Below are 113,931 nucleotides of genomic sequence, written 5' to 3' on the forward strand. Positions count from 1 at the left end.
GGCTCCTGGAGGGGAATGTTTGATCAGAAAACAAAGGGTTGTGTCTCTTTGCCTTTTCTCTGCTTCCTCACCGTGAATGTGGAGGAAGTTGCATAATCTCTGAACTGGTTTTGTTTGCATTGTTGAGCTGAAAATACTTTTTCAGGGTGAAAACTCTTGTTACTGTTAAAGTATAATTCAGCTTTATTCAAACTTGAGTCTTTGGCCAATGGTAGTTAACCGTTTGATAAAGTGACGATTTGAGAAATACTGAGGTCATACGCAGCAGAGCCCTGTCAGCGTACCGTATCTTTACCATCTCACCCTCCGATTTGATCTCCCTGCAGTATGGTTAACATTAACTTCTTTACTTTCATTCTCATGCTGCCAGGTTGGCATATTTATTTCTTACTCTTGCAGAATATACCACCTCACCGCACCACTCATTATATTAATAGGTGGCGAAGTCCACAGTCAAATGGTTTAAACTTTCTAGTAATTCTTTGTTTGCTTTTTTAGCCTGAAAACAGTTAAATGTTCAAACCAGATTGTACAAATCCAAGGGCTTTGTTAAGTAGGAGTGTAAAACCAATTGTCATTATTTTTGATTAACTGGATTTTGGTGCCCTAAGCAAAGGTGGAGGAGTTTCTTTCTCTTGTGGTGCGACCAGTGTTCTGAGCAGATGTTTTGGTCGAGTTTGGAGTTTCAGTGGCACTCAGCTTTGATGAGAGACAACGACATCAAAGTCATCGTTAAACACTCTCTCTAATCTGCAGCCACGATCTACAAGAGCCTCTCTACGGCTTTGGGAGGCTGAGGAAAGCAACTTGACGCGTCCTCGATTGTTTTTTCACTTAATCAAGGGGAGGAACAGAAGAAGATGATTTCTCAACAGTCCAGCTGTCGTTTAGAGTCGCGTTTGACAAGAAACTGAAACTCTGAAGACTGGACGTTAGTGGACAAAGTGAGTCTTTGCAGTTTGACAGTTCAATTAACGTCTCCCTGTGACCTATTTGTTCAACCTGAGGGATCATTGCAACCTTATTGCACGTCCAGCCATTTGGAACCAGGGTCAAGAACATCTGCTCCTACCTGCAGCGTTTGGACACACACACACACACACACACACACACACACACATACACACAGATGTCCTAGACATAGTGACATAGATTAAATCTACCTGCAGGACGGACATATGGGCTGCTGTATGCCAGGGTCCAGCTGTGCCATTTTAGATTCCTGGCACAAAAACAAGCCTCGAGTGCGGGTGAGGGCCATTTGTTACTTCTCTAGCTCTTATTTGTCTGAGCACAGTTGGGGAACACACACATACAAACACAAACAAACAGACTTAGGTAAAGAAACTCAGACGTGTGCACAGGTTCATGCTCGGCTCTCTGCAACATTCAGTGACGTCTAGATCAGTTTTTTATCAGTTTTCATGTTCAGTGCATAATAAAGTGGGACTGATGTCACATTGTGCATCACTTCAAATAAAATAAAATTTATTTAATGATGTTTTTTTAGGGTGTGTTTCAAATGCTTATCGTGACTTTACTATTCCACTGCATTCAGTTGGCAGCGAAACAAATGGATATCCAAGGAGTGTGACGCGTATACAGATAATTTCTCACAACTTCCATCAATAGAAGCTGAATCCACTTTTATATTACACTCCAAAGATAAAAGTGTCCTTTATCTTCGACCACAACCACGTTTGTGTGAAGAGCAGATCCTCGGTTGTTGTGTGAGCAGGTTTTCCACCAGGTGTTTTACTACTGAGGAGCACTTCAGCCCTTCCCTGTGCAAAAAACCTTCTCTGTCTCGATCGTTCAGGCCACAGCTGTTCCTGTGTCAACAGCAGGAACCTTCGTATACATCGAGTTTGTATTTGCTGCATCCGCGCCTCCCAGTTTCAGAGCTGTTGCATTTACTGCCATCTAATTGTAATCATACATCCCCACTTGCATGACTTACTGATGAATATATTCATGCTCTGCATCTGTCTGCTGCTGCTTGCCACTGCCAGCTTCAGTTGTTAGTCAGCCTGACTTCTTTGAACAACAAGACGTTGACCCCGATTCCCGGGTTTGTAAATGAGCTGAGCTGATCCATCACTGTTCCGCAATCAGCTCCTCTCTCTCGCGTCGGACTGGCACTACTGGCGAGAGCATCCAGCTCGTGCAGAATTGTTAAAGCGATGATTTGAATGACTTGTTTCTCTTCATTTTGTAATCACAGTCGATGGGTTCTCACCAGACACTGTCAAGATGTCGCATCTAAAAACTTCACATTTTTATCCTTTACAACAAATCTATGTGTTTTAAATACAGGGAAAATAACGCATATAACTCAGTCTGTATTAGAGATAAACAGATAGATAGATAGATAGATAGATAGATAGATAGATAGATAGATAGATAGATAGATAGATAGATAGATAGATAGATAGATAGATAGATAGATAGATAGATAGATAGATAGATAGATAGATAGATAGATAGATAGATAGATAGCATTGCTGAGAGAAAAACATTGATTCAACTCTGATATGTGAACATGTCAACTCTGATATGTGAACATGTCAGTTTGTGTACGGATTAAAAGAAATGAGATACCCGTTCATTAATGAGCTTCACTCGTACGAGCAGTCAGACTGTTTCCCTCCGTCTCCTTGAGCTTCATGCTGCTGAACAGATCCCGGTGTAAAATCAATCTTCAATCCAACTCACTGCATGAAAAGCCATGTTAAATCCCAAAATGTCAAACCATTGATTCTGAACCTGTTTGTGAAATGCACGTGTAGGTGTGTGTGTTGTATGCGTTTAGCATGATCTCTTCGTGTGACAGTCTGAGTGCAGCTGTTTTCCGTGTATCTGTTGTTTCAACACTGATTCCGCACATCAAGCAGCCCACAGAGTTCTGTCAATAGCACCGCCTGGACTGCCCAACAGCAACCAGCCCCAATCCTCTCAGCATATCTGCCGCTCCACACTCACCCAGCTGCATTGTCTGTGATGACACAGCAGGTTTATCTCCATGATGGACCTTAATGCATCCTGACATCAGCACAGGGCCCGAACAACCTGGATTTTAATGCAAGGCACTGTGGGTTGTCTGCAGTGGCTCGTACATCGGATTTCTGTCTCTGCCGACACCTTAGCCTTTCTGATTCTCCTCAGCGCACCAGCCCGTTGTGAGCTGGTGTAAATCCTGTCATCAGTCCTTCATGCTCTGCCTTTTCATCGGGTTTAAGCGAAGATGTGAGAACAAAGTGTGAGCGCACTGCAAATGACGAACCCAGATATGAGGAGGGGAGGTGTGAGAATGTGTGCGAAAGCAGTTTTGAGTGTCGTCTAATATTTGCTTGTAGTGTGTGTGTATGTGTGTGTGTGTGTTTGTGTGTGTGTGTTGAGGTTCTAACTTTACCTCCAGAGTTGGCAGTTCTGGAAAAACTCTTTGCATCAGGATACCGACTCTTCTGGGCACTTGGAGGAAAGAAGAAGAAAAAGTAGACTTGGGCTACCACCATGTTATGTTTCTGTTTTTAAACTAAAACGATCTCTGATGACACAAGAGTTCCTTATCAGTTTTTTGTTTTTTTTTGAAACTTTTTTTATTTAGAAAGGCACATTTCCATCACATACATTAAATACAGCTTTAGTCTGCCAAGGACATAAGAAAGGATGGATGTAGTAAGTTTGGGTAGTTTTGTTCATACTGCCTTTCTGGGGTTTTGTTTTATGGACCTAAACTACTCCATGTAGGAATAATAACAGAGGTAAAGAGAACACAACCGGGGAGCGCACATCACATCAAAAAGAAGGAGGATCACACAAAACACAAGTATATTCAAATAAAATCAGATCTAACTGGTTTTACATACTCAGTCCATTTGGTCCAGGTCTTATAAAAAATGTCTTTCTCGACCTTGAGGGCAAAAGAGATCTTTTCCATAACATAAATCCCATACACAATTTCAATCCATTCATCAATGGTGGGAGGGTCCACTTTTAACCATTTCCTCGTAACACATTTCTTACTAGCTGCCAACAGTATAGCAACAGTTTTTTGTCTTTTATGTTCCACGTTTCAAACAATGTATTGCCCAAAAACAAAGTTTCACATTGTAATGGGATGTTCACATTAAATACATTGTTAATATGTTTGTGGATCTCTTCCCAGTAAGACCTCATTGCTTGGCAGTCCCAGAAAATATGGAAGTGGTTGGCTCCAATAGATCCACAGAGCCTCCAACAGGCGTCTCCGCTGCCTGTCGTTTGTCGTTTTTGTATGGGTGTGATAAACAATCTTGTCATATTTTTTCAGCAGAACTCCCGCCATGTAATTGACCCGGTCGAGAGCCATTGTAGTTGACATATTTTTTCCCACTTTTTTTTCCCACTCAGTTTTTAATACACGCACATACTAACTCACCTGAAAACATACATCATATGACCCCTCATGTGTGGGCATGAGTGTGCAGGTGTAAACAGGACGGCATTGTTTCCAGCAGCTTTTCCAAACTTTTTCCAAACAACATTTTAGTGGTTGTAAATGTCGTGGTGTGAATATAGCATCTGAAACAGAGGGACACTCATGAGGACAGAAAATGTTGAGGAAGCCCACAACCAAAGTCGCACCTGCACAGACAAGAGCATGAATAACTCCGATCAGGAAACTGTGCTAGGTGGCAGAGATGAATATACAGGTTCATGTGAACTCTATGATGACCAAGAGGTGAACGTATTTCTATCGTGACTGACGCATCATCTCCCTTTTTTTTTTCTACCCGTGGGTTCTAACAAAAAGTCTCATCAGAGTCGTGGGTTCGGCTCAGCGACCTGTCGCGTTCCACATTCAACCTCAGAACTCTGAGGGGCCGCCGCTCTCATGTGAACGTGCAAAATCAATTCTCACATTGCATTCTGTCTCCACTGTTGTAAGATGTAAGTAGTGATTTGGCCAATTTGTAGTAATTTTCTCTTCACATCTCTCACAGATGAATTATGCTCCTGTTTGGTGGCACATAATTGCACTGTCAGCTCTGAAAAGAACAATGAACAGCAGAGATTAATCAAGCCCAAAGTGGGAATACGCTGCATTTGTTCAAATGAAAAGGCGAGACATGTTTTTTTTTCACAGTTGTTAAATAGTTTGACAAAAATGTTTTGCTTATCTGATCATAACAGTGATTTTAATATTAAAGTCTTTCAAAGGATGTTCACACTGCACCTTTCAGGTCTGGTTCACTCTGCAAACACAGGTTATTTCTTTGACTGAAAAATATAAATGACAGAATGTGAAACACCTCCTCCTGCTGCATTGAGCCAAACTGTCCACAAACATTAACCTGTTCACTGCTGGATTGTAGCAGAATGTGAACAGGAACTTGCTTTTGTATTCATTGAGCTTTTTTTTTCCTGGAAATATATTCATCCGCTCAATACAGAGAGTTAATACGGCCTGGAAACCTCTCCAGGAACTAGTTGATACATAAATAATAAGAAAACAATGTTGAGAGAGAAATTTTAGTGAGACTTTTTCTGTTTATATTGTCAAACTAATCTTCTAAAGTTTCTTCCAGACATGAATCTAACTCTTTGTGTCTGTAATTTGCTTGTGAGTGCATGTCTACCGTCTCCAGAAGATGAGCTTCTACTGCCATCTATTGAAGGAACACAACACTAATGATGTTACAGCCATCCTCAGAGTTGTGTGTGTGATGCTGTGTGAGCAGGTATCGTCCTGTTACTACAGTATTAATAATGGCAACAACACATGGTGCAATGTTAATTATCTTTTGCCTTGAGAGTCACTGTGGTTCCTGAAAGTATTCAGACCCTCAGGAAGTATTCAGAGTTCTGTGTTTAATTGCAGAAGGTAAAATAACCCCTTATCCAGGTAAAACGTTTTTCACTTAAATTGGGTTGTAAATTAAATTTGAATAACCAATAGCAAATTAAATGAAAACATATATTTAGATTTGTTATTTATTTTCAATAATATATTATTATAAATTTTTCAATAAAAATACAAAAACTCAAATCCGTCATTTACAGAGGTATTTAGATACTGTCTGGACACTTAACTTAGTTGTATGTATTATTATTATTAACAGATAAAATAACCTGAAACCAGGTAAAAACATATTTAAATCTATTTGTAATTATTATTTATTTGATGAAAAAATTCAATCCGAAAAAAAGGCAAATGTCAGATTTCTGCATTTTTTGGATCATTTGCTGTTGGTCCAAGTTTTGCCGGGTACATCCTGTCCTCTGAAACTGATTTGACAATAAACCCAACAGTCAGTCTAAAAGAGCTGCAGAAGTCCTCTGCAGAGAAAGGAGAACCTGCTGGAAGGAACGCCGTCTCCCAGCAGCACGCCATCAATCAGGCCTTTATGGAGGAGTGGCGCGTAAAAAGGTGACAACCCCGTCTGGAGCTAATGCTAATGGCATATAAAGCAATGCAAGGGTGCGAGGGAAACGATTCTCTGCTCTGATGAGACAAAAAATGAACTCCAACCTCAGTGTCTAGAGAGCAGCGAGCACCGCTCATCAACGGGTGAACCCCATCGCTGTGATGAAGGCGGTGGAGGCAGTGGAGAGGAGGCAGGACACCGGTTGAGAGAAGGTTGAATGCATCCAAATACAGAGACGTACGAATGACCTGCTCCAAAGTGCACTCGACCTGAGCCTTTCAGATTTCAGCTCGACAGGCACCCCAATGTACAGGCAAGACTCACTGTCCCTGAGTGACGATGCCAAGTCCCACATTTAAACCCTGCAGAACATCTGTGGAGAGACGTGAAGATGGCAGCTCACAGATGCTTCGTGTCCAACGTGACAGAGCCTGAGAGGATCTGCCAGGAAGAACGAGAGGAAGGAGGCTCAGGGTGGAAAACGCCGCCAATAGGGTTTTCTACAAAGGCCTGAGTCAAGGATTTGAATACTTCTTTAAATAATAGATTTCAGGTTTTGATTTTTAATGAATTTCAAAAAAGATATGATGTATTAGATGAATTATTGACGGGGAGAATGTAAATGTATCATCTTATAATAAATAAAACATTACAGATGGTGCAGAAATGATATACTCCTTTTTGCTATAATTTTTTGCATAATTGAATTTGAGAATGAACAAGATGTATTATTATAATTGATGTTGTTAATAATGACAATTCTAATTATCATCATTATGATTAATAAAAAAGGAATGAGTAGTTACCGAAGACACGGTGGAAATGAACCTCCTCATTTTCACATTGAAATGAGAAACATTCATTAATTTCCACCAAAGGGCTTTTATTTGTTGTTGTACAACAGTTTGATTAAATCCCGACACTGTGATACAGAGAAACAGTTACATGCGTCTTCTCAAAATAAAACTAACCAGTTATTGTCCCAATGTAAGAGACTGTTTTACATGAATGAATTTCTGAGTGTTGAAATTACTTTCACTGATTTTGTAACTTCCTTATTCACCTCATCAGCACATCAGGTGAGAGACACGCTCTCTCTCTCTCTGAAACAACATGAAACTAACTCACACGATTAATGTTGGTTTTTAAATATATAAAAGTATGTCTGACATCAACTCAACATCTGCCAGTTGTGACGATACTGTTCAATGTTATAAAGGTGAAGGAATGTCACATATTAAAGTCGACCACACTGATGGTGAATCTGTGTTGAACAAGGACACAGGAAATGAGACGAGGGCTGAATAGCCCCGGAGTCACCAGCAGGGAGCTTCCATCAAAGTATTGCAGTCCAAATGCATTTAAAATCAGCTATGAACACATTCATGGAGTTCCTCTCGTGATGTGCTACATGTGCTGGGCATCCATGATGTCCAGGTACTTGGCGTCGATCATTTTGGGAAGCAGACTGGTCCTGAGATAAAAACACAGAGACAACAGTCACACACACTGATCACATGGAGACAGCAGCTTAAAGGATAAACCACAGGCGGGGGAACAGAACAGAGAATTGGACGAATAAAATCAAACACAAACATCCACAACTATACACAAAAAAAAGGGGGTAGTGGTCGGATGACCCTAAATTATTTATCTGTCATATAACACAGTTGAAGAAAAAAACTTTTTGGCCTCTACCTTTTGTGAAGGGAAATATAGTAGTTTCTGCATAATCCCGCTATCAAATAAACAACAAACAGACAACACAATGCACACAACTACCAGTATTCATATGTAACCCATCCGCAATAACTACTGGAAAATACTGGACTGTTAATATGACTGAAGTAAAATTATGTGGATGTTATTAACACTATTTATCTCAATGATTAAAAGTAAAAGTACTAAATTCAGCACATTTCACCACCGCAAGACCCTTAAAGACCCATTCATGTCCATAGACTCAGGGACTTGAAGGAGACAGATGTGTTTATGAACGAGATTAAATCAAATGAAATGCAGCAGGGTCTAACCTGATGGGGACGAGCAGGATCATGAGGAGGGGGCACACCATCTTCATATAGGGCAGAGGATACATCCCAAACGCACACAGGATGATGAGCTGGATCATCTGCAGCCCCGTGAAGTAGTGGACCTTCCTCTGGGGAACCCGGCGGATGTAGTGGGTGGGGGGATACGACGTCTGGACAGAGACGAGGGAAAACAATATGGTTTAAGATCTATGGTGGTTGTGAGATCTCCTCCGGAGGGAGCTCGGAATAGAAGCGCTAATCTAATCACGTTGCCTCCTGGGCGCCTTCTTCTCAGGGGAAGACACAGAACTCACTGGAGGACATACATATCCCATAAGGCCTAGGAACACTTCCAGATCCTGAAGGAAGAGCCATGGGAAGTCGTCGATAATGAAAAGGAAGTCTGGGATACCCTTGTAGGGCGGCTATACCTCCATGACCCGATCCCGGATAAGCAGAGGACAAAGGGAGGATAGATGCTCTTGTTTGTTATCATAACAACACCACATTTCACTTGCTCAACATGTCTCATCACGACAACAAATGTTTCCCATAATAACACAACTTCCAACTATTTAGGTGGAAGTTATCACCAAGCAAAGATTTATTGTTACAACAAGAAACTGATTTTAAATTATGATGCCACAGATTTCAGCTCCTACACTTTTTCTGCCATGTGAATGTTTGGATATTACACTCCCGCTATTTGCCGTCTGGTGTTACCAGCATATGAAATTAGATTTAAAAGTATCAGACTGGAGCTAGTCTCTTTATCAATCTCTTTATCTCCTCCCTGATCACCTGTTCTTTAAGCATCAGGCACATGCGGTCCATCATCTGGTTCCCGTCCAGTGACGTGGCGGCGATGTAGAGGAAGAGGCCGTAGAGGACGGGCTTGGGGATCCACTGCAGAGGGATGGGCAGCATGAAGGCAGACAGGCCGATCAGGATGTTGGCGACCAGAGACGTAATCCGCGTTTCTTTCACGCTGACGATACTGTGGCACAAAAAAGGCAGAGAAAGGTACAGGAAGAATTATGAGAGGGATATCTGAGTGAGTGCAATTTGGTGCAGTTTGCTTGAATTTGGTGCAGTTTGCTTGAAGTTGTACCCTGAGCTTCACAGCTCAGGGTACAACGGGCGCAGACACACTGGTGCCTCGCCGCTGTCTTTCAAAGCCTCGCTTGCTTTTTGTCCTCGTTCTAACTTCACTCACGTTGTGTAGACGTGTCCGTTCTCTACGTGCTGTTCCACCTTGGCCAGCTGAAGGGCGTGTAGGGAGGAATGTGGGAAGGCAGCGTGCATCCATGGCAACCCCAGGCAGGACATGAGGATGTTGATGAAGCCAGTCAGCATCAGGTCCCAGTGGAAAGCTGTGCCTTTTAGCAACCTGGTACAGACATGCACATACACCAAACGGTTTGTCAGTGAAAGGCTGCAGCAGTGCTTCTATTAATATTCATGAAATAAAACTGCCGATAAATAACGAACATGAATATACAACACAACCACTTATGCATTTGTAAATCAAGATATGCTGCTGTAGACGATTATTTGATTTATTTTATATGATAGACATAAAATCTGGGTCTTAGTTGTGCTCTGGTACATGTGTGAGCGAGATGACGATGTTCTGGTCGATAAAGATGAGCAGCGCGAGGAGGAAGCCCAGCCCCACCGCGCTCAGTGCGTTCAACCCCGTCATGGACGCTGAACACAGGGACTAACAGAGGGCATGAGAGTGATGGAAAACAGGGTTGAATACAAACCAAACAAAGTTTTAACATAGGTCTTTTTTTAAACTATTGATTCTGGTCTTGTTGTGAACGTGGTTGAAAACATAAGCGGTCAGATGATCAGGCAGGTTGTAGGCAAGTTTACAGTTGAGCCAGGTGATAAAAAAACACTTAATTTGAAGGTAAACTAAGTCAGTGCCCAAACTGCTGCAAATATATCTATCTTCAAAGGAAAAGATGAAGCATATTCACAACATTTAAGTTAGGGCTGGTAAGTTGTGAAACACTTACTTAAATAAAGTGATTATTCATTGCAGGTGCACAAGATTCTCTGGCGTTGACATAACATTTCATTGATACACAGATATATATTGTTGTGATTACGAAGTTTGCCTTTGCTCCTGGTCGCCTTATTGCAGTAACTGCCGGTCTGATCACCACCAGAATGTGGCATCACCTCGTGGTACCGGGCTTCTGCCATTATCTGCTCGTCTTGAAGTTTTGCCTTGGGAGCTTATTTCTTTTTACGTCTACCTGCTTACCACTAACCCTGCTTGTCCTGCTCTGGCCAGAGGATCATCTGATCCCCTGCTCAGCTCTTTCACACTCAGCCGGCTCCCTAAGCCTCACTGTTCCTTTTGAATTCAGAACTCGCACTGGGTTCAAACCTCACTGAATATAAATACCTTCCTTCATGAAAGGATTCGTGGGCAGTAAATTGAGTTCTGTGTCAAGGTTGTGACTTAAACTCCCGAGGGTTCTCATATATCAATCCTTTATTTTGAGTGATGTGTACTCACTACTGTAAGTACTCAGTATTTACAGTAGTTATTCTCTCAACGTGAAAGATGTTCCATGTCAGGTTCTGAATGTTTTACAACTGATGGGGAAGAACAATGACATCCCAGGAGATATTCATGTACCTCATGAATAACATAACTGAACCTGAAGGCTGAAAATCATTGTGTGTGATTTGTTACCTTCTGTCTGAGTCTGGTACTTTTTTTCAGCTTCTCTCATCTGCTTATATGAGTGAATATGCTGCTACTAAGGTTAAAGGAGGAAAGTAACTGTCCCCAAAACATTAATTCTAGCATCTGTCAAAATGTAAGATGTTTCTCTCACAAATAAAACAAAGTTTTGTAGATTTGAACAATGTTTGTAATTAGTTTACATTTCTTGTGACTGTCCTACAGGCCTGCAAGTTCAGTTTGCTGATGGTGTGGCTTCAAAACCTGTATTTAATATAATATGTTAGTTTTCATTGTGGTACAGCATTTTTAAGGTCTGACTAGTGAACGTACCTCTTCTTGATGAGATAGAGGGCGTAACCGAGCCACAGGGTCCCCAACATGAGCAGCAGGCAGAGGATGGGCCTTTCTCTGGAGCATAAAACCAAAGACTGGGGCAGGAAGACCAACATTGAACCGGTCTCGTTGTGAGGTCCGAGCATGTTTCCCGTCTGGTTATTTGCCTTCTCAAGGATCTCAGTGATCTGCTGAAGCACCAGCGTGCTGTTTGTGGTCGCCAGTGTGGGGTCGTGGTAGAAGTGCTCAAAAACTCTGAGGGGTGGATGGAAGAGGAGAAGAGAGCTGTGACACTAGAGACGGACTAGAAGATGACATGTGACAATATCTATTATTATTAAGATTCTGGTTTGGGATGGTGGTCTTTTTTTTGCACTGCACTTGTCTGTAACTGGAAAAACAAGCAATAACACAGTGCCGCTAACATTGGCATCAGGGTTGCTTGGTTTCTCTCGGGCTTGGACGTGTTCAGACAAATAAATGCAGGGCAAGCCGCACCTAAGATTTCAACACATGACTCAGGAGAGGGAAAGTATTGGGAGATAACTGTATTGCGTGGTAACTAAAAGTACTGCAAACCTCACTGTGACCGCTGTGGGCCTCCATAATAATTCCCTTTTACATTGCCTTTTTCAGTATATTTCCTGGCATCCAAGCACATGTAAGCATTTTGATCAATGAACTGAATTCAAACAGTCTGAGGGTTAAAGGGGAAGGAAGCCAGAGTCAACTACATGTTCTTCCATGTCTTCCTCTCCCTTTTGTAAAAGTGATAAACAGGAGCAAGGTGAACTGTGGTAAAATCAGAACACGATACACAGGAGGTCCAGTTCGATTTCATGCTTGTAGACTCCATGATGGATATGTGCATCTGCTGGGCTACATTACCGGCAACAAATGACAGGCCCGATGTTCCCTGTGGAGCGATAGCTTCGCCGCAGAGGCCGCATTCAATTTCAAACATGTTTAATGTAGTCTGACCTTGACTTCACTCACTTTTGACGGTTCCCTTCAGCGCATCCACGACAAACGCTATGGAGAAGAACAATGCGATGACTTCTTCTGTTGAGCTGAGAGATAATGGAAGGTAAAGACGCATGGCGTGATCAGTCGCCATGCTCGGTGATGATACAAATTATAACAATAATAGGAAGAATAAGAAGGAAAAATGCGGTGGCACACGGTTTATTTAAAAAAAAAAAAAAAAAAAATTGTATTGCTCCACATGGCCACGCGACACACGGCGAAGACGTAGGGCCCGTCTCATGACGTTGTGTGCCCTGTCAGACTGTCTGCATTTGTGAATAACTGAATTGCTGCCTGTGAGATTTTGACTTCCGGCAAGGAGGTTATGTTTTCACCCCCATTTACTTGATGGTTGGTTTGTTTGTTTGTGAACAGGAATAAGCAAAAACTACCAGAAATATTAACACGAAACTTGGGTGAAGGATGCAATGTGGGTCAGAGAGGAAGCCTTTTCATTTTGGTGCATATTTAGATCAGGGGGCATATCCTTGAATCTATTATCTCTTTATTTAAAATTGCGAGAGAGAGTGTTTTTCAACATTTCTACTGATTTCCAAAGGACTCAGTATGGATTCAAAAAACAGGCAAATGAAGGGAACTGATATCTATGAGTGTGTACAATTTGCTTGATTAAATGTGATGGTCAGAATACAGAATACCCACCACTTATGAAAATGGCCAGTGGTGCAGTGGTCAGTGAGATGACGAGCGGCGAGCAGGCAAACAAAGAATAGATGATTCCTCCGATGCTCTGTCCGATGATGGTCGTCTGAACATCTGTCAACAAAACCAAAATCAAAAAAGATGGTGAAAGTTTGGCAAACTTCTGAATCACATTCTGCTGTTACACTCTTTTTTTTTATCTCTGCAACAGATCTCGCATTGTTGTCAGGAAATTAATGCCTGTGTTATAACAGGGTGGGATGTTGCAGATTAAGCCAACAGGCCGGAGTCTTTACCTATCTCTCCTCTTGTGCTTTCATCATTCAGTGAGCCGAAGGCAATGGCAGGCAGCAGGATGGTTGATGATGAGCACAGGGACAGGAGCGTCACATCCAAGGCAGTGGTCCCCAAATTAGGGCGATAATGAGACGCCAAGTGTGGGGCCGTGATTTATAGAAGTCAGATCAGATTTAAACATGATTAGAAAATAACCTTTTTGTTGGTCATGAATGTTGAAAACGCTACAAAATATGTGTGGTTACATTCATCTTCAATTAAATATATCACTTTGGCTTTTCATTTCCCCAACATGATCCCTGAGAAATCAGTGAAAATAAGCTGGGGTTTTTTAACCCTTGTGTTGTCCCAGGGTCTGGTTGACCCAGCATGTGTTTGTGTGCGTGTGACAGTGTCCCGACTTGGCGCTTGGTCATGTGGAGCAATACAAATTATTTTTTTTAAAAGAGTAAACTGTGTGCCACCGCATTTTCTTCTTCTTCTTCTTCCTCTTCTTCCTATTATTGTTATAATGTTTATCATCACCGAGCAAGAACAGGCTCCAGTACACAACACTGGCAGCCAGAGAGATGCTCGCGTGCCCTCGGGTCACGGGGACCCCGGCCGACATGCGACAGGCCCTACGTCTTCGCCGTGTGTCGCTTGGTCATGTGGAGCAATACAAATTATTATTTTTTAAAAGAGTAAACCGTGTGCCACCGCATTTTCTTCTTCTTCTTCCTCCTATTATTGTTATAATTTGTATCATCACCAAGCAAGAACAGGCTCCAGTACACAACACTGGCAGCCAGAGAGATGCTCGCGGCAAGTGCCCTCGGGTCACGGGGACCCCGGCCGACATGAGACGGGCCCTGCGTCTTCGCGGTGTGTCGCGTGGCCATGTGGAGCAATACAATTTTTTTTTTTTTTAAAGAGTAAACCTTGTGCCACCGCATTTTCTTCTTCTTCCTCTTCTTCCTATTATTGTTATAATTTTTATCATCACCGAGCAAGAACAGGCTCCAGTACACAACACTGGCAGCCAGAGAGATGCTCGCGGTGCGTGCCCTCGGGTGACGGGGACCCCGGCCGACATGCGACAGGCCCTACGTCTTGGCGCGTGTCGGGTGCAGCTATACAAAAATAAAATAAAAATGAATTCATTTTCTTTATTATTATTACTGAGCAAGATTCTTGTTATTGTTATTGTTCTTCTTCTTGTTCTTCTTCTTCGTTGGTGGAGGTGTAGTTGTGAAGACAGAGGAGGTGAAGAAAAAAAGCGTTCAAACTTATTCAGGTTTCTGTATGTTTAACGATGTTCATTGTTTTGTAGTGTTTGTGTACGTTTAGTGTAGTTTTTCTGTGTGTTTGCCGTGTCTCGTGGCGGGATTGTGTCCGCAGGGACGCCGCCTATGTCCCCGAGACATGGCGTCAGGCTGGTGCCTCAGCTCAGCTCCACAGTGGAGCAGGTGCTGTTGGCCGTGGGGGAGCAGGTGGGGCATGAGAACATCTCCTACGCTTTAAGGATGAACAAAGCGCTGGTGATCTTTTTTAAAGATCCTGACTCGGTCACTAAGCTCATTGAAAGCGGGTTAACTTTAGAGGAGGAGTTTATTCAAGTGTCCCCGCTAGCGGTAGCTTCCACCCGGATCACCGTGTCCGGCGTCCCCCCGTTCATCCCCAATGAAGCTCTGGAGAGAGAGCTGAGGCGGTTCGGGAAGTTCGCGAGTGGGTTCCGCGCGGTGGGTCTGGGGTGCAGAGACACGAAGCTGAAGCACGTCCAGTCTCTGCGGAGACAAGCTTTTATGTTTCTGGAGAATGGTTCTCAGACACTAGACGTGTCTTTCCAGGTTCGATACGAGGAACAGTTTTATATGGTTTATGCGAGCTCGGGAAGCATGAAGTGTTTTCAGTGTGGAGAAGTGGGACACAAAAAAGTGACGTGCCCGAAAGGAAGAAGTGCGGGGGGGGGGGCGCTGGAGCGGAGGGATGGGAGGGCAGCGCCGGGGTGACTAGGCCTGCGTGGGGCCGGTCGGCCGGGGCTGCTGCGTCCTCTGCGGCTGCTGGTTCTGCTGCAGCGGCTCAGGCGGAGCCCGGTTCGGAAGGCTCCCGGTGCGGCGGAGGCAGCTCCGGTGGCTGCGGCTCCCGGGGCCGCGGATGCGGTTCCAGTGGCTGCGGCTCCCGGTGCGGCGGATACAGTTCCGGTGGCTGTGGCTCCCGGTGCGGCGGATACAGTTCCGGTGGCGGTAGTGCCGGTGGCTGCGGTGAGGTCGAAGGAGAGATGTGAGAAACACAGTATAAAAGAAAAGGTGGTTGTGGCCAAGCAGGAGCAGGAGATGCAGTGCGGTCCTGCACAGCAGGCAGAACCGGTACAGGCTGAAGTTAACAACAGTCAGGTTAGTGAGATGGACGTGGAGGAAGATTATGAATCTGACAACGCGTCTCTAGCTGTCTCACTAAGCGCGGATTTATATTCATTAAAAGAGGTCAATGAGTTTCTGGATGAATCATTTGGCAAAGCAGTGGAGGTGGGGGAGTACTTCCCAGACATGAAAAAGTTCATACAGACAGTCAGTACACTGCAGAAGGTGGTGGGGACGGATGTCCTGGATGAAAAAAGAAGATATAGGCTCAGGAAACATGTCACTGCGGCTAAAAAAGGTCTACCATGTAATATACGATCCAAGAGAAGAAAAAGTTGTAAATAAAGTTGACCATGGCCATTCATCAATGGGTGTTTTCTTTCTGCTGTATATACCTGTTTGTCTTTTTACGCTGTATTTTTTATCCTCTCATGGCATTAAGGGTAGCCTCATTAAACATAAACGGGGGTAGAAGTGCTCAGAAAAGGTTTTTAGTATCAGAACTTTTTAAAGTAAAAAAGCTGGATGTCCTTTTTTTTACAGGAGACTCACAGTGATTGCCTGATTGAGACTGGGGAGTATGGTGGGGGGGGGGGGGGGGGGGGGGGGGGCAGCACGTACTCAGCCATGGCTCTAACCTGAGCGCAAGAGTGTGTTATTTTCTCCCTCTTTAAACATGACAATTCTATCCAGCACAGGGAGCGTGGCAGGCAGGTTTCTGACCATAAGAGTGGAAATACACAGTATTATTTTTAATTTAATCAACGTGTATGCACACAACCAAGGTCCTGAACGGGTTACTCTTTTTAAATTATTAAAAAACGTGTGTGGGTCAAGGGGAATGTATAATAATGGGGGGGATTGGAACTGCTGCACAGATGTCAATCTGGACCGAACAGGACAGGAGCTCCATCCTCAGTCCTCCTCTTTCCTGGGCCAGACAGTCAAGGAGGCAGATCTAGTGGACGCGTGGAGGAGGCAACATCCTTCAGCCAGGCAGTATACCTGGATAAAGATAACAGACGGCAGGATCCATGGTGCCCGGCTGGACAGATTTTACCTATCCGCTCCTTTTATCACCCGTGTGACAAACTGTCAAATTCACCCGGTTGGTTTCACAGACCATCATTTAGTTCTAGTAGATCTACTTTATCTCCTGCTAGAAAGCCTGGATCCTTCTGGCATTTTAATGTTAAGCTTTTAAAGGATTTAAATTTCTGTGGGAATTTTAAACTGTTCTGGGCCAACTGGGAATCAAAGAAAGGGTTGTTTCCCTCCCTGAGTCAGTGGTGGGAGGTTTGCAAGGGTCAAATTAAGGTGTTCTACCAGCAATACACTTCCTACTCTTCAGGAAACATTAAAAGAACAATGGAGCAGCTAGAGGCCGACATAAAGGAGCTGGAAAGTGTACCTACCAACACGGAGACATTAAAAGCTAAAAAACAACAACTAAACTCCTTTCTCCAGGAGAAGGCCAAAGGAGCTCTGGTTAGAGCTCGGTTCCAGAAATTAAAAGACATAGACGCACCTACCACTTTCTTTTTTAATCTGGAGAGATCCGTGGCCCAGGGGAAGCAGATGGTGGGTCTCCGGCTGCAGGATGGGAATATAACAGCAGAACCAGCCGAGATGAGGAGACACGCGGTGGAGTTTTATACCGACCTGTTTGGGGCAGAGGAGTGTGACGCTGAAGCTGTGGCCGAGCTGCTGCAGGACCTCCCACAGCTGAGTCCAGGTGAGAGGGACATCCTGAGCTCGGACATCACTCTGGAGGAGCTGACCACTGCAGTTTCGCAGATGGCTGCAGGCAAGTCACCAGGTTTGGATGGATTACCGGCAGATTTTTTAAAACATTTCTGGAACATTATGGGACAGGATCTGCTGGATGTCTTGAAGGAGTCGTTTGGGAAGGGGCTTCTTCCAGCCTCCTGCAGACGAGCTGTAATATCACTCCTGCCGAAGAAAGGGGATCTGACCCTGCTGAAAAAAACTGGAGACCCGTCTCTCTTTTATGTAGTGACTATAAGGTTCTATCTAAGGTTTTAGCAAATAGATTCAAGGTTTTTATGGAAGTGTTTATTGGTGCTGACCAATCTTATTGTGTACCAGGTAGGTCAATGCAGGACAATTTGTTTTTAATGAGAGACATTTTTGATCTGTGTACAACGTATAATATTAATATTGGCATAATTTCCATTGACCAGGAGAAAGCGTTTGATCGTGTTGATCGTTCATTCTTGTTTGCCACACTGCAGGCTTTTGGTGTTGGGGAGCATTTTCTGTCCTGGGTGAAATTATTATATAATGATACGTGTTGTGTTGTGAAGGTGGGGGAAGGGCTGAGCAGACCTGTACCAGTTGAAAGAGGGATAAGGCAGGGATGCCCCATCTCAGGCCAACTTTACAGTGTGGCCATCGAACCGCTCCTGTGTCGGCTCAGGACTCGGCTGAAAGGCCTGCGTCTGCCTGAGCTGGCTCACAGCCCCCCGATAGTAGTATCAGCTTATGCGGACGATGTGAACATCTTTGTCCAGGATCAGGAAGACATACAGGAAGTAGAGGGCAGTCTGTCATTGTATGCAAAGGCTTCGTCAGCAAAAGTGAACTGGGGAAAAAGTGAGGCCTGTGTGATTGGTCAGTGGGACACAGGGAGAGTACCCGTCTCCCTGGGAACCTGACATGGGGAATAAAAGGGTTGAAAGTCCTCGGCTTGTTTATCGGCAGAGAAGAGATAGAGAGGCAGAACTGGGAGGGAGTGCTGGGGAAGGTGCAGGTCAAGTTGTCTAAATGGAAATGGTTGCTACCCCAGTTGTCCTACAGGGGAAGAAGTCTGATAGTCAATAACCTGGTTGCAGCATCCCTGTGGCACCGACTCCAGGTGATTACTCCTCCACCGGGACTCATGGAGCAACTGCAGAGGCTCCTGGTGGATTTCTTTTGGTCAGGTCACCACTGGGTGCGGGTGTCCATGCTGTACCTCCCTGTGGCAGAGGGGGGCCATGGACTTACAGACATCATCTCAAGGACTGCTGCCTTCAGACTGCAGGCAGCCCAGAGGCTCCTGTACGGCCCCACACTGTGCTGGTCGGCTGTGGCACGCCTGCTGCTCTGGAGAGCCGGGGCCTTGGTTATGACAAACAGCTGTTCCTGTTGAACTCTCCTCAGCACAAACTAACTGGACTCACGCAGTTTTATACCTCTGTGATAGATGCCTGGAGGACACTCAACTTTGCGAGACCTCCTGACTCCGCACCTGGGATGTGGCTTTTTGAGGAGCCACTGTTTGACAACGGGCTCCTGGTCACCTCAGTCCTGACATCCACACCCACTTCAACTACCGTAAAAAACAAGTTCAGGGAGGCAGGAATAGTGAAGCTTGGCCACCTGACGCGGACGTCACTTGAGAGGCTGGCGGAGGTGACGGGCATAAGATCTACCAGAGTGCTGCGGAGAGTCATGGACGGCGTGTGGCAGGCGCTGCCCCAGGCTCTGCGGTCCTTTGCCCAGAACCAAAGTCAGGCTGACCAGTGGACCAAAACACAGGAATACGTGTTCCCTATCCTGAAGGTGAGTGCTGCAGTGGGGGAGTGGAGAGAAGAGAGCGGCCAACCGCTAACCCTCAGGACTCCAGCACTGGGCACCTTCAACAACTCTGGAGGGAAACAGCTCTACCATAGCTGCGTGAAGGTCCTGAACTGTCGCTCTCTTGCAGGAGTCCAGATGGATTGGGGTTTTTGGCTCAGACTATTCCCCTAGTGGTAAATGGTAAATGGATTTGTATTTATATAGCGCTTTTCTAGTCTGATGAAGACCACTCAAAGCGCTTTACAGTACAGTTTCACATTCACCCATTCACACACACATTCATACAGTGCATCTACTTGCAGCACTTTGTTATTCTATGGGGGGCTATTGAGGGTTCAGCATCTTGCCCAAGGACACTTCGGCATGCAGATGGTTCAGACTGGGGATCGAACCGCCGACCTTCAGGTTGGAGGACGACCACTCTACCCCTCAGCCACAGCCGCCACAGTGGCAGCTGGCGGGTCCTGTATAAACCTCCTGTGGAGAGACGGATGGCAGACATCCAGTGGAGAATTATACATGGAGCTCTAGCTACAAACAGATACAGAGCTCACCTGGACCTAAGCACTGAGGGGGGGTGTCCTTTCTGCTCACTGCCTGAGACCCTGGAACACTTAGTGGTGTCCTGTCCCAGGTTAGCTGACATGTTTAAACAACTGCAGGAGTGGGTGGGGGGTTTAGGAGAGGTGTTCTCTTTGCCACTCTTTGTGTTCGGACCCAAGTACACAGCAAGAAAGACGCATACTATGGTTTTAATGAATTTTATTTTTTCTAATGAAAAGATGGCAACCTGGATTACTCGAAAAAACAAAATGGCTGGGGTAGGCTGGAAAGATCCACTGCGATGTTTGAGGGGTTTTCTGGCAGCTCGGCTGAGTATCGAACATGCGTATTTTACACTGACTAGCAATTTGGAGGGCTTCAGGGCTGTGTGGGGGGTGGGACAGGTCCTGTGCTCACTGGGGGAGAACCAGTCTCTGGTTTTAACATTTTAGGGTTGGTGTATTATGTGTGCGTGTATATAATGTTTTTATCCCTTTGTCTTTTCAGAACCTTTTTTTGAGTAATTAAGAGCTATTTGACAATGTCTCTTAAATAAAGTTATTTCGCATCACCGAAGTCGCGAGTCTCAGGGTCACCGTGACCCTGAACGACAAGAGATGGGCCATACGTCTTCGCGTGTGTCGTGTGTAGCTATAAAAAATTATAAAAATGAGTTTCCTTCTTCCTCTTGTTCGTCTTGTTCTTGTTCTTGTTCTTGTTCTTGTTCTTGTTCTTGTTCTTGTTCTTGTTCTTGTTCTTCACATCACCGAGCTAGAAAAACAGGCTCGAGTACGCAACGCGGGCGGCCGGGGCGGCCCGAAGTCGCAAGTCTCAGGGTTGAACAGGTTACAGCACACAACGGAGGGAGACGGGCTGGCCCGACGTCGCGAGTCTCAGGGTCACGGTGACCCCGAACGACAAGAGACGGGCCATACGTCTTTGCGGCGTGTGTCGTGTGTAGCTATAAAAAATAATAAAAATTAGTTTCCTTCTTCCTCTTGTTGTTGTTGTTGTTGTTGTTGTTGTTGTTGTTCTTCTTCTTCTTCTTCTTCTTCTTCACATCACCGAGCTAGAAATACAGGCTCGAGTACGCAACGCGGGCGGCCGGGCTGGCCCGAAGTTGCGAGTCTCAGGGTTGAACAGGTTACAGCACACAACGGAGGGAGACGGGTTGGTCCGACGTCGCGAGTCTCAGGGTCACGGTGACCCTGAACGACAAGAGACGGGCCATACATCTTCCATGTGTCGTGTGTAGCTATACAAAATAATAAAAATGAGTTTCCTTCTTCCTCTTGTTTCTCTTCTTCTTCTTCTTCTTCTTCACATCACCGAGCAAGAACAGGCTCGAGTACGCAACGCGGGCGGCCGGGCTGGCCCGATGTCGCGAGTCTCAGGGTTGAACAGGTTACAGCACACAACAGAGGGAGACGGGTCGGTCCGACGTCGCGAGTCTCAGGGTCACGGTGACCCTGAACGACAAGAGACGGGCCATACATCTTCGCGTGTGTCGTGTGTAGCTATAAAAAATAATAAAAATGAGTTTCCTTCTTCCTCTTGTTTCTCTTCTTCTTCTTCTTCTTCACATCACCGAGCTAGAAAAACAGGCTCGAGTACGCAATGCGGGCGGCCGGGTCGGCCCGAAGTCGCAAGTCTCAGGGTTGAACAGGTTACAGCACACAACGGAGGGAGACGGGTCGGTCCGACGTCGCGAGTCTCAGGGCTGAGTATCGAACATGCGTATTTTACACTGACTAGCAATTTGGAGGGCTTCAGGGCTGTGTGGGGGGTGGGACAGGTCCTGTGCTCACTGGGGGAGAACCAGTCTCTGGTTTTAACATTTTAGGGTTGGTGTATTATGTGTGCGTGTATATAATGTTTTTATCCCTTTGTCTTTTCAGAACCTTTTTTTGAGTAATTAAGAGCTATTTGACAATGTCTCTTAAATAAAGTTATTTAAAAGTCAAAGTCTTCTTCTTCGCATCACCGAAGTCGCGAGTCTCAGGGTCACCGTGACCCTGAACGACAAGAGATGGGCCATACGTCTTCGCGTGTGTCGTGTGTAGCTATAAAAAATTATAAAAATGAGTTTCCTTCTTCCTCTTGTTCGTCTTGTTCTTGTTCTTGTTCTTGTTCTTGTTCTTGTTCTTCACATCACCGAGCTAGAAAAACAGGCTCGAGTACGCAACGCGGGCGGCCGGGGCGGCCCGAAGTCGCAAGTCTCAGGGTTGAACAGGTTACAGCACACAACGGAGGGAGACGGGCTGGCCCGACGTCGCGAGTCTCAGGGTCACGGTGACCCCGAACGACAAGAGACGGGCCATACGTCTTTGCGGCGTGTGTCGTGTGTAGCTATAAAAAATAATAAAAATGAGTTTCCTTCTTCCTCTTGTTCGTCTTGTTGTTGTTGTTGTTGTTGTTGTTGTTGTTGTTCTTCTTCTTCTTCTTCTTCTTCTTCACATCACCGAGCTAGAAATACAGGCTCGAGTACGCAACGCGGGCGGCCGGGCTGGCCCGAAGTTGCGAGTCTCAGGGTTGAACAGGTTACAGCACACAACGGAGGGAGACGGGTTGGTCCGACGTCGCGAGTCTCAGGGTCACGGTGACCCTGAACGACAAGAGACGGGCCATACATCTTCCATGTGTCGTGTGTAGCTATACAAAATAATAAAAATGAGTTTCCTTCTTCCTCTTGTTTCTCTTCTTCTTCTTCTTCTTCTTCACATCACCGAGCAAGAACAGGCTCGAGTACGCAACGCGGGCGGCCGGGCTGGCCCGATGTCGCGAGTCTCAGGGTTGAACAGGTTACAGCACACAACAGAGGGAGACGGGTCGGTCCGACGTCGCGAGTCTCAGGGTCACGGTGACCCTGAACGACAAGAGACGGGCCATACATCTTCGCGTGTGTCGTGTGTAGCTATAAAAAATAATAAAAATGAGTTTCCTTCTTCCTCTTGTTTCTCTTCTTCTTCTTCTTCTTCACATCACCGAGCTAGAAAAACAGGCTCGAGTACGCAATGCGGGCGGCCGGGTCGGCCCGAAGTCGCAAGTCTCAGGGTTGAACAGGTTACAGCACACAACGGAGGGAGACGGGTCGGTCCGACGTCGCGAGTCTCAGGGTCACGGTGACCCTGAACGACAAGAGATGGGCCATACGTCTTCGCGTGTGTCGTGTGTAGCTATAAAAAATTATAAAAATGAGTTTCCTTCTTCCTCTTGTTCGTCTTGTTCTTGTTCTTGTTCTTGTTCTTGTTCTTGTTCTTCACATCACCGAGCTAGAAAAACAGGCTCGAGTACGCAACGCGGACGGCCGGGTTGGCCCGAAGTCGCAAGTCTCAGGGTTGAACAGGTTACAGCACACAACGGAGGGAGACGGGCTGGCCCGACGTCGCGAGTCTCAGGGTCACGGTGACCCCGAACGACAAGAGACGGGCCATACGTCTTTGCGGCGTGTGTCGTGTGTAGCTATAAAAAATTATAAAAATGAGTTTCCTTCTTACTCTTGTTCGTCTTGTTGTTGTTGTTGTTGTTCTTCTTCTTCTTCTTCTTCTTCACATCACCAAGCTAGAAATACAGGCTCGAGTACGCAACGCGGGCGGCCGGGCTGGCCCGAAGTCGCGAGTCTCAGGGTTGAACAGGTTACAGCACACAACAGAGGGAGACGGGTCGGTCCGACGTTGCGAGTCTCAGGGTCACGGTGACCCTGAACGACAAGAGACGGGCCATACATCTTCGCGTTTGTCGTGTGTAGCTATAAAAAATAATAAAAATGAGTTTCCTTCTTCCTCTTGTTTCTCTTCTTCTTCTTCTTCTTCTTCACATCACTGAGCAAGAACAGGCTCGAGTATGCAACGCGGGCCGCCGGGCTGGCCCGATGTCGCGAGTCTCAGGGTTGAACAGGTTACAGCACACAACAGAGGGAGACGGGTCGGTCCGACGTCGCGAGTCTCAGGGTCACGGTGACCCTGAACGACAAGAGACGGGCCATACATCTTCGCGTGTGTCGTGTGTAGCTATAAAAAATAATAAAAATGAGTTTCCTTCTTCCTCTTGTTTCTCTTCTTCTTCTTCTTCTTCACATCACCGAGCAAGAACAGGCTCGAGTACGCAACGCGGGCGGCCGGGTTGGCCCGATGTCGCAAGTCTCAGGGCTGAACAGGTTACAGCACACAACGGAGGGAGACGGGTCGGCCCGGCTTCGTGGGTCTCTAGCTATAAAGCTATAAAAAATAAACAGATAAAAATGACTTTCTTTTTTTTTTTTTTATTATTACTGCGCGAGAGACATCTTCTTCTTCTTCTTCTCATCACCGAGCAGGAGCAGGTTTCGCAACAAGCATTAGTCAGATCGCTAACCAAATGCTCACAGTCAACAGCATGGGGAAGCAGGGACAACACGAGGGTATAAAAAATAAACAAATAAAAATGAATTTCTTTTTCTGAGAGACTTCTTCTTCTACTTCTTCTTCTTCGTTGGTGGAGGTGTAGTTGTGAAGACAGAGGAGGTGAAGGAAAGCGCGTGCAAATTTATTCAGGTTTCTGTATGTTTATTGTATGTTCATTGTTTTGTAATGTTTGTGTACGTTTAGTGTAGGTTTTCTGTGTGTTTGCCGTGTCTCGTGGCGGGGATGGCGTCCGCAGGGACGCCGCCGATGTCCCTGAGACATGGCGTCAGGCTGGTGCCTCAGCTCAGCTCCACGGTGGAGCAGGTGCTGCTGGCCGTGGGGGAGCAGGTGGGACATGAGACATGAGCGGTTCCCCGAGGTGGGTCTGGGCTGCAGAGACACGAAGCTGAAGCACGTCCAGTCTCAGAGGAGACAAGCTTTTATGTTTCTAGAAAATGAGTCTCAGACACTAGACGTGTCTTTCCGGGTTCGCTACGAGGAACAGTTCTACATGGTGTATGCGAGCTCGGGGAGCATGAAGTGTTTTCAGTGTGGAGAAGTGGGACACAAGAAAGTGACGTGTCCGAACGGAAGACGTGCGGGGGTGGCCGCTGGAGCGGAGGGAGGGGAGGGCAGCGCCGGGGTGACTCGGCCTGCGTGGGGCCGGTCGGCCGGTGCTGCTGCGTCCTCTGCGGCTGCTGGTTCTGCTGCAGCTGTTCCGGCGGAGCCCGGTTCGGCGGCGGTAGTGCCGGTGGCGGCGGCTCCCGGTGCGGCGGATGCGGTTCCGGTGGCTGCGGCTCCCGGTGCCGCGGATGCGGTTCCGGTGGCTGTGGCTCCCAGTGCCGCGGATACAGTTCCGGTGGCAGAAGTGCCGGTGGCTGCGGTGAGGTCGAAGAAGAGATGTGAGAAACAGAGTGTAAAAGAAAAGGTGGTTGTGGCCGAGCAGGAGCAGGAGATGCAGTGTGGTCCTGCACAGCAGGTAGAACCGCTACATACTGAAGTTAACAACAGTCAGGTTAGTGAGATGGACGTGGCGGAAGATTATAAATCTGACAATGCGTCTCTAGCTGACAGCGTCTCACTAAGCGCGGATTTATATTCATTAAAAGAGGTCAATGAGTTTCTGGATGAATCATTTGGCAAAGCAGTGGAGGTAGGGGAGTACTTCCTAGACGTAAAAAAGTTCATTCAGACAGTTAGTACACTCCAGAAGTTGGTGGGGACGGATGTCCTGGATGAAAAAAGAAGATATAGGCTCAGGAAACATGTCACTGCGGCTAAAAAAGGTCTACCATGTAATATACGGTCCAAGAGAAGAAAAAGTTGTAAATAAAATTGACCATGGCCATTCATCACTGGGTGTTTTCTTTCTGCTGTATATACCTGTTTGTCTTTTTACGCTGTATTTTTTATCCTCTCATGGCATTACGGGTAGCCTCATTAAACAGAAACGGGGGTAGAAGTGCTCAGAAAAGGTTTTTAGTATCAGATTTTTTTAAAGTAAAAAAGCTGGATGTCCTTTTTTTTACAGGAGACTCACAGTGATTGCCTGAATGAGACAGACTGGGGAGTATGGTGGGGGGGCAGCACGTACTCAGCCATGGCTCTAACCTGAGCGCAGGAGTCGTTGTGTTATTATTATTATTTTATCAGTGTGGGTCAAGGGGAATGTATAATAATGGGGGGGGGGAGTTTGGAACTGCTGCACAGATGTCAAGTTGGACCGAACAGGACAGGAGCTCCATCCTCAGTCCTCCTCTTTCCTGGGCCAGACAGTCAAGGAGGCAGATCAAGTGGACGCGTGGAGGAGGCAGCATCCTTCAGCCAGGCAGTATACCTGGATAAAGATAACAGACGGCAGGATCCATGGTGCCCAGCTGGACAGAATTTACATATCCGCTCCTTTTATCACCTTTGGGACAAACTGTCAATGTGTTGATTTGTAATATGATGTGTTTGTGTATATAATGTTTTTATCCCTTTGTCTTTTCCAAACATGTTTTGAGTATTTAAGAGCTATTTGACAATGTCTCTTGAATAAAGTTATTTAAAAGTCAAAGTCTTCTTCTTCTTCTTCTTCTTCTCATCACCGAGCAGGAGCAGGTTTCGACTACACAAACGGAGGGAGCGTGTCAGTCCAGCGTCGCGAGTCTCAGGGTCACGGGGACCCCGGTCGGAGAGACGGCCCTCAACGCGAGCGGCCGCATAAGCCCCACTGCGCGAGCCTTCGGGTCTCAGAGACCCACACCGAAGAGACTCCCCAACGCGGGCATCCCAGGCGTCCTACATCACAACGGCGCGCAACATGGAGCGGGTGTGACGAATACATCTGCAATGTCATCGACTCTTCGCTTTTCTGTTGCGAGTTTGAAGCAGGGTATTGCAACAAGCGTTATTCAAATCGCTCCCCAAACGCTCACAGCCAACAGCATGGGGAAGCAGGGACAACACAAGGGTTAAGTTTAACAAGAAATGACTTTCAGTTTAATGGACAGAATTACCTCCAAATTAAAGGGTCAGCCATGGGCAATACATTTTGCACCAGCGTATGCTAACATCTACATGGCGTATTGGGAAGAGACTACCCTCCAGAAATGCGAGAAACTTCCAACCCAATACTTTAGGTACCTCGACAACATCTGGGGCCAGAGACGAGCGACACACGAGTAAAACTTCCTGGACAACACGGTTTACAAAGAAAGCACGTGTTCCCGGGGATCATTAAATCACAATTACTAAGATTTAGTAGAATGCTCCAGGCAGAAGGATAAATATGAGGCAGAAAGGACAATTTTTCCAACACTCCGACAAAGAGGCTACTCCATGCCCCCCGAAGGATAAACTAACAGACCCACAAGGAGAAGGAGATCCCAGGAACTCGAGGTGATGAAGAAAAACAAATCATCCCCTTAATCTCGGTCTATTCTAAATATACCAGGCAGGCCAACTTCATGGTAAAAAAGAACTTTAAAGAATAGCTGTCAAATACCACACTGGGTGACAACTTCAAAGTTATTTCAGCCTATAGAAAAATCCTCACCTCAAAGATCTACTAGTCAGAACCAAGCTAAAACCACCACGGTTTTAGAGGAAAGGAGAAGGAGGGTGGACATTGAACTGATGGAGTTGGATAAGGAGAAGAAGAGACTAGAGGAGAAATTTGACAAAAAACAATATATTGGTCAGAATATTTATCTTTTTTTCCCTAAAATTGGCATTTGACATGATGATATTCTATTGCCGTCTGTGGAAGGGAAGGGACAAATGTTTCGGGGCCCAGAAAGACCAAGGGACCCAAAAGTTACCAAAAACCAGACAACAGGGGCAGTTTACCCATTACCACAAAACATCCCCATGACATGAATCAAACTGCGTTTATATCATCCAATGCCAAAAATGCCCCATGCACTATGTAAAGGAAAAACGCAGCTCCCTAAAAACCTGCCTCTCTCACCATAAGTACAACATTGTTCACAAAGCCACTGGACCAAAACAACTGCACAGACAATGCTTGTCCACTGGGCGACTACTTTAAACTTCAAGGCCCCACAAGCCTTTTAAAGGAGGGGGTTAAGAGTTCAGCATCTCTTACTTCACAGAATGTTTTAGTATTGGCAAAAATATTCGCCTTTCAAAGCCGCAATTGGATCTCTTAAACAAAGGCTTGACCTTTATACCACTGATTGATATACACAAAGATCAGAAAACGCAACTGGAAACAGACATTCAAAAGTATCATAGGAAGATAAAGTTTGCGGCATATTTTCAAGGATCACAACATAAAGAGCTTCTGCCATACATGGCCCCTTCGGTTTGGACAGAAATGACACTCAAAACACATTTTAAAAGTCACAAGGACAAGTGTAATCTATCATATGACGAAGTAAAAGCGATTAGACAACTAAGTCATAATAAAAACATTGTTATTATCACGCTGATAAGGGAAGTGCTTTTGTAATATTAGGAAGAGATCATTATGTTATGGAGGCCCATAAGCAATTAGAGAATACTACACATACAAAAAACTTAACAAACAAACTATAAATAAAACCATACCTGTCGTTCACAGCATTTTAAATAATTTACACAAGTATAATTCATCAAAATCACGACTGTTTGCTGTCCTAGCTCCTAAATGGTGGAATGAGCTCCCACTCGACATCCGGACATCTGAAAGTTTACACATCTTCCGCCGAAAACTAAAAACACACCTCTTCCAACTGTACCTTGAATAAAAAAAAACAAAAAAAAACTAACCACTTTTTGAAACTAACACTTTGGTAGCACTAAAATGGCACTTACTTATAGCACTTTGTAGTTTTGCTTTATTTCGAAGAAATTGTACTGTCTTGATTCTTGTTGTTCTTGGTTTGTACCCTCGGGGTTGAATGCACTTATTGTAAGTCGCTTTGGATAAAAACGTCAGCTAAATGAAATGTAATAATGTAATGTAATAATTATATAAATAGTAGACAAAAAAATATTCAAAAGGGGAGAGCCAACCGAGGGCTAGCAGATTTTATATGCTCACAAAAAATTCATAAGGATCCAAAAAAATGGACTGCACCACTAGGGTGATGGATGAGGTGATGATATCATTCAAACCTCATGTACTTAAACAAAATGTTGAAAGGAAACAACATACATTTTGTGATTGTATTTTGCACAGCTTCAGACCACATGGGTCTGGGTCTGAATCAGCTCCCTGAGTATCTGTAGTGAAAAGTTGGAGCACATTTTAAAATCCTTCAATAAAGTGACATTGGGTGCTTTTGTTTCCATCTCTTCCATTTAGCTCTTGTAAAGCTGATGTCAGAGCATAAAGGACCGGATGGATCCTTCTCTTCCTGGTTATTGAGATGTAGGAAGGTTTGGGACGTAAAACAGACTAGAAGGAAACTCATGATTTTCGAGTGTGCACATTTACTGTGTGTGTGTAATTATTTCTGTGTTTGAAGTGTGTGTCATCCGTTTCTTAACAGCGACCATAAAGGTGCCCTTGAGTAAGATACATACATGACAACCAGCTCTGATGAGGCTGCAGAAGGAAACACTGACAGACAACATGTGCTGCTTGTATCTATGTGAAGTAGTTTGTAACTTTCATTGGATTTTAGCACAAACGGAAGAACATAAGAGACCAAACTGTCCAGAACTTCCTGAAACTCAATGTTTTTCATCTCCACAGGCGGCAGGAACATTTTTCACGAGAGTACAAAGATGTCGTTTTCATTATCAATCATCAATCAATCAGGTTTTATTTGTATAGCCCACATTCACAAATAACAATTCGTCTCATAGGGCTTTAACATTGTGTGACATCCTCTGTCCTTAACCCTCAGCAAGAGTAAGGAAAAACTACTAAAAACCCTTTTAACAGGTAAAAATATGTAGAAACCTCAGAGAGAGCCACAGGTGAGGGATCCCTCTCTCAGGACGGACAGAAGTGCAATAGGTCAGAAAGATGAGATCTTACTGGAGAGCCGATGTGCCGCCGCCACCTCTTGTGTTTTCATTTCCTTAGCTCATGTCGGAGGATAAGCTTCGTGTTCAGTCAACGACATAATTGGATCATGATAACAGAACCGAGACACTGTGTAAAAGTGCCTGACGACTCTTTTGGATCTCAGGTCATCTTCTGATCCACAGAGCTGCTCAGGTCAGTGAGCCGATGAGCATCACTGGCTGCAGATTTTTGAACTGAGTGTATTCAATATTCTGTTTAAGAGGGTCATATGCACTACTGCGGTACAGAGTGGTAGAATACCTGATAAAGGAGCCTCTCCTCTTCCTCCTCTCGTTCCAAAGCAAACTGAGCACATTTGCAACATTTTTCCATTGCAGGGTGTCTCTGTGCAGCTTCCTTCTTTTTGTGTCCAGAAGCGCTTTTAAACTTTCTACAACTATCTTTCCCTGGTTTGAGGACAGCTCAGTTATTTTGTTGGAGACGCCCTAAGAAGAGCGGTTTCTTATCTGGAAACAAGTCTTAGCACCGCAAGGAGCTCATTCACATCGAGTTCCATTTAACTTGTGTTTTTATTACTTTGTCTTCCCCTATAACAGCATTTAATAGGTTGACTTGCAATGAATCTATAATAGGGTTAGTCCAGCACACAATAATCCATATTTGATTGAGCATCTTTTGCATTCTGCATAACTACACTTTTGTCCCTTGGTCACAATTCCACCATATCCGCACAGTAGTTAAATGTTTTTCGTCCATCCTTGCACATCTTCTTTACTGTATTGTACGGTTTAACTGTAATTGCAGCAGGTAGGTTTATTTGGCTAGAGTCTTGTTGTCTATTGTTAATAGAACCTGAAACCAGTGAACCTGAGAGAAGGGTGTGTGAAGAAGATGTCGAGGAACCAGTGAAGGTTTGTCGCTGACAAGTAGTAACATGAGAAAGAAACCTGTTGCGTGTCATGTGACGCCTGTTGAGTCACTATTAAACACCCCCGCCCTCGTTTCACAGGACATGGAACAAAGTAGAAATCCTGATATGTCATTTGTATTTGTCATATGTATTGATTTGTAGACGCATAAAACCTCATTGCTCCGCTAATATCTGATGTTTTTATCTGCAGCCATTTTTCATCTCTTCAGTCATTTGAAAGCCTCAGTGGATATTTCAGTCACACGCTTCATACGTCGTGATTTTATTCACTAAATCTGTTTCCACTGCTCTGTCACATTCGGTTTGATTGATTCACCGACTGGTCCTCCTCAGCCAAGCACTAGAAGTGTATTGGCTCCTTTTCAATATATTTCAACTGAGGGTTCTTCGTTGAGGAAACCTACTCATTATCCCCAACTGTCCAAATTACCTGCCGAGGACAAAACGACCTATGGTAACTTTCTCGGCTGAGCTGTGTGACCATCATTTTTTCTAGTTTTCTCACATTTGAACCATTGGGAAACTACTCTTTCTTGTTTTGGATTTAACTTTGAGGTCAACTCACGTGATGTCATTTTTTTTTTCATGCAATATTGATTCACAGCGTCTTTTGGCTGAGGTGGTAAAGGCCCAGTGGGAAGATGGACATGAGTTTTTCACACAATGTTAAAATATCTGGGGCCTCTTGATCCAACCGTTTATTGCAATATTGTCAGATGTGCCGCAAACAGATCGAGTCTGACACATTACCTCTACCTCCAGTCACAATGAGCATCAAATCCCAGTTCAAGATTATGTAGATAAAGAGATATGTCTATTACAAATACTTTCTGATTGCTCAAAATGTATTATTTTAGAGCACAACCATTTAAGATCAACTATGAATTCTGGAGAATATCCACAGAATTGGGTTGAGACATTTATTTTTTCTTTTGCATATGAAGAGCGCGGCAGGAGATTCTGGTCAAATGCGTTCACAACAACATACAAACCTCTGCAGTGGTTGTTACATGTTCGTCTCACACAATATGACAGGATGAGTCAGTGCTTGCATTGGATGACAGATTACATATAAAGCTTTGTTCACTGTGTGCGTGCCGCGTGCGTTGTTCCTTCACGCTGTGTGATGTAGTCACCGCATCGGCGCCGCAGTCTCCTAAATCTTCTCTCTGCAGATGTCGTCTTTCATCATCCACCTCTCCGCACGTTATCACCAGCTCGGACCATGAAAGAGACGCTGTTCTGCTCCTTCTGAACACCGTTTCATCTGAACCAGCGTGTTTCAACTCAAATGCATTTAAAAGAGATAATATAACGATATGAAATATACGTTTTGTGCTCATTTATCATGTGATTTTCACTTAAACATTCAATATTATTGATTGTTAATGAATTTTGAGCTTAAATTCTCATTACCGCAGATAGTTGATTTTTATTTTAGATTGATAATAAACACAAAAATGGTCACTAAACAAAATGCATATTGTTCATCAAATCCAGTATTATGATAAAACATAATACATTGTCAGTGTTTATTCACACAAACTGTCTGACTTTTTCTCCCAAACTTGAACAGAAAAGTCTCTCTGAAACTCGGCCTTGCTCATGCTGCTGCCATGCTTGCGTTTGTGTGTGTGTGTGTGTGTGTGTGTGTTTGTTTGTGTATATTCTGTCCAGGAATGTCAGAACTCAAACCATTCACCCAGGAGCTGCACCAACTGGCAGGTAATGTGAGGTGCCAGTCAAGAGAAATCCAAACATGGAAACTCTAACAAGGAATCTTTGCCTTTATATAATCATGTCATGTGAAAAAAAAAATCTGAAAGCTCAGCATTCAGATCTGGTTCGTTACACGATGCTCAGTCTCAAGAACTACAGTGTGAGAGTTACCTTGATGATATAGAGGACGATGTTCTTGTAGAAGCAGTACAGGATACACTTGGCTACGCGGTTGTAATTCCAGGCTCCGTGGACGAGCAGCAGATTCTTCAAGTATTTGAACTGTGTGGGAGGGAAGAAAAAGGGAGAAGATGAATGAATAGTCAGGCTCTGTGTACAGTACGGCGTGTAATGGCTGCTCTTAATCAGAGATTAGTGCTGGAACACTAAAGAAGTTGCTGGCACTTCAAGATTAAAGCAAGCAGCAGTCTTTTGTCGTCGCCCAACAGAGGGTTAAAAGACTGATGGGACATTTTGGTCAAAGCTCTCAATAAGACATTCCAGAATTTTCTACTCAAAGATTTCTAAGGGTGAGCTTTGAGTCGCTGCAAATGGAGGAGTTCGTACGGGGTATTGGTCTCGGCGGGCTTGGAATAATAGTTAAATGGCTTTATAATTACGCCGCAATTTAGAGCCTGTGGTGAACTTACGATTCCAGCGCAATTTCTGGCTGATAAGTGTGATTACAGTGGAGCAGAACTCTGAGGAAAGTGCTTTGTCTTAGTTGTCAGTGCGTGACTAAAACAAAAAGCATGGACACCACAGACTCTTGCTATTTGACAAAAGAAAATGTGAAGTAGGAGATAGGAGGAGTTGGGTTTGGAAAAAAAACCAATATCAACAATGATTGCTTTTGAGTTTTCCTCAAAAGCAATACAACAAAGGTCCAATTTACATAGAAATGTAAACTCTAAAGAAAGTACAGTGCCATGCCTGTTCTAAAGCTGCCTGTTTTGAAAGGGCCTTTTGTTTAGTGATGCTGGTTGCTGCTTTGTTTCTGAAACTGTAAAAGTTACCTGCTGTAATAGAGCCTCAGCAATTAAAGACCGATTGCAGGACTCAGCCCCTAGAAGCCTGAAGCAGCACCATGGCTGCTGCAAAAAGAGCTGTTCATCTGTTTGTCCTTTGGCCCTTAATACTACAATTACCAAGTGTGAACTAGATATGATCAACAGTTGCATAGATATGCAAACCACATACAGACAAAAGTAGATGGATCATAATGTGACATTTATCCTGATAGTTATCAATATCAACAAGTATAAAACATTTCATCGAGATATCTTTCACCTTATCGTCTTGCCTTACGGGGGAACAGATTTAAACGTGTGGTTTTTGAAAGAAACATAATAGTGCTAATTTGAAAGAGAGCTTGTTTTTAGCAGAATGAAAGCACAGTGGCGGCACCCAGTTTGTCTGACCACTCCACTGGTCGGTTCAAACATCAGTTAACACTGACCACAGCCGATGACAGATGGACGGCAGAGGTGCCTCGGCCTAGAGCCTCTTTAACGACCTCTTGCTTGAACAGATAACTCAGAGCTGAGTGACAGGGGGGCGGGGCGGTGAGGGGGGGCATTCAAAACAGGTCAATCTGAGGAGGGCTGTTTTAGACAGGGTACACAGGGTGCTGTTTTAAATGATTCTTATGGTATTTTGACCAAAAAATGTTACAGACATTTCATTAAGACCCCAAGGAACAATATCAACTTGTGGTAAAATGGGCATAATATGTCTCCTTTCATATAAAAATATTAATGATTAATCAAAAAATTGATTGTTAATTCTCCCGACGATCGGATAAGATAATTTAATCGAATGCCCATCCCTAGTTTGTATGGTGTCGTATTTATGACGAGTCAGAATTAAACTGTTTATCGGAAACTGGAATGAAAGATCATTGTATATTATAATATTATTCAACTGAATTGTAGATTTCTATAAAAAACTAAAACATGAATTACAAAAATACTGCTGTTGTTCTTTACATATTGCATAGTGAAATGTAAATGGTCACTACTAATGTATTTTTGGATGGAATTTAGTTGGCTGCATCAAATATATGTGCAGTTGCCCTGAAAAGCGATGTTGCTTACAGATGTTTTAAAAATCTAGTTATTCAATTGTTGTGGCTAGAGGTCTTCCCTTTTTTTCACTAATTGAATGTGCTTACATATTTTTAGATGCCCCGTCTCAAGTCCAGGTGGCGTTCTGAGTATGCCAGGCGCCAGATGGAACAACGGCGCATTGTGCTTCATGGACCACACAATCAGCAAGAGAGCTATACACGTTTTTTTTTTTTTTTTCATATGTAAAATTTGTGTTGTATAGTTTTTTTTATGCAAGACAGTAATTGGTTTCCTCCATGCAATGTTTTATCAGGTTTTTGTTCTGTGTGTGAATAACAAAATGACTTTGTGAAGATCTTTAAAAGTGAAGAAAATGTTTTTTCTTGATTGTTTCACCCATAGGCCAGGGTATAGGGCGTAGGCATAAAGTGCTGAAGTGGCCAATTTCGGCTCACACTAATAAAAGCCACAAATTGGTCCTTCCTGCTGAGTGTCCTGACAAGAAGGTAATTCTATTTCACAATTTATAAACCAACTTATTGTTTTCGGTTGTTTTTGGTAAGAATAAGTAGGGATAGTCATAACCAAAGGATCTGTTTCTGTTCCAGTTTGTTCTGATGTTGGAGACTCCAATCTAAGTGGCATCGTAGATGGATTTGTCAAGATGCCAGAGGGGCCGCTTTCCTTTGGTGTCATGTCAACGCCGGGGGCTTGTGCGTCACAGCTGAGGACCAAGGTGCATCATGCTGTTGAGCCTCGGACACCTGATGTTGTGTGTGTACTGGCTCCTAGCAACAACTTGACAGCCAGCAAGACGCCTTGCGAGGCAGGTGTCGAGTTTGGCCTGTACCTGGATGCTGTCCGCAGTCGCTGGCCAAAGGTACGTTTAATTAAAAAATATATACATCACTTAATATAAGTTTAGTTGTTTTTCTAAGTAAAATATTTTTTGAAGAAAAATATACTGTTGTAAACAACCACTGTTGTTGTTAGGTGTTTGTCCTGGACTTTCCTCCACGTCTTAACATCGAGAAGGATCAGCAGGAATTCTATCGCCAAGAGTTCCATCGTGTGGCGGCAAGGGCTGGTATGTAAAGAAAGGCTTTTTGTTTAATTAGCTATATGCATCAACATTTTTGAATATATAATTTCAGTAGTTAATGTGCGTTTGATTTAAAGGTGTGAAGTACTACTCCATCGCTGAGCGCTTTCCCTTCGATGACACTGACCTGTGGAGCAGAGGTTGTGTAAGTATGATGCTATGAAATGACAAATTAACTGTTTTTAGCTGATGTGGTCAGGACAATTCATAGATACACATTTCTGTTTTGGAAGTAAATTTTCAATAATTGTTTTTACAGGTCCACCTTAGCGATCGCGAAGGTATTGGCATTCTTGTTGAGGCACTGTGGGATGCTGCCTTTCAGGAAGTATGGCCACCTGTACTAAAGCCACAGGTTTCTCCGAGGGCTTCATCTCCTCCTACTTCCAGCATTGTTCCAAGACTGGTTGTTACACTGCCTGTTAAGGGGGAGGTCGTCGTTCCACCTAGATGAAACCCTTTTGAATGGACGATTGTTGGGAATGGCAGCAAGGTAATCATGTTCTCATTGTACAGACTATGAAAAGTAATATTTCTTAGGCAGTTTCTTAGATATCATGAATGGTTAATTAATACAATCTTTAATATTTCTCATTACAGCAGTCCAGTCGTGCAATGAAGAGAAAGCACGGGATGGATGACCAGCAGGTTTGAATCATTCTTACAATAGTTGTTTATTGATATTTGTTGCGGGTGGAAATCAAAGGCAGGAGGCGTTGTTCTCAAGTTAAAATTAAGCAAGTTTATTCAGAGGTCACAGGTCAGAAAACTGCGGTGTCTAGCAAATGAGCATGCATGGGTCCATGCATGGGCCATCAGTCCTGCTCAGAAAAAATGGCGCTGAGACAAAGTACGTACATAGCTTTTATATCAATGCTGGGCGTGACAGAGGTTCTTGAACGTGCGGCAGTGCCTCGTTGGCTGGTTCACAAGGCAGTCCCGCCCTCCTGGCGTCACTGGGTCTTCTTCCTGGCGTTGCGTGATGACGTGCACGCTGAGTCGCGGTTACTAGAGTTCATAAGCATATTGCCTCGCGTGTGTGCTTATTTTATGTGTGCTGTTGTGAAACCAGAGGTCAAGGTGTCCCGGCCTCAAAGAATTCTAAGACTGATAATCTCACAGGAGAGAGGACATCTCAGAATTTAATATAATGGAGGGATTCATGAAGCAAGAGGTTTGAAAACCTGTTATCTGTCCGCTATGCAGACTCCCTTTTTAGGGAGTATGAAACATTCTGAGGTTGAGAAGCAGGAGAAGAACTATGTGTTATGTTTGTGTGTTTACGCTATGTGTCTCTGACTACACGTTAAAGTGTGTGTATGTGTGTGAACAGTGGTGAATTGTCAACATATGTATGTGTATGGTTTGCCTTTTTAAAAAGATGCATTTTCACTGATTGGCCTTTTGCATTTCATTTCACAGGTGGACACAACTTCAGGCCTGGAGGAGTGTTCCATCCCGCTGAACCCTTGCAGGTTCAGCAGTGCTGTGCTGGATGCGATGGATGATATTGTTCCATCGCATCTTTCCAGCCCTTCATGTACAGATGTTCCAATAGTTACAGAGGTAATAGCATGCAAGTCTAATGTGTTGGTTATACCATCTGAATACTGGTTAAAATGTCCATAAGGAGCTGTGCTTGATTATGCCCTCAACAACAATTTTGTTTTTTTCATCCATTAGAAAGCAAAAGTGGAACATCGTAGAGCCATTGCCTCCAAGAAGAGAGTTGCCTTGCGGCAGGTTTGTTTAATGCAATATTTAACTTATTTTGTGTCATAGTTTTTACAGCTTAATGAAAGTCAGCCATGAAGTCTCATGTTTGTAGTATTTAGTGTGACATAATTCAGTTGATGCAGTGAATTCAGTTTATGTATTTATTTAACATTGTCTAGGCGGAGGCAAGTGTTGTGGAGATGTTGAAGGTGTCCCCCTTCTCTGCTGTGAAAGAGGACTTTCCAGACCGGGTATGTGTTTTTTAATGGAATTGTGCATGCAAAGAATTCAGAATTGTTTGTAAGGTTTGAGACTTGCATATGTCTCTGTAGTAATTTGTGAAATCATGGGGGGGAATTATTTTAATTCACTTTGCAGTTAATTTAATTGCTTTTTGAAATTATTGTTTAGATGGCAGTTACACCGAGCCTGGCGGTTTCTGCGGAGCCTGGGTCTTCTGAGGCAGCCCCTGCGTCTGCACTTGCCCCTGCTGTGGAGGATGAGGTAACAGAAATTGTTTGTTTTTTCTATGCGGAATGAAAAGTATTTGTATTGCCATTCATGTAGTTAAAGCAAAAATTTTAGTTTTCAGTTTATCAAACATAATTATGTGTTAGGAACACATTAAGTTCAGTGAACAACGGATTTGATTGAATACCTTTATGCAAATGCAGCAGTTGCGGTGGGCTTGATGGTGTCATTTGCCCTTAGACTGTGTATTGTATTGTAAATGATTGTCATGACGGATTTATTCAATTGTAGTCTCCCTTTATTGCAGGTGCCAGAGATGCGACGCAAACCAAGATCCGCCAAGGGTGAGGTTATTGCTAACCAGTGTTAATTTTGGCAGCTATTTTTGATTTAGTCTTAGTCTTTTGACGAAAATGCATATTAGTTTTAGTCTAGTTTTAGTCATTTTTATCTTTCTTAGTTTTAGTCTAGTTTTAGTCGACGAAAACAAATTACATTTTAGTCTAGTTTTAGTCGACGAAAACAAATTACATTTTAGTCTAGTTTTAGTCGACGAAAACAAATTACATTTAAGTCTAGTTTTAGTCACATTTAATAGCCACATTAAACTCCGTATCTTCCCTTCTCAGGTCCAGGGACCCCCTGTGTTGTGTCTACAACTGCATACTAGTCTAGCTTGCAGTACTTAGGTTGTCCATTAGATGTCCCTCCTATAGGTCTATAGCAGGGGTCGGCAACCTTTACTATCAAAAGAGCCATTTTGCCCCCTCTTCCCCCAAATAAAATTTGTCTGGAGCCGCAAAACATATTTGATAACAAAGCTGATAAAATGTTATATAAAGTTATACTATACTAATCTGTAGATTATTGCATTTATGAAATTATAGAACAACAATAAAGAAAACTGTTGACATTTTATTTATTTTTACCTGTTACAACAAAGGGAAACACCAAATGCTTATGAAGAGGAGAAGAAAATACAAAGGCAAGTGTAGGCCTACTTTGAAATAAATTAAACGCAGAACTATGTAGGGTCATTTGAGTCATCCCCATATTTGTGGGAAATGTATGAAATAAGAAGTACCCTATTTTGAATAAATTATATATATTTATATATTAAATAAAAACATATAGCTGCAGCCTATATATTTTAGTTGGCGTTGGCGAAATGTGAAAACAAAAACTGAAAGCAGATCAGACCGGAGGAGGAAACTGAAGCTCGGTAGAAACCAGCTGCAGCTTCTGCTCTGATCCAGAAGCTGCGGCGCTGATCTCAGAGCAGCTGAGACCAGAGGAACTCTGTGTTTTCACTGTTTCCATAGTTAAGAAGCAGCCGGGGAGTCAGTGACAGGCCTGCTTCAAGTGAACAAGCTCTGATCTCTGTCTCTCTGAGCGAGTGCGCGGGGGCGGAGCCTCGGGACCGGTGCGCTGTCTGGCAGCAAACACACACACACGCACACACACACAGACACACACACTCGCCGCTCCGGGTACTTCATGACAGCCTGATACGATTATGTTTTTAAAAGTTGTTGTGACTTAGTCAACCGCCAACATTTTCGTTTCGTCTCGTTAACGAAAATTAAAATAGATTTCGTCATAGTTTTTATTTTCAAAGATCCATTTCGTTACGTCTTCGTCTCGTCTTAGTCATGGGAAAAGGGGCGTTAACGAATATTTTTCGTTATCGTTATCGTCAACGAAATTAACACTGTTGCTAACCCTTTTGATTGCAGGTGTGCTGTTAAGTCTCAGATGGCAATTGTGACCGGGACTGGTGTTGGAGCAGCAACAGCAGCAACTGGTAATGTGAGCGCTTCTCTTGTTTGTAGTGTCGTGGCTGCGTCAAAACATGTTTCTGTTCCTGTGTGCACTTGGGATGAAACTGATGTAGATGAGGTTTGTGGAGGCAGCAATGTTGACATTGGCGTTGAAGCTGAGGCTGTAGAGGATTGTAGTGTTGTCGACCCTGAAAGGCTTTTAAGTCCTGTCTTGGGATCATTTCATCAGGGTGATGGCCGTTTCACGTATGGCGGACAACAGTGTATGGCTATAAGTTTGGTAGGAATAGCAACACATACGTTTGAGAGCGTGTTTTCGTGGAGGACATCCAATCTGGATAAGGTTGTGGTTTCTGGTGACCAGCTTTATTAATGTTTGAGGGATGGCTTGATGATTAGTGGGAAGTCTGAGCTGTTGTGTGTTACAGACCTTCCCACACAATTTGTTGTTGATGGACACAATTTTGACTTTGTGTACGGCGATTGTGTATCTGGAGATGTTGATGTTGTTGCGGGAGAGCTGATTGATGCAGGTGTGCATTGCCCTTTAAAATGTGGACTAGAAAAGATGTGTATGAAATAGGACACTTGCTTTTTGACATTAAGTGGGAGTACATGTGCAATCATTGGTCAAGATGGACGTTATGCAGTGATCGATTCCCATGCACGCAGTGCAGATGGGATGATGAATGAGATGGGCAGAGTGTTGTTGCATATTTTGTTTGTCTTGATCATTTGTTTGATCACATATGTCAGTTTTCGAAAGCTTGGCGTAAAGGGCAGAGAGTCTTTGAGATTACAGGTGCTTGTGTCAGTAGAAAAGACTCAACTGAGGAGGGTTGCATGTTCTGGGGTCCAAGAAGCAATCCTCAAACCAATGAGGATGAGGTAGCTCGTAGGTTGTCTCAGGAGACTACAAACAAAAGGCTAAGCCAAAGGATGCATTGGGGCTGTCTTGCAAATCAAACAAGGTGAATAGCACTGATGTTGATGTGTCTGAAGCTGATTCAGATGTTGTTTTTGTCACTGATGTCACAACTAGAACACTGCAGTTCAACCCCCTTTGTAGGGAGATTACACAAGGTCTGTGTAAAAAGTTAAATGTGACGTCAGAGAAAGTTGATGCACCATCGTTCCAAGTTGGCGACTTAGGTGTGCCTTGTAAAAACGATGACATTGTTGCAGATGGCAATTGCTTTTTTCGGGCGGTTAGTCAAGCTGTGTGTGGTACACAGCTACATCATAAAAAGATCCGATCTGCTGTGTTTAAGCAGTTGCAAAATAGTGTCGGGGCATACGAAAGTGTTCTGAGAAGCAAGTATTTATCAATGTCAGAGTACCTGAGCATCTCGAAAATAAAGTATGTTGGTAGTTGGGCCACAGAGATTGAGATTCAAACAGCAGCAGATTGTTTAGGAGTAAATGTTTTCACTTTTAATGAAGGGCGCTGGCTTGAATAAAGTTGTAGATATAATGTGTTGTCAAATCAGGGGATTTATTTGGAGAACCGTAATGGCAATCATTTTGAGACAGTTGTTTGTGTCCGACAGCTTCATGGGCAAAGTTGACTTCACAGGCTATAATTTAAGGCAGCAGGGTAAGGGTGGTTGTTTAGATGGTGAGCATGTAGCTACAGTTTCACAATGAAGTTGTATAGTTTTAAATGCAGGTGTGTTGGGGTAGAGTCCTGACTTAGAACAAAGAGTCGTAAAACCTTAGGCCAGGCTCGGGTAACCCCTTACATTAGAAATCCAGCATGGAGCTGTTATCTCCATGTGGCAGCAGATCACTTCCTGGGTCCTGTGAAGGACCCCACTGCAAGCCGCTCCCTGAGACTTGATTTCTGACCTTTCCATTGGCCGCAGGCCACACTGACCCCTGACCCCTCCTCCAAGGAGGCTGGCCTCCTCCCAGGGATACAAAACCCCTGGAATCACAGAAATCTCTCTCTTTCCTCCGATGCTGACGTCGCCACTAGACCCCCCCCCCGGGGGTCTTCATAGTCGACCCAGTAAGCTAATGGAGGCGATAAGACGTTTGTTTTATTCATTTCAATTAATTTCATTCATTTCTTCTTTCACCTTAGTTGACGTTTTATTTTGGAAAGGACTTTTCCTGTTTTAACTTGGAAAGATCAAACAGGAAATTGCTCGCTGGACGATCTCAGACTGTTTCCTTTTCCACACGGACTTTACTTTATTCTTTCTCCACACGATCTACAACGGCAACAAACAGCCGCACGTTCCTGTGAGTGACCACGATCTCCGCTGCTGCAGAAGAAGACGAAACCTCATCTCGCCACGGAGCACGACGGATCGGCTCCGGCCCAGCTGCGGTGCTCACGAAAGCCCGCCTGAGAGACTTCAAGCGATTCACTGAACCTCCGGGGATTCGCGCCAATGCGCATGCAACCCACGAAATCACGGTCACAGTAAGAGGCTTATGTTGTCTGGGCAGATGTTAGTTTTAATATGTAGCGTGTTGATTTAATACTTGAGTGTATTTTGTTGATGGAACTTCCGTGTTCCATTGTTTTAGCCGGCCACTACTCCGAGCCGCTACTTCCGGTTTCCGGTTTGATCGCAATGTTTTGTGTTGCAGTAAATAGGGCCGCGAGAAGCGCCTCCGACCCGCAATGTTAACGTATGTGTGAGTCTGCAGTGATTTCACCGATCAGAACCTCGGCCCACAACGCTCGCTTGAGGGCTGAGGGGTGAATCACTGTTAACTCATCTCAGGCGTATTTTTAAGAGCTTCTTTGAACTCTCCTTACATGTTTTCTCTCTCTCTCTCTCTCTCTCTCTCTCTCTCTCTCTCTCTCTCCTTCTAAATCGACCTATACACACTTCTGACCTGTATTTATAATACAGGTCATGTCACATAGTTAAATCTATGCTTAGAGAGGCTGAACACATCTGGAAACCATTCGGCCCCCAAAGCCAAGCAGAGATAAGAATTCTCTGTCTAAAATTTCCTTTGTGTAATTCATGTGACGACCACCAGTGTGCGCTCCGGCCACATGGTGTCATTAACATAGACTCCATCTTGAATAACGCAAGTTAACCCACCATTTTGAGTCTATTATTGCCACGCCTCCGCTCTCTCTCTCCTCCCATCCTGGCTCTAAATTCATAACGGCTCCGCCATCTTGTTTTGTAGTCAATCCGCCATTTTGAGAGTTTTTAGGCCTTGATTCCACGAATCATGATCGGCCTCCATCTTAGATGTGATGTCACTACGCGTCATCGCCACGCCCCTTCTTTTTCTCTCTCTCTCGCACACACACACACACACACACACACTTTGATAGACACAGACAGATACACACACACAGAGACACATAGATGGACCAGAGGTTACATGCGTGTTCTAAATTGTGATAAGTGCTGCTGTGTTTATCTTTGAAATATCGGAGCTTGTTAAAATGATAAATCATTGAATAACATTATAACTTTATTTCCCCTTTTTAATAAATACTTTTGTAATTAAAGTATCTGTAGTCTGTGATTATTTGTGCATAAGTGTGTGATTGCAGCTGGATTATGATTGCCTGTGCTCGAACTTAGAAGCCTTAACTGTTCATTAAGTAATCGTTAATATTAAAATATTGACATTATTAATTTGACATTTATCATTATGAGACTGATAATTATAGTTTGACATCGTTGGTCCCTGGGAAACCAGGGTGGTGCCCCCCTTTCTCAATTATTAATATAGATAGTATTATTCTTAAATTGATGATTTTATTGTTTTTGACTAATTATTTTCATTATTCTTGGTTGATAACCTTATCATTGTTAATTGATGGCTTGTACTTTCTAATTGATAATTCCTATTTTCTCATTAGTGGTTTTATTGTTATTTGATTACTGATCATCTTCAATTAATAATTTAATTATTTTTGATAGATAATTTTTATTTTAATAATCATATTTCATGATTATTAATAATTAGCCAACGTCAAGTCTACTCCTATTGCACAACAGGTGATACTGTGAATGTTATACAACAACAGGAACGTACTACATTGTCTAGCAGTGATGATATTGTTTTAAAATTTAAGCCGTTATCCTTAAAAGTTGCAAAAACATTCTGCAACAAGTGTGATATTGACTTTGAGAAGCAGGATGTACAAGGACCCAACGTGTCTGGGTATTTAGGTGTTGTTTGCAAGACAGAGAGTATTGTGAAGGATGGTAATAGTTTCTTCAGGGCAGTAACTCAAGTAATTAGTGGCTCACAGAAGTGTCATTTGAAGATAAGGCGAGCTGTAGTAAGGCATATAGAGAGGGAAAGTGGAGATCTCATAAAGTTAGTGGAAAAACAGTACTTGTCAATGGTGGATTATATTACCAAATTGCAAGTGAAGTATGTCGGAAGTAGTGCCACGAATGTGGAAATCCAAGCCACGGCAAATGCTTTTGGAGTGGATGTATATTGCTATAGTGGTGAGAGTTGGCAAACGTATACTTGTAAAAATAAGGTGTCAGACGAAGGCATATATTTGAAGCAGTGTGATGATAGTCATTTCGAGCAAGTGGTTTGTGTACAAAACAGAGAACAACTGGTTTGCGTTGGATTGTGTAAGGTGGATGCCTCTGAGACAAAGTACATGTGTAGAAGGGACATCTGTATTACAAATAGTAGACCTAGTGGTCAAAATGTTAATAAGGGGATCATAAAAAAATATGACAGCAAGTCATATAGACGGAAAGTTAGGGAATCAAGCATAGGGAAATATAGGGATAATGTAGTTCATCAAGAGAAAGCTAAGGAGAGCAGCATAGGGAAATATAGGGATAATGTAGTTCATCGACAGAAAGCTATGGAGAGCAGCATAGGGAAATATAGGGATAACGTAGTTCATCGACAGAAAGCTAAGGATAGCAGCATAGGGAAATATAGGGATGATGTAGTTCATCGACAGAAAGCTATGGAAAGCAGCAAAGGGAAATACAAGATAAATACTGTTCATAGGCAGAAGGTTAAGGAAAGAAGCATAGGGAAATATAAGGAAAACGCGTTGCATAGGTTAAACATTAAGGCAATAAACAAAAGTAAATATTGGTCTAATCCAATGCATAGGCAAAGTGTGAAAACCAGGAATTGAACGGAATATCATGTAAATTATGAGTATAAGATGCGTGTTGCAGCTAGGGTTGGGTACTGAGAACCGGTTCCAATATGGAACCGGTTCCAATACAACCGGTACCTATCCGGACCGAAATGCAACGGAGATTTCGGTGCCTCATTTCGGTGCCTGAGCCAATCGAAGCCTGAGGTCTCCGCTCGTCCCGCCTCCTCACACTTCCGCTCCTTCCTTCAAGGGAAGCGGCGGCTCCCGCCGGGCCCCCGGAGGCCCCCGCGGCCGCGGACCCCCGGTGGACAGACTCTTGTCTCCACGCTGCCCGCGCCCCGCGTGCGTCAGGGCTTCCGTGCAGGTGGGGGGTGGGGGGGGATCTCCTCGTGAGACCTCTCCCCGGCGCTGGCTGCCCCCCCCCCCGCCGGGCGCATTTCCTCCCTGGCGTTGCGTCGCGACCTGCTCCAGGTCAGCTTGGAAAGGCTCGGGGGCGGGAGGAACGAAGACCACGCCGAGAAAAGCCGCGGAGACGGGGGGGGGGGGGGGGGTCTCCGAGTGATGGAAAAGCGACCCTCAGTCTTCATTTGGCTCAGGCACCGAAGTCAGAGTCACGAGTCAGAGTGTGTGTGTTTTGTATTTATTTTTATTTATTTAAGTATAGTGTAAACTTTTGTTAACAGTTCGTATGTTATTCATAGTTTTAAGTTAAAAAGGGTTTTGTATTTATTTATATTTATAATCTACTTTAAACAGTTAATATATTTGGCAATAAAAAAAGCCCTTCTTGGTCAAGTATCATTTTGTGCACTTTTTTGAAAAAAGTATCGGTTCAGGCACCGTTTAGGAACCGGTATCGTTTTAAAAGTATCGGTTAGGAACCGGTATTGGATAAAAACCAAACGATACCCATCCCTAGTTGCAGCAGGTAACAAACGTAAAAGGCAGGGAAAAAAAGTTAAGTCAAAAGAAATTGACTTTGTTATGCAGCAGTTTTTGGATAAAGTGAAAGACGGACCTGATTTTGTGTGTTGTGTCTGCCATAGAATGTTATTTTGTCATCAAGTTTTACATTGTAAAAGAGATTACTATAATAAGAGTACTGCAATGGCTTCTCTTGCAGATAAATGTATCAATGAGAAGTATTTGCACAAATGCAGTAAGGATTGTTTATTGCCATGTCGGTTGATGGATACACCTAGAAGTCAGTTGTGGATCTGTTACACTTGCCATGGTAAGATTAACAAAGGGGTATTGCCTCCTGAATGTGCAATGAATAATATGGTTGTTGATCCCATTCCGGCTGAGTTGGCGTGTTTGAATAGTTTAGAGCAGCATTTAATCGCGTTAAATATTCCGTTCATGAAGATGTTGGCGTTACCTAAAGGTGGGCAAAATGGAGTCCATGGTCCTATAACGTGTGTTCCAGCAAATATTGTGCAAACTAGCAATTTGTTGCCACGTTCTAGTATGGAAGGATCATTGTTGCCAGTGAAGTTGAAGCGAAAGCTTACTTATAAAGGTCATTACGAGTATCAATTTGTTGATGACACGCATATCCGAAAGGCATTGAAGTTGTTAAAAGACACTAATGTGCATTATAAAGATGTGGTGTTCAATGAGGATTGGTTGAATGGGTTTTGTAAAGAAACAAATTCTGATGTGTCAGAAATGGACACTGGTTCCACTGGAGATGGTGCTGAAGTATCTGCTGATAATGGTGAGGACGAGCTCCTGCATGACAGACAACAGCATTGTATGTATCAGGACACATATCTGATGCCAGTGGACATTGGTCAGGAAGCACTGGATCAGTCTTTTGACAATGTCTTGAACTTGGCTCCAGCTGAAGGGAATAATCCTGTGCGACTGTTATCTGATGATACAAATGAGGCCAAATGTTTCCCTTTTTTGTTTCCAAAAGGATGCCCTACGTATCGAGATTTTCGTCAACATCGGTTGACATTGTCACGCTATTTTAATAATCGCATCTTACATGCTGATGGGCTTTTTGCGCAGAATGTGGAGTATATACGTTTTATCACAGGAGACCGCTATGGCACACACCACTGTACTCTCTATAACAAGGTTGGCTGGCCAGCCCTGTCTGAAAAAAGGGATGGTCATTGGAAGATTTATATTTACAAAACAATCATTGGGCTAATGCCAGTATATCTCTCCTCTCTCATCAGCTGGAATTCTAATACCCACAATACTCGCTCCCAGAGCTGGCTTTCAATGTATGTACCTCGTGTTAAGACCAACTTGGGGAAGACAGCTTTCTATTATAAAGCCCCCTACATCTGGAATGAGGTCCAAAAATCTTTAAAGTTGCGCTCATTTGTTTCATTGACAGAGTTTTCGAGTCTGGTCTCATGTACAGCTGACTTCTCCTGCAATGACTGTAACTGCTAGTTGACTTTGCCATAGTATTTTATTGACGAATTGTTTTATACCTTGTATTACTGTGTATATATATATGCATATTTATTTCATTCCTATTTATTCAATGTATTAACTTTTAATGTATCAACTTTTTTATTGTACCCTCGGCACCATTGAAAATGAGGGTCTTATCCCTCAATGTGTCTTCCGAGGCTTAAATAAATATTCAATCAATATCTTTTTTGCTCTGTATATGTCAGAGGTACATCAAGTTGTGTCGTGTGTATCTATAGCATTGAGGAAAGGACGAGGTGGCAAATTCCAAAAAGTTACTGGAGATTTATTGAATAATGAGGAGGGTTTAAAGAGATTGTTGGAATATGATGACGGATTTCGATTTCTTAAACCTATTAGAGGTACCCCATCTTTTTGGCAGGGAGCACAACATGAGCTGTTGGCTTGTGTTCGTCAACTTGGTATTCCTACGTGGTTTGCCTCATTTTCCTGTGCTGATATGCGGTGGAAGAACCTTTTGACTAGTATTTTGACACAGGAAGGTAGAACAGAAACGGTCGAGGAACTAGAATGGGCGGACAGGTGTGAACTTTTACGTCGGAATCCTGTCACTGCGGCAAGACTGTTTGATTTTCGATGGCATTGTTTTTTGAGGGAGGTTTTGATGTCTCCATGTAATCCTATTGGTAAGATCACTGATTATTACTATCGTGTGGAATTCCAGCAACGTGGCTCACCACACATTGATGGTTTGTTTTGGATAGAGGATGCACCTGTCGTTGATAGAAATACAGATGAGGAGGTAGTTGCATTTATTGATAAGTACGTGACTTGTGAATTACCTACAGAGGATGAGACATTGTTAGAGATTGTTACAGCTGTGCAAACACACTCAAAGCGTCACTCCAAAACGTGTAAGAAGAAAGGTATAGTTTGTCGTTTCCATTTTCCTAGGTTGCCATCTTTGGAAACGTTTATATCTCGTTGCGTTGGTGCAGATGATGGCCAAGAACCTTGTACTTGTAAGGTAGATGCAGAAGATAGTTTGGTATCTTGTGCATGCAAAAAGGCAAAGTCAGATATGAGAAAGGAGGATGCAGTGAAAATCCTAAATGATCTTAAGGCTGCTATTTCGGATGGTAAAGCAGATGGTCAATCTGTCCAACAGTTGTTTGCGCGAGTAGGTATGACTAGAGATGAGCCGGATACTCGGCTGAAACGAGTATCCGGTACGGATAAAGCACTTTTGCCGAGTACGATTATTATACGAGTAATCAGAGTCATTATCTGTGCTCGGACTGAATGAAAATCCTCACACAGCGTCACAGCGGTCCTCCCGTCACACACGGCTCTGCTCACTCACTCACAGAACAGCTCTCTGTCTCTCAGTCACTCAGGTTCACTGCGCATCGGGACTGTTCCATAGGCTCAGTCAAGGAAGCAGAAATGATTCGTTCATTTCCCGACTGGGTCTTCGGGTACGAGTCTTTGGAAAATTTTTCACGAGACTTGCATTGGCTCAGTAGAGGAGCGGTGCAGATGCGAGGGACGTTCACTGTCTCCCGGAGAAATGAACACTCTGTGTTTTTAGTATGGAAAGACGTGAATTGTATTTGTTCACGGGTCATGGTGACTGGTTTTGTTGTTTTCACTTTACATTTACACTTACTTTACAGTAAAGTAAACCTCTATTAAATACAGTACAACATGACAGTTTGTATGGTTTGAAATTGTCATTTATTATCACACTGGCATTTAATTATCACGGCAAACAATTACACTGCACTAAACTTTAAGTGTTAATGTAAGGTGAAAATAGCAAGGCCAGTCTGTGTGACTTGTGAACGAATGTGGATCGCGTCTTTCTGTGCTGGGGACACAGAGTGTTCGTTTCTCCGGGAGACAGTGAACGTCCCTCGCATCTCACTCACACACACACACCTGGTGTGGAAATAAATTTATAAAAAACAAAAAAATCATAAAAAAATTTCAAAGTTAAAAAAGAAAGTTATGTTGAACCAGCCCACTTCCGGGTTAAATCACACCCACTTCCGGGTTCGGCCCCGCCCACTCCGAGTACGGATACGGATACGGATAATTCATATGGTTTACAGATACAGATAATGCTGTACTCGCTCATCCCTAGGTATAACTCAAGCAGATTTTCAAGCTGCTTGTATGTGTTATGGTAGGAAAACAGGTGGTTTTGAAGAGGCGGATTGATGCGATCTGGATTAATCACTACAGCAAAGTCATGCTCAAAATATTGAATGCAAATATTGACATCCAATTTGTTGTTGATGCCTATGCTTGTGTTGTGTACATCATTTCCTATATTTCGAAAGGGGAGAGAGAAATGGGAATGTTATGGGCAAATGCACAGAGGGAAGCTGCCAAGGAGGGTAATGCTAGTGCAAAAGATGCGTTAAAAAATCTAGGGAGTGTGTATTTACACAACAGAGATGTTTGTGCTCAGGAGGCTGTATATAGGTTAGCAAATATGCATCTGAAGGAGTGTTCAAGAAAGGTCATATTTGTGCCAGTAGGGGAAAATGCTGTTAAAATGAGTTTGCCTTTAAGTGTTTTAAAACAGAAGGCGTCAACAAAGGACCTCAGCACAGAAGACATGTGGATGACTAGCTTGGTTGACAGGTATAAGAGTAGGTCAAAAGACCGTACTTTTAATGATATGTGTTTGGCAACGTTTGCGTCAGAGTATCGTATTTTGTCAAAGAATGAACGGTCCCCAAATAGGATTGCATTGAGCAATGATTGTGGGTTTATTTTGAGAAGAACTTGAACCCAACCGGCCGTTCAGTCCAGAGTTGTTTCATCAGAGCATTCTACAATTGTTTTTGCCTTATCGGATCGATGTGCAGCTGAGACCAGAAGGTTTTTTGACATTTGAAGAGTTTTACAGAGGAGGCTACGTAAATTTAGATGACGGATGGCTGCATTCAGTCAAGTCAGTTGTTGATGTAAACAGAAGTTCATGTGAAATGGATGCAGATGTGTTGGATAACATCCAAAACACCATTGATAGGGATGGCATTATTGAAGACGCCTGGTGCAACTTGTGCCCAGAAGCAGAACTGGACCGTTTAGAGTGTGTACAGTTGCGTGCAGATGAGAATCAGGTAGTGGATGAGCACACTGATCTCATCCCAGATTTAGCAGTGACTCGGGAGCAAGTTGCCCATTTAGAAAAGAGAGTTAACGTCATGTGTCGAAATGATGGTGTGGCTTTACTAAGATCTCTGAATGAGACACAGATGCGTATTTTTTATCAGATTAGGCAGTGGTGCTTAGCTAAGGTAATGGGGGAGAAGCCAGACCCATTACACGTGTTCATTACAGGTGGTGCAGGTACTGGTAAAAGCCATTTAATAAAGGCTATTCAATACGAAGCAACAAGGTTATTGTCCACAGTGAGTCGTCAACCAGACGATATTTGTGTGTTGTTGACAGCTCCGATTGGGATAGCTGCCCACAATTTACATGCAAGTACCATTCACAGTGCCTTAAGCATTGGGGTGGATGTACGCTTACCTTACATACCTCTAGGTGAAGAGAAGGTGAACTCGTTGCGGGCCAAATAGAGCGAAAAACGGTTGTTAGGCAACAAGATGATGCGTTTGCTCAGTTGTTGAACAGAGTTAGAACTCGTTCAAAAGGGACCCCAATGTTAGCTGGTGACATTGACATTTTGAAACGTTGTGAAACTGGTGAAGTTAGCTCTGCTTTACACATATTTTCTACCAACAAACAGGTAAATGAGCATAATGTTGTCCAACTTGCAAAGACTTGTCCTGATTTTGTCGAGATCAAGGCTCGAGATTTTGGGAATTGTAAGGCAACAGGCAAGTTGAAGTTGATGAGTGGGCATCATTCAAGAGCACAGAATACTTGTTTGGATGAATCACTGGCTTTGGGAATAGATGCTTGTGTTATGCTTATTAAGAATGTAGACGTAGCAGACGGACTGGTAAATGGAGTATGTGGCACTGTTACCCATATTGTTTACCCGAGTGATAGTAGAAACTTCCCTGACACAGTGTATGTTAAGTTTGATTACAATGAGGTCGGTGCAGAGATTAGGAAACGCTGTGCGTATTCTGTAGCAGTTGAGATGGGCTCTACTGGTATTAGACCAGAGGAGGAAAGGGTAACCACTAAGGGCGGTTTGCGCCGGCAATTTCCACTGAAACTTGCTTGGGCTTGTACTGTACATAAAGTACAGGGTCTAACCGTTGATGAGGCTGTATTGTGTCTCAAAAGAATCTTTGCACCTGGACAGGCATATGTGGCATTAAGCCGTGTTAAAAGTTTGTCAGGGTTGGTTATACAGGATTTTGAAGACAAGGTCATATTGCAAGGATGACATTAAAGATGCAATTAAAAACATGTCTCCCTTCTTGGTCGAAAGTATTTCAAGGCAGAGCTTTACAAATGCAAACACGCATAGTTTCACATTGTTTTTGATGAATGTTCAAAATTTAAGCCGACATATTACAGATTTGGTGTCATGTACGCAGCAATTGCAGCTTAACTGTATTGCTGTTACAGAAAAATGGCTGCCTGAAGCTTTCTCAAGCGAATCTGTAAAGATTCAAGGTTACAGATTTCAAAACCAGCCACGTAGTTTGTCTTATAGTAGCAGTAACCGCACATTGGCAAACTTAGAAGAACAAACACATAGTGGAGTTGGCATGTATAGTTTAGATAGTTTAACATATGAGGTCATCAAAGTGCCACATTTGAGTTTGGAATGTTTAGTGTACAACTACACAACATCCAGGATACTGATAGCAGTCGTGTATCGGCCGCCATCTTATCCTATGTCTCAATTCAAAGACAATCTGACCAAGTTAACTTATTGGTTAGATCCAATAAGTACTACAGTTGCTGTAATAGGAGAAATCTTCTAATATTTCGAACTTTATGGCAAACAAAGGATATATCCAACATGTCACCCAAGCAACAACTGAGAAGGGTACATTAATCGACCATATCTACATAAAAACTACATTTTATGACATAGAAACTGTAGTATCGCCAACATACTTTAGTGACCACGAGGGGATTACATGTTCTTTTACATCTAGGTCGATGGACATGGACATTGGAGTAGAACAGCTGTAGGTGGTTGCAATGTAGTGGTTATTTTACGGGACAACTTGGTTTGATCTACTTGCATTGATATTTAGTTTTGCATGTCATTTTAATGGTTGTATTCTTGAAGGTTTTTTTCCCTGTATCATAAAAGCATTTCTAACATGTATTGACAAACAATAATCTCATATTAAAAACTGCACTAATTTTGCAGCTACATCTTTTGGAACCAATTTAGTAGGTTTGATGTAATAAACAATGTTTACTCAAAAATGCTTTTATGATTCAGGTTTGGCTATACCTTGATTGTGATGTCAAAAAGCTAAAGGCTCCGGAAGGAATTCCCAGTTTACTGGAGACAGGGTTCGATTCCCTGCGGTGTCCTGATTTGATGACTTGGCATTAACATAAAAGGCTTTTTAAATTTACATTTTTGAACTTCTTTTACGAAGTTAAGTATTTGCTTTCATTAACCAAACTAAATTATATATTTTTACAAACTACATTCAGCAGTAAAGGTATTTTTAAAGTTACAAATACAATGTCCACTTTAATATATTCAATGCAAAATGACATGTCTTTGTGCATTAGAGCATTGTTCTACTCATATGTTTTTTGTCTGTCATCTCTTATGAGGGTGGATCCTGATGGTGACAGTGGATCAAGATGATGGATTGTGGACTATGTTGGCATCTGCTTGTAGTGTTGGATTATCATCGTTGTGGCAGCTGGTTAAATAAAGGTATGCTTTTTGCAATCTACACTCCGCAGCAATGGGTAGTTAATTAGTTACAAATACAATGTACAGTGTCATATATTCAATGCATAGTAAAAGGAAGTGTCTGTCTATTAATAGCATTAGAGTATTTTTTATTCAATCGTCTTTGTCTTTCATCCCTCGTGATGGTGGATACTGATGTTGGCAGTGGATCGAACGATGGATGTGGACTATGGTGGCATCTGATGGTGGTGGAGGATCCTGATCGCGGTGCCAGCTGATTGTGGACTATCATTTCAATTGTAAATCTTACTGAGGCAATTGTTATTAATGTTGTCAGATGTACATTGCTTTTGTATTATACAAATGTCAAATGATTATCCTTCACATTTTTGTTCAGAGTTATGTATTATGTGAATATTTTTGTCCTTTAAGAAAGATTTATGAATCCCACAGAGAAATCACATTTGCAATGCAAATTAAATTGGATTGATTGACAATTGATGCAGTAATTCAAATACTAATGTGTAAAGTTGTTAAACTATTATTTCATTTATCATATAAAAAAATGTGATGAAATGATTGTGATTAATGAATTAACAACAACAAATAGGAATTGAAGGATACTTTGAGGATGCGGCAGGAAGAAGTCATACAATAAAAAATATTTATACTATATTGTCTTCAGTTGATTAGCAGAGGGTGCCAATTGTAAGTCTTACTGAGGCAAATGTGATTTATGTTGTCAGATGTACATTGATTTTCTACAACACAAATGTTAATGTTTTTTATACACTTTTGTGTTGTGAGTGATGTATTATGTGAATATTGTTGTCTTTTAAATAATACCACTGAGACAAATGTGATTTAGTTGAATGTAAATAAATGTAAATGATTGATTGTCTTTCACATCTCATTTACTCTTAATCGTGAACTAAAGTTGTCTCAACATTAATTGACACATCAGTAAGTTTAATTTTAGTTTCCAACAGTTTCCAACATATTAACAATGAATATATATATATATATATATATATATATATATATATATATATATATATATATATATATATATATATATATATATCATATAAACAAGCTCTTAAGCCCTGGGAAAGAAAAGTTGTGCCTCGGGCAAACCATGGTCTCACACTGCCCATTAGGGACCAATATTGCAGCTGCAGCTCAACCATCTTGATTTGACTCTGCAAACTTTAATGACATGCCACGGTCAAACCGTGAGATGAAAACAAATAGACAGAGTCAGTTTATATCTCCATTTAGATGACATTCCCAGAATTTGAGGTTGATCTGATGAAAGCCCTACGACATGTTCGTCAAAGGTAGGATGAGGCATGTTTTCCTCCCTCAGAGCCATGGTGATCTATTCAGTAATTTCAGAGTCTACAGCCATGTCGTGTCATGGTGCGTAGAGGTGGAGGGCTCCAGCCACTCAGCCGACATGTTCGTCAAAGTAAAAAGTAGAAAATGGCCACTAAATAAAAAATGGCGGACTTCCTGTTTGGTCTAGCACAGAGGTCTTCAACAGGGGGTCCGCGGAGGTACTTTTTTTTTCACGAATGTAAATGTCTTTCATGTGTGCTACCCATCAGGGTCCGACATCTCACTAATGTGGGAGTATGTGTGCCATCCACAGATAGCTTGAGAATTCACTGTCTCTTCTACATGTATGTTAAAAATAAAAACATGAATCTGTGAATTACTTTAATAGCTCAGTGTTGTATGCAAGATGTACAGTGGGTACGGAAAGTATTCAGACCCCTTTAAATATTTCACTCTTTGTTTCATGCAGCAATTTGCAAAAATCAAAAAAGTTCATTTTATTTCTCATTAATGTACACTCAGCTCCCCATCTTGACAGAAACAAAACAGAAATGTAGAAATGTTTGCAAATTTATTAAAAAAGAAAAACTGAAATATCACATGGTCATAAGTATTCAGACCCTTTGCTGTGACACTCATATTTAACTCACATGCTGTCCATTTCTTCTGATCCTCCTTGAGATGGTTCTACTCCTTCATTGGAGTCCAGCTGTGTTTAATTAAACTGATTGAACTTGATTAGGAAAGGCACACACCTGTCTATATAAGACCTTACAGCTCACAGTGCATGTCAGAGCAAATGAGAATCATGAGTTCGAAGGAACTGCCCAAGGAGCTCAGAGACAGAATTGTGGCAAGGCACAGATCTGGCTAAGGTTACAAAAGAATTTCTGCAGCACTCAAGGTTCCAAAGAGCACAGTGGCCTCCATAATCCTTAAATGGAAGAAGTTTGGGACGACCAGAACTCTTCCTAGACCTGGCCGTCCAGCCAAACTGAGCAATCCTGGGAGCCGAGCCTTGGTGAGAGAGGTAAAGAAGAACCCAAAGATCACTGAGGCTGAGCCCCAGAGATGCAGTAGGGAGATGGGAGAAAGTTCCACAAAGTCAACTATCACTGCAGTCCTCCACCAGTCTGGGCTTTATGGCAGAGTGGCCCGACGGAAGCCTCTCCTCAGTACAAGACATATGAAAGCCTGCATAGAGTTTGCCAAAAAACACACATGAAGGACTCCCAGACTATTCTCTGGTCTGATTAGACCAAGATTGAACTTGTTGGCATTAATTCTAAGCGGTATGTGTGGAGAAAACCAGGCACTGCTGATCACCTGCCCAATACAATCCCAACAGTGAAACATGGTGGTGGCAACATCATGCTATGGGGGACGTTTTCAGCTGCAGGGACATGACGACTGGTTGCAATTGAAGGAAAGATGAATGCGGCCAAGTACAGAGATATCCTGGAAGAAAACCTCTTCCAGAGTGCTCTGGACCTCAGACTGGGCCGAAGGTTCACCTTCCAACAAGGCAATGACCTTAAGCAGACAGCTAAAATAACAAAGGAGTGGCTTCGGAACAACTCTGTGACCATTCTTGACTGGCCCAGCCAGAGCCCTGACCTAAACCCAATTGAGCATCTCTGGAGAGACCTGAAAAAGGCTGTCCACCAACGTTCACCATCCAACCTGACGGAACTGGAGAGGATCTGCAAGGAAGAATGGCAGAGAACCCCAAATCCAGGTGTGAAAAATTTGTTGCATCATTCCCAAGAAGACTCATGGCGTTATGTTAAAGCGTGATCTTTTATTCTTTAAGAGATGGAAGGTCCGAACTCAGTTTAGTCAATCAAGAATTTATTTAGGAAAGCGATGAACAGGTTACGGCAAAAACAATGGGCTTCCAGTACATTAGGTGTATCAGAGCGGCTCGAATATCCGGGGTCTGTCCATTTTGTACAGTAGATCTTCGTTCCTCCTCCTCAGAAGTGCGCACGCGTAGTCCATCCTCCTGGCATTTGGAATACGGAAGTAGAACAGGGAGACACTCCCAATGACGCTATAGTTGCTAGGCAACCTGTTTACTTCAAGAAAGTCCTTGAACCACAGATGCAATGTCGGCCAAAGGTGTTTACAATTGGAGAAAAGATTATTATGTTTCAGCGAATTCAAAACAAACCTGACTGTGTAAACATTTGTAACTACTTAACCAAAACAACATACAGAATTAAGTCAACAACGTCACCCTGTCCGACCTCGAGAACTTTATCAGACAGCTCCTGGAACTCTGTGTGAGTTTAATGAATCTAATGAAATTATGCTTTAATACCAAAAAGTTAAATATTAGACAAGTAAAACGATTTATTATTAACACTAAGCAGCAACAGTTATTAAAATCATTTGTATGAAGGCCTTATATCTAACTAAAACTACTCCTATCTTTATTATTAAGAGTACAAATATAAATTGGAATGCTTGTATCTTTATTATTAAGAATTCTGTCAGCTCAGACTATAGTTTTAAGTTTGAAATTCCTAACAGACCCTCATTTCACACCGTTAAAATCAGTGTGACCACTTACTGGGAATTTCATGTACCTCCGCACATTTTTATCCCATCCAGTGCAAACCCGTCCTCATCCTCATCATCATCATCTCCTTCGTCCTCTGCAAACAGCTTCGCAGCATCAGCTTCCGCATCTCCTTCAGCATCAGATCAGCTTCACCAGCACCAGCATCAGATCAGCTGGGAGGATGAGGCATGTTTTCCTCCCTCAGAGCCATGGTGATCTATTCAGTAATTTCAGAGTCTACAGCCATGTCATGTCATGGTGCGTAGAGGTGGAGGGCTCCAGCCACTCAGCCACCAGGGGCGGTTTGGAAAAAATGTCTTTCAATCACTTCCTATCATAGTGCACACACATAACCCTTCCTGCCGGTAGAAGGGGCCAGGGCCATTCGGTTCTGTGTGACCACACAGGGTACAGGAGCAAGCTGTTCAGATATCAGCTTTTTTCAGATCTACTCCCAGAAAATTGTCATCAATTGTCAGTGAGGCTTTTTCAATTTTAGGAGTCAATGATCTGGATCTCAGCCTTGTAAAGATCCTTTCGTGGAATTGATACTCGCCTACCGGCCAGGTGTTTAGCTTGCAGTGTACCAAGCCAGGCGCAGGGCATATTCGGTCGTGGTGGAGGAGGTGGAGTTGTTACTGGATGGGAGTTGGGTTGTGAAGAGACATGAAGGCCAGATCTCAGAGTTTGAAAGGAAAACAAACAGAAAAATGATTAATTTACTGCGATACTATCTAATTTAGATTAATGGTTCTATAAGCTTATAATTAAAAAGGAACAAACAAAACTAGGGCTACGTTGTAGCACTTGCGGGCCCGAGCACCTGCACGTTGAAGCCTGTTGCAGTCGAGGGAGAGAGCGGTCGATGACCAGGTGCACGTCTCTGCGTTTGATGCGTTTTCCTCTGTGTGGCAAGGATAAAAGCTTCACTTCCTGTAGCCACCAGGGGGCGCTGTGATTTAAAGTCATGATTTCTGTGTAGATGTCATCAGGCTGGGACTCTAGTCTTACATGTCTAGTTTGGACTCAATTGGACAATAAACGCTTCACTTCCTGTAGCCACCAGGGGGTGCTGTGATTTAAAGTCATGATTTCTGTGTAGATGTCATCAGGCTGGGACTCTAGTCTCACATGTCTAGTTTGGACTCAATTGGACAATAAACGCTTCACTTCCTGTAGCCACCAGGGGGCGCTGTGATTTAAAGTCATGATTTCTGTGTAGATGTCATCAGGCTGGGACTCTAGTCTTACATGTCTAGTTTGGACTCAATTGGACAGTAAACGCTTCCTTTCCTGTAGCCACCAGGGGGCGCTGTGTTTTCAAGTCATAATTTCTGTGTAGATGTCATCAGGCCGGGACTCTTGTCTTACATGTCTAGTTTGGACTTGATTGGACAATATATGTCAGAGATACAGAACCTCGTGTTTTGATGGCGTTTAATCAAACTGGGACGCCACGGTCACACGGCCTTGAAACCATATGAATATCTTCAGGGGGGGGGCTGTTGATACACACATGTAGTTTGAGTGAGATAGAACTATGAACACTGAAGTTACAGCATTTCGTGTTTCACGGCGAGTTGATGAACTTTGACGCAACGCCACGGTCACACGGTGTGACGAAAAAACAATCCCTAAATCATTTTTTATCTCCATCTTGTTGTGATGACACTCATCTGAATTTAAAGATGAACTGATAAAAGCCCTGGGACAAGTATGTCAAAGTAAAAATGTGGAATATGGTCAAAATGGCCACTAAATCCAAAATGGCGGACTTCCTGTTTGGTCTAACATATCGATCCAAGAGACTTATTTGTTTGTTATGAAAAGACACATGCCATACTCAATTTTTGTACATGTCGGCCAATTGTAGTGCCGGGGCCGACCTTTAGGGGGCGCTAGTCAGTTTTTTTGCCACGCCCATTTCTTAAAACCATATGAATATCTTCAGGGGGGGGATTTTAACACACACATGTAGTTTGAGTGAGATGGAACCATGAACACGGAAGTTACAGCAATTTTGTGTTTCACGGCGAGTTCATGAACTTTGATGCCATGCCATTAATACTGTGTTTGACGCAAAGTCACAGTAATCTTATATCTTCATTATCAATGTCTTGAGACCCATTTGGTACAGTTTGACATGGTTGAGGTCAGTGGATGAGGAGAAATACATCGAAGTGTAAGACATGCAAAAAAACAGACATTTCCTGTTGCCACCAGGGGGCGCTGTGATATTAAGTCATGATTTCAGTGTAGATATCATCAGGCCGGGACCCTTGTCTTATGTGTGTAGTTTGGACTCGATTGGTCCAAATATGTCGGAGATACAGAACCTCGTGTTTTGATGGCGTTTAATCAAACTTTGACGCCACGCCACGGTCACACGGTGTGACTAAAAGTTGATTTTTCAAGTCAACTTTTTTCTCCATCTTGTTGTGATGACACTCATCTGAATTTGAAGTTGATTTGATGAAAACCCTGGGACAAGTACATTAAAGTAAAAATCGCCAAAATGGCCACTAAATCCGAAATGGCGGGCTTCCTGTTGCGTTTTTCATAATGCCCCTTGTGACTTTTTTTCATGATTAGTCACGATACACCTCTTGCCCGATTTTGGTGAAAAACGGTTGTGTGGAAACCTAGGGGCTGGGTTCCAGGGGGCGCTGTTGAGCCATTTTGCCACGCCCATTTCAAATTACTCCAGAATACGTAAATTTTCACCACTTACTAATTTACTGCAAAGTTTCATAACTTTTTGAGCTTTTTTGAGCTTTTTGAGCCCTCAAAAAGCCCATCCTTTTGCCGGAAAAATAATAATAATCCTTACAATTTCAATAGGGCCTCTCACCATTCGGTGCTCGGGCCCTAATAATCGAATCAAAACATACATACCCTCTTTTGACAACTTTTTCAATTAAACTTTTGAGAAGTGGTCGGCCAAATCAGTGGACATTAAAATAAGAAATTAAACAACTTGAATTTCAAATAGCAGCAGATATGACAGTGTTTGAGTATTTGAGTTCAAACCCTTTTCCAAAATTCATTGACTGCTCCATAACACGATAATTCAGAAGTTTTGACGTCAAACTGTCCTGTGATAAAACAGGAATCACATACAAAGGACAAATGTGTGAGACATGAGATTCAATCAAACTTTTCAGAGTTGACAGCTGAAACAGAACATAACAATTTAAATAAAAGTTATTCTGCCACAATTTCCTTCATGATGAAATAAAAAACAAATAGAGCTTAACATCACCTTTCAAATTAAGAGCATTGGATGTTAAGATAACTGGTGAAACAAAACAACAAAATAAAAACCTTCTTTCCAGAGTTTGAAAGTTAAAGGGTCCAAAATAAATTTAAATCTAATTATTGAATTGGCATTCAATAAACTGTCTAAACATAGGGACTTGTATTCTGGTTTCTGCATTTCATTTAAGATGAAACAGGCTATGAGTTCAAGTGTATTTGACCTCTGACCTTTAACTGAATTTTAATTTATTTGTCTTCCTAATGGTGAAACTATTTATTTTTAGGACTCTCCAGAGTCTAACAAGAGTTACATGGGGGGTGAATCAAACTTCTAGTTTAAATTCCTACTGTAAATAGATATATCATGCCTTGACTATTGAATTTTTAAATGGATGCTTTGAACATGGCATAAAAGCAACTACAGGTGAAAACAAAGAAATATCTAATTCTAGGCAGCACAGACTTAAAAAGAAAAAGGTGTGGAACATATATTTATATTCCAAAGAGAACAGATACATCTCCCCTTCTCCTCAAACCTGAGCAGAGCAAAGCAGATCCAGCTCTAACTAGCTTCACTGGGCTCATTGCATCAGAGCACCAAGTTCTCCATACTAAAAAAACAAAAAACATTGTTATCATCTTCATTGTCACACAGCCACAGTTGTGGATGAAACTCTTGTAAGGGTGTAAATGGCTTAATTATAATACAAAACAGTGAAAGAAAAGAAAAAACATTGTACATTAACTGTACTTAGAGATGGGCTTTTAAAGGACACATTAATGTGATTCGGTTAATCACTCATCCTTGAAGTTATATTACGAATCAAATTAATAACTTGTGAAGTTTAAAATGGTCTTTACTATTATCCCTGCTGTGTCAGGTAAAAAATTTAATAAGAAATCAAACGATTGGATTTTATGTAGAACTTTGGAGGTCAGAACCTTTCTTCTTTCCTCTAATAGATTAGATGTATTGGAAATATCGGAAACAACAATTTTGTGCCAAAAAGTGTAATTTTAACAATTCCCTCTGGAATTCATTACTTCTGAATGAAGTAATATTAAAACAAACAAACAACCAAACAAATAACAGAGAAACAAATAACCAAGCCTCTTTGTGATCTTAACGCCAGTTGTAAGCTGTAAGGCTTCTGGCCTTCCCCTGATAGCTTTCCCACTCCAAAACACAAAATCTCCCTTTTTTCATCCTCTTGTGCACGTACAAAATCTTTCTTTCACACATCACATCCCCTACTTTCTTTACCACTCAAGTTTTACATTCTATTATCCATCTCAGAGCAAGATATCACTGGCCAGATTCATCTCACTCCTAAAGATCTTTCTTCCTCCTACACATAACTTTCTCGTCTTTACTTCATCTCTCAACCCTTCAGTCAACATTCTTAATCTTTCTTTGGCAAGTCCTAAACACATTTACTCCTTTTGTTTATACATACAACATATATCCGATGGCAGGCATATACCACTTCTAGTCTAATTCCTATTTTTCTCAAGGAAAAAGTCGTTTTCCTCTGTCAGTCTTTTTTCTGTCTTAGTCAGTTTGTTCTGTGTCTCAGTCAATCGTTTGACCTTCACACTTTTTCTCTCCTCTCTTTCCCAGAGACACACACACTCCTCTCTCACACACTGACACTCACACATTCACACCACCTAAACCTTATTCAACACAAAACCTCTCCAGAGAGAGGGAAAAAACCCTAAGACAAACACACAAACAGGACAAATTAATTGAGCTCACATATAAAAATATTTGATGATCTAGGTGTCTTTAAATGTTTAGGCTCGACACAGGCAACGGTAAAGTCTGTGGACCAGCTCCAGTCTCGTCAGAGCAGAAGCTGGTGCAGACTCATCATATTTGATTACCCATGTCGCACGGCGAATTTAAAGCTCGATCGAACGTTGCTTCTGGTTAGTTAAGCATGGTCCCGTCGAAGCAAGATGCTACGTACAGAATTACAACATTTTCACAGCCGTTTAACTTCTGATTTAAGGGTCGATCCAAAAACTGTGTCTGGTTTCAGTTAAGCGTCTGGTCTCGTCATAACAGCGCTGCGCGTTCAGCTCACATTATTTTCACGGATCCCTTCTTAAAATTTGCTTCAGGCTCGATTCGACAGTGTATCATGCCCGATAGGCACCTGTTCCCGTCAGAACCAGCACTCCGTCTCCAGATCCCACTGCAATCCTGCTACCTGAATCTCCATCTTTAGGACCGATTAAACAACGATGTGTTTGTTAGGTCCCTCACTTTCCTAGTGCAGGCTGACCCCTTTCCCCAAAACCACACCCTAAAAAGTTTAAGTTGCAATATTTGCAAACTGTTGTTTAAATCGTCAATTTAGTGTATCCTGCGCCAAGATCTGGGACTTCTATTTCATTCTCATCACTTTTCATTGTCCCTCTATTTCACTCTTATTTCCTATGGTTTCTTACATCACTTTTCATTGTTCCTCTATTTAACTCTTATTTCCTCTGGTTTCTTACATCACTTTTCATTGTTCCTCTATTTCACATTGGTTTGCTGTAACCCTTCATTGCCTCCCAAAGACACTACACATATTATCTTACCTCCTTTCTCCTCTCCGCATACTCACAATCTATATCAATGCCTATATTACTAAACAGGATTTGTTAAAACAGGTTTTCTGCTTACCTTTTAGTTTGAGTATGTGGAGAATCACAGGAGCAGCCTCGACCTTGGGGTCTCCGGTCTTTCTGGTCAAAAGATTCTCTTCAGGAATTCGTCAGAAAAAACTTCTCCTTATCTCTTAAAGAATCACGTCGGGGTCACCATCTGTTAAAGCGTGATCTTTTATTCTTTAAGAGATAGAAGGTCCGAACTCAGTTTAGTCAATCAAGAATTTATTTAGGAAAGCGATGAACAGGTTAGGGCAAAAACAATGGGCTTCCAGTACATTAGGTGTATCAGAGCGCCTCGAATATCCGGGGTCTGTCCATTTTATACAGTAGATCTTCGTTCCTCCTCCTCGGAAGTGCGCACGCGTAGTCCATCCTCCTGGCATTTGGAATACGGAAGTAGAACAGGGAGACACTCCCAATGACGCTATAGTTGCTAGGCAACCTGTTTACTTCAAGAAAGTCCTTGAACCACAGAGGCAATGTCGGCCAAAGGTGTTTACAATTGGAGAAAAGATTATTATGTTTCAGCGAATTCAAAACAAACCTGACTGTGTAAACATTCGCAACTACTTAACCAAAACAACATACAGAATTAAGTCAACAACGTCACCCTGTCCGACCTCGAGAACTTTATCAGACAGCTCCTGGAACTCTGTGTGAGTTTAATGAATCTAATGAAATTATGCTTTAATACCAAAAAGTTAAGTATTAGACAAGTAAAACGATTTATTATTAACACTAAGCAGCAACAGTTATTAAAATCATTTGTATGAAGGCTTTATATCTAACTAAAACTACTCCTATCTTTATTATTAAGAGTACAAATATAAATTGGAATGCTTGTATCTTTATTATTAAGAATTCTGTCAGCTCAGACTATAGTTTTAAGTTTGAAATTCCTAACAGTTACTAGCTCAAAAGGTTGCTTCTAGTGAATACTGAGCAAAGGGTCTGAATACTTGAGACCATGTGATATTTCAGTTTTTCTTTTTTAAGAAATTTGCAAAAATTTCGACATTTCTGTTTTTTCTGTCAAGATGGGGTGCTGAGTGTACATTGATGAACATGAATAAAATGAACTTTTTTGATTTTTGCAAATCGCTGCAATGAAACAGAGTGAAAAATTGAAAGGGGTCTGAATACTTTCTGTACCCACTGTATGTTTATAAATGGCAGTGGCATGGCCACCCTGTACCTTGCACATGTTTAAATTAAAAACATGAATATATGAACCTGTGTAATATTTGAATAGCTTACTATTGAATGCACAATATCAGGGTAGTTATGTTTATACATGGCACTAGGCCCAGTTTAATATAAAACACAATTTTATACAACATATATAGTAGGGGGTCCCTGCTCCATCTCTCCGCCTGTTTCAATCAATCAATCAAGTTTTATTTGTATAGCCCACATTCACAAATAACAATTCGTCTCATGGGGCTTTAACATTGTGTGACATCCTCTGTCCTTAACCCTCAACAAGAGTAAGGAAAAACTACTAAAAACCCTTTTCACAGGTAAAAATATGGACGGACAGAAGTGCAATAGATGTCAGGTGTAAGAAAACATCATCAGGATTTTTAGCAGCATCCATTAGGCTAAACATTTTTCAATACTATGTGTCAGGCAGTCCCGCTGCAATCACAGTCTCTGGCCAGCAGCAAGACCACGATCCAGCATCAGGATGGGATCCACTATAATCCACAGTCATTGTCCACCGCCGCCAGTTAGAATCCATTATCAGCTGCCGCCTCGGTCGTGGTCCCTCATCATCCGATGCCAACGCGACAAAGGATCCTCCATTACAACGACGATCAGCTGGCACGATACAGAATCCACCGAACTGGATCCACCATTGCGACCTCCGACACGCGATCCACAATCATAATCCATGGTGCGGCCACAGCTGTGGCCCTGCATCCGCGGGCGCTAAGGCACAGAAACTCCGGGAAAAGGGGTCAAGTTAGTAACATGTACTGATCAGATAAGAATTATCTTGATGTGATAAATATGGAGAAAAGGAAGGAGAAGCAGGAAAGAGAAGCTCCGTGTGTCTTGTGTCATAAATTCCCTGTGCGTCTTAGCATCATCAGGGGTTTTTGCCATTTAATCAAATTTGGAACATCGCACAAATTAGCTCTAACTATAAGCTTTATAAAAAAGGAAGGTTTTGAGTCTACTTTTAAACGAACAGAGCGTGTCTGCCTCCCTAACTGAAAGTGAGAGATTATTCCACAGCAGTGGGGCTTGATGGCTAAAAGCTCTGGCTCCTACTCTACTTTTAGAGACTTTAGGGACAACAAGTAAACCTGAGTTCTGGGATCGGAGTGCTCTAGTAGGTTGATATGGAACTAACATCTCTTTAAGGTAAAGAGGTGCCATATCATTAAGGGCCTTGAAGGTGAGGAGGAGAATTTTAAATTCTATTCTAGATTTAACAGGAAGCCAGTGTAGCGATGCTAATACTGGAGAAATGTGCTCTCTTTTCTTAGTTCTCGTCAGGACACGTGCTGCGGCATTTTGGACCAGCTGCAGAGTCTTTAACGACTTGCTGCTGGAGCCTGATAATAATGAATTACAATAGTCCAGTCTCGATGTAACAAAGGCGTGGACTAGTTTTTCTGCATCTTTTTGCGAAAGGACATGTCTGATTTTTGAGATATTACGCAAGTGGAAAAACGCGGTCCTAGAAATTACTTTTAAGTGACTATTAAAGGACAAATCAGGATCGAAGATCACTCCCAAGTTCCTGACTGTGTCATTGGAAGCAAGGGCAATGTCATCTAGCGCAGCTATATCATTAGATAATGTATCTCTAAGGTGTTTAGGGCCGAGTATTATAACCTCTGTTTTATCTGAGTTTAATAAGAGAAAATTGCGGGTCATCCAGGTTTTTATGTCCTTGAGACATGCTCGAAGTTTAGTTAATTGATTACTTTGATCAGGTTTTATTGACAAATATAACTGGGTGTCATCCGCATAACAGTGAAAATTTACCGAGTGTGTCCTGATAATGTTTCCTAGTGGAAGCATATATAATGAGAATAAAATTGGGCCGAGCACAGACCCCTGTGGGACACCATGGTTAACTTTGGTGCGCACCGATGACTCATCATTGATTTGAACGAATTGGGAGCGATCAGCAAAATAAGATTTAAACCAGTTTAAGGCCGTTCCTTTAATGTTAATTAACTGTTTTAGTCTCTCTAATAAAATTTGATGGTCAATTGTGTCGAATGCTGCACTGAGATCTAACAGAACGAGGACAGACACAAGTCCCTGATCTGAAGCTATTAGAAGGTCATTAGTGACTTTTGCCAGGGCTGTCTCTGTGCTATGATTGGTTCTAAACCCAGACTGAAAGTCTTCATATATATTATTTTCCTGGAGAAACTCACACAGCTGATTGGCTACAACTTTTTCTAAGATTTTAGATAGGAAGGGGAGATTAGATATTGGCCTGTAATTTGCTAAAACCTCTGGGTCTAGGGTGGGTTTTTTGAGTAGGGGTTTGATTACAGCTATTTTAAAAGACTGTGGTACATAACCTGATGATAATGACAGATTGATTGTGTTAAGTAACGAATTATCTATTAGGGGCAGAATTTCTTTAAGTAATTTAGTTGGAATCGGATCTAAAATACAGGTTGTTGGTTTAGAACCTGAGACTATTTTGGTAAACTGATCACGGGTGATCAGAGAGAAGCTGTCTAAATAATGGGAAGGATTCTCAGCCGTTTCTGTTTGGGGGTCCTTGGCCTGAAAAACGTTGAAGACCCCTGGTCTAGCATATCTATCCAAGAGAATTATGTGTTTGTTATGAAAAGACACATGTCCCCGTCCATTTTTGTACATGTCGGCCAAACGTGTTGCTGGGGCTGACCTTTAGGGGGCGCTAGTCAGTTTTTTTGACACGCCCATTTCTTAAAACCATATGAATATCTTCAGGGGGTGGATGTTAACACACACATGTAGTTTGAGGGAGATGGAACCATGAACACGGAAGTTACAGCAATTTCGCGTTTCACGGCGAGTTGATGAACTTTGATGCCACGCCATTAATACTGTGTTTGACGAAAAGTCACAGTAATCTTATGTCTTCATTATCAATGTCTTTAGACCCATTTGATACAGTTTGACATGGTTGAGGTCAATGGATGAGGAGGAATAAATCCAAGTGTAAGACATGCAAAAGACAAGACATTTCCTGTTGCCACCAGGGGGCGATGTGATTTAAAGTCATGATTTCTGTGTAGATGTCATCAGGCCGGGACTCTAGTCTGACATGTTTAGTTTGGACTTGATTGTACAATATATGTCCGAGATACAATACCTCGTGTTTTGATGGCGTTTAATCAAACTTTGATGCCACGCCACGGTCAGACAGTGTGACGAAAAGTTGATTTTTTAAGTCAGTTTTTTTCTCCATCTTGATGACACTCATCTGAATTTGAAGTTGATCTGATGAAAGCCAAATGGCCAAATTGGCCACTAAATCCAAAATGGCGGGCTTCCTGTTGCGTTTTTCATAATGCCCCTTGTGATTTTTTTTCATGATTAGTAACGATACACCTCTTGCCTGATTTTGGTGAAAATCGGGTATGTGGAAACCTGGGGGCTGGGTTCCAGGGGGCGCTGTTGAGCCATTTTGCCATTTACAGAACTCAGCTGTGTATCCATAATAAACCCTAACTCCAGCATAGAGAGGCTGAGTGAATGTGGTCTGGACTCTGTGGAGGAGAGTCATGGTGTCAGAGACGCTGTAGAAGGACAGAACACCTGCACTGTGATCCAGGTACACTCCTACTCTGGAGGACACAGGACCTGACATTCCATTCGCGATGTTGTTGTAAGAAAAGTCATAACTGTTTCCATCACAATATAATGACCAAGATTTATCATTGTATCCAAATACACATTCAGTTGAGCGTCCTGCTCTTCTGATATTCTTGTGACTGCTACATGAACTCCTGCCCACCCCCCCACCTCCACCTCCACCTCCACCTCCCAGTAACAACGTCCAGTCAGACTCTCTCTACTCAGGACCTGAGGCCAATAAGTGAATCTGTCTGGGTGATTAGAATAATTCAGTTCGTAACTAATATATGTTACTTTTCTGTTTCCCTCCGATAATAACAGCTCTCTGTGTGCTGTGTTTGGATCCAGTGTGATTTCCTGTGAATATTTTAAGAAGTCAGCTCTGGTCTCTGGTTCTGGTTGTCGCAGTAAAACATCCACTTGAGACACAATCTGTAAAATCTCCGTCTCTGTCTCACTCAGAATGTCCTGAAGTCGACCTCTGACCTGTGACACAGCTGCTGTCACGTCCTCAAAGTCCCTCAGAGGATGGATCCTGAAGCTGGATGAGTGTGTAGATCCACTGAGAGGTGACAGTGAGGGGTAGTTGTGTAGAAACTGGTTGTGATCCTCTGTGTCTGAGAGCTGCTTCAGTTCATGGTCTTTCCTCTTCAGCTCAGTGATCTCCTGCTCCAATCTCTCCTGAAGCTCTCTGACTCGACTCACTTCAGTTTCCTGCTGGGATCTGATCTGCTGCTCCACATCAGAGCTTCTTTTCTCCAGCAGAGGGATCAGCTCAGTGAAGATCTCCTCACTGTCCTCCACTGCTTTATCAGCAGAGTCATTGACGGCCTCCTCCTCCTGTTGAAGCAGCTTCACGTCTTTCTCTGTGTCCTGGACTCTCTGCTGGATTGTTTGTCTCCTCAGCCCGAGCTCTCTCTGCCTCTCAGTCCATTCTGCTGTAGCTGACACTGTGTCGTGGTCTTTATGTTCCTCCACAGAGCAGAGATAACAGATACACTGCTGATCAGTGCGGCAGAACATCTTCATCACCTCGACGTGACGAGAGCAGATGTTCTCCTGGAGCTTCTCCGAGGGCTCCACCAGCTTGTGCTTCTTCCATGGAGGGGACTGAAGATGACTCTGCAGGTGTTTTTCACAATAACAGGCCAAACAATCCAAACAGGACTTGAGAGCTTTCCGTTTTCTCCCAGTGCAGACATCACAGGCCACATCTTCAGGTCCAGCATAGCAGTGATCAGCAGGAGCAGCTTGGAGTCCAGTCTTCTTCAGCTCCTCCAGTGAATCAGCTAACATGGTGCTTGTCTCCAGGACAGGCCTCGGTGTGAAGGTCTGTCTACACTGAGGACAGCTCTAGCTTCCTCTCTCCTCCTCTTTGTCCCAGTGGGTGTTAATACAGCTCTTACAGAAGCTGTGTCCACAGACAGTAGTCACCGGATCCTTCAGTAGATCCAGAAAGATCCAACAGGAGAATCTTTCTCTGTCCAGGTGATTTTCTTGCTGCTCCATTTCAGCTGGTGCCAGAGATTGTAGAACAGATTCACTTCCTCTGAACAGAAACAGATCTCTGCTCCTCCCTCTCTCGTTCACTTCATCTTTTCCCCACGTTTTAACACACTATTGAAAAGAGCAACAGTCTTACCTCTCCTCAGCAGTGTTGTCACACTGTTCAAAGGCAGATGCCTTTAGTGTAGCTGCCTTTGAACAGTGTGACATACTGTTATATTTTAAGACTTTGATGCGGGCCAATTAAAAGTGGATGACAGGCCGCAGTTTGGACACCCCTGGTCTAGGCCCTGAAAAAGCCCAAAATGGCAAATAATAATAATAACAAGACATAAAGATTCCTTTGAATTATGACCACTGTCACTGCAGGAGTGGAGTTGTTTGTTTACGGCTCAGCATCAAAGGATTCATGGTCCATGTATGTCCGCGTTACAGAACATTGTGTTTTAATGCCGTGTAATCAAACTTTGACGCCACGCCACGGTCACACTGTGTGATGAAAAATCAATCTTTGGATAACTTTTAATCTCCTTCTTGTTGTGATGACACTCATCTCAATTTCAAGTTGATTTGATGAAAACTGTACGACAAGAACATCAAAGTAAAAATGTGGAATATGGCCAAAATGGCCACTAAATCCAAAATGGCGGGCTTCCTGTTGCGTTCTTCATAATGCACTGATAGACTTTTTTGTGCATCTGGTCATGATACACAACGGTCCTCATTTTCGTGTGGATCGGTGAATGCTAAATGAGGGGCTTTTCCGTAGGTGGCGTTGTTGAGGTATTTTGACACGCCCATTTCAAATTACTCCAGAATACGTCAATTTTAACCCACTTTCTAATTTACTGCAAACTTAAGAAACTTTTTGAGCATGGGAAAGCTCTCAAAAAGCCCATTCACTACGCTCAGAATAATCCTTACAATTTCAATAGGGCCTCCCGCCGTTCCAGTGCTCGGGCCCTAATAATTGTCATAATCAGAATGTGAGGTCACCCCTGGCATTAACATTCCCCACAAACTGTAAATATGCACCCGCACACAGACATCGCCCAAGAGAACCCAGTTCTCTGGATGAGTCTGGGTGGCAGGTAACACTTCTTTACTTTACAGATTCCCAAGGCTATTGATTAAGTACATTTATTTTTTAAAGCATCATGTTTGCAGCTTAACTTGTAAAAATTTGAATTTCTAGCTATTCACGACTGCCATCTTGTGGCAGTAAATGTTATCCCCACTAAAACTACTGTCAGATATTTCGAAGATCATATTACAAAGGAGGCTGACAAAAGATATTTCTCTTTTTGGTCGCATTTATATTTCAAAACAATTTCTTTACAGATACTTCCAGATCTACTAATCTCGCTTTCTTTCTATAACTAACAAACAGAATCTGCAAATGAAACTTTGATTACATCTGGAAAAGAAGAGAATGGGGACGGCAGCATATCAACCATTTACTTTAGGTGTAGAAATGGGACCTTAAATAATTAAATGGCAGAAATCTTTTCTAAAAATTAACAGCATCTTTAGGTGTGTGTTCCCAGAGACATGTTTAATAAGAACTAGAAAGTGCATTTCCTGCAGAAAATGCAGTGTGAATAACAGTCATTTCTTCCTTTGATGTGTTTTTACATCTTCCACTTCTTTCTCCATCAGGTGGTACTCTACGGTTGTCTCTGTCAACTAAAAGAGAAAGATACACGTCAGATATTAATAGCTTTAATAAGACACCCACCAACATCTTCCACCATCAACATTTACACTTACCTTTTTTGTGTTATTCAAGTGTACGATTGCAAATGTATAAAGCTATATTTTTCACAAGAAATCCAATCAGTGTTAGACTTGAACTAAAACTATATCTCAAGCATTGTCTTGGAGCATCATGAGTCAAGTCTCACCATGTCCATGAGGATTTCAATCTTTAGTTTTAGGTGGTTGTTTTCATCCTCCAGTTGGATATTTCTTTTCTTGAGCCTCTGTGCCACCCTGCCAGATGTGTTCTCACCGGATTCTGTTTAAATAAATGAAAAAGAATAAATACAACGCTGGCCAATCAGAAACACACAATGTGTCTGCATAGGTCCGTAGTCGGGGCTTCAAAGTCCTTACCTGTTATCCACTGTCCATCTTCAAATTCATGCTTTGACCTCCGATGTTCATCACAGGAGGTCCATATTCAAGGCCCAGCTCGACTTCCCTTGTTGATCTATCCAACTAAAAGAACCACACTTCAGTCTGCATCTCAGAATCTCCCAAATTAAACCAATTCTCTCTCTCTAGGTATCTACTCTGAGTGATCGGTGTAGATCTATTAACGAGTTATAAGTGTTGAAGAATGTTTGGCCATCTTCACACATTACTGTATATGCCACTATATATATTATGTACAGGGTATATTATATCTGTACAGGAGATAAGCGCCTGTTCAGTTCCACAGATACTCCCTTCTCTCTAAGCAGCACCAAAGGTAAGGCTATAGATAAAGGACCAACAAACAGTACATTGTAGTGTCTACGTTGAGGGACTTCATTATCTAACTAAGATGCTCCAGACAGAGAGACATCCACTGCAACTCTCACCGGCTTTTAATCTTTTGCGTATTTTACCAGTGGCAAGACGTGAGGACAAAATGTGATTAAGGAATGTATACTTCAGACTTAACTATCCAATAGGATGAGTGACAGCAATTCTAGCCATTCATGGATTTGCTGTTGGAATGGGTGATGGAAGAAGAGAGAGATAAATTGGGATGCTGTGGGAGACATCTTCACACCTAGACATCTGAAGCTACTGAGCAGCAGTAAAATAAACAGATCCCTTTCTAAGTATTCAGATCACTTCAGCAACGTGTTTGTATCCGCATCCTCCTTCTCTGGCAAACACAGAGGAGATGCAGTGGAAAGTTACTGGTGCAGTGAAGAAGCGACGGGTCCCAGCCGAATCACAATAGATGCATTATTAGACCCACGCTGCTGGAGATGGCATTTGGTGGACACTTGTTATCGTCAGACGTGGAATGAACATTCCCTCATGCACTTTACTTTGATGCGGATATTTCCCCTTGATTATTGTGATTCTGTACTTCTGCTAGACAACAATTCAGAGGCAAATACTGCACTTTTTACCTCTCTGCATTTATTTGTAAAAGTTTAGCCACATTAAAGTGATACACACATTAATGCATCAATAATTGTAATCCAATATATTGCTCTGAAATTCTGTAATTTCAGTTTTAGTACTAAATTATGCTTATGATACATTTTGAAAGCATTACTTTTGTTTGACCAACACTGATGCACGTATGTATTCTGTCTACATTACACATATTCTGCTTTTGTAAGTTCCTTCCTGGTGATTTAATTGTATTTCTGTAACCAATCTACTGTTTTAACTCAGTGTTTACTCCACTGTCTTCTCTTTTGGCAGCTGTAACATAGTTAATTTCCTCATAGTAGGACTGTTACACTTGTAACCCTCATATTTCTAAATAAACATTTCGTGCTGTCATCCTCGTGGCTACTACCATGAAGCATGAGCTTGCATTACTCCACTGAGGAGGGTAGGACCGGGGGGGGGGGGCATTGTACCTTAGAATAAGCTAGGGTAAGAGCCTTTGTCTAGGAACCCCTGATATGAAAGATATGCAGATATGACACAACAGCAGCATCACACTTCAGCATCACTTTGTGCTCGGGTTCGTGTTCATCTTTAAAAACAACTTTGCGTTATCACCGGTTATTAAACGGTTGGATCCACTGTGGGGGGAGAAGTGAGTGTGTGTGGGGGGGTTGATCGTCACAGCTTCTTTAGCTAGCAGCAACTTACTGTACTTCCACTGACCCGCCGGCCGGCCCTGTAGCGCCGCCGCCGAGGAAACACCCGTGAAATGGGGACCGGGGGTGTTCGGGAACATTCCTCCAGCACATCCCCGCGAAGTCAAGGCGCCTGTACGTACCTTCAGACTGGGTGCGGAGGTCCGACACGGTTCCCTGGACGGGCAGCATCTCTCCTCGCGGAGCCGTGCGACGGCACCTGTCAAGCGGCCGTTAGTTCTGCTCGCGCCGCTGTTCCCCCCGCCGCTGTTCCTGCTGCTGCTGCTGCTGCTGCTGCCGTGAAAGACTCACAGAAAACGGGTGGAATACCAGCGGAGGAGTCGCTCTCTTGCGGGCACAGTGGACGGCGTTTACCGGAGGTAGTCAACATTAATTTCCCGGTGGTGAGAGGACCGTGAACAGGAGCACACCTCCTCACGGATCTCCCCCAGCATCCCGGGTCGCACGGCGGATTGAGGTGTCGACACACGCCGCTGGTCTGGAGGAGTCGACTCGGATTTACCATCCAGTCAAGTGAGGGGGACGGACCGTACCACTTTTAGCCGCAGCGAGGGGGGGTGAGTAAACATGAGGACAGCCATTTAAACATTACTCGCAAAAAATTCAGTTTTTTGAGGATAGAAAATATAAAATAGTAGTTCTTTGAATCTGTATGGCAGATTATTGTTAATATTTACATACTTTTATACAACAGGCCAATAATGTAGTTGTTGGTGTGAGTGCTCCCCCCCTCTGCAGTAGATGTTCACATGTTGAAGACAAAACAATAGTACAGTGGGTGGGAGTTACCACATCTCAGCCTTCTTTGTATATAAAACACAAGTATTCATGTATTAATACTCGCTGCAGTGCTAGAGAAAGATAGCCTCCGCCACAGTTAATACTCTGTAAATGTTTTCTCATTGAGGAAAAGTCTCCACATGAACTCGTTTTAACAATATATGACCTTATATTTTCCATCTCTTTCAGTGGGAATATAATATATAACGTGCACCAATCCTCACATGTAATAAGTATCATTACAATCATATCTGCAAGTACAAATATACACACATATATGTGGTTAATGTACTTATTCCTGGAATATATTTTTAAAACGAAAAACAAAAAGCATGATGTCGGCTGTTATTAGCAGCGGTGGAAAGTTGCAAAGTGTATTGAGTCGGGTACGACACTTATAGTAAGGACAATTTTTAAGTACATGAGTAATTCAATTTTAGGCTACCACACTTTTACTTGACTACACTTCAGCGGGAAATAATGATTATACATTTTTATTCTACAGCTTTATTTATTATATAGTTTTCAGATTCAGATACATATATACATAACACATTTAACGAATAAAGTATGATATAGCTTATATACAGTATGATATGCAAGATTTTAAGAGAAATTTCTGAACTTTTTCAGCTGTGAACGATACTTGTTCCATCACTAATTATTATATATATATATATATATATTCTATAACACAGTGGAAGTATATTATTAAAATACAGTTAGATTATACTAATATCACACTAATGCAGTCTATATAACTATTCCGTATATATTTTTTTATTTTACCAAAGACATAATCAATGGTCGATAATAATGCTTCACAAAATTGTAACATTCAAGTCTATCTTTAAAAAACAACAAATTTTGGAGTTTGCTCTGGCACTATGCAGAGACAGATAAGAATTGCATGCTAAATATGACAGCATGGGTATAGGCCTCTAATAACAAACCCTTTACTCTTTAAACTGCCTGATGAGAGACAGTTTTTTCTATGTTCAATAGTTCAATATGGCAGAAGTTGTGTCATCTCTCTCCCTAGCCAGAATAGTGTTTTTTGTTCTCCAGGATATGGACAAATAACTCAAATGATCGATACATAAAAAAGCTTTTTAAGTGTGGGATGAACTAAACTCACAAATATGTAAAAGGTAATGTTTTTGCAGTGGAAGACCTCAGCACCTACTCCCCAAAACAATGTTATCGAGCAGTTGTAATAGACATTAGTATCAGTCATTGTGCTATTATGTGATTATAGTCCAGAGACAAGCTCAGCAGAAGGTCTAATCCAGGGTGATTTACTCCAGCTCGCCTTACATCCCTCATCAGTGTGTCACTCTGCTGACACTCTGCTGCTCCATCACAGAGACGCTCGCTTCCCAAATATAGGACACATCAAAAAGCAGTATACATGCAAATCAAAAAAAAAGAAGAAAGCTGCAACAGTGGTGTCTCTGCTGTGACTGCTCGCTCGCTGCACACACACCAAGAGGTTCTCATCCCCACTGCAGTTGAAATGCAAATGACACTGGAGACAGCATTTGCTGCAGATATTTGGACAAACTCTTAATGTTATACTCTTATCTGTAGTTTGTATTTCTCTTTATTCTCATTATCGTGGTCTGTATATATTTCTAATCTTGGCTGGAGGAACTGTAATGAAACCCTGAAATCCCCTGGGATCAATAAAGTATTTCTGATTCTATTCTACAGACCTAATGTCACATAATTATAAGTTTTTGATATGTTCTTCTTGTCAGCTTCTCCACATTAAACTGCAGTGACTTTGCAGTTTACAAAGCTGATGTTGAACCACTGCAGTCGCCTGAGAGAACTGCAGTGTTACAGACTCACGACAGTTTGTCTGATGTGTGTGTGAGTCATGTGCAGGTCCATTTTTTATTTAAAGAGAGTTTAATGCCAGACTATTTGCACTTTTCTCGCAATGTAAGATCTTTCGTAATAACTAATCATGGAATCTGTGATAATAATTTCCATATTTGCTGTGAAAATTGAAATGTAGTTATTGTGGAGGAGGATAAGAGGGAAGGAGATTATGCTGCTGCTCCTGAAAACATTCTATTTGTGTATGAGCTATGCAGTACAGCAAATATAACAACACAAGGCATATCTGTGTTCACACCTCTTTCAACAGAGATATTCAGTAACTACAAAATTAATCAATGTTAATAATCAGCATGTTTTTCCTTTTTCTCTAAATGTTAGGGCAACTGTAAGTCCTCTTCACACAGATTGTGCTACATTGGAGTTAAAGATTCAGCACATCTAAAAATAAGACATGAGCACCTGAACATCTCCACCTCCTCCTGCTACAGACACATCTTTCCTAAAGATTTCCTTTCTTTCCCCCCACTCCGCCTAATTCAACATCAGCTCGCCACCACAGGGATTTGGCTCTGTAGCTCCCGCCGTTGCTAAGCAACAGTGACAAGAAGCCTGCCTCTTCGATTATGTGTGTGTGTATGTGTGTGTGTGTGTGCGTGCGTTCTGGTGTTGTGTTTTGTAGCGAATCCAGCCCAAACAAAGAGTCGTTAAACCATGTTTCTACCACTGTAAAAATCTGTGTCAGTTACACAAAGAAGCAGTTTGTTTTATTTCTTATCAGTGTGACATTCAACTGATAACACTTGTGTTCAATTATATGCTTTTATTTGCTTTATTGCATTGTAAATATGTGCTTTGGCTGCATGTGACTGCAGCACATACTAAGGAGCTAACAAGACAACAAACAATGAACTGATACTAGAATCAGTTCTCCTTTATTTAATTTTGTCTACAAAATAAATTAGTAGTTGCATTAATTATTCTAGATCGAAAGCAAAAGTTATATCCTCCAGGAAAAAAACTAGAATCTTTCAATTCAGTTTTTGTTTTCCAGACAAACAAAACCAAGTTTCCTCTTATATAGGTGGAGAAAATTCAGTTTAATCATCTGAAGAGTTGTGATACAAAACTCAAAACCGTTTTGAGCCCTAGATTAATTTGGTAGCAAAGACACACTCATGTACTTATTTGGTTTCTTTTTATAAATAGTATCAGGCTGCACATATTTGGAAAAACTCTTAATGTTATACTCTTATCTGTAGTTTGTATTTCTCTTCATTCTGATTATTGTGGTCTGTATATATTTCTAATCTTGGCTGGAGGAACTGTAATGAAACCCTGAAATCCCCTGGGATCAATAAAGTATTTCTGATTCTGATCTACAGACCTAATGTCACATAATTATAAGTTTTTGATATGTTCTTCTTGTCAGCTTCTCCACATCAAACTGCAGTGACTTTGCAGTTTACAAAGCTGATGTTGAATGGGCTGTATGATGATGATAATGAGTGAAACCCTCCATGTTGGAGCCTCTCGTCTCTGCAGAAAAACACCTGGAGCCTCTTTGCTGCTGTTGAGTAAGAAACAGGGAAAAACTAATTCAGCCTAAACTCTGCATGTAAGCCTCTGAGGCTCCCGTATGATTTTAAGAAGGTATCCAGTTAACTATAGAGGATGAACTGCCCTCACCAGTATCTTTCCCATGGTCCTTTAAGCTGCTGCAGTGAAACGATTCCTACAGGTATCCTCAATGCTGTAGTGCTTAACAGATGTAGAATAATTCATCATCAACAGCTCGATTAATACGTTAATTGTATTTCAGGGACATTTACATTTAGCTTGGCACAGAACGGTTCAGTTAATGCGTAATTTTATGCATAGTAAGACAGCGCTTTAGATTATTTCTCAATTTCACTGACACTGGAGCGGGTTTGATAGGACAAATTAATCTTTGAATCATTGATTTGATTATTAGTCACTTCTCTGATCAAACCCAACCAATGGGTGCAGCCATGAGGCATGAGCAGCCGCAGCAGCATCTTCATCCACCTCCATCTTCATCTCCCTGCATACAGCTCTTGAGGGAGTGATTGGGCAGTGTGAAGCTTATAGCTGTAATTGAATTGCATTGTGCCCCCTTGTGGATGTTGATCCACAGTCAGGGAAGCGTGGGATGGTTTGATGGCCAACTAATCCCAAATGGTGAATCACTGTGGAGTCATTGTCCTGAAGTCCTGTTCACAATTATTGATCACAATGTGCGACTCATCTCGTCAGCATCACCCAAAGACAGATTTCACGGAGGCAAGGGATTGGTTCAAATGGATAGATCGGTCTGATTCTGTTTCATTACAGCAAATTCAATAATATCATGAAAATCAGTCATATTGTGGAGTAAACACAAATATCCCACTGGCAATCCTTTAATCAGGCTGCACAAAATGAAAGCCATTCATCAGCCCGCACTGTTTGACTTTTCCCTCTCAGTCACAGCCGAGCAAACAAACAGCAGTGGAATTACAGAGCGCTAAAGTATTCATCTTTTCAAATGGCTTTTTTAACAGCGGCTGAGGTGGCAGGCGACGCGACATTAGCAGCACTGATGAGGGAGCGCAGGGATAAGCTCTCCAGGTTGAGAGTGCATGTGAGGTTTGTGCAGCAGACCTGAATAGACACCATCTCAGCGGTGTCTTTTCCAAATGTGCTAAAGTGAGATAAAATGGCTGCTTGACTCAACATGACATGGGTGTGTTTCAGATAAGCCTGTCCCCCCCATCCTGCCTTTGCAGTAGTGGAGACACTTGTTTTCATGTATTTTCTATCTCGACTCATCGACTGTAGGTTCAGCTCATAGCATAAGCAGCTCTATCCAGACACTGACGGCCAAAATGGAGAATTTCTAATCCAGCCAGGACGACTGTAATATCATGTCATATCATATCATATCATATCATAATATGATATAATATACATAATATAAGTGTCTCAAACATTGAAACCCAAACTGGTCATTACTTAAACCAGTATGGTCCACTGACCTTGACATATAGTTTATTTACAACAGAAGAAAAATATTGTTCGGATGAAAGAAGAAATATTTCACCCACTTCCATGTTTGGTGTTTCCAAACACCAACGATCGAGATTTATACTTTTTGAGGTCACTATCATTTCTTTTTGCAGATTTTACAAAGTTGTTTTTCAAACTACTCCATGTGTCCACAGGGGTAATGGAGCAATGCACCACTCAACCAAAACAGGTAATGAAATTGTTTGCAGGTAAACACAAATGAAAAAAATGAACAAACAACAGAAGAAAACGGTTTTCAGACAAATGTTTAAACAGATTCCTGTTTCGTTTTGTCAGCAGCACACGTGTTGGAATTTCTGCGTTTTCTGTCCATAGTGCTGTAAAAAGTTTGAAAACTGATTATTTTGAAACGATTATTTCAAAAACCCTGGAAAAGTCAAATGAGGTCACACAATGACTGAATGGAAAACTCATAAATAAGCACATAAAAAAAACAAAATGTTCAGGCCTCCGAAACACAAAACATTCATCATATACGAAAGCTTCACAGACACAGGGGTTAATGTACGAATAAGGGGAAATGGTTTGTGCCTGGACATTCCCATATGCATATGGAAGGTTAATATATATATATAATGTAACGGCCCCCCCGCTTCTCCACACAAACGCTGAGTCTCTTGAACTGATGTACACGGCTCTTTATTCTCACATCTGGTTTGCCGTAGTGACACCGTAAAACTGTAATGACAGTTACAAGTTACAAAGATTTTAATCATTAAAACCAAACACGAACGTTAAAATACAATGAACAAACAAATCGCCACGTGAGACATCTGACTCGTTAACGTGACAGCGACTCCCTTCCGCACTACCCGCAGCAAAGTAAATGGGACCAGCTTCCTTACCTCGTTCCGCTTGGCGAGGGGTGTTAAGCTAAAGTTGTTTGGATGGTTCTTTCGGTCCGAGAAATGCCGCAAAGCTGGCGTCCGGTTTGGTTTCCTATCTGTGCCGGGCTGACGGCAGGGATTTTATTGCACTGGGGCGGAAACGAGGGATCAGGTGTGTCGAATAAAACCGTCCGCTCCTTTGCTGCAGGTAACTATGCGAGGGGAGTCGCTACGTATAAAAGACAATGAAAATAACCCAAACCGTAGTTGAACATAAGAACAATATATAGCCCAACCCTAAAATAAAAGAATAAAACAGTCTGCATAAACTGGCCGGTTTTGCTGACAGTTACACTCCCACCAAATCCTGATATAAACATTTTAACCGACTGTGCTATACAGGATTTCTAGAGCATTTAATGGCCCTTTCAGCTAAATATCTAGGAGTGTTATGTCCTTTTAACTACTCCTCATGCAGGCAAGTGGGATGCCTACGACCACAGGTATTACATGTATGTCGCCCTCTACAGTCTTTATTGATGTGTCCCTTCCTTAGGCAACCAAAACAGAGGCGGTTTTCGTGGATGAATGCCCTTTTATCTTCCAAAGATTTCGCAGCGAAAGAAGGGCACCTGACGATGCCATGCGTTTCATCTTGGCAGAGCACACATGGGGGTCTTCCCCTATAATTGGCCGTTTCAGGTGCATCTCGGGTGGCGTACTTTAATTGGGCAGTTGAATTGAGGGATCTGGCTTCCTTCTCGACTGTGGGATTAAAGTTCATCCAATGTGGGGACGTGATAGGGTTGCAAGATATCCGGGCCTCTTTGTTCAGGAACGCTGTGAAACTTTTGAAATCAGGGTAATCCCCCGCTTTATACAGGTTATCGTCGACGATTCGGCCCCACTTTTGTACAATCCAATCAGGTAGTTTTTGAAGTAGCTTGTGGTTTTCTTCGCAATCATTCAAGATGGTCAAACCTTTAACGTGTGGGATTGCCTCTGCGCAGCCTTGGAGAAAGTCTGTAAAATCTCTCAGTGCTAACGGATCAGTCGCACTGATTTTGGGCCATCTGGCGAGCTTGTCTCTGAAGGCCTTTTGAACAAGGAATGGGTTTCCGTATCTCTCATGTAGGACTTTCCAGGCACCTGTATATGCGTCCTCAGAGTTCCTATAGAAGAACCCTTCCACTGCTCTGCGGGCTTCTCCGACGAGGTAGATCTTTAGATAATACATCTTCTCGCTTGGTGAGAGAGGTTTCTGATCGATAAGGGTTGTAAAAGACATCTTCCAATCAGTGAACTTCAAAGGATCGCCATTAAACGTTTCTGGCTCCGGTACAGGCAAGCGATTTATGCTTAGTGCGCTTGCTATTGCTTGGGCCAGAGAGACTGTATCTTCAGATGTTGTTGCTCGCAAAGGTGCTAGTCGAGGTTGAGATGGTGAACCATTTGAATTTAGCCGAGCTTCATATCTGGTCTCCTGGTGAGCAGCGACTGATTCATGGTTCATCCCATCTTGGCGGACATCTTCGAAACTGTTATATGCTCTTACTCTAGCAGCTGCTACCTGGACTTCCTTCTCTGCCTTAAGCTGCTGCAGGTTCCTCCTTTCCTCTTCTAGCTTTGATTGTCTCTCTGTCCTTTTCCGCTCCAATTCGGTCAACATGGCCGCCTCTTCAAGTTTCCATTCATCTTCCAGTCTTCTGAGCTTGGATTCCTGGGATAGAATGTCTTTTGTTGCCTTTACCTCCGCTTGCTTGGCTGCGAGCTCTGCTTCTGCGTCTTGTCGTTTACTAGAGCTTGTTGAAATTGCATTTGATTGGTCTGAGTTCCGTGATGTTTCTGAAAATGCGGTTTCAGTATTTGTAAGTCCAAATATGGAGCCATGATCTTCCTTACTCAGCACTATTCTCACTCTCTCCTTCTCGACTCGTTCATTATAGTTGCCATCGATGATGTCTCTGCGTTTACTCACAAGAGCAAGAATTTCTTCAGTCAGAGCAGAGCAGGTGTCCATTTTACCAACGATATCTGGGGTGGTGGTTTGGCTGCATACAAGTGCCTCATAATGATGGCTCACCACATCATGGTTTGTGCAAATTTTTCGTTGGATTTTATCGAGGTCATCTGGAGAGCAGTAGTTTTTCATTTCAGTCCGAACTTCTCTTGCTGACAATTTCCAGGACTCATAGGCCGAATAGAAAGTATTTTTATGCAGCTCTCGGATGTTCTCAGGAATTATTCTTTGCCGCGAGCCTGGTCTGTCTTGATGCATGGGAACTGATTTACTTGTTGCTGCTGCTTTAAGTGACATTTTATTTTACTTGCGTTGTTAATTTGACCTTCGGACCTTAATCTTTAGGTGTGATATGCAGTGTGCCTGAATAGAACCTCTGCAAGTAGTCGCTTTAATTTAGTAACTGCTATTTCTTATACCAGACATTTGCAAAACAGTTGAATACTCAGAGTTTTAGCACAAAAACAGATGCAACCTAAATATCCTAAGTAAGATGGGCACAAACAAAAGAGGATGCGCTGTAAGTATGCTTAGAAAATTATACTAGGCAATTTAAACAGTGTTTACGCTCCTCATAGACAACAATAAATAATGTTAATTGCAACATGACACACACAATTACCATTGGTCGTTAAAATCATCATCATTATTTAGTGATCAGTTTTGACTTCAAGAAAGCAGGAAAGTTCACAACATTTTTGTATTTACATATGTAAATGCTTCATTAAATTTGCATATATTCTCTCGTGCGTGCGCCTTTGATGCGTTGTCCGGTCTTGTCTGACGGTCGATTTGTAAGTTTTGTGTCTTCGGGTGACGACACGAGTCAGGAAGACGTTTCGTTGTAGCCTCGAGTTTTACTGTAACGGCCCCCCCGCTTCTCCACACAAACGCTGAGTCTCTTGAACTGATGTACACGGCTCTTTATTCTCACATCTGGTTTGCCGTAGTGACACCGTAAAACTGTAATGACAGTTACAAGTTACAAAGATTTTAATCATTAAAACCAAACACGAACGTTAAAATACAATGAACAAACAAATCGCCACGTGAGACATCTGACTCGTTAACGTGACAGCGACTCCCTTCCGCACTACCCGCAGCAAAGTAAATGGGACCAGCTTCCTTACCTCGTTCCGCTTGGCGAGGGGTGTTAAGCTAAAGTTGTTTGGATGGTTCTTTCGGTCCGAGAAATGCCGCAAAGCTGGCGTCCGGTTTGGTTTCCTATCTGTGCCGGGCTGACGGCAGGGATTTTATTGCACTGGGGCGGAAACGAGGGATCAGGTGTGTCGAATAAAACCGTCCGCTCCTTTGCTGCAGGTAACTATGCGAGGGGAGTCGCTACGTATAAAAGACAATGAAAATAACCCAAACCGTAGTTGAACATAAGAACAATATATAGCCCAACCCTAAAATAAAAGAATAAAACAGTCTGCATAAACTGGCCGGTTTTGCTGACAGTTACATATAATATAAATGTGCCTTGCACCAACACATGGGGAGGTATCTCTTTCTGAAGCTCGGGTCCTCTGCCAGAGGCCTGGGAGTCTGAGACTTCTGCATCTTAGCTGTTCAAAGGACAAAGGATTCAGATGTGGTACCTGGGATCTACTGGAGCCACTCCCCCTGGGGGTCACAGCCATAATTGGTCACTGAGCAACTCTTCACTCGGGGTCATCTCCCTCAGCCTACATGTGGCTCTGACACTCGCTAGCCCTCAGCCTCCCTCCTTTCGCTCATTATACAGTAGGATCCTCTGTTTGTGTGTGTGTGTGTGTGTGTGTGTGTGTGTGTGTGTGTGTGTGTGGCTGACCTTAAATGAATTGATTATCAGTAGAAAAGCCACGTATGAAAAAGAACAGACACCAGAAAATTTAATATTAATTGATTTTATTAACTGACAATATAACATTTAAAACAGATCATTGGAGGATTTAATAAGAAAAAGAACATAATTAATTTAATTAAGATAAAGGAATAGTCTAAAAATGGCAGGATTAGACACAAATAAATTAAAAACAGTCAAAAGTTGATTCAGTTAATTTGCCTTATATCATAACCTATAAAGTTAATTTCTATCTCTAACTGACCCTCAAGAGCCACATTCATTTATTCCAGTAAAATATAGAGATAGGGCCACAAATAAACCTAAAACATAAATAATGTATTTTGAACTACAACTCTTAAGAATAAAAAAATGTATTTAAAATAATATTAAAAAAGCAGTTAGTCCAGTTAAACAGATTAAATATATCTACACACTCAGTGCAGTTAATACACAAATCTCTGAAGTAGGATTCTGGTGTGTTAGTTGACCTAGGCTGTTCACTTCTGCCACTTTGTGATCACAATGCCCACGGCCCACTATGTTGTGATTGGTCAACCACTTCCAGTGCGAGAGGCAATGTCATCTTCTGATCTGGCTTTATCTGGCTTTGTAAGGGGGCATGCCAGACATCACAATGATGCGGTAGTATGTTCTGGACTGCTGGTGAGGTCTTCCAGGAGGTTCAGTGTTTTCTGTGGGTGAGGGGATCCCCCTTTACCACTGACTTTGGCCTGTTTAACTCTGCTAAACTTTTACATTGAATAAAAAAACAAATCTATATTACACACGTAAAACTGGGCAATACAAGAAAATACTGAAAATCATCATAGGTCTCCCTTAATATTTAAGACCTGAGGGTGAAACTAAAGAAAAGGTCAGTCCACAAATGCAGCAGGAATTATCCTCGGAGTAAAAAGTGTTAGGAGCTCAGATGTCTATAGTGTCAACTAAATGCTGTATATTTAGTTGACATATTTAATTTTTAATTTTCAACAAAATCAAGGTGAAAAACATATAAACTCTTTTCTAATCATTTAAGAGTGGAAAGACACCTTTGTATCTTATCTGCAGATTTTGAATTAAAGTTGTTATTATGTATCATCCGTTTTTTTTTCCATATTCCAACATATTAAAGACTTGTTTTTTCTTCTGCTGGTGTTCTGAATTATAGCGCGAGCTGAAAAAATCAAGGTGTCCTTGGAAAAGTACCATTCACATCAGCTTTCAGTTGCTTGTTTAATGATTGAGACTGATTTCTAATAAATATATTTAGTCACTTAAAGGGAATGTTTTTACTACAATTAAAAATCATTAAAAAAAGGATTTGTGTACCATGTACACTGGAAATAATTTTATAATTACAGAAGGACATGATTACTTCCTGTTTAAATCTTGTGTTTGACATCCTAATGCTGTAAAACATGATTTCAGAGAATTTAACATTTGAATACTTGGCAGTTAAATCTTTCTCACTGACGTCCTTCCATGACACCGACAGGTCTTTGTTCTAGTTTCACCTTTGCCTCCATCTGTCTGTTTCCATCTCACTATTTATTCAGTCTCTTCCCTTTCCGTCCTCCCCTCACCTCTCCCTCTCTCTCTGTCTCTCTCTCTCACACACACACACACAAACACACAAACACACGTATCTGGTGAGTGTCTCTCAGTCAGTCTTGGTGGTTTTGTGTCTCCAGGGATAAATCAGCTCCCCGACAAAGAGTTTCTTGACCAGCGCTGCCCATGAGTCTTTTGGGTAACAGCTGTAAGTGGGAGTGCGGTAGGTCTGGACCACTGTGCTGCACTTCAGAGGGTTAATCTGAGGAAGAAACACACAACAGTCTGATCATTAATTAAGTTTAAAAAAAATGAAATCAGTACATCATTTGCATCCTATGGTTGAAAAGTACTTGAATTATTTGCTTAAATATATTTTTCTCCTGCTAAGGGTCTGATAATCAAAATCATAGACTGTAAATAAAGATGCACCAAGCATCACTTCCTCCTGTTGTAGAAAAAGTAAGCTTAACATTCCGGCTATGGGTGCAACCTTCTTGCACTTTTGATGTCATCTAGAGCCAAAGTCTGTTCAGAAGCGATCATGGCGTTGAGCCTAGGCATCAGGGTCCCATTCGCGAGTCAGTCTAAGCTGTCAATCATGATGTCTCAGCCCGTTTTTATATCATCAGCCCGTTTTTATATCATCAAATAACTAATTAAAAAACCAAACTTATCAGAAACATGAACGCTTGAACATACACCAGTGTTATAAGAACTACCTAAAAGGACAGAAACATTCTTTGAGATCTTGTGTTCTTTGATTTTTGAAGTTTTTTTCCATTTCCCATGTGCTACAACTCCCCTGTTCTCAGAAAACAACTAAATCGAGCTTTAAAGACATGACATGTGACCTCTTACCTCCATCATTAGGTGAAGGGCTGTACCAGGTTCTTCACACAGGACCCGGAACTTTACACCTTCTGTAATGTACATGACGCAGATCACAGAATAAGTCTATTTCAATCAACGTACCCGTCCAGATAAACACCACATTTACTTTAAGAATTATCTACACAGTTATTATTTACCCTACATCATGTGGTCCACATGCCATTTATATGATTAAATCAAAACTGTTAGATCTGGGGGATATACCTGCCAATCTGTAGGACCGACAGATGCGGAGGGCCATAGCGAACAGCGGGAAGGAGTTGAGGAAATCCACACTCAGGTGGAGGACACCCTGGAGAAGCACCACCAACAACCGCAACTGCAAAACAACAGGACACACAGGGGTCAAAAACAAAGACATTCCTTCTGGAAATAATCACCTAATCACAAATCACTTTGGAAACAGAACGGCTAACCTGTACCGGATCAGGTTAAATTCGAGATAAGAGATCGACACCTATAAAAGCTTCAACCACTGAGCAATCAGTTCCTTTTAAACATGACATCAGTGTCATGAGAGGATCACTTGGTGCTCGGTGGGCGGAATATTAGAAGCTGTCTTTCTCCCTCTCTCCTCTCCCTCTCTCTCTCTCTCCTCAAGGGACTCCGATGAGCATCTTAATGAAAGATATAGATTCTAATCGGAGGGAATAATTAACCTTTGTCAGCTGCTGGAGCTGTACATTACCATCCTGAGCAATGTACTCACAGTACCAGAGACTGTCTGCTGTGATCTGTGTTTTCTTTGATTGTGGGAGTTACTTGTACACTTTTGGTGATGCTGGTGTTTGTTTTAAAATTTCCTCAAAGGGTCTTTGAACTCACCAGGGCTGTATCTGTCATACACACAATGAGAATACATGTAAATAAGAGGTTCCTTTAATAGAACCCCTAAGTTATATATTCTTGCATGCAATATAGGATATATTTAGACTATAAAAACATTCCCACAATCTGAGTTTGTGTGCCAGCTGTTCTTCTTGCATTTACGGCTGTAATTGTGTTTTTTTAAACCTGGAAAACGTGTACTTTGTACTTTTCGTATTGTCCTAATATAATAGTTTTCTCCTATTTTGTGAAATATTCTGAATTGCTTCCAGTCAAACTTGTCCATGTCTGTGATTGGTCATATGTAATAAACACCAACCCTTTTTATGTGCACATGCTCATATCTAGATGGGGAACCTGGGTTTACTTATAGAGTTGATAACCATTCTTGCGCGACCGCTTAGCCTGACTGTGTTAGTTAGGTTAAGTTCAGTCAGCTAGCCGAAAGATATCCAAGGTATGTTGAGCTTGCTTCGTAGCACAGGTCCCAAGATCTATCTTACAATTTATAAAGTTTGTAAAAGGTAGAAAGCTGGTGTCAGTTTGAATTAATGATTAACGCAGTGTGAAGGTGAACAGTGAGGATGGAAATATCCACAGAATAATTATTATATTATTTTTCTCCTGCCGCTGTTTTTCTGGCTCTGCGGCAGGAAACAGATCCTGCACAGCTCTTACTGACACGTTTATTTTCGCAGCCTGAGAAAACAGTCACCAAAAGTTGTGCTACAAACTCGCCTGCCACCGTCTGGGTTGTGACGGCTGGGAATGGACTCACTTCTTCACAGTTTGAGCTGACCGTAATCTGGAGCTGCAACTAGTTAATTTTCTTATAATGAGTATCAGAAAATAGGGAAATACAAAAAAAAACATTTAACAAATTCGACCATATTTCTGTGTCTTTGGTTGAGAAAAACTTTTAAAATCATCATGACTGTTAAGTTATCTTTTAAAAAGGAGACCAGCATTATGGCTGTAATCAAAAGAGGTGAAGGATAAAACACAATATGTTTTGGGCTAGTGCACAGTTGTAAATGAAGAGTAATAAGCACATATATGCATTTAATAACCAAGACTAACGCATCAACCCAACCCAATGTCACCCATTTTTCTGTGAGCTGCTGTGATGAACCCTCTCGTTTGACATTTTGTCCAGCGCCATCTCAGTTTTTTGAAAACAGAAGTAACCATATGTGGAGGAGCGGGGGGACGGAGCCTGACACTGCACACCCACCTCACATGGTGTCCAAGCCCTAATGCACTGTGCTTAATCATTTATTTGACTTTGACTTGGTCATTTAAGAGAACAAAGATTTCAGGCTTCTTCCACACTGGCTTCACTTTGTGGACATGGAGTCTGTCTGTTTTGTTATGGTTATGGCTGACTCTAAATGAAAAAAAGTTATGTTGATGACAACAGAAGAACTATTCACCACCTGCTGGTGTTTAGTTGCCACTCATACACTGCCTAGAGTGGATTTGTTCAGGTTTACCGGGATGCCAACATGGCGGCCATATTAAGCTCCAGACAATGAACAGCAGACCCTTAAAAATCAGAGACCTGAGAACAAGCTAGAGGAAATGCGGATTGTTCTACGGGAGTTTCGTTCATCATCATCAAAGTGGTCACTGCTGGAACTGACACATAAAGATCTCTTTACTTACCAGTGTGAAGACTAGGTAGTAGAGCGCTGTCGTGGGAAGCAGGAAGAGCAGGATGGTGAAGAGCAGCGTTCCAATGAAGAGCTGGAGCATCACAAACCACAAAAGCACTCTAAATAAACATCAACATGTCTGAGTACATTATGACTATATAGTACTAATGTGTGTGGGTTACCTGGTCCAGGTCATAGGAGCAGGAGTCCACTCTCTGACGCAGGACGTTCCACTTTTTCCCTCGGAAGAGCCTCCAGAGAGACGAGAGGCCGTAGATCTTCAGACAGTACAATCTAAGCCACACACACATTTACATTTTTATTCCATTATTTCCAGAGTAGACACGAACTATGATTAGAGCAGGAGATAATTTTAGGTGCAGGAATAAAGATTTAATGAGTCAGTCTGACGGAGGTTCTTTGACTGAAAGTAAGACGCACGCATGCACACACTCGCGCCAACACACGCATGCGCACACACACACACGTACAGGAGGAGCTGCTGGTGCATAAATATTTAGCATTTCAGTATGCACTGCAGACAAGCTATATTTAGAGCGAATCAAATGCATAATTAAGTCAGTCCTCTCTCCTCCAACATGCAGGATAATTACCAGTGTTCATACACATCACACCACACATCAGTCATTACTCCTCCTGGTTAGAACAGAACCAGGTGAGTGCACCCTCGAGTCCACTTAACAGCCTTGGAGGCAAACGTTTGGAAAGGCTGCCCCCTGCAGGCTAATTAGGAACATAACACCTCATAAAAATAGAGTACCGCGCAGTTTTATTCAGTATTGTTAACAGTATGTGGAGTGTTCAAAAAATGAAGGGGAAGCAAAAGAGAGGGTAAAAGTGGGCCAAATTCAATACCATGTTCACAAGAACAGGACAGATGGAAGGAGAGACAGACAGATAATCTGAAAACATAAGCCACTGGATGTTGCCAGCATGGACAGAAAAATATTAAACTGCAAAACCTACAGAGAGATCACAACAATATTTAACTGTAAGACTGAGCTGCCACAGGAATGATCACCCACCTTTTAGGACATTGCTGTTCATTTTATTCTCTCTGTAAAGTGTACCCATTAGGGACATGTTTCCAGTAACATGTGATGTTACACATAAGGACCTAATCAATGCTCTGGATTTTTTAGGGGCAAATGCCGATATAAGGGAGTAAAGGATTTCCTACACTCAAATATCTGCAGATAGTTTTGTGTTTTGTCTATGATTCCTAACATGTCGTACTCAAACCTTTATGAGAAGGAAATGTAAGGGAGGCCATTATCTGTGGTCTGTGTGCAACAGGGGACTGCAAATATCACTCAATGTGATTAAACCTCTTAAATCTTATCAGCAGCTGCTTAAAGTTGAGTATATATATATATCAGTCTCCAGTAGAGACTGACCGATTTATCGGTTTACAGATATAAACGGTGGATATTAGCCTCTTAGAATCATATTGTGAGTTTTGGCATCAACCTCAGCGATATGCAATGAATTTTTCAATTCAAAAATATTCCTCTTAATGCAGTGGAAACTTTAACTTCTGATCAAAGTAATCAATTAAAAATCAATTCAGCTGTTCAGCCAACATAGCTGACATTTATCTATTGCAAATCAAGCTCACATGAAGAAATGTAACCTCCACCTCACTAAGATTTTATCTATATAGCAGCAAAACACTGATTATTACCAGTATAAAGTTTTTCTTCACATACATTTCGTTAACACTTACAAAAAGTAGCATTTGCATTTCGGAAAATAAACCTGTAGTGAGGATTAAGCCACATTGACAATACTTCCTAACCTCACTCAGCGCTGTGGTCTCACCTCGCTCCGTAGACATAGAAGCAGTAGATATGAAAGGTGAGGAGGGCCACCATATCTGACAGCAGCGAGAGGGCAAAGGTCAGGCCCAGGCAGGCGGACAGGCCCCCATACCAGAGGATCCCCTCAACGAACGGAGACATCAGGTGGATGTAGCCTGAATGGACAGGTGATACATTAAAGTGAGAGTCTGACAAGCGTGATGACGTCTGAAGCCCTGGATTCTGCTCGCAGAACGTTAAGTCCAGCAAAATATAATGCTCCGAGTGTGTTTGTAGTGTCACTCACTGATCCACAGGTGAATGTGATAGAGGAAGAAGCGTCCCAGAACCTGGTCCAGGGCCCGATTCATCTTCAGCCCAGCAGGAGCTCCCATCAGCCACTGCAGCAGCTTATCCAGCTCTTTGGCCACATGCTGCAGAAAAAACACAATTTAATGGTCGAATGTTGTTATATTGAATCAGTTTAAGTAGCACGTCACTTTTTTTACCTTAAAAAAATAACAGTTTCAAAATTACTGTGAAGCCCTCCACATACCTCGACCAAATCATGGCAAGAATTTATGACTCTAGGACCTTGCGCTCTGATACGTCACTCATCTCAGATGACCAGAGCATTTTGTAGTCTGAACCAGGGAACACAAACTTACATCTGCCGCGGGCACCAGCGTGTTTGCTAACATGGTGATGTGGTTGTCTCTGTAGAGCCAAGAGATGAGCAGCAGGCCGAGAGCCACGTCCACCAAGATTGACACCACGATGTTTGCTTTTCTACAGACAGAGGATGGGAAAGTTCAAACAGGAGAGAAGACACATTCCCCTCTGCAACATCAAGTAGTGTCCCATAGTTTGTCCCCCTCAACTGCCCAAGGGATTTCTATGGATATTTCATGGTCTTCTGAGGCTGATTCTTACTAAATTTAGGACTAGATGTCACTTAATTCTACACACTGAACCTTTAAATAGAAGTCCAGCATCACAACAGAACTACCACAGGTTAGCATAGTTATACTCACCTGATGATAAACCCCTCCAATTTTTGGGAAATTCTATGAGCTTTAATAAAAATCATCATCAGGTCAAAAATATATAAACAAGATAAGGTGACAGTATCCTATATAAAACAGTTCTGCCTAAACAGAGAGATGTGATGAGGATATTAAAGATGGAGCAGCTCACGGGGGAGTAATTCAGCTTTTACCAGAAACTCACCTCATGAAGTTTGAGTGTCCCGCAGCTGGTTTGGTTGAGCTGATAGTCCTCATGTGTTCGGTTCTATAGTTGAGCTGGACACACGTGGACAGTTTACTGCCCAGGAAGCGGAGCGGGTACAAGCTGAAGATGCTGGAGATGAAATAAAACAATCACAATAGTCAATAATAAAGACACAGGTCAGATACGAGTCATTTCGTCTATGTCTTACACAAATGTTAGATGCAATGGTTATTGAGCTATTGTATAACTCATCAATGGTACATCAATATTTAAGCCACCATGTAATTTTTACTGAGAACCAGCGCCATCTGCAGCGACACCTGGCAAATTAATAATGTCGGGCTCCGTGAAGTAATGAAGTAATTTTCTACTTTTTTCTCTACTAAAACACTAAAACACAACTGAACGGTGGAGATTATCTATGATTTGATTCCTTACTTACTTAACCTAAAGAGCTACCATTATAACAAATGCACCAAACTATGTTTATAAAAGTTTCCCGGCTGAGTATTGCTGTTTTTAAGTCTTTTTAACTGATCTAAAGTTCAGCATTACTCTTGAACTTGCAGGACCTGATTCTGATCAGACAAACTGTCAGCTCAACACTTTTCACATGGGACTGTACCCGCTCACCAAAGTTACATAGAGCAAGAACAGATGTTCAGGGTAAAGAGTGGGAATGAAAGGGAAACATTCTCTATATTCCAAGTCAGTGAACTAAGTTTTATCAAGTTGCTGTTTTTAACATAAAACATGTGCAGTCTAACTATAATATAACTGTTAAAATAATTCTACTGACATTAGAAGCAGTCTCGAGAAGAGATTTTCAGCTTAGTTGTTTAACTCATTCATCTTTGTGCATGTTATTAACACCTCCTCTCTAAATTTAGTTTCACACTGTTATTGTGTTCAGTTCATAATCAGGGATTCAAGTAGTGTAAACTTTTACAAAAAAGGACAAAACCAAAACCCAACAACAATCCAAACGTTCCCTACAATCGTGTGAGTTTGGAGTATTGTGTTTTCTTTTAGGCTTCATTATGCAATTATTTACATGATTAATCATTAATTATCTACCAATAATTGATTAATCATTTACCCCAAAATAGGTATTTAAAAATGGCAGCCCCAAAGATATTAAATCTAAAATCACCTATGGCCAGAGTTATACTTGCTTTTACCTACATGTACAAATCATTGGTGCGTTGGTTGTGCACGTCCACGGTAACAAACACTATGCATCTGCAAGATGCAGTGTGCACATTAACGGTAGTGGCAGAATATGGGGTGAGTTCTATGGTGTACCCTCTTGTGGAATACTCTAGTAACATACTTACAGAGAGTATGTGAACAATTGTGCTCATGCTTCTGTTTGTCTATGCAAACATGTGACTAAACGGCAAATATGTCTCCGGCCTTAGAGAGAGAAAAACTGAAAATCCTCAAAGTGGGGGTCCTCAAACAGAAAAGTCATATTATTTATTGTTTGCTATATTTCTGCTCGGCTCTACGTTCCCTCCTCTCACCGGATGTTGCAGATCCACGTCCACATGGACAACAGCCACGTGATGAGCAGGCAGAGCGGGACAGAAGCTTGTTTGAGCAGCTCCACAATGATGCTGCCCTCTCGACCTTCAGACTGCCAATGAGTCGTCTTGAGCGGCCCGTCGTCGTATCTGTCCAGGAAGAACAGAGGCTGACTGTGAGCCACCGTGTGGAACATCTGGAGCAGAGGAGACAGAGAGCTTCAACAGACCGGTTAAATGAGCTGCATTCCCACCCATTCCCACACTCTGATAACAAGTCAACGACACAATTAAATCTTTTTACTTCAAAGTGCTCTGGACCTTGGACACAAAAGTCAATAAAAAATATTTTTCACGCTTCTTCCTTCTCGGTAAAAATGTTGAATATAGTAAAAGCAACTAAAAGGGAACTCCGCCAAGGCTAATGCCCTAGCTTGCCATGTTAAGGTAAGTGAAATCCTGGATCTCCCTGTTTATTCGAATCCGCTCCAAAATTCAATGTAAAACTTCATGGAACTCTGTTGAGTAGCTGTTGCATTTACCTGCTAACTAAAGAAACAAAAACCTATGAAAACATAATTTCTTTGGCAGAGGTAATTACTATTAATGCAGAGAACAAGGGAAGAATGAAGCAGAGGATAAACCATTCTGACGAGACAAATCAAAACACCTCCAGACAGCAGCTAGTGGTTCAGTGTCTTGCTCAAGGACACTTTGGCATGCTATCTGGAGTTTCCTGGGATCAGGAAAACAAATTCATTGTTTTGTGAATTGTCATTTTGAAGCCTCTAGTTCAGCATTTTGTGCAGCGCCATCTTGGTTTTGGAAACTAGACGTCAAGCTGCATTACTTAATTAGGGCCCGAGCACTGACAGGCAAATGAATTGGCTTTTTGAGGGCTTTAACATGCTCAAATTCTTACCAAAATTTGCAGAAAGTTAGAAAGTGGTGAAATTCTACGTATTCTGGAGGAATTTTCATTTTATATTATAACTCTCTGCGTGTGTCACTCTCGTCTCGTACCTGTCTAAGCTCAGATGGAGGATCAGTTTTGGGGTCAGGAACTCCATTCTGGATGGGGTGAAGCTCCGACAGCATCACCTTCCTCTGCTCGTAGTGGACGAAGATCACCTTCTCCTCTTCCCCTTCCTCCTCCTTACCATCAGTCTTCTCATCATCTTCATCCCTCTTTTTCTTTACCTTCTGCTGACCTGCAACTCCATCTGGCCACGACAAAGATAAATACATTTTTAACGACTAATATTTATATTTAAAAAAATCTTGAACGCAAAATCCTGTGATACCAGTGCAGAAACCCAGTGGATATCAGTGTGACGTCTTACTCTGATCCCGAAGGAGGATGTTACAGATGAAGCCCGTTTTGCCCACCTGGCGGCTGATCTGGAGCCAGCGCTCGTGAGGGAAGATGGTGCTTAGGTCTACGAGGAAGCTCTCCATGCCCTCCTGACCCTCTTTGGGTAAACTCCATGAACCCAACACCGACAGCTCCACACCACTCTGAGCCTGCATCTGGGAGAAAGACACTTTTTCAATACTGATGTAACTTTTTAAAATTGTCGTTATTCAAATATTCGTGATAAATATCTATAAATAAAAAGAGAATAGAAATGCAACCAAATATGTAGAACCTAAATGAAGGAAATGACAATGTTTTATGTACAATATAAACATAAATGCATTTTTTATCAGTAAATAGAAATGCTGATACTAATATGTCTGTGAAAGATTCATATCAGTCATTTTTTTTATCAACTAACCATTAAATTTGCCAGGCTCCACTTGTTATTTTTCAGACAAGAAAATGTTTAACTCCTTGACTAAAACAATACTATTTATACTTAAAAGTGAACCACAAAAACTCAAGTGACCTAATTGACACACATTTCAGCTTCTCCCTTCCTTTTTTCTTTGTATTTACGTTTCTTTCTGTTTCCTTTTTTAACTTAACTCATATTGGTGCCTTTTACTATAAACTGAATTTTCTAAACTGAATTTACTAGAAGAAAGAGATGAATCTGATTCATCTCCTCCTGAGCTGAGACGACGAAGAGGCCTGTGTGGCGTTGCACTGACCTTCTGGATGTACTGTTTGACCTGTCCAGAAATGAACGGGTAGTGGATGACCGCCAGCACCACGGCTGAGTCATTATTGGCGATCCAGCGGCCCACCAGCAGCCCGCTGTCGGCCCGGTTACAGCACTGTGGGAAGAAAATCTTCAGCACCATGGTGTCACTGCTGCTCAGAGTTCAGCCTCCAGCCGCTCGGATGATCTGAGAGACGTGAGAGAATAATCGACCAGCATCGGTACCAGAGAGTCTAGAGCAATAAAAAAATTTACAATCAAGACCATTTAAGACCTTTTAACTAGAAATAAGAGATAATATGGAAAACTAAGTTTGAACTTTGTGAGACAACTCTGGTCATATCTCCTTTAATGTAAGTCATGAACAAATAACCGTCATATCAGTTTATAGCTACTTTCCAGCTTAATATGCATCTTGATAGTATGCTATTCTGCATGTTACAAACTTTCTGTTAATGATGAGGTGGTAATAAACCTCTAAGAAGCAGTGGACAGTCTGTCAAATCACAGGTTCAACTACCACTAGGACATCCTGGTAGTGCAACACAAGTTTATTAGGGCGGTATGGGAATGTGGATGATGGCTATAGTCCTGAGGCTACTCTCTTAATTAGTGACATTTACATGTTTTGTTTCATAGATTCCGCATGTGACCAAATCAGCACGGAAGTGACCCTATCCGAATTGATGTGTGTCCTTCCGTGTCGAGGCTTCGAACCGTGTATCGGGCTGTGGTGTCGGGTAATGCAGGAGGATTAGTGTGAAGCGCGTATCGAGGCTTGTGTTGATGTCGTATGTGGTGACGTTCAAAGACTCGCGAGCCCGCCGTACCACGTGACAGAGTCAAGAAATGGTTCGCAGGTTTGGCGTGTGATTCGAAATAAAAGGGGCAGCGAAACGGAATGGAACACACATAAGCCATGGTGTCATTATAATCATTCTGACTGTTTTACATGTATTGTCCACTTGGTGGCACAGTAGAGCAAATGAGGCGCCATGAAGCTTCGGCCCATTATGAACCAATTGGATGGAAAGCTTCATCACGCCATCACCACATATCAGTTTGAAGCTCCTTTCCAGCTTAAAATGTATCTTGATAGTATGCTGTTCTCAATGTTACAAACTCTCTGTGAATGATGAGGTGGTCATAAACCTGTAAGAAGCAGTGGCCTTTCTGTCAAATCACAGGTTCAACTACCACTAGGAAATCCTGTAGGTACCATACCACTCAAGTGTATTAGGGTGGGAATGTGGATAATGGAGATAGTCCACGAAGCTACTCTCTTAATTAGGACCGGAAACACATTACAGTTTTTGTTCTATAGATTTCGCATGTGACCAAATCAGCATGAAAGTGACCATATCTGAATTGATGAGTGGTTTCTTCCTTTTCATGAAAAACATTCAAGTCTCTGTTTCCAGGTGAGCACGACGGCAGGATAAATAGTACATTTGCCATTTTAGAGGAAGTTTGTGGAACAAGCTTCCAGATATGGCACAAAAAATTGAAGACCATGTAAAAATGACTTCCTGAAGTAAACATTGATAAGTGGATCATTCTTTATCATAAACAATACTCATCATCTTAATCTCTGTTAACAGATACGCACGACAGGGAGACAAATACTAAATTTCCCGTTTTAAGAGAGAGTTTGTAGAACGAGCGGTGGTAACTGGGTTAGAAAGCTGGACTCCTTTGACCTTCACATATCGAGTCGACTCCTGTTGTTGAACGTGAAAAGCTCCGGGGCAGGATCACCATCGATTTCAGTGACAGCGCCGTCAAATGGCATCAGAGAAGTAGGTTAGATGAAGATTAGCAGGCTAACAGCAAATGTGAGAGAACTTCCCCAGATTCTATCGTTTAAATCCGTCTAAAGTCAAAGTGAATTCACACTGAATCTTACGCCTTCGGGTGACTCTGGGATGAGATACGAGTTTCAAAACATATTTGATTTACCTTCAATATCACCGACACGAGCTTTCACCTTCCGTCTGCAGCGTCGAGAACAGCACAGCTACTGACTACAGACCGACATTTTCTTTGTTTATAGTCCAGCGCGAAAATCCCTCCGGTGAGAAACAAACATTAATGTGAGTTCCTAATACCGAATTAATTATGATATTGTCCTGACAGTATTTTACCACTTGAAGTGGATATATTCAATTATGAAAAATCAACCGATGTTTTTTAAAATTTATTGAAGAATTGAAAATCTTTTCGTTTCTTTTCAGTTTAATTTGAAATAATTTCAATAAACAATCATGTTTAACAGAATGCTCCAAACGGTGATAACAATCACATAAATATATTAGATAGTTATTTGAAAAATAAGCTAAAACTAAAAAGTCCCTAAATCTGAGAGATTCATTAAGAGAAATGGAATTTAATTGAATAGCTACAACTCACAAGAGATAAGTCCAACAATGCTCAGAATTAAAATGTTGCACCTATTTGATTGAGTCACCTACACACAAACTTCATTTGCTTTCAATATCCTGAAGAGTGCAGAAGCATTTTGAGACAAGAAACCTCTTAACTATCATCTACTGAGAAGAAAACAATGCAGCCACAGCCGTATGCCAGCATAGTCTGACAGGATCTTATTCTAGGTTTAAAAGTAACATAATCATTGAAGGTTAAACCTGCATATGAAGAAAGTACCAACTTAAAAATCTGAAATACTTCTCTTCATCCAACAACGTCCAATCATTAATTTGCACCCCCCCCCCCGAAACTCAATCTGAACCATTTCATTTTTCATTTCATGTTTATAAAACAATGCATGTTTTTCAAATACATATGCCCAGACCAATAAGGAAGGGCACAATTCAACTGGGAAAGTGTTTTTTGCGAGCATGATCATCCACATTAGCAGGATATATTTAATTTTCAAATTGATGCTGCTTAACACCAAAATTGCAAAACAAAAAGAAACAGACCATAAAATATTAACAATCTGCTTGTTACTCACCAGGAAATGCTCACGGTGCGTGTGTGTGCGTGTGTGTGTGTGTGTGTGAGACAGAGACACTAAGGAGTTGGCCCAACTGTAAAGAAACTTATCTCCTCCTGCAATGACACAGCAAGAAAAGAGCGGGATGAAAACCTGAAGCAGTCGTGAAAAAATTGATTAAAACATTATATATGATTATATAAATGTACTTGGTACTCAATATTCAACTAACATTGAAACATGTTTTTTCACAGAAACAGCAACTATTATTTTATTCTTAATTAAGTTTTCTATTATTTGTTACAGCACTAAGTTGTTTAATTAAACAATACTTAAACAATTTAAAAACTACACTACCCAGGTGCTCTAGCGAGAGACGTTTGCGGTGGATTGTGGGTAAGCAGGAAGTAAACAAACGCGCATGGTCTCAAAAGATTCTGCTGGTTCGCAGCAGGAAACCCCGAGATCGGATTATAAAAGAAAAGATGGATGTGTTGAAAGAAAAGATGGATGTGTTGAACGATTTCCAGCGATTTTTTTTCTCTATGAGTCGTTTTGCTTCGTTTCCCTGGACTGTGAGTGGAACCTAACTCAGTTCACATATGCGCGTCCGTGCTGTTTCACATCAGGCTCACTCTTCTGGATAAATCAGCCAAACATCTGAAACACTAATCAACACAGATAATCTATTTGACTTTTTTCCACACAGCTGCAGCCTCTGCTCTGCTGTGGAGTTTGCGAAAGAGCTATAACAAGTTTCCAGTGAAATAGACGGAAATACAGATTGAGTGTAAGAGAAGGTTATTTTGCCTCCAGTCAAGGTCGAGATCATTTCTTCGAAGGTTTCGTTTGTTACAAACATTGATATACGTATGTTAAGAAAATCAGGTATATAAATAACGATACAGTTTATATATACAGCCCTTTCAAAACAGTTTGTCGATGGCTTTACAGGGTTTCATGAAAATTACAACATTAAGAGTAATAATAAGGCACTAAAATTGAACAAATAAATGTAGTTATATTCACCAAATACAGGATAAAAACAAAACAAAGGTAAAGAATTGTGGCAAAAAACCTGTGGAGGCAAATAACGAAATAGTGATGATAATAGTCATAATAATGGTAGTAACAATGTATTGCTCACTGTTAGGTCTCTGCTGTGTTAGATACAAGAATCCAGATCAATGTCCATAATTTTACATTCATTCATCTCACCATCACCACAACGCAGCTTCCACCTCACGTGGGTACGGTCAAAAAACTCTGACCTCACAATGTAAGTTGCTAGCTATATGGTAAATTTCCCGAAGCACACAGGGATACCTACCAGAAAGACAATATTTAGAAATTGCTCATACAATAATGAAATGTTTAAGAAATTATATAAAAGATGTTTTTTATCATCACATCATTAAGGTCCTGAGCACAAAATACCTGGTCCACGGACAGAAGAGTCCTGTGAATGAGTTCGTATCCAATATTATGAGGAAAAAAAACTGTAAAATGTTGTAAAATGCTCTGACTAAGTCATTTCAAGATTCTGTGATATAATCAAAAACACATTGAAGGTCGGAAACCTTATCATTATGTCTGACTCATCATTTCTGCTTTTACAGTTTCTAGAAAAAGACCTGCAAAGCAACAAATCATCGCAATTCATTTTAGATATCTTGAAACAGGTGAGGATGTCTGCACACGAACATCATCAGAGCTTCCTCAGTTTTCGGTGAAACTAACAACTGTTGTGTTGTTTCCAGACATGTCTTCACTCTCTGTGCACAAAGTTTCCACCATCAGTCAAATACAGGAGGCTGTTCATCTCCGAGCTCATCAGACAGGTTGGTCCTCCATCTATGCAATTATAAAAGTAATGGTTTTACTTCATCCTTCTCAGCTAAGGGCCCCAGGCAGCTGCATGTTTTGTCAACCTTTTGGTCTCTGTGTTCCCTCCACAGCAAGAGGCGGCAGGCTGCGACCCTCTGGATGAGCTGTACGACGCTCTGGCCAAGGTGCTGGGAGCTGAAGACACGCCTGACTGCTACAAGAGCTACTTACTGGTACTTAACACATACAGCTCGCTACCCAGAGACTGTCTTTGCATTTTCTCAAAGAACGTCTCTTTATTTGTCCCTCTAAAAGTATAAAAATAGATATAATCTGCATTTGTGTTAATATCAACTAATTCCCTGAAATGAGCTAAACCATGTCAAGTCAACACTTGGTGACTCCCCCCCCCTTCCGTCTGTGGCTCTCAGCTTCCAGCACATTGATTCCCACTAAAGACAAACATATATTTTCATTAAAAAGGTTAGAAGAATACAACATTGCTGCAGTGACATCTCAGAGTCATAGTCCATCTGTTGCTGCAGCTCACTACAATATATTAAATAGTTACATCAATCAATGTGTCCTGATCTACTCTCTACTTTTTCATGTTATTAACACTATCTGGAAAAAAAGAATCACATGTGGGTAAGCTAATGGTTTATGTGCTGCAGCCCTGTGGTGACTCAGTCAGCCTGTTGGAGAACGTCGCTCTGATCTCAGAGGGAACCACCGGTCTGGTGACCTGGGAGAGCGCCCTCTACCTGGCAGAGTGGGCTCTGGATCACCAGCAGGCCTTCACCGGCAGGTACGGTACCACCACCCCAACATTGAAGGAATAGTCTCACCTAAGCTAATCTGTATTTCTTTTAACCAATAATGTGATGAGAAGTTCAACACCACTCTCATGCCTGTGCGCTAATAGTTTATTTTAGCATAGGGACTGGGATTAGAGGGTAACTGCTCGCATGGCTCTACAAAGAAATGACAAAACCCACCTGTCGGCACCTATAAAGTAGAACCAGATCCAAATTAATTTTTGGGAGCCAATGCTATTACTGATTAATAGTGGGAAAAAATTCAGACACCGATATCCTTGTTTTGTGAATTGTCATTTTGAAGCCTCTAGTTCAGCATTTTGTGCAGCGCCATCTTGGTTTTGGAAACTAGACGTCAAGCTGCATTACTTAATTAGGGCCCGAGCACTGACAGGCAAATGAATTGGCTTTTTGAGGGCTTTAACATGCTCAAATTCTTACCAAAATTTGCAGAAAGTTAGAAAGTGGTGAAATTCTACGTATTCTGGAGGAATTTTCATTTTATATTATAACTCTCTGCGTGTGTCACTCTCGTCTCGTACCTGTCTAAGCTCAGATGGAGGATCAGTTTTGGGGTCAGGAACTCCATTCTGGATGGGGTGAAGCTCCGACAGCATCACCTTCCTCTGCTCGTAGTGGACGAAGATCACCTTCTCCTCTTCCCCTTCCTCCTCCTTACCATCAGTCTTCTCATCATCTTCATCCCTCTTTTTCTTTACCTTCTGCTGACCTGCAACTCCATCTGGCCACGACAAAGATAAATACATTTTTAACGACTAATATTTATATTTAAAAAAATCTTGAACGCAAAATCCTGTGATACCAGTGCAGAAACCCAGTGGATATCAGTGTGACGTCTTACTCTGATCCCGAAGGAGGATGTTACAGATGAAGCCCGTTTTGCCCACCTGGCGGCTGATCTGGAGCCAGCGCTCGTGAGGGAAGATGGTGCTTAGGTCTACGAGGAAGCTCTCCATGCCCTCCTGACCCTCTTTGGGTAAACTCCATGAACCCAACACCGACAGCTCCACACCACTCTGAGCCTGCATCTGGGAGAAAGACACTTTTTCAATACTGATGTAACTTTTTAAAATTGTCGTTATTCAAATATTCGTGATAAATATCTATAAATAAAAAGAGAATAGAAATGCAACCAAATATGTAGAACCTAAATGAAGGAAATGACAATGTTTTATGTACAATATAAACATAAATGCATTTTTTATCAGTAAATAGAAATGCTGATACTAATATGTCTGTGAAAGATTCATATCAGTCATTTTTTTTATCAACTAACCATTAAATTTGCCAGGCTCCACTTGTTATTTTTCAGACAAGAAAATGTTTAACTCCTTGACTAAAACAATACTATTTATACTTAAAAGTGAACCACAAAAACTCAAGTGACCTAATTGACACACATTTCAGCTTCTCCCTTCCTTTTTTCTTTGTATTTACGTTTCTTTCTGTTTCCTTTTTTAACTTAACTCATATTGGTGCCTTTTACTATAAACTGAATTTTCTAAACTGAATTTACTAGAAGAAAGAGATGAATCTGATTCATCTCCTCCTGAGCTGAGACGACGAAGAGGCCTGTGTGGCGTTGCACTGACCTTCTGGATGTACTGTTTGACCTGTCCAGAAATGAACGGGTAGTGGATGACCGCCAGCACCACGGCTGAGTCATTATTGGCGATCCAGCGGCCCACCAGCAGCCCGCTGTCGGCCCGGTTACAGCACTGTGGGAAGAAAATCTTCAGCACCATGGTGTCACTGCTGCTCAGAGTTCAGCCTCCAGCCGCTCGGATGATCTGAGAGACGTGAGAGAATAATCGACCAGCATCGGTACCAGAGAGTCTAGAGCAATAAAAAAATTTACAATCAAGACCATTTAAGACCTTTTAACTAGAAATAAGAGATAATATGGAAAACTAAGTTTGAACTTTGTGAGACAACTCTGGTCATATCTCCTTTAATGTAAGTCATGAACAAATAACCGTCATATCAGTTTATAGCTACTTTCCAGCTTAATATGCATCTTGATAGTATGCTATTCTGCATGTTACAAACTTTCTGTTAATGATGAGGTGGTAATAAACCTCTAAGAAGCAGTGGACAGTCTGTCAAATCACAGGTTCAACTACCACTAGGACATCCTGGTAGTGCAACACAAGTTTATTAGGGCGGTATGGGAATGTGGATGATGGCTATAGTCCTGAGGCTACTCTCTTAATTAGTGACATTTACATGTTTTGTTTCATAGATTCCGCATGTGACCAAATCAGCACGGAAGTGACCCTATCCGAATTGATGTGTGTCCTTCCGTGTCGAGGCTTCGAACCGTGTATCGGGCTGTGGTGTCGGGTAATGCAGGAGGATTAGTGTGAAGCGCGTATCGAGGCTTGTGTTGATGTCGTATGTGGTGACGTTCAAAGACTCGCGAGCCCGCCGTACCACGTGACAGAGTCAAGAAATGGTTCGCAGGTTTGGCGTGTGATTCGAAATAAAAGGGGCAGCGAAACGGAATGGAACACACATAAGCCATGGTGTCATTATAATCATTCTGACTGTTTTACATGTATTGTCCACTTGGTGGCACAGTAGAGCAAATGAGGCGCCATGAAGCTTCGGCCCATTATGAACCAATTGGATGGAAAGCTTCATCACGCCATCACCACATATCAGTTTGAAGCTCCTTTCCAGCTTAAAATGTATCTTGATAGTATGCTGTTCTCAATGTTACAAACTCTCTGTGAATGATGAGGTGGTCATAAACCTGTAAGAAGCAGTGGCCTTTCTGTCAAATCACAGGTTCAACTACCACTAGGAAATCCTGTAGGTACCATACCACTCAAGTGTATTAGGGTGGGAATGTGGATAATGGAGATAGTCCACGAAGCTACTCTCTTAATTAGGACCGGAAACACATTACAGTTTTTGTTCTATAGATTTCGCATGTGACCAAATCAGCATGAAAGTGACCATATCTGAATTGATGAGTGGTTTCTTCCTTTTCATGAAAAACATTCAAGTCTCTGTTTCCAGGTGAGCACGACGGCAGGATAAATAGTACATTTGCCATTTTAGAGGAAGTTTGTGGAACAAGCTTCCAGATATGGCACAAAAAATTGAAGACCATGTAAAAATGACTTCCTGAAGTAAACATTGATAAGTGGATCATTCTTTATCATAAACAATACTCATCATCTTAATCTCTGTTAACAGATACGCACGACAGGGAGACAAATACTAAATTTCCCGTTTTAAGAGAGAGTTTGTAGAACGAGCGGTGGTAACTGGGTTAGAAAGCTGGACTCCTTTGACCTTCACATATCGAGTCGACTCCTGTTGTTGAACGTGAAAAGCTCCGGGGCAGGATCACCATCGATTTCAGTGACAGCGCCGTCAAATGGCATCAGAGAAGTAGGTTAGATGAAGATTAGCAGGCTAACAGCAAATGTGAGAGAACTTCCCCAGATTCTATCGTTTAAATCCGTCTAAAGTCAAAGTGAATTCACACTGAATCTTACGCCTTCGGGTGACTCTGGGATGAGATACGAGTTTCAAAACATATTTGATTTACCTTCAATATCACCGACACGAGCTTTCACCTTCCGTCTGCAGCGTCGAGAACAGCACAGCTACTGACTACAGACCGACATTTTCTTTGTTTATAGTCCAGCGCGAAAATCCCTCCGGTGAGAAACAAACATTAATGTGAGTTCCTAATACCGAATTAATTATGATATTGTCCTGACAGTATTTTACCACTTGAAGTGGATATATTCAATTATGAAAAATCAACCGATGTTTTTTAAAATTTATTGAAGAATTGAAAATCTTTTCGTTTCTTTTCAGTTTAATTTGAAATAATTTCAATAAACAATCATGTTTAACAGAATGCTCCAAACGGTGATAACAATCACATAAATATATTAGATAGTTATTTGAAAAATAAGCTAAAACTAAAAAGTCCCTAAATCTGAGAGATTCATTAAGAGAAATGGAATTTAATTGAATAGCTACAACTCACAAGAGATAAGTCCAACAATGCTCAGAATTAAAATGTTGCACCTATTTGATTGAGTCACCTACACACAAACTTCATTTGCTTTCAATATCCTGAAGAGTGCAGAAGCATTTTGAGACAAGAAACCTCTTAACTATCATCTACTGAGAAGAAAACAATGCAGCCACAGCCGTATGCCAGCATAGTCTGACAGGATCTTATTCTAGGTTTAAAAGTAACATAATCATTGAAGGTTAAACCTGCATATGAAGAAAGTACCAACTTAAAAATCTGAAATACTTCTCTTCATCCAACAACGTCCAATCATTAATTTGCACCCCCCCCCCCGAAACTCAATCTGAACCATTTCATTTTTCATTTCATGTTTATAAAACAATGCATGTTTTTCAAATACATATGCCCAGACCAATAAGGAAGGGCACAATTCAACTGGGAAAGTGTTTTTTGCGAGCATGATCATCCACATTAGCAGGATATATTTAATTTTCAAATTGATGCTGCTTAACACCAAAATTGCAAAACAAAAAGAAACAGACCATAAAATATTAACAATCTGCTTGTTACTCACCAGGAAATGCTCACGGTGCGTGTGTGTGCGTGTGTGTGTGTGTGTGTGAGACAGAGACACTAAGGAGTTGGCCCAACTGTAAAGAAACTTATCTCCTCCTGCAATGACACAGCAAGAAAAGAGCGGGATGAAAACCTGAAGCAGTCGTGAAAAAATTGATTAAAACATTATATATGATTATATAAATGTACTTGGTACTCAATATTCAACTAACATTGAAACATGTTTTTTCACAGAAACAGCAACTATTATTTTATTCTTAATTAAGTTTTCTATTATTTGTTACAGCACTAAGTTGTTTAATTAAACAATACTTAAACAATTTAAAAACTACACTACCCAGGTGCTCTAGCGAGAGACGTTTGCGGTGGATTGTGGGTAAGCAGGAAGTAAACAAACGCGCATGGTCTCAAAAGATTCTGCTGGTTCGCAGCAGGAAACCCCGAGATCGGATTATAAAAGAAAAGATGGATGTGTTGAAAGAAAAGATGGATGTGTTGAACGATTTCCAGCGATTTTTTTTCTCTATGAGTCGTTTTGCTTCGTTTCCCTGGACTGTGAGTGGAACCTAACTCAGTTCACATATGCGCGTCCGTGCTGTTTCACATCAGGCTCACTCTTCTGGATAAATCAGCCAAACATCTGAAACACTAATCAACACAGATAATCTATTTGACTTTTTTCCACACAGCTGCAGCCTCTGCTCTGCTGTGGAGTTTGCGAAAGAGCTATAACAAGTTTCCAGTGAAATAGACGGAAATACAGATTGAGTGTAAGAGAAGGTTATTTTGCCTCCAGTCAAGGTCGAGATCATTTCTTCGAAGGTTTCGTTTGTTACAAACATTGATATACGTATGTTAAGAAAATCAGGTATATAAATAACGATACAGTTTATATATACAGCCCTTTCAAAACAGTTTGTCGATGGCTTTACAGGGTTTCATGAAAATTACAACATTAAGAGTAATAATAAGGCACTAAAATTGAACAAATAAATGTAGTTATATTCACCAAATACAGGATAAAAACAAAACAAAGGTAAAGAATTGTGGCAAAAAACCTGTGGAGGCAAATAACGAAATAGTGATGATAATAGTCATAATAATGGTAGTAACAATGTATTGCTCACTGTTAGGTCTCTGCTGTGTTAGATACAAGAATCCAGATCAATGTCCATAATTTTACATTCATTCATCTCACCATCACCACAACGCAGCTTCCACCTCACGTGGGTACGGTCAAAAAACTCTGACCTCACAATGTAAGTTGCTAGCTATATGGTAAATTTCCCGAAGCACACAGGGATACCTACCAGAAAGACAATATTTAGAAATTGCTCATACAATAATGAAATGTTTAAGAAATTATATAAAAGATGTTTTTTATCATCACATCATTAAGGTCCTGAGCACAAAATACCTGGTCCACGGACAGAAGAGTCCTGTGAATGAGTTCGTATCCAATATTATGAGGAAAAAAAACTGTAAAATGTTGTAAAATGCTCTGACTAAGTCATTTCAAGATTCTGTGATATAATCAAAAACACATTGAAGGTCGGAAACCTTATCATTATGTCTGACTCATCATTTCTGCTTTTACAGTTTCTAGAAAAAGACCTGCAAAGCAACAAATCATCGCAATTCATTTTAGATATCTTGAAACAGGTGAGGATGTCTGCACACGAACATCATCAGAGCTTCCTCAGTTTTCGGTGAAACTAACAACTGTTGTGTTGTTTCCAGACATGTCTTCACTCTCTGTGCACAAAGTTTCCACCATCAGTCAAATACAGGAGGCTGTTCATCTCCGAGCTCATCAGACAGGTTGGTCCTCCATCTATGCAATTATAAAAGTAATGGTTTTACTTCATCCTTCTCAGCTAAGGGCCCCAGGCAGCTGCATGTTTTGTCAACCTTTTGGTCTCTGTGTTCCCTCCACAGCAAGAGGCGGCAGGCTGCGACCCTCTGGATGAGCTGTACGACGCTCTGGCCAAGGTGCTGGGAGCTGAAGACACGCCTGACTGCTACAAGAGCTACTTACTGGTACTTAACACATACAGCTCGCTACCCAGAGACTGTCTTTGCATTTTCTCAAAGAACGTCTCTTTATTTGTCCCTCTAAAAGTATAAAAATAGATATAATCTGCATTTGTGTTAATATCAACTAATTCCCTGAAATGAGCTAAACCATGTCAAGTCAACACTTGGTGACTCCCCCCCCCTTCCGTCTGTGGCTCTCAGCTTCCAGCACATTGATTCCCACTAAAGACAAACATATATTTTCATTAAAAAGGTTAGAAGAATACAACATTGCTGCAGTGACATCTCAGAGTCATAGTCCATCTGTTGCTGCAGCTCACTACAATATATTAAATAGTTACATCAATCAATGTGTCCTGATCTACTCTCTACTTTTTCATGTTATTAACACTATCTGGAAAAAAAGAATCACATGTGGGTAAGCTAATGGTTTATGTGCTGCAGCCCTGTGGTGACTCAGTCAGCCTGTTGGAGAACGTCGCTCTGATCTCAGAGGGAACCACCGGTCTGGTGACCTGGGAGAGCGCCCTCTACCTGGCAGAGTGGGCTCTGGATCACCAGCAGGCCTTCACCGGCAGGTACGGTACCACCACCCCAACATTGAAGGAATAGTCTCACCTAAGCTAATCTGTATTTCTTTTAACCAATAATGTGATGAGAAGTTCAACACCACTCTCATGCCTGTGCGCTAATAGTTTATTTTAGCATAGGGACTGGGATTAGAGGGTAACTGCTCGCATGGCTCTACAAAGAAATGACAAAACCCACCTGTCGGCACCTATAAAGTAGAACCAGATCCAAATTAATTTTTGGGAGCCAATGCTATTACTGATTAATAGTGGGAAAAAATTCAGACACCGATATCCTGGCCGATATTTGATTCTGACTGCCGTTGTTCTGCTGGACAGCAACTGCTGGATAAAACAGTTTTACTTTAATTTTCATACTTAAAATTAAGACACTTCTTAGAATCAGTGTCAAACTACTGTGATGTCACTCATTGGTTTTTGTTTAGTTTTATTAACAAATGCTACACTCTACTGGACAAACTACATAATGATACAATTACCAACAGCCAAAGCCCTTTGACCTCCACCAAGGAGGTGATGTTTTCAGCATTTGTTTGAAAGTACTCAAACGATACCATGAAATTTGTAAATGGACGGAGAATTGCCTATGGAAGAACTCATTCAATTTGGATCCGAGTATATGAACAGATCCAGGGGATGAGGGGATGATTGACAAGGGCTGAGGGAGAGGAAGGATGGGAGAGGAGATAAGGAGGTGTTTGTTTACCCCAAACAGCCAAAGTAGCTTAATGAATAACACGTTATATCAGGTTTGTTTTATTAATAGAAAACCAAGTGAGAATGACAAGTTGTCAGCAAAGTCACTGCCCCAGGCGAAGAAATCATCACACAAACTAGTTTCTCTTTCCACATTTAGTTTTTTAGCACAGATTAAAGAAGATTCAACTATTATTATTATTATTCATGGGACTGTAGAAGCGCTGAAAGATGGAGTTGTTTATATAAAGTGAGGTTAACCTTCCATTCCGGTTTTGACAGAAAATGTAAATTTGACGTAGTGAAGCACCAGAACCCCAAAGATTAAAATATCTCTCTGATATGACATGATATGTGTTGTTTAACTTTAATGGGATCAGGGATCCTACATATACATTATGCTGTTTTCCCTCCTCCTCTTTTCTGCAGGACGGTTCTGGAGCTGGGCAGTGGTTTGGGTATGACCGGTATCACCATCTGTCGCTCCTGCAGCCCGAACAGATTTGTCTTCAGCGACTGTCACCCAAGCGTCCTGCAGAAACTGAGAACCAACGTCCGGCTGAATGGGCTGTTTGAGCAGGAGACTCCCACGGTCAGCGTTGAACTGCTGGACTGGACAACAGCGACTGAGGAAGAGTTACAAGAAATCGGAGCTGACACTGTCATCGCTGCAGGTCTGTGTTCAGTCTTATCGTCTGCCAGGAAGGAAATAAATTTACACAGCGGATTAGAGAAGAACCAGCTATTTCAGATCAAGGATTCTCTGTCTGTTCAGTACCGATTGGTCTGCTTGATACTACAGATATCTCAGTAAATACTGGTTCTAACTTCTAAGTCTAATTGATTGTACTTATTGCCTCAAGACCTTAGTAAGATATCATATTCACGAGAATGAGACTCACAAACACAACCTGGAAAACATAATGATTCTGGACATGGCTTAAAAAATAAGAAACCATATGTCTCCTTTTAAATGATTCAGTTTTTCGAGGAAAAACACTTCAGGGTCATAAAGGTACGCACAGGCTCATCCTCTGCTCTGCTTGTTCATCAATCTCCTGTTAGTTTTTTTCAAACTGTTATGTGGAGCTCGTCATAGACAGAGAACGTGGAGAAGACCTGTTTTCTCAAATGTTACAATCTTCAGGGATGTTAAATTCCTCTGTTCCAGATGTGGCATACGATCCTGAAGTCGTGGGAAACCTGGTGACTCTTCTGACTAAGATCCTGAGATGTTCTTCTCCAGAGGTCCTTATCTGCTCCAGCATAAGAAACCCAGAGACGTACAGCGGCTTCAAGCAGCAGCTCGGTAAGAGGTTTTATTCTTACAGACATCGAGGTGATGGATGGTTAAAGACCTGTCACAGTAAAACCAGTCTTAGTTTTTCCTTGATGAATAAAGTTAAGTTTAAAGTTTGGATGAAGTTGGAGCTGACTAGTTTTTATTCTTATGACAAACAGTAACTTTAGCAAGACTCAGTCTTCTGTAGTTTTTGGGGGAAGTTTGAGCCATTTAATGCTGCATTCAGGTGCTTCTCAGATGGTCCAGAGATTCTTCAGACGTCGCTGTATTCATGTGCTTTTAATCTATAAGATGCTATGACAAACTGACTTTATTTACTTGTTACTACAATTGGTGGCTGTTAACTGTTTTCTGGCGTCAGTGATTGAACTTGTTTTTTTTTGTTTTCACAGAAAACGCAGGAGTCAGCCATCATGTGGTCACAGGACATGTCAGCAACGTGTTTCCTTACAGCAGATTCTCATCAATAGAAATGATTAAACTGTACAGATGACATGAATGCAGCACCATAAAGATTTGATTTACAAAGGTACATCCTAAAAGTTTCAAACAATTGAATCAAGGCCAGTTTCACTCCTACTCTGTGTCCCGTGATCCAGATGTGCAGTCTGCGATATGGGAGGGCTTGTTTAATGATGGTGGTCTCACCAGGGAATTTATTCTGCTCCCTATGACGGCTATTCTCGATTCATTTTGTTGGACCCCTCAACAAGAGCCTTGAACTTGATTCTCTTGTTAAGTGCATCTGTTGTGTTATTAGTTGTGTTTAACAAAGAAATCATATTTCACCTATTGATGATTAGATATTGCAAATTAGGCATTTATCGAATTGATCAAATTAAAACTTTTCATCCCGCAATATTTTTTTTACTAAACATTAAATACCTCAGAATTTGTTTTGTAGCAAGTAGTTTTCTCATTTTCCGCCATCTCTAGTTTTAGTGACTCTTTCAGAAATATAGCGTGGTCATTATATCGACTGCACAGCCTGTACGTGCAGTTTGCATGCATCTCCTTTTACTCCACAACAAACACTTTTTTACCGATTTCAAGAAGTTAAAGTAACAATGATTATATAGAAGAACGTGCATGAAAGTAGAGAAGTTGCATATAATGAACCATCTTTCCGACTGGCTGGCTGAATATCTGAATGACATGCTCATATTTTACACTTTGGTATAGAAACAACCATCAGTCAGTTAATTAGAAACTTCTAACCGTCAACTGTATGTTTGGGGGGGGGGGGGGGGGCTGTGTAAAGATCCGGCAACTGTCATGTATTTGCATATTTTTTAGATAGAGATGATATACAGAGAGCGAACCTCAAATATGAGTCACAATTTAGAAACAATACCAGAAAGAAAACACAGGACAAACACTAAATAGAAATGGCAACTTTAGAGAAAAAACAACCTGAAGTTACTAACTACACTGAGTTAGGTTGCAATTAAATCAAATTTACATATAAATTGTGTATTTAATGTATTTTCCACCAGTTAATTCACAAAATCGAATTTTAATGTAAATCTAATTCAAATTGGGGGAAATTCTTAATTCCACAATGCCATTACCAATGTGAAATTTCCAGAAGGTTAAAAAACTGTGCAGCACTGATGAAAAATGTGCCCATTTTTACAGCCGCTATTGAGGTTGACCACTTCAGGAGTAACTTGATAAGACAGCCGTCCTACTTGTTTGATGTTGGAGTTGCAATGTGTAATATTTAACCTGTATGAAAAAGAAACCTCATTGGTATAGTGCTATCAACCATTTTCTTAGATTACCTGAAAGTTTTAATTACTTTCAGCCAGTACTGTCATATATTTTTTTTCATATTGATTTTAATTGAGGTTGAAGGTGGGTTTATGTTAACACCCCCCTTGTGTCACTAGATGGACTGTTGATGTTTATTATTGAATCTTTTTTTCACATTTATTTTTAGTTTATTAAAATGTGTTGTTCAGCTGCAAAGATGCACCTCCCCTCTAAGTATTGATATTTTCCATTAAAAAAAACATTAGGCTGAATGGGTTCATGTGACTAATAGAGTATGATTATTCAAATGTATTGGATGTAAAATGACTGATTTAAAGTCTAAATTGTATTGCTAATTGTTATAATACTGATTAATAAATGAACATTATGTATGTATGTATAGAATATGTACTATGTGTTTTTGTTACTTTGGTTGGTATATTACAGATCAGCATCAGCATCAGTCCAGGAAGATGGTGCTGATGTTTGCTTCCAGGACATCAGTCATACCTGCCTTTGGTCTCATGCACATCAACTTTAAAGTTCCTTCATTGCGACATGCATGGTATCAGATGGATGTTTCTGAAAGCTATATGCTTTAACCTTCCCCCTTAGTAATGGTTAGGAGGACTTTTGTTGTTTCATGACCACTGTTTAATTGTTGTATTGGTTGTTACCTTCGCCAAGGAGGTTTAATTTTCATCTGTTTGTTGTCCGTCTATAAGTTAACAGCATTAAACACAAACTGCTGGTGGAAGGATGTGTTATGGGTCAGGGAAGAACCCATTACAATTTTGGTGTGGAGCTGGATCACTAGAGATAGGGACTTTTAGGTTTAATTTCTATAGAAAAAACAGAAAAAATCTGGCATGTTAAGAGACTGATCTTTATATGCGTGCAATTTGGTTCAGATCTGAATGAAAATCTAGATCCAGTGAATTTAAATGAGGTTTCACAAGGGGACTGTTAGGCCTAGGTGGAAGTTTTTATTGATTTAATGTTGAAGTTGTGTTGGTTTTTGTTAATATGTCACATGGAGACTCATGGAGAGTGGTTTATGGGATAATACTTCCTCCTACTGGCTGAAATGGAAAGTTGCTTTTAAAGGAATAGTTCATCGAAACATTTTAATGTACTCTATCTACTCACCACTATGCCGATGGAGGGCTGGGTGAAGTGTTTGAGTGCAAAAATCACCTCTGGAGTTTCAGGGGTAAACACTGATGCAGTCAAATCCGATACAATTGAAGTCAATGGTGACCTCAACATGCCTCCACACTGCTTGTGTGCCATGCCTGGACATTCATATTCAACGAATATAATTAATATCCTATGACACTATTTACCCCTGAGACTCCTAAAGTGTTTTATGGACTCAAACACTTCCCCCATCCCTCTATCTGCCTAGTGGTGAGTAGATAATGGGTGAATTATCACTTCAAGTATGACTTTGTTTGTCACTGTATATAAATAACCAACAACTGTAGAGCTGCATCGACTAATCAATTTGTAATCAATTACTTAATGAATTTAGAAATTCAGTGATCAACTAGCCTTTGAATCCTATTTAAGGTTTGACTATAAATTGTCCCAATTAGAATGTTATTGTCAACTAATACATTTACAGCATTTAAGTTTTCCCCTTGCATTAGTTGTTCTACTGAAGCTTGGGTACCATTCAAATGAAAGATACTTAGTTTTATCCATGACTCTGTGTGTAAAGTGCAGTAATGACATGTGTTATCTTTGTAGGCTGTTTCATTGCTTTTGGACATTTCGAGAAGACATGATTGAAATCCTTTATTTTACCACCATTATCAGAAGTCGGCGCAAAACACTCTCCCTTGGACTTTTTATACACGTCCTCTCAGTTTGACTCAGATTAAATTATGTGCATTTTAACATCTCAATGAGATTTCGATTGAAATGAAACTTTAGGATATCAGGGCCTAAAAATGGCTCAGGCTTCAGATCTGTGGGTATGACGTATAACTCTTGCTTCTATTAAAAACTGCTGGCAACAAAAACCTGACCCTTATCTGGGTCTCTGAGCCTTGTTACATCAGAGCCACTAAGAGATGCATCAGTAATCCCATATACTGTAACAAACTGTGCGTAATCTGTGATTGCTCTCAATTCTAAGTCACTGCAGGACGTGATGTGGGACAGAGACGAGGTGACACAGGGTGAAAGTAACATGAAGACGTGACCGACCTCTAGTGGACAGGCTCTCATTATACACGTATTATAGGCAAAATAATCAAATCTATTATTATAGACTGATACATAAAACTAACAATAATAAAAAACTGGTACAAATAAGCAGCCGTTGTTTAAATCAGCCCACCAGTCGTGTTGCAGTATACATCCATGTCTGCATGCTCATAGTACATGAAGTGAAGACTTTAGTAAAATAGGATTTTAATAAAATAAAATGAGGTGCTTATCAAAATCAAGAA

At 41.7% G+C, this 113,931-nt stretch overlaps 5 protein-coding genes and 2 pseudogenes across 6 annotated transcripts; 2 read left to right on the plus strand and 5 right to left on the minus strand.

Annotated features, from left to right (window-relative positions):
• Positions 1-7,817: 7,817 nt before the first annotated feature.
• LOC133022877 (solute carrier family 4 member 11-like) lies at positions 7,818-13,571 on the minus strand (annotated as a pseudogene).
• Positions 13,572-46,322: 32,751 nt separating this feature from the next.
• LOC133022879 (tripartite motif-containing protein 16-like) lies at positions 46,323-68,642 on the minus strand. The gene is made up of 3 exons (XM_061089788.1): positions 68,624-68,642; positions 67,727-68,502; positions 46,323-46,391 (listed from the first exon to the last, which is right to left on the minus strand). The coding sequence occupies exons 1-3, from the start codon at positions 68,640-68,642 to the stop codon at positions 46,323-46,325; spliced, it is 864 nt and encodes a 287-aa protein (XP_060945771.1).
• A 1,758-nt stretch (positions 68,643-70,400) lies between these two features.
• LOC133022880 (protein chibby homolog 1-like) lies at positions 70,401-73,319 on the minus strand (annotated as a pseudogene).
• A 10,001-nt stretch (positions 73,320-83,320) lies between these two features.
• On the minus strand, positions 83,321-96,920 carry pigq (phosphatidylinositol glycan anchor biosynthesis, class Q). 2 transcript variants are annotated; one of them, XM_061090448.1, is made up of 14 exons: positions 96,850-96,920; positions 94,880-95,077; positions 94,129-94,315; positions 93,809-94,008; positions 92,786-92,982; positions 91,257-91,388; positions 90,695-90,815; positions 90,334-90,460; positions 90,049-90,202; positions 88,389-88,500; positions 88,217-88,297; positions 85,928-86,042; positions 85,691-85,752; positions 83,321-85,091 (listed from the first exon to the last, which is right to left on the minus strand). In XM_061090448.1, the coding sequence occupies exons 2-14, from the start codon at positions 95,030-95,032 to the stop codon at positions 84,939-84,941; spliced, it is 1,794 nt and encodes a 597-aa protein (XP_060946431.1). In that variant the 5' UTR covers positions 95,033-95,077; positions 96,850-96,920; the 3' UTR covers positions 83,321-84,938. The 2 variants fall into 2 exon arrangements, with proteins under 2 accessions (XP_060946431.1, XP_060946432.1); XM_061090449.1 differs by having other exon boundaries at positions 94,880-95,123.
• Positions 96,921-98,259: 1,339 nt separating this feature from the next.
• LOC133022883 (protein-lysine N-methyltransferase EEF2KMT-like) lies at positions 98,260-100,515 on the plus strand. The gene is made up of 5 exons (XM_061089790.1): positions 98,260-98,421; positions 99,466-99,528; positions 99,607-99,687; positions 99,805-99,906; positions 100,348-100,515. Exons 1-5 carry the CDS (start codon positions 98,332-98,334, stop codon positions 100,513-100,515), a joined length of 504 nt encoding a protein of 167 aa, XP_060945773.1. The 5' UTR covers positions 98,260-98,331.
• Positions 100,516-100,997: 482 nt separating this feature from the next.
• LOC133022884 (phosphatidylinositol N-acetylglucosaminyltransferase subunit Q-like) lies at positions 100,998-104,145 on the minus strand. Its single transcript, XM_061089791.1, has 4 exons — positions 104,075-104,145; positions 102,105-102,348; positions 101,354-101,540; positions 100,998-101,233 (listed from the first exon to the last, which is right to left on the minus strand). The coding sequence occupies exons 2-4, from the start codon at positions 102,255-102,257 to the stop codon at positions 100,998-101,000; spliced, it is 576 nt and encodes a 191-aa protein (XP_060945774.1). The 5' UTR covers positions 102,258-102,348; positions 104,075-104,145.
• A 950-nt stretch (positions 104,146-105,095) lies between these two features.
• Positions 105,096-110,945, plus strand: LOC133022886 (protein-lysine N-methyltransferase EEF2KMT-like). Its single transcript, XM_061089794.1, has 9 exons — positions 105,096-105,104; positions 105,476-105,646; positions 106,691-106,753; positions 106,832-106,912; positions 107,030-107,131; positions 107,573-107,706; positions 108,844-109,088; positions 109,586-109,723; positions 110,110-110,945. The coding sequence occupies exons 1-9, from the start codon at positions 105,096-105,098 to the stop codon at positions 110,208-110,210; spliced, it is 1,044 nt and encodes a 347-aa protein (XP_060945777.1). The 3' UTR covers positions 110,211-110,945.
• Positions 110,946-113,931: the final 2,986 nt, after the last annotated feature.

Source organism: Limanda limanda, chromosome 17 (assembly GCF_963576545.1).
Source record: "Limanda limanda chromosome 17, fLimLim1.1, whole genome shotgun sequence".
Classification (NCBI taxonomy): Eukaryota; Metazoa; Chordata; class Actinopteri; order Pleuronectiformes; family Pleuronectidae; genus Limanda; species Limanda limanda.

What these genes read in the sequence shown, in the direction of transcription:
- LOC133022879 (XM_061089788.1), bottom strand. An exon ending in CTGGACGTTGTTACTGGGAG is followed by an intron (nt 46,392 to 67,726) that starts GTGGAGGTGGAG and finishes TCTGTCATGCAG; the next exon opens with GAGCTCGTCCTCACCATTAT.
- pigq (XM_061090448.1), bottom strand. Translation starts at nt 95,032, where the DNA reads ATGGTGCTGAAGATTTTCTTCCCACAGTGCTGTAACCGGGCCGACAGC. An exon ending in ACTACCTAGTCTTCACACTG is followed by an intron (nt 86,043 to 88,216) that starts GTAAGTAAAGAG and finishes GTTGTTTTGCAG; the next exon opens with TTGCGGTTGTTGGTGGTGCT. An exon ending in CCCTTCACCTAATGATGGAG is followed by an intron (nt 85,092 to 85,690) that starts GTAAGAGGTCAC and finishes TTTCTTCCTCAG; the next exon opens with ATTAACCCTCTGAAGTGCAG.
- LOC133022883 (XM_061089790.1), top strand. Translation starts at nt 98,332, where the DNA reads ATGGATGTGTTGAAAGAAAAGATGGATGTGTTGAACGATTTCCAGCGA. An exon ending in TTGCTTCGTTTCCCTGGACT is followed by an intron (nt 98,422 to 99,465) that starts GTGAGTGGAACC and finishes CTGCTTTTACAG; the next exon opens with TTTCTAGAAAAAGACCTGCA. An exon ending in TCTCCGAGCTCATCAGACAG is followed by an intron (nt 99,688 to 99,804) that starts GTTGGTCCTCCA and finishes TTCCCTCCACAG; the next exon opens with CAAGAGGCGGCAGGCTGCGA.
- LOC133022884 (XM_061089791.1), bottom strand. Translation starts at nt 102,257, where the DNA reads ATGGTGCTGAAGATTTTCTTCCCACAGTGCTGTAACCGGGCCGACAGC. An exon ending in TCAAACAGTACATCCAGAAG is followed by an intron (nt 101,541 to 102,104) that starts GTCAGTGCAACG and finishes TCTTTCTCCCAG; the next exon opens with ATGCAGGCTCAGAGTGGTGT. An exon ending in CATCCTCCTTCGGGATCAGA is followed by an intron (nt 101,234 to 101,353) that starts GTAAGACGTCAC and finishes TGTCGTGGCCAG; the next exon opens with ATGGAGTTGCAGGTCAGCAG.
- LOC133022886 (XM_061089794.1), top strand. An exon ending in CAGCAGGCCTTCACCGGCAG is followed by an intron (nt 107,707 to 108,843) that starts GTACGGTACCAC and finishes TCTTTTCTGCAG; the next exon opens with GACGGTTCTGGAGCTGGGCA. An exon ending in CGGCTTCAAGCAGCAGCTCG is followed by an intron (nt 109,724 to 110,109) that starts GTAAGAGGTTTT and finishes TTGTTTTCACAG; the next exon opens with AAAACGCAGGAGTCAGCCAT.